This window comes from Nyctibius grandis, chromosome 10, assembly GCF_013368605.1.
Source record: "Nyctibius grandis isolate bNycGra1 chromosome 10, bNycGra1.pri, whole genome shotgun sequence".
In the NCBI taxonomy this organism is placed as follows: domain Eukaryota; kingdom Metazoa; phylum Chordata; class Aves; order Nyctibiiformes; family Nyctibiidae; genus Nyctibius; species Nyctibius grandis.
Genome location: NC_090667.1, coordinates 19,306,729 through 19,438,028, shown reverse-complemented (window position 1 = coordinate 19,438,028; position 131,300 = coordinate 19,306,729). Strand labels below are relative to the sequence as shown.

Sequence of the window (131,300 nt, the reverse complement as noted above, 5' to 3'; positions counted from 1 at the left end):
CAGCGGAGAGCAAACTTTCCCTGCTATGAGGGTTGAAGAGGCTGGAGAAAGCTTGTTGTAGAGACGTGTGAAGGTTGCTTTTATACAAGGGGGAAGAAAAGGAGGATGGGAATTATGTCTTGGCCCTTCTAGCATGTCTCTCTTGAAGAAGGAGCAGGAGGTGGGGAAGACTGCTTGCTCCTTTCAGCTACTGCGCTTGGTTCCATTCCTTGAAAAAAAACGGGGACCTGAGGAGTTGTCTGAGAAGCGGCAAAGGCTGTGGGCTGAGCACGGGTGCTCCGTGGTGCTGCATGCTCCGCAGGGGAACCGCAGGACAGGGCCTGCTCCCAAAGGTGGCATGAGGTGGGAGCGGGCTGTGAAGCTGGCTTGTGACAGAAGTTGTTGGAGCACATAGAGCTTGGGGCGGTGAGGGGCGTGCAAGACAGTGGTGCTCCTGACCAGCTCCTGTGCTGGGTGAAGCTTTGCGGGTCTTCAGCAACTAGCTAATGTGGTTCTCCCCTGGGTGATAATGCCCAGCTGATGCAAAAGAAAGCAGTCAGCCTCCTGGATGCTGGTGAGGAGCACCCCACGCCTGCACTGGGCTGAGGGAAGGACAAACGAGCCGAGAACACCTGGCCAAAGCCCCAAAACCCTTGAATTAAACAAATGTCTAACTTGTTTTGAACTCTCCTGGTGCTCCCCCTTATTGGCTAGTGCTGTCCCTTTCTGCCGAGCTATCTGGCTGGTTTCCCTTCCCTCTGGGCAGTGGGAAAGCCCCAACATGGGCAGAAGCCAAGCTGTTTCTGCCAGGTGCAACAGCCCCAGCAATGGGCCTGTGGGAACCTGCGAGCAGCTGCTCAAACCCCTCCCTGGGTTGGGTGCGGAGGGCCCCAGCGCCGAAGAGCAGCTCTGCCCACTGCCCTGACCAGCCAGGCCTTGTGGTCAGGGTGTGACGTGTGGCTGGTGCGTCCCCAAGAACGTGGCACCTGTTTGCCCAGTGCCCGAGGGATGGAGCCCATCAAGCAGAGGAGGCTCCGGCTGTCACAGAGCCTGCAGCTCAGGGGCAGGCTCTCGGCCTGGTCACTCAGCCGGGACACTGCCGCGCTGCAGCAGCCCCAGGACAGAGGAGCCGGAGGACGCAACATTGCTGTGTATCATTCACGCCCAGCACTGTGTTGGACCGAGGGCTGGCTGTGAGGGCAGAGCCGTCCTTGCCAAGGGCTGGCGGGTCGAGGCCGAGCTGGTCCCCGGGCCCGTAGGCCCTGCGCCTGCAGCCCTCCTGCGCGGTGCAGTGAGGGCTCCTGGGCCGTAGGCCGCAGGGCTGGGGGTGCCGCGTGTTGGGGTGCCCTGGGGAGCGCTCCGGGATGGCAGCGGCCCAGGAGGCGGCCGCGAGCCCCGCCGGGCCCCGCCGCACCGCCCGGGAGGGCCGCGGCCGCCGGACCCGCTCGGTGGGTGTGGGCCCTGCTGCTGCCCGCCCGGCAGGGGGCGCTCTCCGCGGCGGGGCGCTCCCGCCTCTGCTCCCACAAGCGAACGCGAACCGCTGCGGCCGCCCCTGTCCCTGCCGGAAGCCCCGGCCCCGCCCCTCCGCCAGTGGCACGGCCCAGGGCCCCGCCCCGCCCGCCGGCCCCGGCCCGCCTCCGCCGGCCGCGCGCGCGCCCCGTGCGTCCCCCGGCGCGCAGCCGCCCCCTGCCGGAGCCGGGGCGGGCCCGGCGGCCCCCCGCGAGCCGGGCGGGGCGGGGCGGGGCGAGCGCGACGCCGGGATCCCTGCGGCCCGGCCGGCACCGGCGAGCGCCGGGTGAGGAGAGCGGGGGCCACCGGGAGCCCCCCGGCCGTCACCGCGGCGGGCGGGTCTCTGCGGGTGGGCGGCGGGGCCGGGCAGGCCGGCGCCGCCGCTCCACTCCACTCCGGTCCCCGCAGGCCGCGGCCTGCTGGGAGCCGGGGGGCGCCTGCCGGGCCCGGCGGCGGCTCGGCGGGTCCCCCCCGCTCGGGCGGTGAGGCCGGTGGCGGGGCTTGCAGCCGGTGCCGAGGGCGCTGCCGGCGGCCAGGCAGGGCCGGGAGCGGCGCCTCCCGGCAGGCAGGACGGCTGCCGCCCGGGTCCGCCTTCCCCTCCGCCCGGGCACGGGGGCACGTCTTCCGGGACGGCCAGGGGCCCGGCGGGCTTCGCCGCCGCTGCCCGTGAGGAGGGCAGGTGGGAAACCGCCCGTGCCCGGCGCCGGGGGAAGGAGCCCCGGGAACCGGGAGGAATGGCCAAAGCTGCCCTCTTCTCCCCGGGGCCGTCTGTCCTCAGGCCCGGGGGCTGGCGCGGGGCTGGCAGCTCACGGAGAACCACCGAAACCGTGATCTGCAGTAATAAATCTGTGCTGGCCATAGGGAGGAGGCGAGGCGCTGCGGGGGTCGGGAGGGACGGTGGCTCCCGCCGAGCTGTAGGCTCGGGAGCGCTCTGCTCCGGGGTCCCCCGGGAGCTGCACCCTGTGAGGCTTAGGTGTCCCTGGGGACAGCCCAGGGTGGGACGCACCAGCGGAGGCGGCTGCGGGGTGTCGTCCTCCTTCCCCCTCACTTTCCAATTTCCGTGTTTCTCGGTGCCCATGTGTTCGGCCACGGAGTTTTGGGAAGAAATCTCAGCCTTTGCGGTCCTGCAGGAGCAGGTGCTCCTCGGGACGCCCCTCCTCTGGGGAGCAGGTCTGAGGTGACCGAGCGCCTTTCGGGTGCTCTGCTCTGTTGTGCTTTTGCCCTCGTGAGTTTGAAAGGAAGCAATGATACTTATTTTTTCCTGCTGCAGCGTGGCGGATCCCGCACCCCTGTGGGTCAGATGTCGTGAGCTGTTTCTGGGCTGAGCTGGTTTCTCAGGTGAGTAGGGCTGTGGCGTGAGACGGTGCCTGGCCTGGTGCTGCCGTGGTGCAGGGCTTGGTTTTGGTGCACCCCTGCTCGCCAGGGTTGAGCAGTGCAGAGGCGCCCACGGTTCCTACCAGGATGTGGCTTTTTTCTTGTAAAGCTGAGTGAGCAGCAGCCTCCATGAATGGCTTTTTTTGGACAAAGTGTGTTTATAACACAGAGGTAGAATTGAATTGTTTACTTCAACCTTCGCTTTCAAACCTAGCTCCCGTGGAAGTCCCAGGGGAGCATCGCAACCGGTCCTTGTGCCTGGAGCTGCGTTTCAAGGGAGAATAAATCACAAACAACTCTCCTGCGCTGGGTTAGGTTGCGACTCCCTAGAGCGGTTGTGCTTGGTGGGTGAAAACGAGCAGGAGGCATTTGCCGGCCTGCCGTGTCCTGCAGTCAGCGCGAGAGAGAAAAGACAGCAAACAAAACAGGAAGCCTTGGTTGGGGTTACAAAAACTCTTTTAGGTTAAAAAAAGCCATCTAAAAGGAATAGCAGTAATTCATTGCACCCGAGCACGTTGAGAATGCTTTTTCTAGCTGGGTCTTCAGCTTTCTCTGAGGCTCTCTGTGTGCTCGGATCCAGATGCAGGGCTCAGCTCTGGATCGGCATGGTTCTCATTTAGGTTGTTAAAGGCCTGGGCTTCTAGACTTTTTGACAAAGGGGCTGCCCTGGTCACGATGTCGGGTCTGGTACCTCTAAATGATAAATTATTTGATTATGGTGCCCTGATCCTTAGCCCAGTGCTGTGTATCTGTTGATCTGTTGGGTGACACGGGCTCCCGGGGTGACTTTTGGTCTCTCCTGGGTGCAAGGCTGGATGTGAGTGGTGCGACTGGTTCTGAGGAGGTGGGGATAGTGCCTGACTGTCCCCCCCCTCCCTCCATAACCACCTCATTCCCAAGAGGCTCTGAAGCAGTATAATTTGTACCTGGTGACCAATTGGAACAGGCTGATGCAATGTGGGACTAATATACATGAGGTTTCTGGGGGCTTTCCACTGTCTTTAAGCTTCACACGTAAGAGGAATTGGAAGTGGGTGTGTTTTGCTGCAAATAAATAGCTTTAGACAGCGATTGCTTGTCCAAGTGCTAGCTTAACTCCCCTCCTTTTTCTTCTCTCCTCGTGCCACTAGTGCATCAGGAAGCGTGGAGCACCAAGCGTCCGTCATGTCCGACTGGGTGCTCCTGGGGCTGATCGCGGCGCTGGTCGCGCTGCTGCTGCTGACCGTCTTTGGTTTTGTTGTCTACTCGGGGCTCTTCACGGAGGTGGTCGTGAGCGCTGGCTCCCCACCTGTCGGCAGCATCACGCTGGCCTACAAGTTCAGGGTGGGCCCGTACGGCGAATCCGGGCAGCTCTTCACGGACGGCTGCAGCATCTATTCGAAGCTTTGCTCCATCGGCGTCTACTACGACAACCCTCACACGGTAAGGTGTGCTTGGTGGGGCTGGCACGCTCTCCTGGTCAGCACCCAGGTTCCCGGCTCAGGATGCTCCCTGACTGTATTTCAGGCACTTGCAGCTCATCCTCCGTAGATGAGCACTGGGGCTCACAGGGTCTCCCAGATCTGCAGAGGATGCTCTGTGGGGAAAGGCACCTGAAAGCAGATGGTTTCTTGGATAACCCTAACTGGAAGGCATTGGGTGAGCAAAGCTTGCTGTCTTCTGATAGCTCCTGCTGAACAAGTTATCAGCAGGATAATGGATCTGGTTGTGGAGCAGAGGCCAATGTCTGTGACCGCGAGGTGAGACATTCCTTGGCAGATCCCCTGGCTGCAGGAAGTGCAGCTCAGGCTCCTTCTGGGCTTGCAGCTCTGTGACTGAAAGCAGATGGTCTCTACAGCTTGCTGCATCCTCATCCATACTCCTTCTCTTGGTTCTAGCACTCTCATGTATTTCTGAGCTTCCCTGTAGTCCTTACATCCCCTGAGAGTTCTTACTGAAACCTCAGGTGGTGCATGCTGAGGGCTCCTGTCTGATGAAACAGTTACTCCATGGTGCTCTTCAGGCTGAGAGGTGAGCAGAAAGCACGCTGCCTGATGGCTGCCAGCCTGAGCTCAGTACTCCGGCAGGTACAGTTCAGGACATGGAGCAAACCAAAGCGCATCAGAACTTGCTGGGGGGTGAGGAGCTTGGCTGCTGACGCTTGGTGCCACTGGGGTCTCCACATAATGGCATGTGGGCATTTGTCCGTGGCAGACAGCCTGGCTCCCCTGTAATCCTGCGGTAGCTAGTGTTACCGTGGAGGAATGCCATGGGGGGGGGAGGGATGGCGGGGTGGCCAGCAGCCATGTGCATGTGCTTGGGCACATGTGCTGGGGGCTGGCGCGGGGCACAGTGCTGGGGCTGATAGCTCTCGCCCAGTGCTTCTGCTCTGGGGGCGACTGGCCCTGCTTTAGGAACCCTCGTGGGACGCGTAGTACCTGCCCTTGTCTCGTTGCTTGCAAGATGGTGCTCCCAAGGGTTGGACCTGCTTAGAGGGAACTCGTCCATGAAAATGTAGTGCTGAGTGACTCCTTGGAGCACCTTGGCAGGAAGATATCAGAGGCAAGAAAACACTGAGCTGACTGTGCTCAGCGGAGCCTGGTGTGCTCAGCCACCTTGTGTCTTTGTATCCTGTGATGAGCTGACTTATCTTGACCTTCCAATTTTTGCTTATGGATCATGGGAGGCAGAGAAGGCCTGGGGAGGAGGGTGGCGAGGAGGACGTCCTCCCCAGGATGAGCCGGGCAGAGGCAGGGTTCAACTAGATATGCTTGAACACTTTTGTCTGCGAGAAGTGTTGTGTTTGGAGTGGGTGAGGGATGGGAGCCACGGGGAGTGCCTGGCGTGCTAGGGCCCGCCTGGTCAGAGTGGCCAGTTCCCCTGACACTAGTTTGTGTCCTTGTCCTTGTGTCGAGGTCCTCTTCTGGAGTTGAGAACCCTTGTGCATCTGCTTCTTCCCCCGGCGTCTCTGGGGGCAGAGCGGGGCAGTTGATGCAGTTGGAAGGGCTCAGCGTCCGTGCGTGGTGCTGCTCTGCTCCGGGAACGTGATGTGAACGTGCCTGTGGCTGCCCTGCAGACCTTGTCTTGCTTGGGCACTGTGCCTTGCCTCTCTGTTTGCAGAAGCATGGGCTAGTGAAAGCTTGTACTGCTGTGGCCCACAGATAAGGTTATTTGTGGTGACTCCTGCGTGGCTGGCACGGGGAATGCTTTCCCTGGCAGCACCAGGTGAGGCTGGGAAGGAGCTGCCCCTACGTGACCCTGGAAAGTTGGGATGTTTGTGCAGGATGAAGCTGCTTCCTCATTCTGGTCCTGTCTCTTTTTTCCTCTTCCTGCATCTGTCACACCTCCACCCTCACCCTGCGGTTGGAGCAGGCAGCGGGGCTGGTCTCTGGTGGCCATCCAGGGTTTTGGAAGCCAGCTGGTTCTCCTTTCGCAGTCGGGTCTCTCGAGAGGGGAAGACCTTCTCTGCCAGCATGGCTGAATGGCTTCTGGTGGCCAAGGAGGGCCTGTCTTGGTGTCAGTGGCTAGGGGAGATTTCTCTGGATTCAGGGCTCAGCTGGTGGAGGCAGCTCTTTGCCTGCTGTGGTCAAGGCACACTGGGACCTCTGCCTGGTGGCCCAGCTGGTGCCCAGTCTGGACTGGAGCATGCTACTGGATCCGGAGACCTTTTTTGCCCCACCCTGCTGAGGGGTCTGTACTTGCTTGCCCACAGACTGGCCACTGATCCAGTGTAGGGTGCGAGTGCCTTCAGCTGGTGTGCGAGCTGAGGGGTGCGGGGAGCTCCTTGCACGGGGCAGGATACTGTGGGGAGCCGCAGTCTGCGGTCGGGCCCTTGCAAAGGATGGTGGTGAGTTTGTGTGGGTCTCTGAATGTTTTGGAGGGTGCAGGGCCTCAAGACTGTGGGTCAGGCTGGGAGATCCTGGTCGTGATGCTGGGCAGGGGAATTGCCTTCCTTCTGGAGCCCGCTGGACAGGTGGTGCTCAGGATGGGCACAGCGAAGCCTCTGGGTGCTGCACGTGTGTGGAGCGAGCCTGGAGGGTGCTGGAAGCTCCTGAGGCCCAACAAAGCCTATGATGCATCTCTGTGACAGGGTGTCCCAAGCTCTGGAGGTGGTGTGGTTGGTTCTTGTGTCAGGAGCCTAACCTGCCCTCAGGGTCTTGGCAGCAGCCCCACAGACCTTGCCCTTCTCTGGAAGGACTGCATTTGCTTATGGTGTTGGGCAGGTGACATTGGCCCAAGCCTCCTGCCTCCGCAGTCAGCACGGTGGCTTGGGCACAGCGGGGCCGTGCAGTACGGAGCTGTGGTGCCTGTGCCTCCACACGGCAGCAGGAGCCTCCTCTCGCCTGCCACCCCTGCGCAGACCTGGGCCTGATGGAGCAGCCGGGGCACTGGTGGGACCTTCTCCAGGCTGATCTGTGGCTCCTGAGTTGGTTCCTGCAGAGATCCGCATCTCACTGACAGGCAGACCAGGCAGGGTGCTGGAAGTGAGGATGCCCTTGGGCAGAAGGGCAGAGGGCTGCCTTGCCTCCGGGCAGGTAAAGGAGGGGCCAGTTCTGGGTGGGTCACTTGGCCGGGGGCTGCAGTGCTCGTGCCTGGTGTGCTGGCTCAGGCGCTGAGCACTCTGGTGGCCCGTGGGGTGCCCCTGTGTGCTCGTACCTGCTGTAGCCGTGATGGCCTGGGAGCAGGAGATGGTGTGCGCTGCAGGCTCCTCGTTCCTGGAGGTCCAGCGGAGTGGGATCAGTCTTCCAGGCTGCCTTTCCCCTGGGAGGATGCTGCCCAGAAGAGATGACCTCCTCCTCTTCCTTCTCGTTCTCGGTGCTCTCCTGACCTCGGTGAAGCACCCTCTGGCAGAGGCTGGTCCGCCCGGAGCTGGCCACCCACCGCGGATGTTGACTTGTCACCAAAAATAGACCTTTTGTCATCAAGCAGCAGAACGTGCTTGCTGCTCGCCATGTCCTGCGGCATCCCTGGCTGAGCACTGGTGGGCTCTGCCCAGAGAGCCCCCTTGAGCTGGGCTCTCGGCTGCCAGCTCCTGGGGGGTTTGGTGCCCCCAGCGCTGCAGCAGGAAGGGGCTGATGACCGGCAGTGTCTGGTGCGGCATTTGCTGTGCTTTGGAGACTCGTGACCAAACGAGGCTTTGTGAGGAGAGAGGAGAGGGGGATGCCAGAGCTGGAGAGCCGCGGCCCTGTGCCGGCTCTCGGCCAGGAATTGGGCCGGGGGGAGCCCCATGGCCCGGAGCGTGTGGGCTGCCTCGGGGTCATGCCAGGCCTTGGGGCGGCCACCGTCACCAGCGTCCCCAGGGCTCCCTGCTGGTTCCTGGCTCTCCGGCATTCACACAAGGATGCTCCCCAAGTGCTGCCTAACCCCTGCCAGCAATATTTTATGTGTTTTAATGGAACAGAATTAATATTAATTTGCACTTTTTTTTTCTTTTTATTCAATATTTAGCAGCCCAGAGGACTTCTACCCCCCTCTCCCACCTCTGGCAGGAACAAAAATAGCTCCTCAGCAAGGACTGGATGTGGCAGGCGGGTTTGTACTCGGCTCCAGCCAAGCGCTTCTGCTCACATTTAGCTGTAGGCACGTGCTAGGGCCTTTTGCCTGCAGTCCACGTGTTCGCGTGCTCAGCGATCAGCCTGTGCCCAAGCGTTGGAGGGAGGAGGGCAGGGCGTTTTCTGAATGCAGAAATGGGATTCGCTCATGTAGGCAAAGCTGTAGACAAATAGGTTAACTAGTAATTTCTAAAACTTCTCTGTTGGGGCCCTTGAGGGAACAGAGGCTTTGACCAGCACCTGTCCACCCCGAAAGGATGAATTTGTTAGGGAAAGGCTGGTTTTAACCAGGGTATTTCCTTCCCTCCCTTGAGACCAGCTTTGCCAGGCAGGGGAGGAGGCAAATCTGCCTTGCTGCTGCCCTTGAGAAAGTGCCTGCGGGGCTGCATGCTACAAAAAAAAAAGAAAGTTAAAAGGAGAAGGGAGGAAGAAACGCGCCTGGCCCAAGTGGTGCTGCCTGCTCCGGCAGCTCGGGTCCTTCTGTCGGTTGCTCTGGGGCCAGGCGTGAACTGTCTTTGCTCAGGACATAAATGGAGATTGCATGTTTAAAGGCATTTTATCTAGATTTCCCTTATCTCCTTGCTCCATCTGGTCCTTTCCCCATGGATGCCTTTTACTGCTGCCTCTTGCTCTCCTTGGGGTGGATCTTCTTCCCTGCCCCAAAGCAGCGGCGCCTGCACGGCCCCGTCTGCAGCTCCCTCTTGCAGCACAGGAGGGCAAGAGCGAGCTGTCAGGCACACCAGTCCCCGGCCTCATGGCTGCTGCTGCTTCTGACAGTGTTTTCTTCCTTCCTATTTACATCTGCTTGTGTTTCACCTCCGGGGTGGTCCTGCCATGCAACATTAAAGGGTGTTTAAGGGACAGGTAAGGCAAGGAGTGCGGTGTGGGGTAGTTAAGATGCAGGAGGAGACGTTGCTGAGCTTTAGCACAGGCAAAGTTACGGATGAGGTTGGGGAGCATGTGGGGATGGGAAGGGGGGGATTGGTAACACGCTGGCCTTGTCTGCACCCTCTCTCTGCCTCCCACCATCCCCAACAGAGCTTTGTGATACCAGTGCCTGCAAGCTGTCCGTCTGTCTCACTGCTGCTGTCGGGCATCCTGGCAGGTCCTGGTGAGTTTTGCCGCCTTGTGTGATGGGAGTTTGGAGACTTTGGTTCTCCAGCCCTTGCCAGAAGAGGGATGGTTGGCAGAAGGTGGCCAGAGTCGTGCATCTGCCACTCCTGGTTGCTGGTTGCCACATCGTCTTGTGGTGCAGCAGGCTTGAGAGCAGGTGGCAGGGAAGCGCAAACACTCAGATGGAGCCCCCATCCTTGGTGCCTCCGTCCTCGGTGTGCCCGCTACCTCCTGTTCTTCCTGGGCTCATTTTTTTGGCCAGTGTGCCCTGGGGAAAGGAGTCTTGTCTCTGTCTGCCAGCTCCTTCTTTGAACATCTCCGAGGATGGAAAGGACAGCAGCTCTGCTGGGGACAAAGGCTGGAGTTAGGGAGCTGGTCTCTGGCCTCAGCAGTAGGAAGGCACGTTGTGTCCTTCGGTGGTGTCTTGGGGGGAAGTTGCCAGGCTCTCCTCCCCCCTGCCACGTTACTGCCAAGTGCCACAGGTAAATGTGAACTCGAGCAGTGGGGTTTTGATAAACACCAGAAATGAAAGCCTCAACCTGGGTCAGCTTTGGCATGGAGATGGCAGGAGTCCTGTGGACCATCACTGTGCTGGGGACAGAGCCTTGAGCACCCTTCTTGCTGGGCTGGGAGCCCTGCAGCCTCCTGTTTTAATGGGAGGCATCCCCAAACCTGGTACAAGAGCTTTTTTTGTATTTTGGGTGTTGTTGGGATCCAGGATGGAAGGAGATGTGTTTCTCTTTGTGTGGCTACAAACAGCTCGGTGACTGCATGTAAGTCTTATGTGCCTCAGTTTCCCCACCCCTGAAACTGTGCCCAACTGAGTGTGCCCACTTAGGAGTGACCCAGCAGCCTCTGGATTTTCTTCTGGCTTAGTGCCAATGGCTCACGCTGGTGGGACGTGTGTCTGGGTGGCTGCTGTGGGCAGGCACCCCTGCAGGGTGACCTCCTTGGGGGAGGGACGGAGGCAAGCTGGGCAGGTTGGGGTTGCCTCTCTTTTTTAGCCTCCCCGGAGTCACAGGGATGTCCTGCAGATGGGGATGGCAGTGAGCACATGTCAACAGGTGGGTCTCTGATGGGGGGTCAGGAGAGACACTTTCTGCAGTGGCTGTCACCCGGGGCAGGTGAGCAGCTTGGTGGGGTTTATTTCTCTGCTGCAAGTCCCTCTGCTCTCCGAGGAAGAGAGCAGTACCTGCCCCCTTGGACTGTGAGCTGAGGCTGGGAGGAGCATGGATGGTTTGGGGCCGGATCAGTCTTGGTTAGGAGCGGGCACCTGGTTTGGTGTGCTCAGTCATGCTAGGCCGTTGCATTTACCCTGGTTCATGGTGGTCTCCTGCCAGTCTTCAGCCTTTCTGTTCTTCTGACACTGTCTGTCCCCATCAACAGACGGCTCCAGAGAAGTGCCGCTTTGCCATAGGCCGAATCCTGAGTGAGGGGGATGCAAAGCCGTCAGAAGAGCAGATCAAGCGGTTCCAGAAGTATGGCTTCAAGATCTTCTCCTTCCCTGCTCCCAGCCACGTGGTCATGGCTACCTTCCCGTTCACCACACCGTTGTCCATCCATCTAGCAGTCAACCGTGTCCACCCAGCCCTTGACACCTACATCAAGGTAAGCAAGCGTGGCACGGAGAGCATTGCCTGTGTTTGGTGGACTGTCAGAGGCTTCTCTTGCTGACAGCTGATGGGGCTGCTCTGATGTGTCATGTCTTGATGTCTTCCCTTGGGCACCACCATCAAGATCTCCTGCTTTTGCAGTCTGGCAGGTAGCTCCCCAGCAGGGATGTCCTTCCATTCGCTCTGTAGGCACAGGGGTGTTTTTTCTGCTGTTTCGTGTTTACGAGAAGCAAGTTCTCATCTGACAACTTGCTGCTCTTCTCCTTAACGCAGAGATAAAAGCTGATTTTCCCCTTGAATGTCTTGGTTGTTGTTAGGATCTGGCAGGTACGTGCCCCTTTGGTGTAACGCATCGTGCCATGAAACTTTTGTTTCAAGTGCCAGCCTCACCCCGGGGGCAGCTGTCTTCTGCAGAGGCGGGAGGAGAAGCTAGAAACTTTCTGGCCCATGGGCTTATGAAAACTTGGTTTCAAGCAATACACTGGAATTTGTGGCCCTTGGTCCTGGGTGGGCAGCTGGCTGCAGTGAACTACCCCCTCTGTCAGCCTTCTGATCTCCATCCTGCAGAGCACCTTGCTGTGTTTGCGCTAGCCCTGAGCAGAGCTCAGCGGGTGGCCATCCCCCTGCTTCTGGTCTTTTTGAAGCCAGCTCTGCTGCCTTGCCCTGGCTGCCACACCAGCTGTGGCAATGGTGTTCTCAAACAGCGCATCTGACAGACACCTCCAGATCCAGGCCTTCTAGAGAGTGAGGACGGTCCTGGCCAGCCGGGCGGTGGAGGGAAGGGACCATCCTTCCTGGAGCGGGAGGGTGCTGGGCAGGGGCCGGTGCTCAGCCCCTGACTGTCGAGTTCTGCCACTTCCATTTGTTCGTGTTGAAATGTGCTATTTATAAACTTCCTTTTCCTGGCGAAACTCCCAGCCCTGGGGGGGAACCACGCAAATCCCTCCAGCCTGCGCTGTGCCGCAGGATGGCTGCCCGGGTGCCAACGCCAGAACTTCGTTGGGGGGGCTCTTTGCTGACCCTCTTGTCTGCCCCGACCGTAGGCATCTCTCCAGCTCTTCCTGGAGCTCTGCCAGCTGTTTTGGTGTGGGGGGTGTCTGGCGCTGCTGCCAGCCCTGCGGCGGACCCGTGGGCATGCGGGGAGGCTGGCGCGGGTGGGAGCATCAGGGTGGCTGCGGGAGAGCTCGGTGACGCGGGGCTGACGCTGCCTTACTTGGGGAGAGGTCCCAGCGAGCGCATCTGTCGCATGAGAGATGGAGTTGTCACAGCTAAAAAGGGAACCACGGGTTGTTCTGGGGAGCGCCTGGCAGCGTTTAATGGGAACGGCCGGTTGTGAGTTAAAATAAATAACTGAAATCGTACAGAAACACAGCACCCAGGGCTGCATGGAGGGGACACATTTTGATCTCTGCCCCAGTCCCAGCAGGACAGGCGTCAGGGTGCGTGCCTGTGTCCATCCCCAAGTCCAGCAGCAGGGCGCGGCCACCCTGCCCGCGTTAGACTGACCGAGGGGACGCAGGCAGGGAGGTGATGGGGTGGCCTTGCCAGCGTGGGGCGGGGGAGGAGTGGGTGCTGCTGGTCCCTGCACGCTGCACCGTGGGGATGCCCTGGCTTCCTCCGACGTGGCGAGGGGGACTTTGGAGGCCGTTTGCAGTCGCGCCAGCAGCATCCCTGCCGCTTCTCCCACATCCCGGACCGCCTGCGCCCCTGGGGCTGTGCTGGCACTTCCCGGGGTGGAGGGATGGGGAGGGAGGGGGGAAACTTTCATGGAAACAGGTGACCTGTGCCCGCTTGGTGGTGGGAATGGGGGTTGCCATGGAGACAGCTTCTCCAAATAGCATCCTTCATCCCACCCCCGGTGCCCGGCTCCCTTAAGCAACCCAAGACAGCAGCGAGACAGAGATTTGCTTTATTTATTTATTTCACGCTGCGCCTGCTTTGAGAAGGGCGCTGTTAATGAGAGCTGGGGGTCAGGCCTGCCGAGCGCGCGGGTCCCTCCGCTGCCATCCCATCCCGGCAGCAGCGGGGAGGAAGGGGGTGGGATGGCAAGAGCCAGGAGGCATGAAAAGGGGCTCAGTGGCAGAGATGAAACGCTGGCTCCTGTGGAGAGAGGGAATTAGCTGAAGTGGAGGGAGGATGGCATGGCCGCCTAGTCATAGGAAGGAGGTGTGGGAGAGCAGGGGATGGAGAGGGAGGTGGAGGAGGCAGGGAGAGGGGTGGAAGATGGGGAGGGAGGGTGGAGAAAGCTTTGGAGATGCTGAAAAATAGGGGAGGGGAATGGGAGGAGAAGGGGACTGGAGAGGACATGTGGGTCGAAGGAGCTGAGGGTTTGGGGACCGTCTGAGGGAGCAGGGCTGTGAGAGGTGGTGAAGAAGTCTGGGGCAGAGCTGGAGGAAGCCCCACCGTGGGTGACTCTCCCGCGCGCTTCCTGCGGTGTCCCCTGGGGTTATGTGTTGGGCCCCCAAGGCTGAAGGCTGGTGGACATGAAGGGGAGAGCATGTCTCCCTCTGGACCCGCTGGTGTGACGCTGAAGTTGCTGGGGATGCCCGTGGCTCAGGTGTCCCAAGCAGCGCAGGCACAGTCATGCTGGCTTTCAGCAGCCTGGGCTTTGTGTGTCCCAGCCTGCTGCTGCTTCAGAGGGACAGAGAAGGTTAAAAATAAATTAATAACAATTTAAAGAATAAATAGGATGGCGGAGTCCCCTTTCATTAGGGACGGAAGGGAGATGGGCTGGCACGGAGCAGGAGGCGCTGGGGTCAGGCTGCCCTTGCAGCGTGCCTCCTCGCCTCCCTGGCTCCTGTGGGGCTCAGGAGCTGGCATTTCTGTGACTCTTTGGGTGCAACCACAGCTTTTGGGAACTGTGGGGAAATGGCTGCAGCCGTCCCCGGCAGATTAGGGGACATCCTTCCCATGGGATGGCAGGCTGGCAGCAGTGGCGACTTGCTGGCTAGAATCGCCTTTGGAGGAGCCAAGGAGAGCCTGCTGGCTCGTAGCTCCAAGCGCGGGTTATTTAAGGCATAGGCCGGGGTTATTTAGTGTCCCTCGAAAGCATTTCTTCCCTAATAGCTCCTGCCGATGCCTCTCCCTGCTGCCAGGCCAGTATGCCCCGCTTTGCCAGGGCGTACACTCCTGCCCCATGGCACAGCTGCCGGACAGAGCTGGCAGTCTCCCCTCCTGGGTGCGAAGGAGAGCTCCTGCCAAGCTCCTCCCTGGTGGGGACCCTTTCTGATGCCTCGAGGAGCAGGTTATTCCCCTGTAACCTCCCGCCGTTTCAAGGAGTGTTTATTCTGGCTTGGGTGTAACGAGATCTCCACGGCAGGCTCCGTGCACCTGCATCTCTCTGCATCCATGCTGGCATCTCACGGGCACTACCAGGCAGGTGAGTTTGGATCTCCCAACCCAGGGGCTCCTCTGGCAGCCAGAGAGGTGGCTAATCGCACCCGAGGTAGAGCTGGCAGGTGTCTCCCAGTGCAGCCCTAGAAGTGACTGGCTCAACTGGGCCTCTTTCTGTGGGGTTTTGGGTCAGTTTTGCACTCTCTCCAGCCAAGGAGGACGTACAAGTGGAGGGATGAAGGAAGAGAGCGATGCCAACATCGTCCTGGCTGCCTTGCACCCTGCTCTGAACCAGAGCATGAGCTGGCTGGCTCCAAACTCTGACTATATCTAACTTGGAAAACTGAGGGTTAACCTCTTTAGCTGGTCTTGAAAAGCCATCCTCCAACTTTCAGAAAAAAAACCAGCCCTTTCCATTCCCCTGGGCTCTGCACTAGGACGTTCACCACCTCCGTGGGCTTGTGAATCACTGCTTTACAGTGCACATCTCGAGTAGCAGTGGCCGGCGTGGGCTCTGTGATGCCAGGAAGGATTTGAGAGGCTATCAGGCTGGCTCCTGCCTGACATGGGCTGCCATGCTTCTCCCCACCTTGGCTCCCTGTCTATGGGGAGCCGAGGCAGGGCGCTCCGTAAGGTGCTGAAAAGACATGGTTTGCTCCTGTTCATAGCCAGGGAACCGCGTTATTCCTTTGGCCGCGAGCTTGGAGTGATCTTTGCTCCCCTTGTCGGCTATGGCAGTTTGAGATGCAGTCACCTCTTGCCTCTCTGATAAGCTAAATGTACAGAGCTTGTGAAGTCTTCCACTGACATATTTTTCAATATTTTCCAATCTTAATTCCTGGGTTCTTTTTTGGACCTTTTTTTGGACCTGCTTTCAGCTTATAAAGTTCTCTGACTTGCCAGTAGCACAAATGGATGCTTTGTTTCAGCAGTGGTCATATTGCTATGGTGCACAGATCTCTGGTGGAGATCTTGTCCCCTGCCCGGACCCTTCGGTCATGGGTTTATTCTGAGCCAGCTAACAGTGACTTCAAACACATGCCACTATACTTTGATGGAGTTGTAGTTTCTTGATTAAAAATGGGAAATGGTACCAAGTCCTACGTCTTCTCTGAGTTTGAATGAATGGCACGGGTGCTGGTACATTTATCAGTCAAGCCTGCAATCCCCACAAAAATAAATCATGTTTGCCAACAGGATCTGACAGCTGTAAGCGTGTGTTGGTTGGCATTAATTATGCGGGTCTCCTTTGCTGCCTGGTGATCTGGTCTGGTTGCAGCCATCAGTTTGTTTTGCCTTGGCTCAGTCTTTGCCTGACCGGCCTGCACTTACCCAAGTCAGCTATTTACCCTTTTGAATGTTGGCAGGTACAGGCTGCTGTCTCTCCTGGGACTTTCTAGCATCTCCAGCTGGCCAGAGATCACCTTTTGACATGCAGACAGCTTGTCAGCCGGGACTTCAGCATGTTTTAAATGTATGTTATCTGGGCCTGTGAGCCGTGTGTTGTATCTTCCCATGGAAGAGCAAACATTTCATCCGCATCCTCTGCCCCTCTTGTCTGGCTTTGTCCTAAATCCATTGCAGAAACACTCGCTGAATGCTCCTCCCTCCTCGGCAGTGCCACCAAGGTTTCCCCCGGCTGACATGTCCCGGATCTGTGTCATCCTTCAGACTCACCTCCCCTACCCAGCACCTCGAACGGCTTCTTAACGTGAACGGCTTTCTGTCTGTGGGGCACTGGGAACATACACGTGGTCCTTTACGGCAGCTGAGCCTTGATGCCCGGCACCGGTGTGAGTACGGCTGCACCTCGTCCTTCCCCTCCTGCTCCGCTGACCGCATTGCCATGGCTGATGGCTTTGCTCAGATCTGTTGACATTGCTTTTCTCCCAGTTGTTATAAATGGTCTGTGGAGCTGTGCTCCCATCCCAGACAGTTTGTGTTTCAAAGGCAAAACCATGGTTTTGCTTGGCTGTGTCGGGGGACTGAGGTCAGGGGCGGGCAGCTGTTAAAACACTTGCAAAGAGGGGTCAGTTATTGGGATGTTTTTCCACTTAAACTCTTTCTCCTGGCTCCTTTAGTTTATTTGTTTTGGGCTCTGTGAATGAAGCCTTTTTAAATACCAGCTTGTCGTATGCGAACGGTCCGGGCTGCAGTCTGCGTGTGCGCGAGACCCGATCGCAGTGGCAACTCCAGCTGATCAGCTCCCATCTGAGGTTTTCCTCCGGGGTCTAGGAAGTACTACACATGCCAGTACTGTTCCTCAGCCATAATTTTGCTTGTCCTCATGAACTCCTTTGGTCTCCTGCGAGCTCTGGGGACCGTGGGCTGAAGACCACTGCCTGAGGTGGAGCACTTACTCAAAGCTGCGTGTCCATCTCCCCAGGGAGGATGAGGAGCAGGACACCTTTACCCAGAACTTATCACCACCAACCTGGGACTTCACTGCCCTCAGTGTCTCATCATGGGAGCCTGGAAGGACTGATCCGGGTCATCTCCCTCCTTGCATCAGTGAGTCACCCTGCAGAATATGCCTGTGGCTTTCTGGGAGATGGAGCTCTCCATCCCGCTCCTTCCCTTTTGCCGTTCCCCGAGGTGACTGTGGAGGTTGGTTTGCAGATGCCTTGAGAGAGGTTTGGGGTGCTGGGGAGAGAGGTGGTGTCTCGGCTGCCTGGCTAGGTGGGATGACCTTTGGTTTAAGCCCATGTGCACTTGAATATAGGTCTGTAAAGTTCCCAGGAAGACAGGAGGTTATCTGATGCTGCTGTTAAGCAACCCTCACACATCAAATAAAAACGGGGGAAAAAAAGCCCTTGAGAGTCATAGAGGATTTGACGTGTCTAACTTGTATTGATGGCACAGATGAGACCAGAGCTGACAGTGTGACAGGCTGCTGGGCCCTGGGCTGGCAGGGGCTTGGACTAAGGATACAGACTCTGGGGGAAGTGTTTTGGGAGCCCTCGCATGTGTCTGCACGGGTCCCAAGCCGGGCTGTAGGTCGGGTCACGTGTGGCTTGCACGCTGCAGATGGACCTAGCTAGCCCCCGGTGCCCCCGGTTCTGTACCTCAGGGCTGCAGCCGTGGCAGGTTGGGGCCGTCCCCAACAGTTGTCCCTCAGGTACCATCGCTGTGGGGGTAGCCACAGACTGGTAGTACTTGGCTGGGGCGAGGAGATGGCTGATGATGGGAAGCCCCAGGAAGGTGTGGGCGCTCAGGGTGGATGGTGCAGACAGACTTCTGGCGGCGGGTGTGAGTATTTTCCTTTCCAGATCTTTTTCGCTTTTGTCATTTTTTTGACCTTGACGTTATGGTCTGACTGAGAGTGGGAGATTGCTGACAAGCCGCCTCCCCGGTTTCACCCCACTGGTGATAGCCAGCCAGCAGCAGGGTTTGGAAATGAGGGGGAAGGAACAAGACCCATACTACTTATTTTCCCCTCTTAGAAACAAAATCCGACTCAGATGCTTCTCTGTCTTGGTTTATCCTATGACCAAGGAAGCCCTCAGCAGTGTTGTCTTCGTTGCCTGTCACTCATATCTGCAGTGCTACATAGCGGATTGAGTCTCTTCTCCTTTAGGAACCCCATTGGGCTTGGGGATGTGTCGGGTGTTTGCAGTCTGCTCCTCCAAAGGGTGGCAGAGCACAGCCTGGTGCTTGCAGCATCTCCTTGCATCCAGGGCAAGCGAGGCACAGGGGATGTCTCATCCAACCTGCCATGTGCTGCTGAGGTCTTCCACCACTGCTGGTGGCCACAGGAAAGGAAGAAGGGAGAGCAGAGGAGGGAAATGTCAGAGATGGCTTTGGGCAAGTGTTTCTGGTTACCTGGGGGCTGGTGAGTGTTGGGGGGTGTGGTGGTGTGCGTTAAGTCCATCATGTTCCCTCCTCTCACCTAGGCTTTATGCACCCTAATTCTGCTGCTGGTAAAAGAGGTGATGTAAGTAGATGAGATTTTGGCCTTACCTTATTTTCAGGAACGACAGGGGTCTCGGCAAGCTACAAGGCTCTCCCTACCCATTCCTGGTTCCCCACCAGCCTGGTTGATATTGAGGATGAGTGCTGGAGTGGCTTGGCCAGCAGCGTTGGAGGGCACCCTTGGCTGGTGTGTGCTCTCTGCCAGAAGCAAGCGAAGCTCTCGATCTCAGGCTGGGCAGGAGGAGTGGGCACCGCGAAGCTCCAGCCTGAGCCCCTCCAGAAGGTGACATGTGACTGCAGGAGCTGGGGAGGGACCCCGAGGTGTCTCTGCACGGTCATTCATCTCTGCTGACCTGCACTGACAGCTGGTTTTCAGTGGTCTCTCTCCAGCGAGGCCACCTGCTCACTGCTGGTTGGCAACCCCCAGCTGTGTGTCACATCACATCAGTTTGCGTGTTCGCACCGACTTTTATATAGGAAATATTTTGAGCGCCAAAACCCTTCGAAGACGTTTTGGTCCTGCGAGCATGAGTGACCTTGCAGGGGAGGGCAGGATGCCCATGGGGTTGGGCCGGTGGAAGGGTTCTGTGGTGGGCAATGTCGTTTAACGCCACAGGGACCTTTGGACCCGGCTTGGCGTCGGCTTAGAGCGGGTCCGTTTAACCTGTGTCTGCAGGGAAACGCGCTCCTCCTGCGCCGCTAATGGAACATATGGGGATCCGGGGCTCTGCGTCACGTCTCCTGCCACTCGCAGCAGGCATCCCCGCTTTCCCACTTCTCTGGGAGGAATTTGGCAGCCCCAGGCCACTACTCATCTGCCGTCGGTTTTTCCCTGGTCCTTGTGAGTGTGCGGGCGAGCAGTGACTTAGCGCTGGCCGTGCTTCGTGTTCAGTGCTGGCACGGCCCTGGCAGAGCTGGCACGGCCGACTCGTGCCAGGCACGCCGGCATTCTGGCTGCCCAGCGCATGCCGGCGCCGTACCTGCTGCTCTGCTGCCTCCTCACGCTTGCAGGCGCCTTGCCTCTTGCAAGCACGTGGCTTCTGTTTCGGCTCCGCTGTTCGGTTGCATGGGGGCAGGTGTAAAACTGCAGCTCTTGCGGCATCGCTGCTTTGAGCAGAAAAGAGGTTTTGTGGCCAGCTTCAAGCTTTGGTAGTTACAAAGGCTCCTTCCCCGCCTCTGCAGCTTGTCTCGTGTGAAATCACCTGGGTTTTCCCCAACTTCTTGTTGACTCCGTGCAAGCGTCTGCCCCAGCAACAGGCAGAGGAGTCCTGGTCCTGGAGAAGTGGATGGCGTGGGACGCAGGCTCCCGGCCGCCATAGCCCCCCAGTTTTAATTGATCACAGAATGGGAACAGCACAGGTTGGAAGGGACCTGGAAAGATCATCTGGTCCAACCTTTCATGGGAAAGGGAGCTTGGATGAGGTTATCTAGCACCCGATTGCACCTTGAAACCCTCCGGCGATGGGGACTCCACCACATTCCTGGGGAGGTTGTTCCAGCTGGCAGCTCAGCCCTGGGTCTCTGCCACTGTGGCTGCTTTCCTGTGGCATCCAGAATTTTGATCCTATTACTGTCCCAGCTCCTTTTCCAGGAGCATTTCCAAAGGCAGCTCCTGGAAGGAGAGCAAACTTCAAGCGCTTGCCTTCCCACGCATGCCAAACCATGCGGGCATCCCTGATGTCCCGACAGCCAAAAGCCTGGCCCCGTGCTGCCTGTCAGCCGGTGGTCCTGCTGGGGGGCATTTTCATCCTGAGAGCAAAGCTGGGGCTCGCAGCCTCGTGACCACTTACCCAGCCTTGCAAAATTGTCACAGAGATGTATCTGCTCAGACACAAAGATTTGCTCCCCTCTCGCCTTTGCAGCGAGGATTAATGATCACGGAGGAAGCCGGGGGTATTTCATCCAGCTGTCCAAGGGAGAGAAAGAACAGGAATGATTTGCCTTGGGCAAGGAGGGACAGCAAAATACTACAGTGCTTTTCTGTCAGATCTCTTCATCGACTCAATCTGTACGTGTGCTCTCCCTGGATGTATTTATAGAGAATCCCAGAGGATGCAGTCAGCTCAAAAGGTTTTCTTTGTCAGGCGTTGGAGACGGGACCAGCTCTCTCAAGCAGCAACACCGTCCCAAACCTTGGGGTCTTCCCTCCTTGCCAAGTAGTCAATTAATTCGAGGATGAGATTGATTTGCCTCTCTGCAATTATTTTAGCAGGGTCCTAATGAGTTTTTTCTGGGATGGTTCTTCCCTGTAGCCCTCCGAGTCAGACCTTGCCAGCTGTGCCAGGCTTGAGAAACAGCAAAATGAACCTGATGAAATGTGAAACAGCTTCTTAGAAATACTGCTCTTTTCCAGCAAACGCTGTTGGCCCAGTTTCCCTGGCTGTGAAGCTCCCACTTTGAAACCTGTGGAGCAGGGAGATAATACATTTGAAAGCAGTGGCATTTTTACCTCCAGAAAAGGGACCATTGTGCTATGACTAACTTGTACTTTTTCATTCTAGTTAGGTATAAAATGGTAGGAAAGGCCCCGCTTCAGGGAGGGCAGGAGAACGAAAACATTTCTCTTCTGCACCGAGTCAAAACATGGATGGATGAGTCGAGAGGTCGGGTGGTGATCAGATCACGGGGATGAAAGAACAAAATAGGTTCTTGCTCCTTTTCGTGCCATAGGCGAGGCGCTGGCTTTGGGGCTGCATTGGTGGCTGGAGCACTGGTGAGGTGGCCAAGTCCAGCAGTTTGCTCCAAAGCAGAGGGTCACACTGAAAGTCCCTCAGGGTTCTCTTCTTTCGACAGGGATATATTTATATATATATATATATATATACACATATATATAAAAAACCCTGCCATCTCTGCCTGCCAGCAGCAGCCACTGCCCTTCGGTTGCTGTTGGAGTTGATGCTGCTGCACACTGGTGGCCCTGGGTGGAGGCAGCAGGCTGGAGGTGTCCTGAGCTTCCAGTCCTCGTGACCGCAGCAGGCGCGGTGGTCTGCGGAGCTGCTTGTGTCTTGGGGAGGCTTTCACGGGCTCAGCGTGTGCTTTTCCTCTGTTGATGCTGTTGCCTGCTGACTGTCACTCCGCATGCACCCATAGGGACTTGCAGCCTTTGTGGAGCAGGTGCAGGGTACGGGGAGGTACAATGGTTTGGTGCAGACCTACGTACAGCCAGTACATCCTATCTTGCTTTGAGCAGCAGACATCAGGTTGTCCTGACAGGCTGCAGAAAATCATGCTGCCAAATCCTGGCCCTCTTGAATTCCTCCAGATTTGCCAGGACCAGGTTCATCTTTGTGGTCTCCAGCTGTCTCTGCTGTTGCAGGGCTCCGGAGCAGCTTACAGCCTTCAAAGAGGAAGGTCGAGCTGTGCTTAATCCTTGGCTTGCAGGCTTTTGGAGAGTGCCTGGGAGCCCTCAGCTCCAGGACTCCTTTTGTGCCATTTCTTTTCCAGCAAGTGGCAGCTTATTCCAGCCTCTCTGCTTAAGCCAAACCGGGAAAAATCGGAGCCTTTAATAGAAACATGGGCAGTTTGTAACTCCAGCACCCATGCCTGGATCTGGCAGGGATGACTCCAGGTTAGAACTGCCCCGAGGCAGCTGATGGAGGTCTGCAGCCTGGCAGGGGTGTCCGGGCTTCCTGCGCTGCTTCCTGCTCCATCACAGGTGAGCAGCAAGCCGCGGTGAGCCGCTTTGCCTTTGTGGCCAGCAGGACGGGTGCGTAGGCATCCAGCACCTCTTCCCTTCACCTGATTGCGTAGGAGCGAGAAAAGGCGTTCGTTCCCCGGCTGTCAGACCACAGTGGGCAGAGGAGGCAGCAGCTCCCTGGGGACCGGCTCAGGGATGATTCAGTGCTTGTCCCCTGTCACCCTTGAGCTGACTTCTCTCAGGATCTCTTCTGCGGTGTCTGACGTTGGTAAGAGACCGAAGGTACCTGTTACCCTCAAGAGTGGATCAACACCTGATGGACCAGTGCCTCTGGGTGTGCCAAGGCACCATCCCATTTCTTTGTCCCCATCCTACCCAACGTTTGCCTTTCCTGGGCTCCTCGATGCTCTGGTGAGCGTGAGGAGGTGGAGGTTCATGCCTGGCTTGAGCAGATGCATTTCTTCTGGGTTTGTTGGAGATATGTTCTCCCTTAGGTAGGCTGCCTCTGCCTTGCCAGGGCTGGTAGGAGAGCTGGGGCTGTAACATGAAAAAACATGTGCCTTCAGCATGGAGGAGAGCAACAAACCTGCCTAAGAGGGCAGATGATGATGGAGTCACCTCTCTTTCTGGGTAGCAGAGAGAAACTAGAAAGAGGTTTTCTATGCTGACTTGGAGCAGAGCCTAGGTACAGCTTTTGGGACAGAATCAGATTCCCATGGCTGCCATGTCCACTTTCTCCAAAGCTCACCTCTTAGGGTGTTCAAAATATGGATCTCCTGGCCTGTGTGCAGAGCGGGGGCTGAGGAAGGCTTCCGGGGGCTTTCAGGTTTGTGAGAGTAGCCCAGCTGCAGCAGAAAGCCTGAGCTCCGCTCCAGCTTGCACCAAGGCAGCATCCGAGGGGTGCTGGCTGCCAGCCGCTCCGAGAGAGCCGGGAGTCCTGAGCCAGCACGGAGAGCGGAGGGACTGGCAGCCAGCCTCCTCTGGCACTGGGATGGCAAAACAGAGATGCTGGGGCCACGAAATGGGGTCACTGGTGGGGCTTGGGGTGTGCTTGTCTTCCAGGCCACTGACAGCTGGGTTTTGCACATCTACGTTTTGCACGGCTGCGTTCCTCCTAAAGCTCAGCGAGGCTCTGCCGCTCTGAGGCTGAGCTCCAAATTAGATGACACCGAATGGTGTGGCTTTACATTTCAAAGGGTCTGAGGGAGCGGAAGGATGCCTGGGAGTTTCTGGCACTATGGAATAATTGGGGTGATTTCTTTTTTTTTGGCGGCTTGTACAATGACAGTCAGGTACTCGCCCCACAGACAGAGGCTTTTACCTGTTCATCTTCTGCTAATGCGAGGAATTATAACAACCCCGCAGGGCTGAAGGGGGGGTGACGGAGCCGGGTGCAGCAGGGAGAGCAGGTTAGTAGCCGCTCTGCATCCCTGCCTCTGACTGCTTATCACAGTGATAACTTGTGGATGGGCACACGTTCGCATCGCAGGACCCCTGGAAACTTCTGCTTCTGTGCACCCCACTTCCACACACCACCACCAGAAGATCTCCTGGTATATTTAAAACTGTTATGGTGTCCATTTCCCTTATCTTTGCAGCTCTGCGGGGTGGATCCTAAGGCAAAAGTGCTGCTTGGATGTCAAGGACAGACCTTAAAGGCAGCTGGGAGAGTGGTCGGTGTAGGAGTCCCTGTCCCAGCCCCGTGCTGGAGGCTGTTGTCTTTCAGATGAAACCCGGAGGGGTGTCCTGGCCCCGTGGGGATGAGGAGGATGCGCTGTGGCTGTTCACAGAGCGGGCCTGTCTGCAGGTGCCTGCCAGCTTCATGCATTTGCTGAAGGGCTCTGTTCCCGCTCTGTGGGGTTGTAAGGCACCCAGGAAGGCTGGAGGGAGGGAAACCGTGGCCTTGTTCCCACTGTGGACACCAGCGTTTTCTCCCTGCCACTGGATGGCCGGTTACTCTCAGCTGCTCCTCTGGGTTTTATCTCTGCTGGGAGCTGACGGCAGCTCCTTGACATGCAGAAAGGTGGATATCTATCATCTGCTGTGGCCAGCTGCTCTTCTTTTCGTGCTGTGCGGATTCACAGCTTGGGGTAGCGTCCGCCCAGCGGTACAGTAACCAGAGCGTGAGTTGGCAAAAGCTTATCAAGAGGTCAGTGTCGGAGAAAGACCTGCTGCGGTACTTCTCTGCCGAGCTGTTCAGGAGACGAGCAAAGCAGAGGCGGCTGGTATGGCTGCAGGAGCTGCCTGATGCTGTGGGCTCGCAGTGGAGGAGCGCAGCCATTGGCTCCTCTCTGTTCTTGCATCCTCCTCCTCCTCCTCTCTCACGTGCGTCTCTAGGTGCCGTGTTCACTTGTCCCTCCCTTGCTCAGTTCCTGCCTCGCCGAGAAGCCCTCACCTGCATCTCCCACCAGTTCCCCTACAAAGCTGTGTCTCCCAGCGGGAGCTACTATGGGACCCGTACCAACACCTGGGGTACAGGACCAGCATCCAAACCCCTCCTCTCTTGCTAGTCCAGACCCAGCAGCCTTCCTGGGACGGGGCTGCAGCGGCACAAGGCAGAGTCCGCTCCCTGCCCACGATGAGCTGCAGCTGCTTGAGGAAGGGTGGATGGGGACAGAGGTGCAGAGCTGCTTCCCCAAAGTCCTCCCCATCCTCCCAGTACCCAGAGCTTGAGGGAGGTCACCACAGCGATGGGAAGAGGAGGGGTGTCCTCCAGGTCTCAGGGAGCACTGATGAGGATCCGGGGCTGCTCTGGCGTCTGCGGCATTGGCCGATGTGCTGCTGTTGATGATGTTACGCAGGGCTGTGCATGGTTTGGGGTACCCGGGAGAGCGGAGCAGTGGTGCAGATGGGGAGGTGGCTCCCCAGCAGGGAAAGACCTGGAAAGCTGAGCAGCGTAGTGCCTATCTGGAGCTTTCCTGGCTCATGCAGCACCTCTGGGAGCATATGGAACCTGGAAAGCTGCAGGCTTGTGGAAGGGCAGAGTGAGGCTGGGCTCCGTCCTTGCCTAACTCACTTGGATTTCATCTCCTGATTGATCTGCACAGTCAAACTCACAATCCTGTGCTGGCAGAGGAGCAGTCACCAGACTGCAAAGGTCGCTGAAAACAGCTGCTCCCCTCTCCTGCTGCCTCTGTTGCTGGCAGAAGAGCCTGGCTTTGGAGGCACTCAGCTTGTGTCCTCACCGGCACCGCCAGCCATTGCCTCCCTGCACGCCCCGGCGCACCGTGGCAGCACGCTCAGCAGGCACTCTCCTCTCCAGACCAAGGTAATGAGCCCCCTGGAACCCCACGCTGGGGTCCCTGGCAGGCTGAGGAGGAGGAGGGGATGAAGGCTGCAGAGGCAAGGCAGGTACCCAGCTCCACCTCGCCCGCCCCTGCCCGCTCTGGGCAGGGTGGCTGGAGGGGTTGGTCAGCACGTGGAGCCACCAAAATGGCGTGTCCTGGCTCGAGGACATGTGGAGCCGTCCCGAGGTCCCTGATGGATTTGCCTGATGCCGCTCGCTCGCCTCCCTTCCCTTCCCCTCGCCTCTGCCTGCGTTCCCACCTCCTCCCGCATGGCAGGCAGCCTGCCCGTCTTTTCGCCTCGTGCTTTCTGCCCGCCAGCGCTGTTTGTCGGCGTTGGGGATTTCCTCGGGCGAATCGTTACCGCTGGCGGCGTGCGGTGGCTGGAGGCTCCGGGGGCTTCGTTAGCCGAGCTCGCCGGCGGGCGTCGTCATCACGCGGGGGCTCACCGGGGTCGCTGGCTCTTTGCCCTTTGCCTCGCAGGATTGACGGCTTTTTGGGGTAGGGGTGCCAGCTCTTGGGTGGGGAGTTTGAAAGCAGCTTTGCTGGAAGCCTGTGGGTGAATGTCTCTTGTTAGGAAAGGAGCTTGTCCTGGGCTCTGGCTTGCTTTTAAAACACAAGGATGTCCGTCCCCGGGGCAAGGGAGGAAGAAGCAGGAGGAGCAGTGAACTGAGGGTGAGCAGTGACCTGTGGGCGAGCGTCCTGCAGTGGAGAGCCCGGGAGGGATCCCTGGCACCTGAGGCAAGCCTGGGCCTCTCTCAGCAGGAGGTCAAACAGTCTTTCTCCACCCTTGGCTGCACTTGTTGGATAGCTTGGAAGATCCTCCTCTCCTGGAAACTTGCTTTCTGCCATCAAATTTGCTGACATGCTGTATTGGGGACAGGCTGATGGATGTCGTGATCCTCTTATCCATTCCTCCTCAGCAAACCAGGCTGAAACCCACATCTTCCTCTTTGGTGGCCTTCCTTGCCTTCTAAATGAGGCTGATATGCTTGACATTAATTCCCCGTTGGTGGAGAGGGAAGGACTATTTTGTCTGGGAATCAGGCTGTTGCATCCAGGCGCTGCTCCGGGCTGCCAGTGGCTTTATCTGTGCAAGTTCAGCAAGGTTGGGTTCTTCAGCTTCCCTTTTCAGCTTTCTCAGCTGCGGAGGGATGGTGTGAGGCTGAGCTTAGCTCATCGTGAAATGCATTCCATGAAGCCTGGGAGCCGGGGGCGTTGCGGAAAGACAAGGTTGTTCAAGGAGGTAGGAAGGGACAGGGGGTATTTATTCCACTGCGCCATTTTCTTCCCAGGGACATTAATGTGACACATGTCCTGAGTTTGTCTTGGTGACAAACAAGCTGTGGAAGAGCAGCTGGAGATGCCTGCGATCCCGGGAGGAAGGCTTGTGGAGCTGAAGAACAAGAGGAAAGGGCTGAGACTTGGTGGAGACGGCCCAGACCTTGGCTCAGGAGACCGAGAGCTCCCACGTGCTGTGGGCACCGGCTGTCATGGCAGAGTTCGGGAGCTCCTGCTCCATCCCTGTTGCTTTGGTTTTGCCACACAAAGGTTTCATCACATGAGCCATTACAGGTGAGGATGTGCGTGAGAAGGTTGGGAACGACAAGCCTCCACTGGACGTCCCTGCTGCGGAAGGGCAAGTACTCAAGTGAATGGTGGCCCAGGAGATAAAGCCATCAAGGTGGGTTGGGAATGTCCACCTGGGTGAGGAGCCCTCCAGGCTCTCAGCTGTGAGTTAGCCCTGGAAGAATATCTATCAATCACCACAAGAAACAACCTCTTGTTGGGTGTCTCAGGGTGGGTTGTAATCTAGGTTAGGGCTTATTCTCTCTGCAAGCAGCCTAATGAAGACCCATGTTTCAAAGAGGGTCTTTTTACCTGCGTGGTGCCTGATGTAGGGTGGGAGGCTGCAGTCCAGTGGGCTACCTGGCCGAGGTGGGATGGGCAGGAGAACATCTTGGGCAATGCTTCCTTTCCTGAAAGGCCCTGCCTTGACAAGAGGTAGAGAAATTGCCACAGCTGCTGCTCCTGGCAGCCTCGCCGAGGCAACAGAGCAGGCAAAGCGATTTAGCATCACTCCAGTCATCCGTGATGGCAGAGATCATTGCGTCAACCTCTTCAGCTTTGCGATTAATGCTGAAAAAGCATCCTCTGAGGCCTGGAAGGAGAGCGTTGGTCCCTGGAGACCTGCACTCCGAAGCAGAGGCATCCCTCTCCAGCTGTGGTCCTCCTCTCCCGCAGTCTCATCCACCCCCTTGCGCGTGCAGCTGTTGACCCGCACACTCCCATAGCGATGGAGTTCCTGGGGATGGGGACAGGAATCCAGGACCGGTTCCGCAGGGGAGGAAAGATTATGTGGATTTATGCGGATTTCTTGTCTTATAATGAAAATCCAGTGTTTGAGCTTTCCGAGTGGTTGAAACGAAGTTCCCTTCAGAGGGGTTGTGTGTGGCAGTGATGGGGAAGGAGGAAGAGAGGAAGGGATGCGGTTGGGGTCAGGTAGGAGGAAGAGTGTGAGAACATATAGTGGAGCTCCGGGAAGCTGCTGAGAACTGTCTCCCCAGCTGCTTCGCTTACCCATGGCGGGTACAGGAGCAAGGCAGAACTTGGGCACAAGCAAAGCACTGAGTTTTTAGGAAAAGTAACTTTTTTTAATGCAAAAGTTTGCTTTCCTTCTGAAACTCTCCGCTCCAGAACTAATTACTACCAAATAACTGTGACACCGGAGGGGACCCAAGCCCTGTGAATTGTGTGTGTTTGCACCATCTGCTCTTTATTCTGCAGGTGACATTCCCGTAGTTGGGGGCAGTAAAATATATCCCTGGAAGCACAGGGACTAACTTACCTGAGCGTGTCCGTGCTGGCAGCCTTGTCCTTCCCCCATGCCGGGGCCTCTCGCTGCCTGTGGCTGCTTTCTGAAAGGTTTTGTCTTGCTGGGACTTGCTGCCCAGCTTGTCCCATCCTGGGATGCTCCTGGATATGCTGCAGGATTTCTCTTGCAGCCCAGCCGGCGCTGGAGGGGGAGGAGATCCGGAGCCAGTGGCGAGGCAGGGCTGGATCTTCCTCCCTTTTGCTGGAGGATGGGAAGGAATCTCCATCTCCATCCCAGGGAGGAGAAAAATGTTCACGACTCTCACAGCAGCTTCCAGTGGCGACCACCATCCCTCTCAGGCTCTGGGACCCCCCATACCCAGCAACCCGCCTGGGCTCGTTCCTTGGCCTCTCGGTTTGGCCGTGCCTGACAGCTGCCGCTTTGCAGCTCCCGCGGCTCTGCTGGGCCGGGAGCAGCGGGGTGGTTGGGCCCTGGGAAGCGCCGGCAGGCAGGCAGGCAGGCGGGCAAGGTGTAAATTGCATGGCGGGCTGCCTTTGCGAGGTGAAAATGAAAAACTCTCCCAGCTATGGAGCCTGGCGTTTCGCGGCTCCCACGGTCCGAACGCGCTCCCTTTCACCGCCGCAGAGAGGATCTCGGGCGCTGATTTTCACCCGCCTGTCCCGAAGCCACGGCGCTGCCACACCGGCGGGATGGTGTCCTGGATGCAGGCAGGACGGGGGCCTGCCGTGGGAAGAGGGGGAAGCTAGTGCCGAGGGCAGGGAGGGATGCTGATGGGCGCGGGAGGTGCCAATTGCCAGGCGCTATATTTTCCTACCTGGAGGATTTGCTGTCCTTTGGCGAGACTTTATTTTCTGCTGCTGTAGTGCCACTTGTTTTTCCTGCTGGCTGATAGAAGCAGCCTTTTCTTGATTGCAATAATATCACCTTCTATTTCTGAAACACCTCGCACCCCGGAGGGTTTGACAGTAAAGTGCACGTGCGTGGGAGCAGTCTCACCACCTGAGATGTGACTTTCTCCAGGCTGGGAAGCAGCAGCTGTTTCACAGCCCTCGGCAGCCTGGTGTTCGCGGCTGTGCCGTGTGCCCCAGCTGGCTCCAAGCGTCGTCCGCGCCAGAGACAGAGCCCGCCGGCTCTGCGGGCACCCTACTTGAGCTGCGAGCTGAGATGTTGGGGTTTCCTTGATGCTTGATGTGTTACTGGTGGAAAGCACATCTGCCTGCCAGCACTTGTCCTCCCTTCTGCCTAAACCATCTCTTGGGCAGGTGGTTCCTCGCCAGCCCCTGCCCGACTTCTGCCCCTTGTCCCAGGGCAGGCAGTCCCAGGCACCCAGGCTCCATCCCAATCTGCCATGGTCAGGCCGCAGCTCAGCAGGGAGGACCAGAATCACAGAAGCGTTTGGGTTGGAAGGGACCTTCAAAGATCATCCAGTCCTTGCTGTGAGCAGGGACATCTTTCACTAGGTCAGGTTGCTCGAAGCCCTGTCCAACCTGACCTTGAACACTTCAGGTGGGGCATCCACAGCTTCTCTGGGCAGCCTGGTCCAGTGTCTCACCGCCCTCATCACAAGACATTTCTTCCTTGTGTCCAATCTAAACCTGCCCTCTTTCTGTTTAAAACCATTGCCCCTTGTCCTTTCACTACAGGCCCTGGTAAACAGTCTCCATCTTTGTTTATATATTGACAGGCCGCAGTAAGGTCTCCCCAGAGCCTTCTCTTCTCCAAGCTGAACAGCCCCAACTCTCCCAGCCTTTCTCCACAGCAGAGGTGTTCCAGCCCTTGGACTCTTTCCATGGCCTCCTCTGGACCCACACTAACAGGTCCACGACTCTCTGGTGCTGGGCACCCCAGAGCTGGAGGCAGTGCTCCGGGGGGTCTTGTGAGAGCAGAGCAGAGGGGGAGCATCACCTCCGTCGACCTGCTGGCCACGCTGCTTGTGATGCAGCCCAGGAGATGCTTGGCTTTCTGGGCTGCGAGCGCATATTGAAAACAAATTGGGCCACGTGCTCTGTGATCACCTGCCACTATGAACTTGAGCAGGGTCCCGCTGGGCTGGCACAGTCAGGGGGCTGGGGCATCTGCGCTTCCATCCTGGGTGCAGTGTCCGTGCCAGAGCATGGTCCGAGGGGAGCATCCCCATCCCAAAACCTGGAGAGGAAAAGGTGCCTTTATTTTTTCTGTTTTCATCAGCTTGGCCTTGGGACCGAGGAGGTGTTAACCCCAAGCTGCTGTCTGGGCAATGAGAAATGGAAGCAGGGACATCTCCAGTCTGGGACTGGGTTGGCAGGATGGCCCAGCAAGGAGTCTGTCCCCTGGCTGAACTGGGAGAGCGCCGAAGGGTGCTGGGTGCAATGGGTGCTGTGCAAACTGAATTGCAAAGCCTCTCTGCACTACCTAGCGCCCGTGGTCTAAGATAAGCGGGGATGACACACCGAGCGTGGAGCGTGTGAGGAAGCGAGGAGGATGTGGCACACAGCGCGCTCCCTCCGGTCCTCGCTGGTGGCTCAGTTTCAGCTCTAATTTTAGTAACTGATTTTAGGGCCCTTCATCTCCACACGGTTTTGTTGTTTCTTTAAAATCTCTGGGACCGAAGCGTCTCCTCCCCGGGAGGAGGAGAGGGTGGATGCCTCTGGCTGGAAGCAAGACATCGGGGAGTCGCGTTGCCTGAGCAGGCAGGAGGTGCTGGTGTGCGGGGACGGGGCTGGCGGGTCCCCTGCACTGCGCCGGGTGCCAGCTGACTTGCCGGCACTAACCAGAGCGGCCCAAGTGCCAGCAGCACAGGCGAGGGGAGGCTCGTGGCAGTGAGGGCGCGCTGATGCTGGTGAGCAGCCCCCAGTGATGGGCACAAACCCCCCAAGTGTTCACATCCACCATCTGCTCCTCCTTCAGGTGCAGGGGTGTAATAAATGGAGGGAGGGGAGGGGAGCCCCGGTGTGGCAGGGGGGCTGGAGGGGTGTCCCTTAGCATCCCCCCACGCTCCCCCCAGGGCAGGAGCCAAACACCCGCTCGCCATCACTGGTGTTGAGCAAATCGCGTTGAGGCTGCCGGTCCAATTCGGTAGCAGGGCGGATGCGGCTGTAACCCGGCGGTGGGCAGACCCTGCTCTCCAGCTGCCTACGGAAATCCCTGTCAGCAACACCATGGCTGGTGTTGCTCCGGGGTCGCAGCAGGGTGCGGATGGAGCTGGCCCCACATGCCCGGCACCGGTCTGCTCTGCTGCAACAGCAGCGGCACATCCCATCACTGCAAGAGCAGAGGCGAGCCGCAGCACCGGGCACCTTGTGCCAAACTGGTGTTCAGACAGCCCCTGGTAAACAACCCACAGCTTCTCCTTGAGTCTGGGTCTCCTCCTGGCACAGGCTCGGGCCACGTGCTCATTGGCCCCTCTGGGAAGTTGTTTTCTTCATTGGGACCATGCGGAGAGAAGTTGTTGCTTAGGCTGGATCCTGCACCATCGCCTTCCTGGTGGCTCACAGGCTCCAGCCTGTCCCAGCTTCCCAGCAGTGCCCGGTGGCCGATCCCCGAGGGTGCATCCCTGGCCGGTGGCAGGGAGGGCAGCTCAGGGGGCTGCCTGCTGCTCCTAAGGTAGAAGAGGGGGAGTTTCTGCCGAGTGACTGGTTGTTTGCTTCCTGTGGCTTTTCCAGTCCTTCTGTGGCCAGAAGTGGGGTGAGGACAGCAGCTGCCTCCCCACCACCTTCCTGGTGACCCTACAAGTGTTTTGGGGCAGATACAGTGGGTTCAGCTGAGCCTGAGCACCAGCATGCCCAGGCACGTCAAGGATCCCGAGAGCATCCGCAAGGCTCGTTTGCTGGTCTCCTAACAAGCTGAATTCTTCCAGCAGTGGGAGATGAAGCAGATCCAGTTGGTGGCATTTGAATTCCTGAGCAGAGGAGCCTGACAGAGTGACAAAGCTGGTCCCCGCAGTGCCCCGGCTTCCCTTCTGCCTCCTGGCAGGCGCCCAGGGGTACGGCACGGCGTGAACACCCTGCCACCTCCTTCCATTTGGGCACAATTCTGCAGGGGTTTTAATGACTGCAGGTCATGTCTCAGCCGCCTCGTCATGTGTCCCATAGCCCTGGGACTGCTCTCCTGCCTGCCCGGGGAAGCAGGGGCATCCTCCGTCCGGGAGGCTGTGCACAAGCTGTTCTGTGGGCAGGTGATGGGGTTTATTCCTTAATGGATGAGTGAGGAGAGGAAAATCTGCACTGCTGGGGAGGTGCAACCTCCTGCTGCTGGGGAAGATCTCGCGAAATTCTGGTTAGGCGCATAATCCTTGTCATCCTTTCCGATGCGTGAGGCTGGGGGATGCTCCATTCCTAGAGGGATGAGACTGACCTGAAGAAAGTCCTACAGGGAGGTGGGTGATTTGGAAACAACCCAGGGGTAAAGATTGGAGGAGAGGGTGTTATTTCACCTGAGAAAGACGAGTGTAAGAGTCTTCTCCTATGTAAACCCTTGTTCCCAAGAGGATGGTGAGCAGCACCCCACCACAGCCCTCGGATGGGCCAAGAAGGAGTTGGCATCATGGAAGCAGTGGGTCTGATGTAGCAGGAGTATGCCGGAGCTGCTGTGCACGTCAGGACTAAACTGGTGGGCTCTGGATGCATTGGCCTCTGCTGTGTATGTGTAGCTCGACTGTATGGATTACGTGCAATAAATCCGATGTTTCGGGTGCCCGGTGGAGGGTCCTGTGTAGAAATAAGCCTTGTGTGCTGCATTGCCACCTCTGTCTCTGCTGGCTGTAGGGAGGGCGAGCTCCCGGCGGAGGCTGAGAAGGGAGATGGCACGGCACGACCTTGCGAAGGGACGAGTCCCGTTCCCTGCCCTACTTACTGAGTCCTGCTGTCCTAGCCAGAAGCCTGGCCCCGACGCTGTCAGTGTCCCACTGTTCACCTCTCGCTGAGCTCCTCTGCCCGTGTGAGACTGCATTTGATGTGACTCGAGGGCTCTGCCTTGCAGACTCCACGTCCACCTCGCTGCTCCATCTGTTGCCTTAGCTGCAGTGAGCAAGGGGCTTCCTCCTTGGCTGCAGAGCGCTGTGTTGCCTGTTGAGCATCTCTGTTGTTTTGCCATGTTGTTGAGCCTTCACTAATTCGCTCTCTGCTTACGCCTTTGCCCTTGGACTCTGCTCTCCAGTCTCTCTGGGTTGTTTCTTTCCCTTGCAGCAGCCTCCCAGCCTTCCTCTCTGCTGGGATAATCCTAAGCCAGCTCTGTCCTGTGCTGACACCCATCTCGTCGTTGCACTTTGCTGCACGTCTGCCTGTGCTTGCCTGGCCTCTGCCTGCCTCGTGATCTCCTTTGGGATGATCACAGGATGGTCTCCCTTGCATCCCCTTTGGATCCCCTTATCCAATTTTTTAGGTAATCCCCTTACTCATTTCTGTTGTCCTGGCTCCCTGCCTCATCACCTCTGCCCTTTCATCAAGTCTTTACGCTTCACCCCTTTGGTCCCAGCCTGGGTGGGATGGCATTCCCAGCTGCCACCTCCTTGCTCCTTCTTGGGGATGTTGCCGAGCCCGTCTGACAGTGCTGAGCTCTGCAGCAGCCCCACGAGGAGCTGGGTCGGCGTAAATTAGGACCACCAGGTTCTGGTTTCCCTCCAGTTCCTTTTGAGGAAACCCCTGCGTGAATTGGGAAGAAGTCTGGTATTAAGCATCCTTGTAGCTGTCTGTAAGGAGGTGGGTGTTGGTATTGACAGTGATCATCCAGCATCATCCCACCAACTTGGTCCACGGCTGTGGGCTTTGGCTGCTGGGCACCTGGGCTCTTCTGGCTTCAGGGAGACAAAGCTGCTTCCCACCCCAACAGAGTGGAGCGTCCTCATCTCTCTCACAGGATAGTCCTGGAGTGTGAAGCAGTGTTTGTCTCAAGAGCCAGTCCAGGACCCTGCTCTTCATACAGGTGTGCATTTTTATTCCTTAAAAAGCCACGATTCCCACATTTTGTGTGTGTGGAGGAGGTGGTGTTTGTGCTTTGGGGGGGTCACTACTATGGCTGTGTAATTGGAAGGGGAGTTATAGCAGCCTAGGTAAATTGTAGGGAGAGGGTACATCCCAGATCCACTCTTTAGGAATCCCAGGGTGGGCTTTGGGAAGTCAGCTTGGGCTGTCTTGGAGGCCAAACTGGAGCCCTGAGGTTTAGGCTGCTTAGAGATCTCTCATGAATTTAGTGAAGGTCTCTTTTCTCTGAGATCCTTTGAGTTGTCCCCGGCTGCATTAGGCAGTGGAGGGCCAGCTGGATGCATCCAGAAAACCTGCGAATCTTGGAGATACCAGGCTCTGGTATGTGTTGCATTAACCTAAAATAACGAACCGAGCTGAAGGTTGACTGATGGGCTTGTGGTTGGTAGAGCAAGGGGCAGAGCGGCAGGGAAGGTTCTTGTCTGCCTTGTTGCTGAAAAAGCAGGAGTGATATGAGCCGCCTCTGCTCTGCTGCTAAAAACAGCCTGGCTTGTTTTTATTTAATACAGTTTTGATCAGTGTGTGTTAGTGTTTCACCTGCGAGTGGGAACTCCGGGCGCCAAGCGCCTTGGAAGCCCGCCCGCATCCCTCTGCGTCCCTGCGGCACCAGGCTTGTGAATGTGGTTCCTCCTTGGATGGATGAAGGACCCTGCCGAAATTCAGGCTCAGAGGTGTCGGGATGGGACGGGTAAAGCTTCTACTGGGGTTCGTGTTTCTGCCGCTGTGATGCCACTGGGAAAAACAGACCCAAAAAATGGCTCATGTGGGGTTTTCTCCCTGTCTTGCCTGTGCAGCATCCTGCAAGCATGGAGGTGGCTCTGCAGGTGGTCTTGCTGCCAGCTCTGGGGAGAGGGTCGGTGTTGGCTCCCCTCTGCCATGGATTCTGCCCGGTGCCGGCACTTGGCTGGGAAATAAATGATTTGAAATCAGCTCGGTCCATCCCCAGGGTTGAAAGGGGGTACAGAACGAACGGGCTTTGGTAAGGTCATGGTTGGTATGTCCATAGAGCTCGTTCTTGGAGAGGGGCCAGCCCTGGTGGCCCCTGCCGGAGGGACCCTGATGGGGACCCTGCCCGAGGATGTCTGGGCAAGCCATGCCGGGGGGGGGTGTGACAGGGAGGAGGCTGAAGATAGTTGGGTCAGGGAGGAAGAAGAGGATAATCAGGGCGAAGAGAAGGATGAGGATAGTTGGGGCAGGGAGGAGGAGGAGGATAATCAGGGTGGTTGCAGGGGTAAATAAAAGCTGTCAGTGATCTGAAAAGGGGAAAGACAGAAAAAGAAATCCTGCTGAAGAGACACTCTCCCTTCTCACCCGGCTTTTAATCAGCCGCCCCCTCTGCCAGTGAGCAGCTGGCGGGCGGGCGGGCGAGGAGGGGGTGGCAAGAGGGGTCCAGCTGCTCCTCAGCCTGGCCCCGGCACCCCGAGAGTCCCCGCAGCCCCAGCTTGGCATGGGCCGGGGCACGGCCGGGGGGACATGCCCCATTGCGGGTCCCTGGCAGGCTGGGGTGGCTGAGGTCTTAAAGTGTGCTGCCGGGGGGAGATGGGGTGAGGAAGAGGAGGAGGGGGAGTTGTCTGAAACGCCAGGGATTCGTCTCCCACTCCCCCTGCTGCCGCCGTTCTGAAAGGAGCTGCTTGAGCTGTCGGATCTGGATTATATTAATTAGCAGAGAAGTGCTACGCCTGCTCGTGGGGCCATGCTGCCAGGAGGAACCCGAGACTTGGCAGGTCCCTGCGAAGCAGCTGCCGGGCTCCCCGAAACCCCTCTCTCCAGCCCAAAATGAGCACACCAAACCTGATGCTGAGCTGGGGGAGCTGAGTCTCCCTGGGGCTTCGGCATCTCCTCCACAAGCCCGGTGGGCTGCTCACCCCTGGGGCCGAACCCACCTGCCCTGGCATGTGGGGGGCTGTTGTGATAGGGAAAGCAGCACTGTGGTTTTGGGATGGGACCCACCACTCCTCGCTGGGCCCCCGTGTCTGTGGGTGAAGCCGTTGGTCTGCGATGCTGCCAGGCTGGCAGATCCGTGTGGGGGCTGCTGGGGCCGGGGGCGAGGGCACATCCCTGACCTGCGGTCACCTGCTGTCTTTCAGGAGAGGAAGCTGTGTGCCCACCCCAGAATTGAGATCTACAAGGAGGACTGCATCTACTTCGTGTGTCCCCTCGCCCGCCAAGGGGACTTCTACGTGCCTGAAATGAAAGAACTGGAGAGGAAGAGCCGGGCTGCCGCAGCTGAGGCCGAGGACGCCCAGACAGACATCACAGGTATCCATGACGTGCGCACGGGCTCCATCTTCGATTGGCACCAGCCCTCCCACAGGCGGGGGTCCTGGTGTCCCCAGTGCTGCTGCCTGAGCAGGCAGAGAGGGGCTGACCTGTGCCCGCCTGGCACCCAGCCACTGAATCTCAGCACACCTCTTCCCCTCATCCCAGGCTGGGGTAGGATCTCGTCCCCGAGGTGTCACATCACGCCTCGGGGAGCACCCGGGCACCCCTGCGGCATCAGGGCAAGGGCCAACCTGCCGCCGAGCTGCCAGTCTGCTGTTGTGTCAGAGCAGAGCTGGATCCTGCAGCTTTTCGTTGCAGCTGGGCTTGTTTTTCTCCTTGCCATATACATCTTCCTTGATCTCATCTTCATCTGTTACATATGGGGATTGCAAAGAGCTTAAATACCAGGTTGCTGTAGCTGGTGGTGGAGTTGCCCGATAGCATCTGCTCAGCGAGATCTGTTGGAGCCTGGATGTATTCACACAGGAAGGGACCACAATGGCTGTAGGCGCAGAACAGCAGTGCTATAGTAACCCGAAATGCTAGTTGCCGTCGCCGGCCCACGTGCTCACATGTCTGCGAGATGCGGGAGCCGGCTAGCCGAGCGTTCCCGGGCGCTGGCCGGTGTGGCCGAGACGGCCACTGACGAGGCAGCCACCTCCTCCTGCCCTTGTGTAACGGGCATGAAAAAACTGTGACAGCTCTCCTCGCCTCCCGGGGAGTTCGGTCATTTGGTTTAACGCATCTTCAGGTTTGGGTTGCTTTAATTCTTAATCGTGTGCGGCCTAAAAGCGGGCCTGGGAGTTGCTTTCTGGGAGCTCCGTCCATTTAGCGCTGCAATGAAGGGTCTATTTGGAGCGGTTTCCCGGCGTTTTCACCCGTGTTTTCACGGTGCTCACTCGGCTCCTCGCCTTTTTGTCTGCCTTGCGTCGGGGCGGCTGCTTTGGGCACCTGCCCGGCTTGGCCGAAGGCGCCCCGCAGCCCGCTCGCTCCGGCACCTTCCCATGATTGCCCCTTGTTTTCAGAGAGGGACGGCAGGACCCATGTGAGCAAAAGCTGCTTCGGGTTGATGGTGTCAGCAGCTGCGTGTGCTCCTTTCGGCACCGCTCAGGGCTGCATGGTCCCACGGCACAGCCAGGGGATGCTCGGTGCTGCCCTGCGCCCCGGCTGACTGGGTGCTTTCCCTGGGACACCACCACCAGTGTGCCTGCGGTGGGGGAGTCCCCTGCCCTTCTGGGAGAAGGGCTAGGAAGGTCTTCCCAATTTTAGACAGTAAATGATGTTGAATTTTCTCATGTGGGAGACCGCGGGCCAGGCTCCTGGACAGCAGCTTTGGCCCAGCTCTTCCACCACCCCTCCTGTTCCAGTCACGTAGATGAGCTTTTGTCGGTGCAGGCTGATGCGGTGGCATCTGCTGAGTCTGCACAAAACCAGCTTAAAATAATAACAGCTGTGAGGGGTTGGCCTTTCCTCTGAGACTAAAGAGTTGAGCTTGGATGTCGCACTGTGATCACTGTCTCTACTGGGCACGGCAGCAGAACCAGGTCTGGTGGGGCATCCCATCCTTGCTCTGGCGTTGGAGGGCCGAGGATGTTGCAAGCCTTCGGGTTGCTTGTGCTGCTTCTGCCTGTGGGTCTTGGAGGTCCCCGTGATCTCCTGCGTTCCCGTGATGTTGCAGTGTCCTGGGCTGGCACAACTGCTATCAGCTGGGGAGGGTGGCACCCCATGGGGAGGTCCTGGGCTTGTGCAAGGGGACACGGTTGCCGGTGGTGCTGCCACAGCCACAGCCATCGAGTGGCTGTCGGGCTGCCCCTGGTTCGGCAGCGGGGTCAGAGTCGGGAGGCGAGGTGGGAGAGGTCAGCTGGTCTCATCAGGCTCTGCATCTCACCACCAAAGTCCTGCATGGATTTTCTGAGCCCCAGTGCAAGAGGATATCCCACTGGAGGGAGCAACCGGCAAATCTCCCTTCTAGCCAGCCACTCACTGGAGGTGCCTTGAAGGAGACGCCTTGAAGATGATGCTTAATGATTGAGACTGGTCCTCCCTTCCCAAGTATTTTTTTTGCTGGAATCTGTGCAGCCACCACTGAGGTGGAGGAAGAGAAATTCCCAATCTCTTTTCCCATCTTTTTTATTCTCTTCTTCCCTGGGGAGACACTCAAGGAGCAAGCTCAGCTTAGCCACAGCCCCTTCAACAGGCATGATGGCCGTAAGATCTTCACGACCGAGCAGATCCCGAGGTGTCTGTGACAGCTTACGAGCTTTCCTCTGCCGGCTGGAGGGTGGGCACAGCAATGCCCCCGTCTGCTTCTCAGTGCGGTCCCCCCTCAACCCCAATTGCATGGATTTGGGTTATTTCTTGACCCACCTCAGCTTCTGCCAGTGTCTCAAGTGGTCCTGCCCTGACGGAGGCTCGGGCAGTGCTGGGATGCTCCTGGGAGGGCGGGAGAGGGTGGTGGTCCTTGCCGGTGGCACTCGGCTCCGGCCGTGCCTGAGCAGGGCAAATCCAGATGTGGGACCCTGACACCCTGCTGCCTCGCAGGGCGAGGGGGGACTGGGGACGTGCTGAGCCCCTCCTCCTCTCCCTGAGGCAGCTGAGGATGCTGTACGCAGGGCAGCCGTGGGCTCTCGCTCCTGATGTGGCAGCAGGTGAAGCCTGCTCTTCCCCGCCCCCCGCCTCACAAAACACCAGAGTAACAGCAGGGAGCATGCGATCTCAGAGCGAGCACCGTATTTAGCAGTGCTCTGTGTGGACGCAGCACCTTTCAGTCACGGCTCATGAAACTCCCTGCCTGCAGCTGTATTACGCTTTCCTTGAATTACAGACGTCAGGAGTTCCCAGCGGAAGGTGCTGCTGTTTCTCCTCGCCTGTCGGCGTGGCTGGTGCCAGGCAGAACCGAGCGACTTGGATTGGCAGGAACAGCTTGGATTTGTTTTCTTGAGCCTCCTGACCTTGGAGCACAGCTCTCCGTTGAGGCTGTTGTCTGCTGTCCTCCTCGCTCCTGAGCTCAACCTGCAAGGTGCTGGGTGCCCGTGGCTCCCAGCAAAGTCAATGGCCGTAAAGGCTGCAGGATGCGGGCCAGGGTCTCTGCTTTCTGCCGCCGCTCTGTGGGGAGGGCAGGGTGCTGGCAGCTCCGCTGAGGATGGGCACGCTCGGCACACAAGGAAGGGGCCGGGGGCTGCGGCTGCCTCTGCACCAATTCCGTCCCTTCTTCGCCGTCATCAGGGTCATCGGAAAGACAGGAAGCATTTTTGGAAGGCAGCTGACGGGTCTCCAGGGGGCCAGTGTCAATCACGATTAGTTGTTTTGTACTTAATTATTTTCTGGGGCTTTGGCATCAGCGCGGCGCTCAGCGGGCCCTCGCTCCCGGCTCGCTCTCAGCAGCGTGCTCTCCAGCGTGACCCTGCTGCGGCGTGTGGAGGGTGAAAGCAAACAAAAGCAGCCTCTCGACACGGGCTTGCTGGCATGAGCACAGATGGTTTCTGAGCACGTCGCTCTGCCCAGAGTCTCAGGTGCTCATTTTCCTGGAGCTGAGTCTGTCCAGCAGCGTCCGGGTGCAACCGATGGCATCACCCGCTGAGCCCCAGTGCCACGGGGGGCACCTTCCCTGACATGCTCTGCCTCATCCCTGCTTGCTTCCATCCTCCGAAGAGCCCTGCCTGTCCTGCCTGCCTGTGGGTCCCCAGAAGGGTCTCAGCGGGCAGCTCCAGCCGTGCCTTCCCGCTGGTCTGCCTGCCCCAGCCCCTCTCCCGATGGCTGTGCGAGCTCTGGCAAGTGCGGAGGAGCTGTGCCCTCCTGGCAGCGCATTGATCTATTATTTAGCGGCAGAGGCGATGAATATTTGATCGAATGGGGGGAAAGAGAGGGCCTGGGTGCACCAAGAGGGGAGTGACTCTCGGGCATCAGTGTCCCACTGGGGCAATGCGGGAGGGCAGACGGTCCTCCTTCCTGGGGGGATTTGGGGATGCTGGTACCTGGGGTGGCACAGGGCTGAGCTGCCTGGGGGGGGCAGCTCCCTGCCGGGCTCATTAGCAGCGTGGGGTGAGTGGTTCCCCTTGCACCCGTCCCCGGCTGGTATCTTGGTGTTGGCTGCTTGGCTTCCCTTCTTCTCAGGAGGCCCTGGCCTTTGCGGGGCTCCTCAACACCCCATCGGGGCTTCACCGTGGGCTGTGCCTCTTTTTCCCAAATTAAAACTTCCCGGGTTCCACGTTGGTGCTGGTGAACGTGCAGTGGGATGGCTGTGCTGTCCTTGGGGGAGCAGAGTGGAGAGGGGGGGTTCCACGGGACAGCCAGCACCTCGCTGCACGCCAGAGGGAAAACCCATGCTGGAGCTGGGCGCTGGGCCGGCTCCCGGGACGTGGGATGCAGGGGATGGGCAGCGGCTCGCTGGGGGACCGAGCAAGGTGCCCGGGGCAGGATGGAGAAGTGGGTGCGATGGCTGCTGGAATCCGCCATACCTACGAGATGAGAGCTGAAGCCCTGCTCGCCCACAAGGCACCTTCCAACGAGGCTTTGGTTGCCCTCTTGGAGCCCTGCCGCATGCCCCGCCTGGCCTCTCTGGGCTGTGCTCAGACAGCTGGGGCTTCCTGCCACGTCCCCCTGCCACAGCTGACCCCGCACCATCCCCAGCAGCAGCGGCTCCGTCTCTTGGCCCTGCCTGCCGCGGCCATCCGTCCCCAACCAGGCTGGGTGGCCGTGCCAGAGCCAGCCTTGTTCTGCGCGGAGCAGAGCGAGGCTGCTGAAATGGGCAGATTTGCTCGCTGAGGCTGCTCAAACATGATCAGAAGTGACAGAGCGGTGAAAAAGTGCCTGGCTGAAAGGAAACAAGACTTGATTTATTGTCACCCTTGGAGCGAGGGAGAGGGAGGCGGCTGCCAGGGGTGAGGACAGCGGTGCTTTCTTGCGGTGGCAGCTCAGAGCAGCACATGGGTAGGTTCCATGCCCATCTTCCCGAGCTGCTGTTCCTCTCCTGAGGAGCTCCTTTGCTTTGTGGCACGGGGTTACGTGATGGCTTCCCAGCCGAAACAGCCCCTGGGGTGACACAGGAGGGGTGCTGCGCAGGCAGGGCACGGCTTGGGGGGTTGAGGTCACTCTTGTCCCAGGTTTCAGAGGGATGCGAGATGACCATGAATGACGTGAGCCGGGTTCCATGGTGGGAATGTGTCCATGTCACCTCAGGCCACCAATTTGGCCAAATTGGAATATTTTTTTTTTTAAGATCCCCACTACAGACCTTGCAAACCCTTAGTTGGCTTCAAGGCTTGGGGGCCACGTGCTCCCCTCCATCCCCTGCAGCTCTCCATCTTCCCAGAGGCTCCCTGCTGACCCACTGCCCTGCCAAGGTCCTGCCAGGTGGGCCAGCATCTCCCACCTTTCTGCTGGCCGCTCGGTGGCCGCCATCCCCTTCAGTGAGCGCCTCACCAGCAGCACGCAGAACATCCTTTTTAACTTAGAGTAAATGTAATTTCCATGTCGAGGTGCTCCCTGGTGCTGCGGCAAAGGCGGCGCGTGTCGGCGGGCGGTGGTTCTTTTCTCCCTTTCATGGGGGGGTCACCAGGCGTTGCTTGGGTGGGCGGCCCAGGGCTCGGCTTGTGCCAGCTGCCGAGGGGGTTGCATGCCATGGCCAAGGCGAGAGGGTGGAGGCTCAGGCTCCTCTCTGGGCACGATGAAGCCAATGTGCCGTGAGGTGGGATGAAGCAGTGGGTACACTGTGGCCGTGGGTCTTTCCTGGCTGCTCCTCGTCCTGCTGCCGCTGCTCGGTCCTCTCCGAACAGCCGTCACTCAGCCGGCAGGACCGTGGGCTGATGCCGCTCAGGAGGCAGAGCACTGCCATTTACAAGCAGTTCTGCTGGCAGCTGCCCAGGCTGGGAAGAAAAACAGCAAAAAAAAAGGGATTTAAGGGTGTTTGGAAGGAAAGTTCCCTCCTTGGTGGGTCTCCTCCAGGAGATCAGTGGCTGCCGTGCAGCTGGAGGAGGGCGAGCAGCCCAGCCTGGGCACCCCGGCTGCAGGAGCCCAGGGAGGCTGGAGATGCCTGCGGGAGCCCGGGGCAGCCCCGTGCCGGTGGCTGGGGATGAGCTGCGCTGGCAGGAGCCAGGGTGGAGGCGAGGGCTCTCCTCGCCTGCCTCGGAGCCCCTCCGTGGTCGTCACCATCCTTTTTGCCACTTCCCGGTGGCACTTTGCCACTTGCTGGTGGCAAGCCGCAGTCCTCCACCGGTGTTGCTGCCTCATGGGGCTCCTCCTGGTTTCCCTCCTGGTGCGGAGCATGATCCTCGGCAGGGGACGGAGCCCAGGGGGAGCAGAGGTGCCGGGAAGTGGCCGAGCCCGGCAAACGCTCCCCACCAGCACGGGGAGACAGGAGGATGGAGCGGGGAGGGCCGTGATGGAGGAGCCCGCCCAGCGTTTGCTGCCGCTGTCATAATTAACAACATGGATCTGTGATGTGGTAATCAGCGACGGTGGATCTGTGATGTCATAATTAACCACGTGGATCTGTGATGTCATAACAATGATTAATGTTTTACAGGAGGGTTTTGTCTCCTGGCCGGTTGCTCCGGCAACAGCACCGAGCTGCTGGTCTCAATCTGACACGCTCGTCGTCGACTCCTTAATTGTGTTGTCGACTCAGCTAACGAGGCAGGGATCCGGGGAGGGGGCGGTGGGCCGAGGGGTGTGCCCGGGCGGGCAGGGGGGGCTTGGCCGCGAGAGGGGGTGTGGGCTGGCAGCTGGGTGACGTGGAGAAGGGCCGAGCGAGCTGGGAAGGCTCCCCCGTCCTCTGGCACCCCAAGCCCTGCCGCTGCCCTGCCCTGCCCTCGCACTGCTGCCGGAGCCGACGGCTGCAAGGGAGCGGGAGCGGGTGGTGGCAGGTGCTGAAGGCAGCGTTAGGATGCCCTGGCACGAGGCTGGGTGTACACCCGCCTCTGACAGCGGCACGTCGAGGACCTGCCCCCGTGCCACCTTCCCCTTGGGTGCTCAAGCGATGCTGCAGCTCCCCGTCACCCTCGCAGCACAGTGTCCCGCTCCTTGCCTTGTTCCTGGTGCTGTGCCGGGGACAGGTTGTCCCCCAGCTCCCAGGCCACGCGTTCTCCCTAAGGAAGGGCTTGCCAGGTCCTCGGTGTGTGCACGGAGAGCAGCAGTGGGGCCAGGGCACGGCTGGGAAGCTGGGGGTTGTTTGTGCCGCCTTGGGGGTGCCCTGATTTCAGGGAGCTGCTTGAGTCCAGCTCGTGCTTGTCTTGAGTCACTTCTCAAAGGCACAGGAGGTGACGAGGTAGGAGCTGGTCTCCACTGTGGCCTGAGGTTTCTGGTGGCTTCGGAGGCTGTGGCACCCCATCCCCATCGCCTCCTTCCCGCAGCATTCACACCCTCCTCTTCTCTCTCCATCCCAGGGGCCGACACGGTGAGCGAGACGAGCTCCATCAGCATAGAGGCCACCACTGACAGCAGAGACACCTCGGTGGCCACCTCCATCCTGCTGCCCTTCCCAGCCACCCGTGGCCGGGAGGAGACAGACAACCGCAGCGAGCACAGCTACAGCGAGTCGGGAGCCAGCGGCTCCTCCTTCGAGGAGCTGGACCTGGAGGCCACTGGGGACGGGGAGGGAGCCCAAGGCCTGCTGCCCGATGTGGGCTACATGGGCAACCAGGAGGTCACAGACAAGTGGACCAAGGAGCCCCTTGCTGCCGAGAGAGGAGAAGAGTGAAGCAGAGACCTGGCTGCCTTGCCTCCCGCCGGGGTCTGAGTTACTGGGAACCGGTTGCCTTTCCCACCTCCTTCCTCTCCAGCCAAGAGGTTGTGGTCACTGATTCCCCCTGGGACCCGCTCTCCCTCTTTGCAGAAAGGGTGCTTGGCTGTTTTGGGGACGCCGGGAGGCAGGGAGCTCTTCTGCAGTGCTCGGCAGCGTGGGGTAGGTGCAGGCTTTGGTGGGGAGACAAATCCATTTGCCGTTTGTATGTCTCTAGATGCGTTGCAAATTCCTCACGGGTGTCTCGGGGTGGTGGTGGTGGATGGCAGAGGTGTCCCCCCTCGTCTCTGCCGGTACCCCTCTCACCCGCAGCTTCTCTCTGCCGCACTGCCGCGTGTTTTCCAGCACCAAAGAGCCGTGAGTAGGGTCGGTTGGGTTTGTTCCCTCTTCTCTTCCCCTTGATCAAAAATGGAAACATCCCGTGTAAACCTGCTCCTCCTGGCACTGCCACGGGTGCTTTTGGGGTCTGTTAATAAAGTGGTTGCTTTTCCTCACTGGTGGCCGGTGGCATTGCTGACTGCCTCTTGGCCCATCGCGCCGTCCTGCGGTGGGCTGCCCCCCGCAGCCCCTCACGGAGCCAGGGAGCTGCCCGAGGGCTCTGCATCCCCGCTGCTCGCCCGTGCTCCCTGCCCGGGCAACCCGGCGGGGCCATGGTGACCATCCCTGGCTTCTGCAAGCTGCAGGGGAGCGGGCAAGAGTCCCAGCCGCTGTGCCAAGCTGGGCTGGAGGGAGGTGGCGTCCCTGCTCCCCTTGGGAACCTGCTGAAAGTAAAACCAGTAAAGGCAGGTCTGTGGGCTGCTGGTGGGCCTGGCACCACTGTGCTCCTCATGTGGCAGGGGGGACCAGCCTGCCTGTGCAGTGCCTCCCCAGTGTCCCATCTGCCTGCTCCCACAGCCGCAGGGTGCAGGCAGAGAGGGCTGCCCATACTGGTCCCAGTTCCCCGTGCCCCAGCTGGGGACGAGGGAGAAGCCTGGACACCACCGCCACGGTGCCCCGGGGCAGTGCTGGGTGCCGGAGCACCTTGCCCCACTGGCAGAGCTCAGCCCCTGCCCTGCCCCGGTGCCCCCGGTGCCTCCGGCAGCCCAGGGCTTGTTCCCCAGCAGTCAGATGTGGTGGCCCAAAACCGTGGCTTGGGATGGGGATGCAAGAGGCAGGGGAGGCCTGGCTGTCCCTCCGTGGTGGGGACGTGTCCTCCCTGGCTTCGAAAGGTCATGATTAGTCCTCAGCTAGTGATTGACATGAGATTGTTCATAAAAATTTTGTGCTCTGAGTGATAAAATATTTAACTCCTCCAGCCCACATGGAAAAATATTGCTCTTCCCGGTGTTTATCTTTGTTGCCGGTTATTACAAAACTGCCAAGCCCCCTGAAATATTTATGCCTGGCTGAGGCTCTGGGGGGTTGGAGCCAGGCAGCGGATCCTAACACCGCTTGTCCCCTAACCCCACCGAAGATGGGGGCTGGGGGAGCTTTGCCATCACCCTTCTGCTGTCAGCAGCGCCGAAGCAGCAGCCGGGAGGATGTGGCCGGTGCCGGGTGCGTGTGAGGCTGGTGCCAGGTCCTGTCTGCCGGGGGGGAGCAGGACCTTGGCGGTGCCAGCATCCTTCCACACGCACGTCTCCAGCCCCCCTGGCTCTCTGTCCCCCCCAGCCAGCTCTGGCAAGGTCCCCCAGCCCAGGCACCCTCCTCTCCCTGCTGGCCTGCTCTGTGCTAACAGTCTTGAAAGGAGACAGGCCAGTGGGGTCTGGGGTCCTGGTGCCGTGGGACCGCAGGGGGAGGGTTATACCCCCGAAATCAGGACTGCTGGGCAGAGTGGGGGACAGAGCGGGTCTGACTCTTGCTGCAGCGCCCTAACCCGCAGGCTGCAGCTGGCAGTGGGGAAACTGAGGCACAGGGCGGTGGTCACTTGGGGTGCACCCCTGGCTCCTGCCCATGCCTGTCATCCCCTGTCCCTTTCTTGTCCCTGAGTCACGGAACTCTCCAGGACAGCTGGGCTGCCAGCGTGGGACCGATGGGGATGCAGCACTGTGGGATCCTGGGCGGCCAAATGGGTCCGGAAAGGGCTTGGGCAAGCGGTGGAGACCTGGAACACAGAATCCAGCCACTGCCTCTGCCTTCGGAGGCAGCAGCTCAGGGAGCATCGTCCGAAGCCTTCCCCTGGCTTGGTGCTTGGGCCGACGGTGAGTGCCGGGGCTGCGTGGAGCGCAGGGGTCAGCGGGTGATGCTGGGCTCCCAGGTGCCCCCCAAGGGCTTGGGGAGCAGGGGGCAGGCTGGGTGGGGGGCTGTGCCAGGTAGGGGGGCAACGACCCCAGGGACACCAGGTTGTGGCTCTGGAGCTGGGGCTGTGACCCCTCTCACTGGGCTGGGACTGAGACGGGGGGCTCTGGGGCTGGGGGAGCAGGCACCGAGCTGTGCCCTGCCCGGTCTGCCCGAGGATCCGGTCCTGCCTGCTCTGGCCGTGTCCTGCCTCTGCCCAGCCTGGGTCTGGCCATCCCTTGCCTGCATCTGGCTGTGTCCTGCCTCAGTCCTGCCTTCCCTGGCCGTGTCCTGCCTCTGCCCTGGCTTCTCTGGTCGTGCCCTGCCTGGGTCCGGCCGTGTCCCCCCGGCTTAGCCCAAGCCCTGCCAGCCTCCGGCCCTGCCGGTGCCCGGCGCGGCGGTGCCGGGAGCGGGCGGGGGGCAGGCGGGGCGGCCCCGGGGGTGCCGGTGCCCGGCGGGCAGGGGCCGGGGCGGGGGCCGGGGCCGGCCGGGCCGGGCGGGGGGCGGAGGCGGCTCCGCGGGGCTGGGCTGGCGGAGTGTCAGAGGCGGCGGCGGGAGGCGGCGGCAGCCGCAGCTCCGAGGCAGCCGCTGCACCTGCACCGGCTCCCGGCGCAGCCCGCCGGGCCCAGGTAAGGGCTGCGGTCCCACCCCGGCGCTCCCGGCCGCGCCCGTCCCCGTGGCCTCGGGTCGCGCCGTGCCCCGGCGGCGCCCCGGCGTCCCCAGAGCCCCGGTGCCCGCGGCGGCGGCGGGGAGCGGGCACCGGCGATGCCCCGCAGCCGTCGGGGTCGCGGCACGGCGGGGCTCGGCGGCCGGTGCCCGGAACCGGTGCTGCCGGGGCTGCGGGAGGGGAGCCGAGCCCGGGCACCGGCACCGGCTGGGCCGGGTGTGCGTGCGGGGCGGAGGGGCACCGGGGCCGGTCCCGCGGGCTCTCCCCTGCCCGGTGCAGGACGCCGGGGCGCGGGGCTCCGGGAGAAGGGCTCGGGGGGGTCCCCATCCCCCCGGTGCCCCGGCAGCGCCGAGCTCCGCAGCGGGCACCCAGCGGGACCCCGCCGCTGCAGTTCCCCGGCCCCGGGCAGGGGCTGCCCACCGTCACCGGGGCGGGGGAGCGGGGTGACCGCCCGGCACGGCGGGGACAGCCCCCCCCGGCCCGGCTGCCCCCCCCCGGGTTCCTGCTCCGGCTGTCCCCGGCCGGAGACAGTGGCTTTGGGGGGGGGCCGGGACAGGCAGCCCGCAGGGCGGGTCTGGGGTGGGACTTGGGGCGCACCGGCCAAGCGGGTGACCCCAGCCCCTCGGGGGGTTGCGGTGGGGCAGGCACCCTCCTCCTCTCCCTCCTCACTGCTGGGGCACGCAGGCCGGGGCTGTGCCAGCTCCTCTCGCCTTCACCTTCGCCTCCCTGACCCCCTGCGCTCCCACCAGGCTGGGCAAGAGCAGCCGAATGGCCGCGCTGGTGGGGGGTGATGGGGCGAGCACCCGGGGAAGGTGCTTTGGCCCCACGGGGCACTGGGGCTCGCAGGCCATGGGGCAGAACGGAGGTGTGGGAATCCCGGCAGAGCTCGGTGGCAGTGGGACCTCCGGGGACGCCCGGGGCAGATGACGATGGCGGCTTGTGCAAGCCAGGCTCACCCTGTGCCCTCCCAGCATGGCTGCCCTCGCACCCACCCCATGCCACCCCTAAGGGTGCTGGTGTCAGAGGGTCAGGTCTCCTGGCAGGGGGTGGATGGGAAGCGCTCGGGGCACGTAGGAGCAACGGTACGTTCTCGCCCGTCCTACTCACCGATGCTTTTGGCAGGGGAGGCTGCCAGCAGGAGCCTTCCTGCTGCACCACGGCCGTCAGGCTGGATTTGGCTCTGCCCTGCCAGGTCCTTCACTTTCCCAGATGTTCCCCAGATGTTCCCGTGGGGCTGTCCTCCCTCCCGGCAGCATGCCAACCCAGCTGAGCAGCTGTGGGGATGGCCGCAGCCCTGCTCTTGGTGTCCCCTGGGGCTCACTGCAGGGTGGGTGATGGTTTGCCCTTTCAGGAGAGCTCTGCCTGAAGGTGCCCTTCATCTGGTGGGTCCCCAGAAGAGCCGGATCCCAAGGAGCCGGGCTCCCGGTGCTGCTGGACCCCCGTGCCGGGCTCAGCCTGCTGCCGATGGGCTCCATCAATAATCCATGTGCCTGCGGCCTCTTTCCTGCTTGAGGAAACCCTGGGTCCCTCAGAAGCATTCACTGCCTGAAATAAGGCAGGGACCCTTCCTCGGCCTCTTCCCCAAACTCCTTCACGTTGCAGGGTCAGGTAGAAGATGCCCCGGGGCGGCTGGGGGCTCGTTGCAGGCAAGCAGCACCCAGGCACAGGCACTTTGGGGCATGGAGGAGGAGGTCCGCACGCACCCCACCCCATTATGCCCTGTGTCACACTGCTGCCCGCATGCCCCTGGGCATTGCCACAAGCTCCGGCTGCTTGCCACGGACATGGCCTGCCTGGGGGCATCGAGGGGGCATCAAGGGGTGCCCTGCTCCTGCTCGGGGACAGTGGCCTTGGTTCCGGCTGCGGGGGGGCTGCAGGGGGGGCCAGCACCCTCTGGCATCGCCCTCCCACCCTGTGTGCCCTCACGAGCACCCTGCTCTTTGGGTTGTGCCGTGGTAGCGGCAGGTTCCCGTGCTGGAGCAGCCTGAGGTTTCTGGGCTATCAGGGGTTCTCCTTCTCCCATGGCCCCTGAAACGCCGGCCCTGTGGGATTTCAGCAGTCGGCTTCAAATGGGAAACAAATCTCTCCCGTGGTTTGGGAAACGACAACCCATCTCCGAAGGGACTGCATCTCCTGCCAAAAACAGGCCTGTCTGCTGCAAAAGCCTTTGATTCCCCCGCGCCTCCGTGCTTTCTGCAGAGGGAGTCAGCAAACCTGGCTCTTACTTTTACTGAAATCTCTGAATTTAGTATACGGGGAAGGAAGGGGCGGTGGTGAGAGAACAGGCTCTGAAGCACCGCGGCTGCCGGAGCCTGCCCCACGCGTCGCTGCGGGAGGATAAAGCAGGTGGCGTGTCCCTGCTCCGTCCCCGGTGCCACAGGCGGTGCCGGGGGCAGCGGCAGGGTGGGTGGGCTCCGGGGGCTGTGAGATGGGGATTAAATACGGCGGTGGCTGGGTGCTGCGGGCACAGCGGTCTCACGGCCGGCTGCCTTTGGCAGTGCTCTTGGCTGGAGGTCGGGAGCCGTTGGCACACCCGGTGCCGCTGCCTGGGCCGGGGGGTCAGCTCCGAGCTGGCGTTGGCTCTGCCAGCCCAGCCCCGGCTCCCTGCTCTGGTGCCGTCCCTGCCCGCGGGTGAGCTCCCTGGCTCCTTTCCCCACCTCATGGATATTTTAGGGGCCAGCAAGCTGCCCCCCTGGTAGGCTGCTCTGCCCAGTGCTGCCCCAGGAGCCAGCTCTGCACCCCCCACCCGTGCCGGTGCATCCCGGGGAGCGCTGTGGGGGGACCAGACCCTGCGCCCTGTTTGTCTCCCAGCATCCATGTCACTTGCTGGCATCCTGGTGGTCCCAGGTCACTGCTGGAGCTGCCACATCTGCTCAGCTCGCCTTTCTGCGGGGGGGCTCCTTCCTACGGGCACCCCAGGTGGGGGCACAGGCAAGCTCATGCCCTTGCTCACCCAGGAAGCACCGGCGCTGCCCGTGGGGACACTCTCCGGCTCGCCTCACTGCCCGCAGACCCAGCGGCTTTTCTCTTTGCTTTTCCAGGTGCCGAGGGCTCTGCCAGGGCAGCACGACCGACCCAATGCCCGGGGACTGCCCGCCCTCGCCTTGACGGGTGACAGCGGGTGACACGGGGCGGCACAAGTCCCTTGTCCGGCGCCAGCTCACCCCATGGCGGTGCCCTTGGCCGCCTGGCTGTGGCTGATGCACCTGGCCACCTGCCTGGCTGCTGGGCACGGCATGGCTGGCAAGAAGGAGATCAGCATGGACGGGGACCTGGTGATCGGGGGCCTCTTCCCCGTCCACGAGAAAGGAGCTGGGAGCGAAGACTGCGGCAAGATCAACGAGCACCGGGGCATCCAGCGCCTGGAGGCCATGCTCTTCGCCCTGGACGAGATCAACAAGGACGGGAGCATCCTGCCCGGGGTGAAGCTGGGCGCCCACATCCTCGACACCTGCTCCAAGGACACCTACGCCCTCGAGCAGTCCCTCGACTTCGTCCGCGCCTCCCTCACCAGGGTGGACGGCTCCGAGCACATCTGCCCCGACGGCTCCTACGCCGTGCACGATGACGTGCCCACTGCCATCACCGGCGTCATCGGGGGCTCCTACAGCGACGTTTCCATCCAGGTACCCCCCACGAGAGGGGCTCAGATGGGGCTGGCGGGGGGTGGTAAAACCCGGCGGCAGGGGTGCGATGCCACTGCTGGTGCGGCACAGGGATACTCTTGCGTCCCTCCTGGTGACACCATGCCCCTTTCCACCATGGGGGGGGAATGCCAGCCTGGCCCCTGGGAGAGCCATTTCTCTGCTACCATGGCGGGGCTGCAGCCCTGATGGTGGCCGGGGTCCCCTTGGGGACTGCGGGGAGCCCCCCACCCGCCATGAGCCATGGGAGCCGAGCTGGTTGATCCGTCCCACGCAGGGACGGGGGTTTATTCCCCGCCTGGGGTCATGGCGGCGAGCGCAGCTCCTCAGCCCAGGACGATCTCGATGCTCAGGTCCACGCTGTCCTCGGTGCCACCACGCTGCCGCGTCCCTCACTGCCACCAGCAGGTCTGGATGGTGTGACCTCGCTAAGATATGACGAGTCCCCGGGGCGTGTTGAACCTCACCTGCTGGTCCCTGGGTCCCTGCATCCCCCCAGCCATGGGGTCCAGGAAGCCAGGGTGGGTGATGGAGGCAGCACCTGGTTCAGCCCACGCGGGCGCTTGTCCCTTCTCTTGCTGGAGGACCCCACGTGTCGCCACAGCCAGGGGCACCGTCCCGACCCCGGGCAGGCAGCCCGTGCTGGGGAGCACGAGTGGCACCGGGGCAGCACGGCCGGCCGGCAGCTCCCGCTGTGCGGCACAGGCGGGCAGCGGCATTGCTGCGCTCGGGGCCTTCTTGCCGTTTGGGGACTTTGTCATCGAGAACGTTTGTCCACGTTAATTAAGCCGCGTCTCTCGCCTGCGGAGCAGTGAGATGTGGGCAGGCTCCCCGGCCCCCAGAGCCTGGGTTTTTAACAGCCTCATTAGTGGGGCTTTTTCCCCTTTGAAGCTAACGAGAGCTTCTGCCGAGTGGCTGGAAGGTGCCGGTCCTGCTGGGGCTCCCGATGCGGGATGCGCAGGTGCTGGTCCCCAGGCCCAGCTCTGCAACCACCCCGGGCTGGGTGGGGGGCTCTGCCCCGGCCCCCAGAGCCCCTTCCTCTCACGCCATGGAGCTGCAGGCACCCCGTCTTTCTCCTTGTCCATGAGCATCTCCCACAGGTTGCCCATGGGGGAGTTTCTGCTTTTGCCACAAATCCATTTACCTGCCCCCAGCCCCAAATTTCAGAGGGGAGTGCATAAACATTGAAAAAAAAAAATAGAAGAAATGAGCAAGTCTGAGGGCTCAGGCAACCATGTGAATGTGCTGTCCATCCATCTGCCAGCCGGGACCCCCTGGGTGGGGGGCTTGCTCATCAGCCCCATGGTTGTGCTTGGGAGTGGCTGCGCCCCACCGTGCAACACTTGGTGTTGGGCAGGGGTCCTCCGGTGGGAACGTCCCTCGCTGGGTCCCATCTTTGGGCGCTCATGTCTCCTCCTCCACGCAGGTGGCCAACCTGCTGCGGCTCTTCCAGATCCCGCAGATCAGCTATGCTTCCACCAGCGCCAAGCTCAGTGACAAGTCCCGCTACGACTACTTTGCCCGCACCGTCCCACCAGACTTCTACCAAGCCAAAGCCATGGCAGAGATCCTCCGCTTCTTCAACTGGACCTACGTCTCCACTGTGGCCTCGGAGGGTGACTATGGGGAGACGGGGATTGAGGCCTTTGAGCAAGAAGCCCGCATGCGCAACATCTGCATCGCCACCTCGGAGAAGGTGGGGCGCTCCATGAACAAGAAGACCTACGATGGGGTGGTCCGGGCTCTGCTGCAGAAGCCCAACGCCAAAGTGGTCGTGCTGTTCACCCGAAGTGAAGATGCCCGGGAACTGCTGGCAGCTGCCCAGAGAGCCAACGTGTCCTTCATGTGGGTGGCCAGTGATGGGTGGGGAGCCCTGGAGAGCGTGGTGGCTGGGAGCGAAGCGGTGGCGGAGGGAGCGATCACCATTGAGCTGGCAGCCTACCCCATTAAGGAGTTTGCTGCCTACTTCCGTAACCTCAACCCCTACAACAACAGCCGAAATCCCTGGTTTCGGGAGTTTTGGGAGCAGAAGTTCAAGTGCAGCTTCCACACTCAGGACTGCAGCCGGTACTCCCTCAAGACAGGCAAGTTTGAGCCAGAGTCCAAGATCACGTTCGTGGTCAATGCGGTCTATGCCATGGCTCACTCTCTGCACAACATGCACCAGGCGCTGTGCCCCGACGCCACCAAGCTCTGCGACGCCATGAAGCCTGTCAATGGCAAGAGGTTCTACAAGGACTTTATGCTCAATGTTAATTTTGATGGTGAGTCCAGAGATGGAAATGGGGTTTGGATGCCTAACTGGAAAGAGATGGGTGGGGGGGCAGGGAAGAGGAACGAGACACAAATTTGACCCAATTCCTCCAGCTTGCCCAAACCTGGGGCCCCTGTGCTGTGGGCGGTGTTTGTCCCAGGATGCCAACAGCCCACCATTGCCCTTGGCAGCCAATCCAGGCCTTCTGTCCAACTCTATCCTGCTAGAGCTGGGTGGGACCAGCCTCACAAGGGACCCTCCAAGAACATGGGTCATTGGAGATCTCACTTGCAAGCGTTGTGATTTATTCACATTTCAGGAATTAAATTGGAGGGATACTCTTGATCAAGGACCCACATCATTTGGGGTGAATTAAAAGCATGTCCTCTGTGGCTTGGGCTGAGTCTGGCTACCTAGGTGCCACCAAGAGCCATGGAGGCTGCAAAATCCCACCACTTTGCCCCTGCAGAGCTGGCTGGGACTGCTGAGCTCTTAGGCACATGAGGAGATAGTTCTCCACCATTGCTTTCCTGCTCCTAACGTGGGCATAGGCAGCAGTTAGGACAGTAAAGGCAGGGACCAGGTTGGACATTTGCCTGTGACTAGGGTGGGATGTGACCCTTTGAAGGAGCCTTGCCTCCACGCCAGGAGCGAGCGCTCTCCTGCCCCACAGCAGTCATCATCATCTCCCCTTCTTCTCCCTTCAGCTCCGTTCAGGCCAGCAGACACCAAGAGCGTCGTTCGGTTTGACCGCTACGGCGATGGGATTGGGCGCTACAACATCTTCAACTACCACCACATGGACGGGCGCTATCGGTATCAGAAGGTGGGCTACTGGGCTGAGGGGCTCATCCTCAACACCAGCCTCATCCCGTGGGCCGAGACCTTCATCCCTGTGTCCCAGTGCAGCGACCCCTGCAAGAAGAATGAGATAAAGAGCATGCAGCCCGGAGACATATGCTGCTGGATCTGCATCCCCTGCCAACCCTACGAGTATTTGCTGGATGAGTTCACCTGCATGGACTGCGGTCTCGGTTACTGGCCCAATGAGACCCTGAATGGCTGCTACGAGTTGCCCCAAGAGTACATCCGCTGGAAAGATGTCTGGGCCATTGGTCCCGTCACTATCTCTTGCCTGGGTTTTATCTCCACCCTCTTTGTTTTTGGAGTCTTCATGAAGAACAATGACACCCCCATCGTGAAGGCCTCTGGCCGGGAGCTCTGCTACATTCTCCTGACCGGGGTCCTCATGTGCTACAGCATGACCTTCATCTTCATCGCGAAGCCTTCCACCGAGGTGTGCACGCTCCGGCGTCTGGGGCTGGGCACGTCCTTCGCCGTCTGCTATTCGGCCCTCCTGACCAAGACGAATCGCATCGCCAGGATCTTCAGCGGGGTGAAGGAGGGGGTCCAGCGCCCTCGGTTCATAAGCCCCACATCGCAGGTGGTCATCTGCATGGCCCTCATCTCTTGCCAGCTGATCATTGTCATCATCTGGCTGCTGGTGGAGACCCCCGGCACAGGCAAGGAGACCGAGCCTGACAAGAGGTACATTGTCACCCTCAAGTGCAACAACCGTGACTCCAACATGCTCATTTCGCTCACCTACAATGTCCTCTTGATTGTCCTCTGCACGGTCTATGCCTTCAAGACACGGAAGTGCCCTGAAAACTTCAATGAGGCCAAGTTCATCGGGTTCACCATGTACACGACCTGCATCATCTGGCTGGCCTTCCTGCCCATCTTCTACGTGACCTCCAGCGACTACCGAGTAAGACCCTGAGTTTGCGGGGTGGCTCTGACAGGGCTTGACCTGAGCAGTCCTGGTGATTTGGGCCCTGTGGGATTTGTGTCTAGGAGATGCATGGGCCTGGGGAAGGGACTTCAGCCATGGACCTGGTGATGGTCCCCTCTGCACTGGGGTGTTCGTTACCGGGTGAAGTGTGGCTGAAGGGCTGTGGCTGATGGGGCAATGAGTCCTGGGGAGAAGACACCACACCCACCCACCCCCCCGCCCTTGGCAGACTGCTAGGGTGAGGATGGGAAATGTCCCTGAGACCTCCAGTGACCACCCCGCTCCGACGTGGCCACAGAGGAGTGATTGCCATCCTTCAGCCTTGCAACATGAAGGCACAAGACACTCGCCCGCCCGCCCCAGACATGAATGCCAACCCCAGGGCCAGCCTGGTCCCTGGGGAGACGAGCAGTGCCACTGATGGGGGAGCATGGGGCGCACCCCCCCAACAGGGTGTCCAGCCACGTTCTTGACTGGCCTGGAGGACTGTTGTGGGGGTTGGCTGCAGTTGGGGGCTTCTGGAGAGGACACATCCCCTGGTGGAAGCGGGCACTGGGGTGAGGGCTGTTGGCGAGACTGGGTGGGGGTGCTGCTCAGGGTGCACCCCCTTTGCAGGAGCAGCATATCCCCATCAGGGCAGTGCCCATCCTCTGTCTGTGGGTCTCCAGCGGGTCAACCCTGATGGAGGGACCTGGTGTGGGGTGAGACATGCCTGTGGGGTGCAGGCAGCAGCCTCTGCCCGGTGGGGACTTGCCGGTGCCAGAGCAAGGGCTTCATCCTGCCCCGCTCGGGGCAGAGGGCTGGTGGCAGGAACACCTGACGCCCACCCCTGTCTCCAGGTCCAGACCACCACCATGTGCATCTCAGTGAGCCTCAGCGGCACCGTGGTCCTTGGCTGCCTCTTCACCCCCAAGCTCCACATCATACTCTTCCAGCCCCAGAAGAACGTGGCCAGCCACCGCGTGGGCACTGCTCGGTTCAGTGTGGCGGCCGCCAGCTCCAGCCAGTCCCAGGGTGAGTGCAGGGGGCTGGGGAAGGGCTGGGGGGGGCGGCAGCACCTCCTTCCTGGCAGGGAGATGGGGGCACCCCAGCACGGGTCCCTGAAGGAAACTGGGGTGCGGGGTAGGGCATGGCTGGAACAGGGGGATAGACGATCCTGTGTGCCCTATTACTCAGCCCTGGCTCTATCCCAATCCCTCATTTCCCCATCTCCCATGGCTGCGAGCCCCAAGGCTGCAGCACGGTCTGCTGGGGGGGGTACCACTCCTGGGGACCCATCATCACCCTGGGGGCACATGGCCACCCTGGGCACCCTCCACCCCAGCGCCAGGGGGGGTGCAGCTCCCTGGGCACCCATCGCCCACCGCAGTGGGATGCCCTGGGGGTGCTGGGGCTGCCAGACCCCAGCCGGGCCCTGACTGCTGCCTTCCCAGCCAGGCTCGGCTTCGCAGTACGTGCCCACGGTGTGCAACGGCCGGGAGGTGGTGGACTCCACGACGTCATCCTTGTGAAGGACAGGGGGACCAGGCCATGGTGCTGCCGCTCCTGCCCATGACCGCACCGCACCCCGGCTCTCTCCCCAGGGAGAGCAGCGCCCGTGGCACAGCCCGCTCGGGGGCCAGAGGCAGCTGGGAGGTTCAGCCCTGGCCCCAGCACGAGCTACATGTCCCATGCGCTGCGTCATGGTATGTGTCACCCTTCCCTTGCACTGAGCCACGTTACACAGCCCTTGTCCCCTGCACTGAGCCCTGGCGCATGATCCCCCCGCCCCTGCACCGAGCCATGGTGAACATCCCCCCCCGCCCCTGCACCGAGCCATGGTGAACATCCCCCCCCGCCCCTGCACCGAGCCATGGTGAACATCCCCCCCAGTCCCTGCACGGACCCATGGTGAACATCCCCCCCCGCCCCTGCACCAAGCCATGGTGAACAACCCCAATCCCTCGCACTGAGCCGCGGTGCACGGTGCCCTCATCACCCGCACTGAGCCACGGTGCATCTCCCCTCCATCTCTTGCACCAAGCTGTGGTGCACATCCCCGTGTCACCTGCACCGAGCCGTTGTGCACATTCCCCCACCCCCTGCACTGAGCCCTGGTACGTGTCCCCCTGTTCCTTGCACCGAGCCGTGGTCCAAGTCCCTTGCACTGAGCTGAAGTGCACATCAACCCCCCCTCATCACCTGCTGCACTGAGCCATGGTGACTGTCCCTCCAGCCCCTGCCCCGAGCCATCACGAATGTCCCCCCCATCCCCTGCACTCAGCTGTAGCGCGCAGCCCCTGGCCCTCGCACCAAGCCGGGGGGCACAACCCGACCCCCTCTTGCCGAGACGCACCACGTTGTGCTTTGCTTGCCCCAGCCACGCCGCACCTCCCGCTCCCTCCTCGCTCAGCCCTGTGCCAGCACACGCTGCCCTCGCCGTGTCACCCACCCGCTGCCCTCACCCCACCGCCCACCCCCCTTTCCTGGTGTGGGGCCTTTCCCGTGCCCCCCTGGGCCAAGCCGTGCCCCCCGCCCCCTCTCCCCGTTGCCCTTTGCAGTTTCACTTTTTCCTCCTCATTTTCGGCCCCGGGGAAGCTGCCAAGCGCCGTGGGGCTGAGCCCAAGCCCCCTCCGTCCCTCCCCTTGCTGTGCTTCTCACCCCGGTGTGAGAGACAGGGCAGAAGCGGGGGTGAACGCCTGCTGCCCCCCCAGCCCCTGCAGAGCCCGGGGGGGGTCCGGCGGGGGCTGAGCACGACCAACGGGACACAGGTCTTTGAGCCCAAGTTTTTAAGAGTAGATTGTTCCTGTGAGCAAGAGTGTGATTTTTTTTTATAATTTATGTAAATAAAGTGGTTTGGTTTTGTTTTGTTTTTTTAAAACAGACTCTTCCAGAGCTCGGGTGTAGCGGAACCTGAGGGAAGGGGGCAGACCCTCGCAGAGGGCAAAGCCACGTCATGACATGGGGGACAGCACGGTCAGGGGGCCACGCAACACCCCCCACTCCTGTCTTGCCAGCCCCGGGAGGGGGGCTGCACGAAGGAGGGGGGGTGCAGCTCCAGGGATGGGGGTTTAATAACCGGGCTCCAGCGGCTCTGGGGGCAGGGGGCTAGGAGCTGTCGGAGGCATTGGGGCTGGGGGCTGCGGTGCTCCGCTGCAGGGGGATGATGCAGATGCTGTTTTTGGCTTCTTTAACTCTCCACCACCGGCCGAGCCTGTAGATGAGAAAGACCGGGGTCACCCTCTGCCGAGCCCCAGAGGAGGGGGGCTGCACCGCCAAGCAGCACTGGGGAGGGGGGACGGTACCGGTGCTCCTGCCCGACACCGGCCACAAGGAAGTCACCAGCTGCTGAGAACTTGAGGCTGTTGACAAAACCCACCTGGAAGGGAGAGGGCAAGGTGAGGGGCTGCGGGAACCCCCACCAAGAGACCCCCCCAGCCCAGCTCCAGCATCCCCACCCTCCCCATCCATACCACAGGGATGTCCCAGAGGGGCTCCAGCTTCCGAAATCCCTCACCACACTTCCAGAGCTTCACGCTGGCACTATGGGAGCCTGGGACAGCGAGAGGAGACTGCCATGCACCCCGACCCGGCAAAGGGAACAGGACATCCCCCTGTGCACCCCCAAACCCGTGCCCCAAAGCGGCTGTCACACACCTGTAGCCAGAAGGTCACTGTTGCGCAGGGCGGCCACCGCCGAGATCCAGTACGGCTGCTGCAGGCCCTGGGCGTCCTGCATGCCATGCGCCTGCCGGGCCAGCACCAGCGGCTTCTTCTTCGTCAGTCCCCACAGGGCCACAGACCTGCCAGGGAGGGGAGGGGTGAGGGGGGCACTGCTTGCCCACCCCAGGCCCTGGCCCGGCCCCCGTGCTCACCCGTCATCGGCGCCCGACACCATGTGCTCCTCATTGATGAGCTGGATACAGTCAATGGAGCCCCTACAAAGAGAAGGGGCACCTACCATCAGTTACGAGCGTGCTTTGGGATCCTATTTACGGCTCGCTGAGGCATTAGCATCCCCAGAGTGCTGACAGGCTCCGGGTGATGCTTGGCATCCCCACACCGCTGCCCCAGCTGGACCCGCCTGCCTGCAATCCGCTCTCCCACCCCAGACCTACTGGTGCCCATAAAACACGAGCTGTGACTCCTCTGGGATCTTCCAGAGCCGCACGGTGCCGTCCCGTCCCCCCGCTGTCACACAGCACTCCCGGCTCAGGCTGTCCAGCCCAGTGATGACATCCTGGTGTCCGTACCTGGAGGGGGAGATGGTAAAGAGCTGCGTCGAGCATGGCCCTCCGCTGCATCACCTCCCCCCGGGCGAGGCGGGGGCAGCAGGGTGTCCCCCCAGGGTCTTACAGGGTCTCCATGTATGCGTTCTCTGCCACGTTCCAGACTTTGACGCAGCGGTCGTGGGATGCACTGTACAGCTGGTGCGTGCCCTTCCGGAAGGACAGACCCTGCGGACAGATGGACGGACAGGGGTACAGCAGTGAGGGGCTCCGGGGAGGACGCGGCTGCCCGGCCCCGCAGGCGTCGTGGCCGATTCCCCTGACTCACCGAGACGGCGTCGTGGTGCCCGGTGAAGATGTGCAGGCGCTTGCAGGTGGCTGCGTCCCAGATCATGATCAGCTTATTCCTGTCTCCCGTGGCCTGGCAGACAGCAGGGGATGTCCAAGACCTGTCCCTTGGGGACCCCTGGCCCACCCCAGCCTCTACTCCCACCCCATGTGCCTTGTCCCAGGTCCCCATTCTTGACTCCGGTGGAGGTAAGGGCTGCTTTAACCCAGCAAGGTACATCTGGGCACGAGACACTGGCCCCCAGAACCCCAAGAGCAGATGCACTCCCCACCACCACCTCTCTGCCCCACATGGTGGCACCAGCCCTCTCTCTCCCGTACCAGGTACTTGCCATCCGACGAGATGGCCATGCAGAGGACCTGGGACGCGTGCCCCATGTGCCGCTCCTCGGTGCCCTTCTTGCCCCCGGGCACCACACACAGCCTCTTCCCGCTCTCCACCTCCCCTATGGGAAAAGCAGCACTGTCACCCCCCAGAGCCTCCCAGCACTCTGGAAAGCACCAATGAGCCTCCCGCAGAGCCCAAAACGATGAACGTGCACGTCCCCGGAGGGGCTGGGGGCCAAGCCACCCCCAGAGGCAGCCACGGGGCTGCGGGGTCCCCACAGGGTTCAGGCTGGGGGAAGAAGAGCCAGTCGCGGCCCTAAGGGAACACTTGCATTTGATAAGGGAGCCGTCCTTGGAAGCGGAAAAGATGAACCTGTCATCTGGAGAGATGACCAGGCAGGTGACGGGCAGCTGGTGTCCCCGCAGCACGCGGATGCTGGCCGGATCCGGCAGCTGCACCTGCAGGGAGAGCGGGATGTGAGCTGGGCCGCCCCGGCCCCTTCCCCAGGCACGGTGCCCTCCCTTCTCCAGGGTGCCAGCAGCCGGCAGCCCGGGCACGAGGAGGGCCCTGGTCCTGTAGCCGGCATGGCAAGCCGGGGTGCTGGCAGTGGCCATGCCCGAGTGTCCCCCAAAGCCGGCACTTACAGTCCAGCAGCCCCCCGGCACCCCCAGCGCTGGGCACTTACGTCTTTGGCGACCGGGCGCTGCAGGCGGCCCTTCTGCTCGAGCTGGGGAAGAAGCGGGGGGCTCAGGGGAGGCGGCCCCGGCCCCCGGGAGGGGGGCAGAGCTCGCCGCCGCCGCCGGGACCGAGGGGACGCGCCCGTTCCCTGCTCACCACGTCCTCCTTCAGCCGGTCGCCGATGAGATCCGCCGGCTCGGTCTCCTCCTCCTCTGCAGCCGCCTGCTCTTCCTCTGCGGCGGACACGGGGCGTCAGGGCCGGGCTCAGCACCGGGGGCTGCCCCCCTCTCTGCCCCGCCGGGGCACCGGGGGCCGGGCGGGACTCACCGTGCTGGCGGAGCTGCTCCAGGTACAGCTTGGCCAGGCGGAGCTTCTTCTCCTGCGGCGTCTCCTCCACCTCCTCCTCCGCCGCCGCCTCCCGCCGCCGCCGCCCCAACCTCGGGCTGCGGGGACACGCGTGAGCACCGCCACCGGCACACCCCCCACCCCGCCCCGTACCGGCACCTCCCCGGCACCGGCACCCCCCCGGCGCAGCCCCTACCTCTCCGGCTCGGAGTCGCTGGACACCTCCTCGTCAACGCGCCGGCCGGCCGCCGCCCGCGGCCGCCCCTCGGCGCCCGGGACCTACGGGACGCACCGGGGCGATCAACGGGGCGGGGCGGGCACGGAGACACCCGCCGAAGCGACCCCGCTGGGGCAGCCCCTGCTCGCCCCCCACTCTCCACCCCCGGCCCGTCCCTCACCGCCGCCCGCGGCCGCCGCCGTCCCACCGCCCCGCGCGGGCCCTTGGCCCTCCTGCCGCCCGCCGCCGCCATGCTGCCGCCCCACGTGCTGCCCGCCTCACCGTCCCCCACGGCAGCGGGCGGCCAGGCCGCGCCCCCCGCCCGAGCCCATTGGCTGCGGGCGGCACGGCCCCGCCTCCCAGCCCCTGCGGCCCCTCCTTCCCTTCCCGCCCCCGCGGCCTAGCGGCCGGCCGCGCTGTCACTCGGCTGGTGACGCCATGCACTCCGCGGCGGCCCCGCCCCTTCGCGCTGTCCCCGCCCCCTCAGCGCTGAGTCCCGCCCCCTGCCCGCCCCCTCGGCTCCATGCCCGCCCCCTGGCGCCGGGGCTCCGCCGCCGCGGGTCCCTGCCGGCCCCGAGTGCCCCGGGGGTGCCGGGGCTGGGGGGCTTTGGGGAGGGCAGGGGGCCCCCGCTGGCCCCCACCCCCACCCCCCCCCGTGACCTCTCGCACCCGGCGAGGCGGCGTCACGGTGACGAAGTGCGGGTGGCGGCTTCCTAAATCACCATCAGCTTGTGCCCAGAGCATCCTGGAGGGTCTGCTGGCGGGTGGTCTCCCTTTTGGAGACTACTCAAAGGCGATGGCTCCGCAGAGGGCTTGGTTTCGCCGTGTGGCCTCTTACCATCACTCTTGTGACTTCTGATGTCCCCAGGTGGGAGCAGTTGCAGGGCTGGTGGGGATGGGTGGCAGGGGCAGGAGGCAGAGCTGCTGCCCGTCCTGCTGGGGAGGGGACGGTGCTGGTGGAGCCAGAGCATCGGTGGCTCTGCAGCTCTCAGGCTCAGCCACATCAGCCCAAGGCAGCGCAGGCGAGGGGACAGTGGGAGGGGGAAAAATTTATTTGCCCTGGCAGGAGGGCAGGAAGGCTTCACTTTCAACTTCGGCTTCGGCTCTGGCTGAGGCTTCTCCTTCCCTCTGCTTCGCAGCCCAGCAGAGCAGCTGGTGCTTTGCAGCAAAGACAAAGCCTGTGGGCTGAGGTGTCTTCTTTCCCATTAGGCTTTGGGAGAAGACAGCCCAGCCTGCAGAGCCTCCTAGGGCTGGGGCTGCTGCGCGGTCCCTGCCTGAGCAGAGTCCCTGCTGGGGTCCGAGTGCCACCTCCTCCCCTCCCTCAGCAGCTCTAAGTTCAGGATTCGCAGTTTAAAACCCCACCGCGGCCTTCCTAGTTCAAGGATGAGGACTGTCTGTGTCACGAGGGAGGAGACCACGGGGCTGGCATCTCCCAGTGCGCCTTGAAGGACTGTGGGGACAAAGCAGCAGAGGTGAGGTGACAGCCCTGTGTCCCCTCGAGGCAGGGCACACGGCACCCCATGGTTCCCAGGGCCAGGAGGGAGCCGGGGGCAGGTGGCTCGGCTGGAGGCTGCTGGTCAGGAATACCTCCCTCCAGAAGCAGCCCCTGCCCCATAGATGGGCTCGGAGCAGAGCCCCCCTCGCCTGGGCTGGGGGGAGATCTCTGTGCCGGGGTCCTTCCTCCTCCCCGCTGCCCTCACTCACCCTCTCTGATGTGCTCCTTCTCGCGCGCACCCACCTGCCGTCCGATGAGCCCTGGGGGAACACAGCGTGTTGGGGACCCCGCTGTCCATGGGGGACCCTGCCACCCAGCCCACCTGGCCGCACAGCTCCCTGGGGAGGGCTGACCCCAGGGTGCAGCATCGGGGAGGGGATGGAAGAGCCTCCTGCCAGCCCCAGCAGCACGGGCAGGGGTGGGAGGGGGTGATCCCACAGGTCCTGCAGCGGGACGCAGGGACCCTGGGAGAAGGAGGGACCCCGGGGCTCATGGCTTACCAATGAACCTGATGGCCTCGCGACGCAGGGTCTCCTGTGGGCTCTTCAGATAGGGCTGGCTCTGGTGCAGGTAGTCCTTGGCCCTGCTCCTCTTCTTGGCCAGCTGGAGAGGGGAGAAGGGCGCAGGGTTGGTGCAGAGCTGCCCCCCAGTTGGGCCATCCCCTGGCCCAGGGCCACCCTTGTTCCCCCCAGCAGGACATTCCCAGCTTCCCACCATGTGGCATCGGGGTTCAGAGGGAGCAGAGGGCTCCCTGGGGATGCTGGGGTGCCACCCTGGTGGCAGGGTCCCCTTTGGGACCCCGAGAGTGAGGACAGCCTGGAACAGAGGCTGGTGTGGGAGGGTGCGTGCGGCCGTGGGGGCACAGCCCTCCGTCGTCCCCGCTGGGCTTGGGACAGGGCTTGCACAGGGCAGATCCCAGGGGCGCTGGGGTGCTACTTACCAGGCACTCGCTGATCCTCCATGGCTGCGCAGTCTCGACCAGATGCACCAGCTCCCCCCACTTCAGGAACCGGCCAGCGCTGCAGAGGGCTTCCTGGGCGGCCTGGGGAGCAGCAGAGATGCCACCACCACTGCCGGGGGCACAGGACCCCATGTCCCCTCCCTTGGCAGGGCTCAGAGCCTGTCCAGACCTGCGCAGGGAAGACGCGCAAGCTGGGGACTGATGCTGCCACCAGGTTCAGAACCCCAGGGAAAGATAAGGGCAGCCACCCTCTCAGGCTGGAAGCTCAACAGGGCTTGAACGTTTTGGCCTTGGTGGCCCCAGGCTGCTGTGGAGCCGTAGCCCAGTCTCTGGGGCTGCAGGGACCCATGCCAGGGGCTGTGTGGGGGGAGCAGGGGGGGAAAGGGACCCACCCCCCCATCCATCTGGGCAGCAGGAGGAGGAAGGCACCAGTGGGCAGGACGGGGGGCTCTGCCTGGTCGTAGGGACTCATCAAGCTAGACCTCACGGTGACACACGTTTGATGGGTCCAGTGTCAGCATTGCCCTGCCTAAAGGACCGGTCAGGTTGGGAAACCCACCTTGGCCACGCTCCTGTCCTGGTCATGCAGGTGAAAGAGCAGTGGCAGCAGGCTGTCCCACACCTCCTCCTTCATCATCTTCTTTTCGGCACCCACCACAAGCTCCATCGCGCTTTGGAAGAGGCGGATGGACTGCTCCCGCACCACGTCTGACTCCTGGGGGAGGAGGGGAGGAGGACCTCAGCCCCAAGCCCTTGGTGAGCAAGTGGCTGACGTGGAGATGGATGTCGTGGAGAGGGCTGTGGTGGGAGGTGGACAGTGAGGGGGGCACAGGGCTCTCCCCCAGCCTTACGTTGGTGAAGAGTGGCCGGAGCTTGCCAGCCAGCTCCAGGGCGGTGAGGCTGGGCATCTGCCCCTCCAGCAGCTGGAGCATGTTGCCGAGAATGGGCAGAGCCGCGGCGGTGGCATCGCTGTCGGCACCCTGCAGCTGCACCATGATGTACGGCAGCAGGAAGAGGGTTGTCCTTGCCTGTGTGAGACACGCCACCTCCTTTTTGTAAAGCAGCAACCCGCGTCAGGGGTGAAAACCCTCTCCGCGAGCACCGTCCTCCCCGCTGGCTCCTCATCAGGCAGCACGGGTTGTGAGGGGAAGGTCCCGGCAGACAGGGCTCACTGGCACGGTCATGGGAAGAGCAGGGTGCAGAGGGGGAGGACAGAGAGCACCAGCTCCTTGCCAGCCCCTCGGCTGCCCCCTTCTACATCAGACCCCCTGGGCAGGCTGGTGGGCGACCGGCGCTGCCTGGAAAGCTGCCAGCAGCCCCCGCCGCAGCCAAGGCTCAGCACCCCACAGCCAGGCTCTGCAGACCCCGTGCTCGGGCTGGTCGCTCTGCCACCAGCATCCCCGTCGGGACATGCTGGCAGCGGGGGCCCGTTCCCCTGGGCACTGCTGCCTCTCTCCTCGCACGGCACAGCCACGGGGCAGAGGGCCGGGGCAGCAGGATCGCTGGCAGCAGCTGGCACAGCTCCCGACTCCCAGAAAAGCCCAGGCCGCCGCATTACCCACCGCCGGCTGTTCCACCCTGGGCTGCTGCCCTGGCTGTCCCCTACTCACCGCGTCGGGCCTCTCGAGGAGCGTGCGGATGCCCCCGAGCACCAGGCTGGGCATCCCCGGGCACTGGCTCCGCAGATACATGGGGAAGATTTCCAGGACACGGTCCAGCTCTTCATCGAAGTCTGTGCAGCCCAGCATCTGAAACACAGGCAGCGGGAGCTGGCGCGGTGCAGTGCTGGCTCTGACCATCAGCTCAGGGCAAGGACACTGGGGCAAGGCCAAGCTCAGATGGAGGAAGCAGGGCTTGCAGAGAGCCCCCGTGACCCACACCACACTGGGTGCTCGCCTGCTCCTCCATGGTACCAACCGGAGCCCACCCTCCACCCCAGCTCCCTCCACAGTGGTGGGCAAGGGAGAGCCGAGTGTCGGAGGGAACTTGGAGAAGAGCCATCAGGCTCACCTCGACGAGGAAGACCATGGCGACCATCTTCCAGGTGGAGTCCTTCACACTGAGGAGCTCTGCCAGATCACAGAAGATGACAGAGCGCAGGGATCTTGGGATCTTCATCATCTCCCTGGCAGGGGGAAGGAGGCACCATCAGGCCAGAGCCAGGTGGGCACATCTCTGGGATTTGCACCAGTCTGGACATCACCAGTCTGCAGCACTTTCTCCGAGCAACGGGGACCCCCCTGGCATCAACCCAAAGGGAAGGGTGGCATGAGGTACCCAGTCCCTGAGGAGGGGAGAGAAGGTGCTCTCACCTGGCCATGATGCGCACTCCTGTGAGGCTGGTGTAGGCTCTGAGCAGGGTGTCCCAGCCACCCTGCACCTCGATGGCTTCCACCTGGCTCTGAAAGCCCATGCGGCAGAGCAGGACTTTCAGGGACTGCACCACCAGCCTGCACAAGGAGAAATGCTGGGCTCCCACCGGGACCCCTGGCTTGGCTCTGGGGGCCGGCAGGGAGGAGAGGACAGGGATGGAGCACCTGATGGGAGTATGCCGTTGTTCCTGTTGGCCCTCCCTCCAGAAGGTTTGCACCTCCTCCAGCGTCAGCTCTGCGGTGAATGACACTTGGAACAGCAGTGCCAGGAAAAGCTGGGGGAAAATCGCCTCCACCTCTTGCAGGCAGATGGCCTGCAGGAGGATCTTGCTTATCGTCCTGGTTGCCTGCAGAAGACACCCAGACACTGCGATGTCGCCATGCCCCTGGGGAGGTCAAGGCTTGGGGTGGGCAGGGAAGGGAAGCGGGGGCCCTGGACAGCCGAGAGCAGCCCCAGAGGTGAGCAAGGCCTCATCTAGCAACTCACAGCCAGGGCGAGGACGTGCAGGTTGTCCTTGGTGGAGGTGGAGGTCTTGCGCCGCGACTGGTTGATCATCAAGCTGAGCAGCTCCTGCAGCACTTCCTCTGCAGCCTGGTGCTTAGAGAGCATCACCCTCCACATGGCCATGGCGTCACTGCGGGAAGCCAGGGCTGTGTCAGCGGGGACACCCCAGAGGATGGCCGGGCTGAAGGCCCTCAAGAAGGTCTTGAGGCCCCTCTCCCAGAGTGAGAGGAGCCCCAAAGGCTGGTGGGCCCCGTACCGGCTGCACGTCGGGGAGCACTGCAGCAGGCTGGCCACCACCACGCTGCAGTGTTTGGCCGTCAGCACCAGCAGGGCCCTGTTCAGGCTCTTGAAGGCTACTTCTGCCCTGATGGAGGGCAGGTTTCTGTAGATGGCCCACACGATGTTCAGCATCTGGAGGGGAGACACGGGTGGGAGTGGGGATGCCAGCAGGGCGAGCTGCTTCCATTCCCGTTGCAGTACGCCGGCTTGAGAAGGCGTCAGTGCTGGCCAGGCGCAGTGCGGGGGAAGGAACAGTCTCCTGGTGGGCTGGAGGATCAGCTATGCCACCCACGGGCTACTCACCTGGGCCGGCTGGAAGTCAGGGTCCGTCAGAAGAACATCCACCATGTGGGCAGCCATGCTGATGCTGTAGATGCTTGAGGCTCTCATGTTCTTGATGGCCATGAGGATGATGTCTGCCCGGTTGGAGGGCTCGAGGTATTTTGTGAACATCTGCAGGATGAAGGAGAGGAGGGGAGATTTGTCACCCAGAGCATCACCCAGAGCATCTCGGCTGTGCAGTGAGAGCAGGCCGCAGAGCCGGGCTGCGCTGGGTAGGAGACCGACGGTGGGGGCCAGGGTCCCGCGGGGAGCCGGAGCTCGCTGGGGGCCTTTGCCTGGCCCCTGCTCAGGAACAGCATGAGCCCCCACCATCCCTGTGTGTCAGGCGTCACTTCACCCACGCTGTGCCCCCCGGCCAGGAGCCAAAGACACTTCTTACCAAGAAGAGTTTGCTGGCGTCGATGGTTTGTGAAAGCTGCCAGTGCTGCGTCGCTTGCCAGCCCTCCTGGGGCTGCAGCTGCTCTGTGTCATGCCGGCAGGGCCACTTGCCTGGGGGAGGAAAAATGGGGTGCTCAGAGAGTGCAGAGCTGGAGGTGCAGTCTGAGAGCGTTGGGCAGAAAAGTCACCAGCAAGAAAAGAGGGCACCCAGACAGGTCCAGGAAGCAGATACCCAGGGAGGGTCCAGGGCTGTTGCGAGCCAGGGTGAGGGGAAATGGCTTTTCAGACTGCAGGCAGGCAGGCAGGTTGGATCAGGCTTTCTCTTGCCAAGGAGAGTGGCCCCTGGCTGCCCATGTGTGGGGGGACCCAGCCCGACACGGCTTCTCTTACTTCTCTGCTGCAGGATGAAGGTGTGCAGGTGATAGAGAGCTTCTGCAGCCTCCTGACAGGTCCTCTTATCCTTGGAGGTGCAGCAGAGGGTCAGGTGCCCCACCAGCACCCCCAGCATCGAAAACCGCTGCGTCTTGGAGCACTGGTGTCTCTGGACTGTGGCTTGTGCAAAGCAGCAGCAGACCTGGGGGAAAAGAGGCAGCACGGGCACAAGGTGAGTCCAGGCACAAGGTGAGCCCCAGCTGCTCCCGGGGGAGCAGCAGCCCAGAGCAGGGCAGGGCTGCCGGACCCGGGTTCCTGCCTGGGGGACAGGACAGGGACAGGGCAAAGACCCCTGCTCCTGACCTCCTGCTGACTGGGTGCCCAGCTTTCCCGGGAGGTGCGGGGGCTCAGGGGCACAGGGACAGGGCACTGGGCCTGCCCAGACTGGGAGCTCAGTACCTGCAGCTGCGGGTAGATGGTGATGAAATTGGCCAGCCTGGCAATCCGTGCCAGGGCCCTCTCCCGCACCACTGCCGTCTGGGAATTGGTGAAGGGCAGCAGGAGCTGGGAGGAGAAAAGTTGCTGATGTGCCGGGGAGGTGGCACAGCACGGTACGGCCAGGCTTGCTCCAGGGCAGCGCCTGGGATGGGGCACGTGTCCTTGCCCCTCGCAGCAACCTGCTGCGGCCAGGCAGGTTGCTGTATCCCGCTCCTGCTGCTGTCTCTGCTGCCTTGCACTCACTCCATCCCCAAAAATCATCCCTCCGCCCCCCACCCAAGGACCACAAAGCTTTGGGGTGACCACCTCCCTGGGGACGTGCGGTGGGGGCTCTGGGATATGGCCCATGGTGAAGCTGGAGGGGGAAAGCCCCAGGGCTGGGCTCCCCTTGTCAGACAGACAGGTCTGTCTGGGAGGGAGTGTTGGGCAGGATGGGCAGCAGGCACGGCTGCAGGGGTGAGGTGGGCTGGGGCGGGAGGAGAAGAGGCTGTGGCAGCAGTCAGGAAGCAGGGGGCTGGTGGGGGGCATGGCGGGGAAGGAGGGACGTTCTCTGCCCCACTCCTTGCACCAGGCATTGGGGGAGGCTGGGGGGGGCGCCGCTCAAGCTAGGGGTCACTGCCCATAGGGACCCTGTGCCGAGGCCAGACCTGAAAGATGTTCTGCAGAACCACGATGCCTTGGGTGTCAGCGCTGCATAACAGCACCTGCAGCATGCTGTCCATCGCGGCCAGCGTCTGTGAGGGGACAGAGGCTTGGGAGCAGCCCTGGAAGCCTGGCGGGGGGACGGTCCAGGAAAGGGCCTCAGGGCGAGGAAGCTCCCCGTGGTTCACCCCATGGCCCACCTTGGAGTAGAGAGAAGACTCGGTGCCCTTGGTCTTCTTCCACGGAGGCCGGTAGAAGACACTGGAGAAGCATGTGTGGAGGAGGCTGCTCTTCTCCTGCAGAAGCAGCCCTGCTCTGCTGCAGGGACAGAGAGGTGCTTTTCAAACCCGGCAAGGAGGAGGCAGACCCCGGGGTTGAAGATCTGGGCTGATTTTCACACCACGGGGGACATCTCAACCTCCCATGACACTGACACTCGCTTTTGCAGGGAAAACCCCGTGGCACCCCCTGCCCTGCTGTCTGCATCCTTCTCGGACCCAGGACTGGGGATGCCCCCCGCCTGGGACCGGTGCCACGGGGGCCGCCCGGTGTCGGGAGGCCACTCTGGGGGCTGGGGCAGGTACCTCATGGAGGCGATGGCCAGCATGGCTTGCTGCCGCACTCGCGTGCCCAGGCGTTCAGTGGGCTCCTCTTGCAGCAGCGCCTGGGGAGCAGAGCAGGGTGGGATGGGTCAGCACAGGGCAGTCTCCTTTGCCCAGCAAGAGCCTGCGGGGCTGGCAGAGCCCGGGTGCCCCCCTCCTGGCACCCCCTCCCCACGCAGTGGTCCCAAGCCCCATGGCTCTGTGCCCACAGGCTGGCTGAGGGACCTGCAAACGTCGTTGGGTCCAAGACCTGGCTCCAGCCAGGCCACCCAGGTGGCTTTGGAGCATCTCCAAGGATGGAGACCCCAAGCAGCGCTCATCTGCATCCCCCTGCCTGGCCGAGCCCCCTCCTGCCCCCAGGGCTGTACTGCTGCCCTCTGCCCCTGCCCCAGCCTGGCTGGCCATTCCCTCACCTCGATGGTCTCCACCACCTCCAGCTGGCCAACATGAAGTAGGTCCCTCATGGAGTTCACATGGGTGAAGCTGCAGATGGTGCAGATGGAGCCCAGAAACCTCAGCTTCTGGGCCTTCCGGGCCTTCTGGGGACAGATGGACAGACAGCGTCAGGGGGGAGAGACAGCGTGGGGGGGCCCAGTACAGTCCCCGTCACCTTCTGAGCACAGGGTGGGGGCAGAAAGACCGGCCGTGAGACATGGGCACAGCCTCGTAGGAGTGGCCACAGATACCTTTGGTCTGCTGCTGAGGAAGGCTCGGATGATGTCCAGGTCATTCTCCTCCTCCTCGGGCACAGCCCAGGTGGAGCGGCACAGATCTGGCCAAGAGAGAGCAGGCAGGGCTGGGGGACGGGCGGGGGGGAAACCCCAGCCCTCTGCCCAGCTCCCGGGGGTGTCACCAGCCCTGGCTCAAGGCTGGGACACTGGTGTCCCCTGTGCGCCCCAGGGGTGAGGGCACAATGCTGGAGGGCAGTATGGGGAGGGGGCCCGGGCGTGCCCAGGTGAGGGATGCACTGGCATCAAGGGGCAGGGAGGGTCCCTGTCATGGGATGCCGTGATGGGGCTGGCTCCCTGCGCCGTGGGAGCCCTGATGCCAGCCTGGCTGCTGGGTGCGAGCCTGGGACAGGGCAGGGTGGGCGGGTGGGGGCAGGGGGGGCAGCCCCCTGCCCGCAGCACCCACACACTCACCTGCCTGCACCGTCTGGACCTTGCGCAGCTTGTTGGGCTTCAGCCCAGAGCTGTGAGCTGAGGCAGGTCTGGTCTTCTCCTCCCAGGCAAGCCTGGGGTGCCTGGGGGGTCTCTGCTCCATCCTGCCTGAGGGGGGAAAGGGGTGAGGGGGAGCCCGCGGCCCCTGGAGCTGCCCTGCCGGGGCGGTGGGGCAGAGGTGGCCGCACTCAGGGGGCTCCTCACTCCCACCCTGTCCCAACGCCGTCCTCCCAGACGCTGCAGGGGCAGAGCGGGGTGACACAGGGTGTCCCAAAGGGCCCCAATGTCACCACCCCCAGTCCCCCGATCGCCCTCTCTGCCGGCGAGGGGACGGGACTGACTCCCTGTTCCTCCTCCTCCCGCTACGGGGCTGGGGTTCAGCTGTACCGGGGTCGTCCCCCTTGTCACCGGGACCCCTCTGTCCCCGGCACCCAGCACCCGGCACTGGCACTGGCTCTTCCCTCCGCCACACGAGGAAGGGGCTCCTCTCGATCAAGGGCTGGCGGGCACATAGGGGACACCGGCCGCCCTCCCGTGCGCTCAAGCCACACTGGCCCACTGCGTCGGGGTCGCCTGGCTCCCCGGTTCCGGTTGCCACGGGCCCACCGCATCGGGGTCGCCTGGCACCCCGGTTCCGGTTGCCACGGCGCACGGCAGCGTTCCACCGGCCCTGGGCTGGCACCATGGAGGGGGGAGTCCCGTGGGGGGAGCGGGGGCGAGAGGCCGGCGGGCAGCGGGAGGCAGCGTGGCGGGACATGGCGACAGGACCCCCGGCCACGGCCGGCACCGGTCGGGCACCAGCGCTGGCACCGGTCGCCGCACGGCGCATGCGCACACGGGTGGGCAGCGCGGGCGCGGCCTCCGGCCGCCAGGGGGCGCGGCTCGGGCGCCGGGACGTGGCGGCAGCAGAAGTGGGCGCGCGGCGGCGGCGGCGGCGGCGGCGGGGCCGGCAGAGAGGTAGGGGCGGGCCGGGAGGGGAGAGGGGGCCGGTGCGGGGTCCGTGAGGGGCCAGCGGTGGGGCCAGTTATGGGGCCAGTGGTGGGGTCAGTTATGGGGCCAGTGGTGGGGTCAGTAATGGGTCAGTGATGGGGTCAGTGGTGGGTTGGGGGCCGTGTGTTGGGGAGGTGCAGCCATGGGGCGGGGGCAGCGATCAGCTGGGTGGTGCCGTGCGGGGTTGTGCACCGTGTGCGGGTGCAGTGCGGTTTGGAGTGATGGGGGGGGTGCGGACAGGGTGGGTGCCCTGTGCAGGGCTGCAGTCTGGTTTGGGCGCCCTGTGGGGCCCTGGACAGACGTGTCATTCACGCCGGGGAAGCAGAACCAGGCGCTGCGGTTGGCCATGAGCCTGGGCTGCTTCCTGCCGCGCTGCCGCGCAGGCACCGAGGGCGCGGGAGCCGGCGGTGACAGGCAGGGTGAGTGTGGGCAGGGTGGGCAGCGGGCAGGGTGGGCAGGCCTGTGCCCCTGGAGAGGGGCAGGCATGGGAGGGGAACTGGGCACCGGGGCAGGTGAAGCTGGCAGGCAGAAGCAGGCAGCAGGGCAGGCATGGAGGGGGGCTTCCCCCTGCACTCGGGGCCCCCCAGGTGCTGGCGGGGTCCCGGTGGGGGTTTGCTGGGGAGACAGAAGGAAAAGCCCCACCCGCCTCGGGGTGCCGGCGGGGCCTTGGGGCCCTGCCTCGCCTCCAAAGGGGGGAGTGCAGGCTGGGCTGGGAGCGGGGGGCCTTGGAGCTGGGGGGAGCTTTGGGGGGCACCCTGAGGGTGCGGGCGGCAGGGCTGGGCCCTCCCCACCCCCCAGAGGGGGGAGCGGGGCAGTTTGCCCAACCCCAGCTGCTGAGCCGGCGTGGCGGTTCCTCCCGCCCGCAGCCTGCGGCTTCTCCTTCGCAAGGGGAACGGCCGCCAGGCCGGGAGAGGGGTCCCGCTGCTCACTGGTTGTGGCAGGGGGCTCCTGGCCCCTCGGAGGCCGGCAGGGCCACCCCGAGCCCCTGCACCAGTGCAGCATGGCTGGGATCTGCTCAGCTCCCCTCAGGTACTCTCTCGCTGGCTGGGTACACGTGTGATGAGCTGGCTGGTCTCAGGCGGGTGCCCAGGTGGCAGGAGCTGGTGGCAGGGCTGGGGAGGGGGCAAGGCCAGCCCTGTGCCCCCTGCCACTGTCCCTCCACCAGCTCGGCGGTGCCATACCTGCCCGCAGGTCTCATGGCATGGGCGCCTGGAGCCGGCACCATGCGCCTCGGACCCCTCACTAACCCCCGCAAACCCATCTGGCCACGCCACTGGGGAGCCGTGCCTGTGCTGGGGCTGGTGCTGGGCTGAGGGGACACACACGTGGTCTATCCCCCACCACCTCTAAGCTGTGGCCTGCTTGGTCTCCCGTCAGTGAGAAGAATGGGCTCCGTGTCGGAGGAGCTCAGCCTGGTCCCCCTGCACCAGAGGCCAGAGCTGCTGGAGGCCTGCGCCGAGCTGCTGCGCAACGAGTGGGGGAAGAGCCGGGCATCACGGCTCCACACGCTCCAGCGTTCCTCGGACGCCTTCCCCACCTGCCTGCTGCTGCTGCGGAGCCGGGGCCCTGCCGAGGCCCCCGTTGCAGTCCCCGCTGCCCGGGAGGGTCCCTGCCAGCTCGTGGGCCATGTCCGGCTCTCCCGCGTGGCCGGCCGTCCCCGCGACCTCTTTGTGGAGAGCGTGGTGGTGGCCCGGGCGCTGCGGGGCCAGGGCTACGGGCGACGGCTGATGGAGGCCACCGAGCGGTGGGCGCAGGCCCGGGGCTTTGGCTGCCTGCGCCTCACCACCCACGACAAGCAGCACTTCTACGCCCACCTGGGCTTTGTCCTGGGCGAGCCGGTGCAGAGCGTGGCCTTCCTCAGCCCCGCCATACCCGCCGAGCTGCTGCGGCTCTTCTCCGCCCTTCCCGGCACTGCCACCACCATCACCATCAGGCCAAGGGTGCCCTCCGCCCCGTCGCCTCCCTCCCCGCCTCCCGCTGCCCCCCCGCCGCCCCCTCCACCGCCTGTCATCTGGGCAAGGGGGGTGCTGGCCGAGAGCCGGGGGCAAAGCCCCCTGGAGACCCCCCACCGCGACGCCAAAGGGCTGCCCATCTTCTGGATGAAGAAGGACATCTGAGGGGCCGGGGTGCCGAGCCGGTGATTAAAAGCAAGTGCGGGCAGGAGCTGCCCGCCCTGGCGCTGCCTGCCTGCCTGCTGTTCTTCGGGGCTGGCACCAGCTCCCCCAGCCTTCCCAGTTTGCCCTGGCCCCACTGCCGCAGTGGGTGCCAGGGCACTGGCGCGGAGGTGGTCCCCACACCCTGCCCTGCCCGGCCCCCAGCTCGCCTGGGACCACCAGTGTGGCAGGGAGCCAGGCTCCACCTCAGGCACTGGGGTTGGGACTGGTCCCAGGAGCGCTGCCCAGTCCCACCAGCTTCTCCTCCACCCAGGGGACTCGCTGTGGGGCAGCTGGGGCTGACGTGCCCTGTCTGCCCCCCCCCCTCCCCGAGGCAGCTGGCAGCGGCAGGGGCCAGTAGTGGGAAGGTCAGGGAGAGCGGCTGGGCCCCAAGGCGGGGGATTAGTGCCGTCCTTGCTGCGTCATGCAGCCCCCTGGCCTGTCCCCTGCCTAATCCCCTTGCCCTGGGCGGCTGGCCAGCACTGGGCAGGGGCACCCAGCTCCCTCCGGCCCTGCCTGGGATGGGAGGGACAGAGCTGCCCCGTTGGCTCCACTGCGCCTTGGGGGGCTCAGCCCCTCGGCAGGGCACCCAGCCTGGCTCGGCCCTGCTACAAAATGGGGAAGAGGGGATCACGGTGCCCCCACTACGGGCAGGGCTAGGAGCTAGCAGGGAAACTGAGGCACTGGGGTCGGTGGCTTGCAGTGCCGCACCAGAGCCGTGCCATGGCTGTGGCGGTGCAGGCAAGGGCTCCGGGCACCAGGGCGCAGCAGGCAGAGGTGCCGCTGGTGGTACCGAGGTGTCTGAAACGCCCAAGTTTGCCAAGTCCTGTGGGATTTCGGGGCAGGCAGCACATGCCTGCGCAGCAGCCGGGCCCCTGTGGCCGATCCTAGCCCACAGCGTGCCAGGGCGGCAGTGCCAGCACGGCCGGGGTGCCCGCTGCGCCCCGCCGCCTCACCCCCGCTGCTTTCCCCGCAGGATGGTGCTGGCGCTGGCGCTGTGGGCCTGCCTGGCACTGGGCACGGCTGGCGGGGAGAGCCCGGCACCGGAGCCCCTGGCAGGCGGCCAGCCCTTCGCCGTGGTGTGGAACGTCCCCGCCGGCCGCTGCCAGCGCCGCTTCGGCGTGGGGCTGCCCCTCGGCGACTACGGCATCGTGGAGAACCAGAGCGGCCACTTCGCCGGCCAGAACATCACCATCTTCTACAAGAACAAGTTTGGGCTGTACCCCTACTTGTCGCGGCAGGGCATCCCCCGCAACGGGGGCATCCCCCAGCGCGTCCCCCTGGGCGCCCACCTCGCCAGGGCGGCCCAGGACATCCGCCGCCTCCTGCTCCCCGCTTTCCGCGGCCTGGCTGTGGTGGACTGGGAGGAGTGGAGGCCCCTCTGGGCCCAAAACTGGGGGGCCAAGCGGATCTACCAGGCGGCCTCGGAGCAGTGGGTGCGGGACCAGCATGGCCTCCTCCCGGCGCGGCGGCGGCTCCGGCTGGCCCGGCAAGAGTTTGAGTGGGCGGCGCGGGCTCTGATGGAGGACACGCTTCTGCTGGGCCGGACCCTGCGCCCGGGGGGGCTCTGGGGTTTCTACCGCTTCCCCGACTGCCTCAACGGCAACTGGGCCAAGGAGGCCAACTACACCGGGCAGTGCCGGCCGGCGGAGATGCGGCGCAACAGCCGGCTGGGCTGGCTCTGGGCCACCTCAGCCGCCCTCTACCCCAGCATCTACCTGCCGCCGGCGCTGCCGCCCGCCCTGCGCCGCCGCTACGTGCACCACCGGCTGCGCGAGGCCCTGCGCGTGGCCACCTTCGGCGCCGACGGCCTCCTGCCCGTGGTCGCCTACTCCCGCCTCTCCTTCCGCCGCTCGCACCGATTCCTGGAGCCGGTAAGCACCGTGGGGCCGGGGCTGGCAGCGGGTGGGCTGGGGGGGTCCTGCTTGGCCCCGGGACGCAGCCCGCGCCCCCAGCCCGGTCACATCTCCTCTCTCTCCCGGGAAGGCTGACCTGGTGCACACCATCGGGGAGAGCGCGGCGCTGGGTGCGGCCGGAGTCGTGCTCTGGGGAGACATGTCGTACTCCCGCTCGGCTGTGAGTATGGCCCCGCGTGGCACTGGAGCCAGCACGCGGCGGGCAGCAGGATGTGACGTGGGCATGGGACGTACGGGACGGCCACGTGCCCTGTGCCTGCCGGGGAGGGGTGGCCAAAGGGACCCCAGTGCCAGGGCGGGTTCTCACTGCTGCTTTTCCCCCCAGGAGAGCTGTGCCAGCCTGCGCCACTACCTCGTGTCCACCCTGGGTCCCTACGTGGCCAACGTGACGGCAGCAGCCCAGGCGTGCAGCTACGGGCAGTGCCATGGGCACGGGCGCTGCGTGCGCCGGCAGCCCCACGACCTGGGCAGCCTCCTGCACCTCAGCCCCGGTGCCGGCCCGCCGGCCTCGTTCCGCTGCCACTGCTACTGGGGCTGGGCCGGCGAGGGCTGTGCCCGGCGGGTCCAGCCCGGCCCTGCCGCCTCCTGCCCGCTGCCCACCCACACTCACGGCCTCTACGGGCACAACGACCTCCCGCCCTCCGACACCTGCCTGCCGCGGGGCACATGGGGCTGGTGACTATGGCTGGGGACCACCACGGTCCCCTGCCCTGGCAGCGCTGCTGCTCGGCACGTCCTATCGTCTTGTTAACTTAAATAAATCCTCCTGGCACAGCTGGCATGGCCCTTGTGGGCAAAGCTGGGGGAGGGGGGCACGATTGCTGTTGGAGCTGAGAGGCACCAGAGACCCCAGTTTGGCTCTGGATGGGCCCACTGGTGCCTCAGTTTCCCTGCACGGGCTCTGCCCTGATCCCACAGTGAGCTGGCTGCCCCTTTACCCAGGGAAGGGGGCACGGGGGGGCCACCAGGGGCTGCACTCCCTTTGCCACATTGGCACCGCGCTGCCAGCAGCCCTGACCGCGCCGCCAGGCCCCCCTCCCCACGGCTATTTTTATCGCCCCCCCCAACTGTATTTCTCACCATCCTATTTTAAGCGGTGCAGTTGGCGCACAGAGAACCCAGTGCCCGGCTCCCGGGGGCCCCGCACTGCCTCGCTGCCTGGGCGCAGGGCACGGGGAGCCATGCCCAGGGAGGCTGGAGAAGGTAGGCTGGGGAGTGAGCTGGGGGCTGGCGGGGGCCCTGGCACCCGGGCTTGGGGAGGGGGAGGCCCTGGGCCACAGGGTTGGGATGGAGGCAGTGGCCAAACGTTGCCCTCCAGCATGGGGGCTGCGGGCAGAGATGCCCACCCGGGGAAAAAGGGGCTCCTGGAGCACTGCAGGCACAGGGCAGCAGGGTTTGGGGAGGGGGCAGGCAGCTGGCTGACACAGCCCCTTGCAGCAAACCTATGCACCCAACCGTGCCCCCCTCAGCCGGGGGGAGCAGATGCAGGGGTGATGGGGATACCCGTGGGGCAGCCCCAGCCAAAGGCAGGGCCATGAGGAGGGTCCGGGGGGGGACCTGGGCACCAGCCGAGGCCCCCCAGCCCCAACACCCGTCACCCTGCCAGCAGCACGCACCGCGGCGCCACGCTGCCCTGCACCACGCCGCTGACCACGGGGGGGATTGGGAGCGGGCACAGTGCCACCCTGCCCTGCTCCACCGCGGGCACAGTGCCCGGGCCCTGCCCACTGCTCAGAAACACGCAAACACCCAGAAAAAAAAACCCTCCTTCCCCTCTCCCCCCGCACCGGGGGCACGGCTGCTTCCCGAGGCAGTGCTGGAGCCGTGCCTGCTCCCAAAAAGCCCCCTCGCTCCCATGGGGGATGTGACCACCCGGGCGGTGGGCACCAGGACCCCCGGCACAGCACGGACCCCACATCTCCGGCTGGGCACCCCTAAGCAGCACACAAGCCCGGTGCCCGCAGGGAAAGCCAAGCCGTGCTGCCGGCTGGAGCTGGCACTGCCCTGCCCGCCGGCTCCCAGCTGGCCCCGGGGAGCCCCAGCCAGCCCCGCGGTGCCTAGGCTACCCGGGCCGAGGGGCTGGCACATTCCTGCCCGCAAGCCAGGGCCAGATTCCAGCCCCACTAACGAGGCTCTGGGATCGTGGCCACCAGGCGCCCGCTAACTGCTCCAATGACAGTGCTGGGGCGGGGGGGGGACACGGCCAGCGCTCGCCTGCTCCTGGGCACAGGGCTGTGCCAAGGGAGTGCCAGCATTGGCTGCCCGCCCCGGCACAGCACCAGGCTGGCACCAAAGCTGGGGTCACCTCTGGGAGGGGTCCGGTCCTCACAGGGGTGCCCGGGCAGGCAGGGGCCACCCTCACCCTCTGCCTCTGCTCCCAGCAGACAGCATGGGACGGGCCGAGGGTGCGGCGCCCGCAGAGCCTGGGGACCCCGACGGCGGCGAGCCCGGAGCCATCAGCCTGCGCCCCGTGGAGTCCATCAGCGACCTGCACTGGGCCTCGAGCGGGCACAAGGGCGCCGAGGGTGAGAGCGGCGTGGCGGGCGACCCGTGGCAGCCCCGGCCGCGCTGGCGGCTGGGCCCTGACCTCTTCTCTCCCTGCCCGCAGGCAACGGCCCGGCTCCCACCAGCAGCCTGTGCCGGCCCCCGCCTCGCCCCGTGCCCCCCGGCCCCCCGCCGCTCCTGCCCATCCTGCGCCCCGTGCCCACCGCCAGCCCCTGCCCCTGCCTTGGCCCTGGTCACCCCCTGCTGCTGGCCCTGCTGGGGCTCCTGGCCCTGGCAAGCTTGGTCCTGGCCACACTGGCCATCTACCTGAGTGGTACGTGGCAGCAGGCAGGGTCGGGGCGGGGGGGGTGCTGCAGGAGGGCCAGGCCGCCCACCCCCAGCGTGTCCCCGTCCTGTCCCCGCAGTGCTGCAGAGCCAGTCAGTGCGGGCACTGGCCCAGTGGCTGGAGAGCCAGGAGGACGCCGTGCGCCAGCTGCAGGCAACCAGCGGGCAGCTCTGGGCTCACCTCAACGCCAGCGCTGAGCCCAGCGGGCACCGCTGAGCTGCTCCCGGCCTCACCGCGGGCACCGGGCCACCACGGGAAGGGGCACCGAAGGGCGGGAGGGGGGGAGCAGGCAGCCCTACGCGTACCCCGTCCTGCTCAGACCTGGCAGCATCACCCCACGCCGCGCAGGGGGTGGCGGGGGCAACCCTGGCCTCCACCCCAGGCTGCGAGAGAAAGGGACAGGGCTGCAAGGACCAGCATTGTCCCCAGTGACAGCCCTTCCTCTTCACAACAAGGCAAAAGGCACCCTCCAATTAGCCTTTTAATTACCTCCTGTAATGAAAGTCTTAGACAATTACCACCGTAGAGATACATTCCTGGGGTGGCAGACACTCACAGCTGGCATAGCCCCATGCCCACCCAGGCAGCAGTCCCCGAGGCTGCACAGGCAGCACCGGGACTCGCCCGTTGTGCCACCCCCGCCCACGTCGTTAATTTCCCACAAGAGGCCTGTCTCATGTAAAGCATTTGGCTGGAAAAGGGCTCAGAGCAGGTGACCGGCAGGGCTGGGCAGCACCCACCACCCCGCACCGCTCTGCCACCACCTCTGGGTGCCAGGCTGGCTGCGGAGGCAGGGGCTGTGCCCAGAGCATGGCAGGGGGGAGCTGGGGGACACCAGGGCCAGCTGCCCCGCAGCCCTACCTCCGAGAGGGGCTGCGGGAGCCCTGCGAGCCCCCCTCCCACCGTGCCACGCGGAGCCCCAGCCACAGAGCGGGCACACAGCAGCGCGCCACCCCCCCCGCCCCAGCTCTTCTTTTATCCTTTTTGGTTTTTTGGTTAAAAAAATAAAAGAGGGGGCAGCCCCCGGTGGGGCAGCTCCAGGCATTAAATACTCTGCTGTACATGAATAAAAGCCCGAGGGCTGGGGGGCACCGGCCCCTCACAGTGCTGGGTCTGCAGTCCAGGTGGGCTGGGGGCTCTGCCCCCCTCCGCCCGTCACAGCACATCCGCCCGCTTGTCCCGCACCCGGCTCCGGGCTTTTGTGCGGGCTTTGAAGGCAGCTGAATTGTAGAGGTGCTGGGAGGGGAGGGAAGGAGAGATGGGTTAGGAGGTGACCCCTTCTGCTCACCCCCACACCAGTGCCCACCCTGCTCAGGGCTACACGGTCGCAGGCAGGTGCTCGGCTGGAGCCCACAGTGGCATGGAAGGGGACTGCGGGCACAAATCTGGGTGGCAGCACCCACCTTCTCGAAGCGGGAGACCTTGCTGGCTTTCAGAGCAGCCACATCCAGCAATAAGGGAGGCCCGAGGCCAAAGATCTCCCGTAGCAGCTCATTGTTCTGTGGAAAAAGGGGCCTGTCAGCACCCGCCAGCACCGGCCCGGCGCCCCCCAGCACGGCCACCTGGCCCCTACCTGGAGGTGGTGGCGGATGCCAGAGCCCAGCACCTCTTTAAAGGTGTGGTAGGTGCGCTGGCGTGCCCAGCTGTCCAGGTACATGCACTCCAGGCCAAATTGGATGGTCTCCTCCTGGTACTCCCCACTCTGGGCAGAGAAAGGGGCATCAGCCACAAGCTGGGTGCAAGCCCTGCGTGTCCCCCAGCTCTCAATGGAGAGAGGGGAATCGCCAGGGCAGCAGCCGCACGGCCACGGGCTCGGCAGGGACGGGCACCACCAGCCTCCAGTACCTCGATGAAGCGCAGGATGTCCCGGAAGATGGAGCGCTGCTTCCGCCGGTCTGTCTTGGCTCGGTACTTGTTGCTCTCGGTAGCCAGGACCTTGAGCTGGGCACGCAAGAACTCTGTATCTTGGTGGCACAAGTCCTCCTGCCAAAAAAAAACAGGGGGGTTTGGAGGGGACGCAGCTCCAGGCACTGTCCACTACCAGGACACCACTTGGGCACCTGCTAGTGACACCAGCCTGGCACGTCCCAACGCCGTCAGTGCCAGCTCAGCCGGGGGCACGGGAAGGTTCCTGGCGCCAGCAGCTCCCTGCCGCTCTGCTGCCTGCCCAGCCGCTGCCTCCTGCCACCGCAGCGCCCTGCCGTACCTCCATGTCCTGGGCCAGCTCGAAGACCAGCGCGATGGCTTCCCCGGCCAGGATGCGCACCGCCACGCTGCTGCTGGACAGCAGCGGGGGCAGCTTCAGCCAGCAACTGGGGCAGGAAGGCAGGAGGCAAGTCAGGGGGGGCAGGCACCACCCTAGGGGCTCCTCCCTCCCCAGCCAGCTGCCCCACACCAGTCCCCACGCCCCCCACACGCCACTCACTTGTCCAAGATGCTCTTGATGTGGGACGGGGGGCAGATGGTGAGGAGCAGGGACCACGACTGGAGCGCGCTGCAGTGCAGAGGGCTGTGCTGGGTGGGTGTCGAGCCCCCCTCGCCCGCACTGGGGGGGCTGAATATGCCCTCCAAGCAGGAAAGGCACGAGACCAGGTCCTGGAGGTGGGAAGCCCGCCTGTCAGACCACAGCTGCCAGGAAGATGCCAAAGGGAAGCCGCGCACTGGAGACGGAAGGGGACCCACCCTGCCCAGGGGCATCAGAAGCCCCCCGGGGTAGGAGGGGCTCCTCCACTCAGGACACCCCATCTCTGTGAGGTGGGCTTCACCCCCCAGCTCAGCTTCAGGCTGCCTGGGGAAGAGGCCTGGGCTGTCACTGATGTCCCTGTGCCACTTCCCCAGCTCAGCTCCAAGCTGCCCCGGCACTGTGGGCCAAGGGCGTGTGGCATGGCAGGCCCCGGGGTGCCCTCGGGCAGGGGTACAGACAACACACAGGTGCAGTTACCTCGAGGTCAGCAGCGGCAATATAGCAACACATGCCCAGGGTCATGGCACACTGGCAAGAGATGTGGGGAAAAGGCAGTCAGAGGAGGCAGCACCGGGCCAGATCCAGCACCCAGCCAAGGGAAGCAGGGTCAGGGTGTCCCTGCTTTACCCCACCGCTCCCTGTAGCGCCCAATCCTGCCACCCTCCACCAACCACAGGGGCCCCCAAAGGCATCACCTGGACTCTCCCCACCGCTGAGATGCCCCCCGTGCCCAGGAGGGAAGGGGCCAAGCCTTACGCTCTGCCGGGCGCTGGGGCTGGCCGTGCTGTCTGTCAGGACGCTAATAAGCAGGGGCTTCAGACTGCGAAACACCTCTTCCGCCTCTGGGCCAGAGCCCATCTGGAGGCAGAGGAGGGTGAGGACGGTGCCCGCCAGTGCCTGTTCCTCCCCTTTACCTGTGGGCAGCACGAGAGACCTCCCTCAGACGCTGGTCACCAGCCCTGCCACCCCCAGCGCCCGCCTGCGCCCAGACCTTTCTTGAGACACTTCTCCAGGGAGTCGGTGAGCGTGAGGCGGCGCTCCAGCAGGAACTCAGAGAGCGTTTTGGAGGAGAAGGCCAGGCGCAGGCCCTGCAGTGCCGCCTGCCGCGTCTTGGCACTGCGAGAGACCGTGGGAGGTCAGCGGGTGGGGTGGCCCGGGACGAGGCCCGGGCCCTGCCTGGGGCTGGCAGCACCGGCAGGGACGGGCAGCGTGGCAGGCGTGCCCACGGCGGGTGACGGCCGCTCCTCACCTCTTGTCCAGGAGGTTGTCCATGTGCTCCTTCAGCCTGTCCTCTGCCTCCTCCTCCTCCTGGCCTTGCTCCCCTGCCGCCTCGCTCCCTGCCGGGGCGGCACCCACGTCACGGAGGTGCCCGTGCCACGAACGGGTGGGGACACACAGCAACGGCACCGCCACCCACGGGGACACACGGAGGGGGCCGCGGCGGGCGGGCCGGCCGGCCCCGAGGTCACCCACCTGCGCCCTCCTCGGCGGGGCTGGCCCCCTCGCTGGCGCTGCTGCAGTGGCTCAGCACCTCGCTGCCGGCCTCCTCCTCGCTGGCGGGAGAGCCTGCCCGGGCGCTGCCGGGGCCACCTGCGGGGCGGGGGGACGGTTGGCGACAGGCTCCGGTCAAGCCCGGCCGCACCGGGGAGAGGCGGCGCGGGGACCACCGGGACGGAGACCTGAGGCCTGTGCGGACCCCCGCGCCCCGCTGCCGGCGAGGCGGGTCAGGGCTGGGCACGGCGGCCCCGTCCGGCGCGGCCCCCCCGGGCCCTGCCAGCCCCGCCACGCTCCCCGGTCCGCCGCCTTCCCGCCCTGCACCGCGTCCGGGCCGCCCCCCCCTCCCGCCCTCACTCACGGCGCTCGCCTCGGCGGGAGCGCGGCATGGCCGCCGCGCGCGGACCCCACGCCCCTCCCCGGGCGGGAAGCCCCGTCCCTGGGCCCGCCCACGGCTCCGCCCCGCCCCGCCCCGCCCCGCCGCGCGGCCCCCTGGGAACGCCCGCCGCCATCTGCGCGTGCGCGGGGCTGCTGACCGCAAGTGCCGGCAAGCGCCGCGCGGGGGCAGCGGGGCCGCCGTGTCCCTTTGCCCGTCCCTGTGCCCCTGTCCCGGTCCATAGACCCGCCGCTGTCCCTGCTGCTGTCCCTGTCCCTCTGCCCATATCTCCTGCCCCTGCCCCTGCCTGCATCTCGTTAGGAAATCTCATTCCCTCGCTAGTGTACCAATTAGCCGTTATAGGATGAAATTGTATGAACTTTCTTAAGGTCTATATAACTTACGCCGTATATTGCATAGTTATGGTTCAGTAGGCGAGGAGGAGGGGGAAGAGGAGGAGGAGGACAGCCCCACCACAAAGGATGAGGCTGCCCTTGGGCTCCCGAGATAGGGCCAGCACCCCCGCCCTCCCCGAGGTCCCCCCGCTGCCTGGCCTCACAGATAAGGACATATAGTGGGGGGGCGCGTGGGCGAGGACAGAAGGGTGACGCCGCTATAGAGTTACAGTGGCTCTGCAAAGCGGGTGTGTGGGGGCGTGAGCAGGGATCGGTCAAACTGAGCTGCACCCCCGCGCTTGAAGGGCGTGAGAGCCACGGCTGAAACCGCCTTTGGGGTGCCCTGATTTGGCTGGGACACCCCGTGGGCACAAATAAAGAATGACTCTTGTCGTTCTCACCTTGGCATCCTGGCCTCGCTCCTCGGGCCGCACCTGCAAGGTGCGAAATGCTCATGACACCTGTCCCTGCCCGCAGCCCTGCCCCTGCCTGTATCCCTGTCCCTGCTGCCGGCCCTGTCCCTTCGCCTCTCCCTGCCCACATCCCTGCCTGCATCCCTGTCCCTCTGCCTGTCCCTGCACAGTCTGCATACCTGCCCATATCCCATGTCCCTGCTCCTACCTGTATCTCTGCTTCTGTCCTTGTCCGTGCCCCTCCTTGTATCCCTGCCCTGTCCCTGCACAAATCCCTGCTCCTGTCCCCATTTCTGCCCCTGCCCCTGTTACTGTCCCTGCCCATAACACTGCCCATATCCCTGTCCCTGCCTGTTCCCCTGCCCACGTCCCTGCCTCTATTCCTGACCCAGTTCCCGCCCCGTTGTCACCCAGCACTAAGGGGACACCCGTCCCTGCTCCTGCCCATATCCCTGCCCTGCCCATGTCCCTGCCCCGGCCTGTATCTCTGCCCCTGTCCCTGGCCCGTCTCTACCCCTGTCCCTGCTCCTGCCTCTGCCACTTCCCCTGTCCCTGTCCCTGCCCGTACCCTTATCTCTGTCCCTGTCCCGACTGCACCCCATGCCCAATCCTTACCCATGGCCCTGTCCCTGTGGCTGCCCCATCCCTGTCCCTGTCCCCGTCCCTGTCTCTGTCCCTTCCTGCCTCCTCTCCCTACCCGCTGCCCGTCTCCTGCCCATGCCCTGACCCCCTGACCCTTCCCCCTCTCGCCTGCCCCTGCTCCTGCCCGCTCCCCCTTCCAGCCTGCGGCCCTGCCCACCCTCCTGCCCCTGCCCGGAGTTTCCAGGCCTCAGGTTCAGGTTTTTGGCTCTTCCCGCTTGCCCGGGATGACCCAGCGCAGGCGAGAGGGGCTGCCCATGGGCACCGATCCCACGGCACCCACCCCGCGGCACCCACCCCGCAGCACCCACCCCGTCGGCACCCACCCCGCGGGCACCGACCGCGCCCACAGCCCCGCGTGGGGGATGGAGGGGCCGTGCGGGCAGAGCCGCCGAGGGGGCCCGTCCGCACTTTCGTTTCCAGCCGGCGGAGGCAGAAACCGAAAGCAGAGGCAGACACCGACACCCGCCCATTGCCCGGCCCCGCCGGCGCTTAAGGCAGCGCGTGCTGCCCGTCCCGGCTGCCCCCCGCTGCCGGGGGTGACACCGGGACCCTCGGTGCTGCCGGCACCAGCCGTGTCCCGCTACCGGGGGGCACCGGAACCCCCGGTGATGCCGGCACCAACCGTGTCCCGCTACCGGGGGGCACCGGGACCACCGGTGGTGCCGGCACCAGCTGTGTCCCGCTGCCGGGGGTGACAACGGGACCCCCGGTGGTGCCGGCACCAGCTGTGTCCCGCTGCCGGGGGTGACAACGGGACCCCCGGTGATGCTGACACCAGCCGTGTCCCGCTACCGGGGGGCATCGGGACCACCGGTGGTGCCGGCACCAGCCGTCTCCCGCTGACGGGGGTGACACCGGGACCCCCGGTGGTGCCGGCACCAGCCGTGTCCCGCTACCGGGGGTGACAACGGGACCACCGGTGATGCTGACACCAGCCGTGTCCCGCTACCGGGGGGCATCGGGACCACCGGTGGTGCCGGCACCAGCCGTCTCCCGCTGACGGGGGTGACACCGGGACCCCCGGTGGTGCCGGCACCAGCCGTGTCCCACTACCGGGGGGCACCGGAACCCCCGGTGATGCCGGCACCAGCCGTGTCCCGCTGCCGGGGTGACACCAGGGCCCCTGGTGTACCCGTGCCAGCCGTGTCCCGCTACCGGGGGGCACTGGAACCCCCGGTGATGCCGGCACCAACCGTGTCCCGCTACCGGGGGGCACCGGGACCACCGGTGGTGCCGGCACCAGCTGTGTCCCGCTGCCGGGGGTGACAACGGGACCCCCAGTGATGCCGACACCAGCCGTGTCCCGCTGCCGGGGGTGACACCAGTGCCCCTGGTGTACCCATGCCAGCCATGTCCCTGATACCGAAAAAGTTGGAAAATAAACTCTCTAAAACTTGCTTTAAGTTCTAGCAAGCAGGTGCTCGTATTGCAGCACCGGGAGCACAGGGGATATTTCCTCCGATCGTGCCCGAGCCCAGCTCCAGCCAGCACCCCTTATATTGTCATATAATCATGCATATACATCAGCTTTCCCAGAAATCTCATACATATTTAAATCATTCCAGGGAGCTATTTCCATAAGTTAACACCCACTGATGCACGCGTAGTCGTGTACCGTGGTGGTCTTTGGGGGTCGTCAGGCCCCTCTGGTGGCGTCACTCCTGTGTCCTGTGGCGCACATACGCCCTTCAGTGAATCATGCTCGGTTGCTTCGTCAGCTCATTTTTTTCTGAACTTGTCTAAACTAGTACGGGTCCTTACCCGGGGTGTAGTTTTCCTCCCTATCCATTGTGTAACATCCTGCTTGTGTAATTTAGCCTTGTTTCAGCAATTCTTTCCATTCTATAAAGGGTTTTCTAGGGTCCTACTGTTTAAGGTATCATCCCATTGCCTGGGGTGACACTAGGGCCTCTGGTGGCACTGGCACTGGCCATGGCCTATTGCCTGTGCTGACACTGTGCCACCAGAGCCATCCATGTCTCAGTGCTGGGGGTGACACGAGGGTCCCTGGTGGCACCGGCACCAGCCATGTCCCATTGCCTGTGCTGACACTGTGTCACCAGCACCAGCCGTGTCCCAGCTGCCCCAGCCCGGACCCTTGAGCCCCCCGGCGTGGGCACAGGCAGGCGCTGGCGCAGGCAGGGCACCCCCACCCCCGGGCAGGGCCTGCCGCAGGGTCCCCGGGGCGGGGACGTCGCCTCCTGACAGCTGGGCACCCCGGGGACACCCTGTGCCACCGCGGACAGCCCGGGCTACGAAGCCCCCCCACCCCAGAGCCAGCCTGCAGGCAGCTGCCCGCGCTGCCCCCGCCGCTGTCACCGCTGCCCCTCGGCTGGACGCCGGCGCGATGGCGGCGCCGTGCAGCCCCTCCTGCCCCCTCCCAGCCCCGCGGCCGAGGCACCGGGGGCACCCGGAGGACCCCGTGGGGCAGGAGCCCCCCGGGCAGCCGGGGCCGGGGCGAGGCGAAGCCCCGGGGCCGGGGCCACCTTAACTGCGCGGCGGTGACACCATCGGGGCGGTGGCCCGGGCAGGTTTAAAAGCTGCTGCAGGCAGGAGCAGGCAGAGAGAGCTGCGGGCAGAGGGAGCGAGCACGGCTGCAGGATGAGCGTGGGGCAGACGCCACCCACGGACGGGCTGGGGACGGTGGCCGCCAAGGAGCTGGACAGGTGGATCGCGGGGACCCTGGAGCCCAGCACGGCTTTCTGCAGGCAGGTGAAGCAGACGGTGAGGAAGATCTGCGACTTCCTCAAGGAGGACTGCTTTGAGGGCAACATCTGCGTCCTCAAGACCGTCAAGGTGAGTGCTGCCCAGCCCGGGGCCAGCCGGCACCCCTGCTGCCACCCTTCCCTCCGTCCCGCTGCTCCTGCCCTGCCTCAGTTTCCCCCGGCAGCTCCAGGGATGGTGGCAGGCGATCCCCGTGCCGCGGGGCAGCGGTGCTGAGCGGGCAGGGTATCCCTCCGCAGGGCGGCTCGGCGGGCAAGGGCACAGCCCTGAAGAACAACTCCGATGCCGACGTGGTGCTCTTCCTCAGCTGCTTCTCCAGCTACCAGGACCAGAAGCAGGAGAGAAGCGATATCCAGGATTTGATCAAGAGGAGGCTGCACGCCTGCAGGCAGAGCCTGACATTCACCGTGACCATCAGTGAGCCCCAGTGCAAGGGTCAGCGCTCCGTCAGCCTCACCCTCTCCTCCAAGCAGACATCGGAGTCCATCAGGGTGGACATCCTGCCTGCCTACGATGCCTTGGGTAAGGGCTGCAGGCTGGAACGGGGCTGGGCTGGGGCATCAGTGCCGGGACGGCTCTCACCCTCCTTCTCACCCCACAGGACAGGTGAGCTGGGACACCCCACCGGACGTGCAGGTGTTTGAGGGGATGTACGTGGGGCTCCTGAATGCCAAGGGTGGCCCTGGGGAGTTCTCCCCCTGCTTCACCAAGCTGCAGAAGAAGTTTGTAAAGCGTTACCCCACCAAGCTGAAGAACCTCCTGCTCATGGTCAAGAACTGGTACAAGGAGGTGAGGGGCTGCCTGGCTTCCCCGGCACCCACTGGGCACCCACCCCGGCCAGCTCTCACCACCATCCCCATCTTCTCCCCAGAACGTGAAGCCACGGCATCCTGCCAGAGTCTTGCCCCCTCAGTATGCCCTGGAGCTGCTGACCATCTACGCCTGGGAGGAGGGCACGGGCTCCCGCACCTCCTTCAACATGGCCAAGGGCTTCCGTACGGTGCTGGAGCTGCTGTGCCGGCACGAGGAGATCTGCATCTACTGGGAGACGTACTACTCGCTCCAGCACAACCAGATCGGTGCCCACGTGAAAGACCTGCTGCATAAGAGTCACCAGTAAGGACCGTGCCTAGTGGGACACGTGCCACCTGCCCCGCGGCGCTACCCGGGGCTGACGGCAGTGCCCACTGTCTGTGTTTGCAGCCCCATCATCCTGGACCCCGCCGACCCCACCGGGATCCTGGGCCAAGGCAAGAAATGGGACCTGGTGGCAGTCGAAGCTGCCAACGCCCGTTCGCTGCTGTGCGTCAAAACAGTCCGGCCCTGGAAGGTGCAGGTAAGGCTGCCTGCGCCTGTGGGCACCGCGGTCCCCCCATCCCTGACGGCTTTGCCCACCCGCTCTCCTGTCCCCCGCAGCCGGCCCGGCCCGTGACGATTGAGGTTAAGCCGCTTGAGGGCAAAAGCCTGATCAGGACCGTCAGCCCAGACACCACCGTCTGGCAGCTGAAGGAGGAGATCGAGCGGGAATGGAGCATCCCCTGGTACAGGCAGCGCCTGCAGCAGCAGAGGCCAGGCTGGGGCTCCATCGTCCTGCAGCACGGTCAGACCCTGGCCACGCACGGCATCTTCTACAGCACCACGCTGATGCTGCTGCAGACCTTGCCTCAAGAGATGGAGGTCTTTGTGAAGAATGACAAGAACCGGACCACCACCTACACGGTGCTGCCCACCATCACTGTCTGGCAGCTGAAGGAGCAGATCCACACCCAGCAGGGCCCTCCCGCCGACCAGCAGTACCTGACATGTGGCTCCACGAAGCTGAAGGATCAGCACACGCTGGCGCACTACAACATCCAGCCCAGGAGCACCATCTTCATGGTCCCATGGCGCGAGGGGGGTGCGGGTCCCCAGGAGTCCCAGTCTCAGTCCCCTGGCTGCTCGGTCTACTGAGTATCGCCCGCGGCACCAGCCCATGCCCCTGTACCCTCCCTGTTGCGCTTCAAATAAATGCCTTGGTCGATCCTTGTACTGCTGGGTTGGGGATGGTGTCAAGTAGCACAGGGCAGGGGGTGGTCAAGGGGGGAACCTCATAGGGATGAGGTTAGATGTGTGGACAGTGAGGTGGGTTGAGAACTGGCTGAATGGCAGAGCTCTGAGGGTTGTGATCAGTGGTGCTGAGTCTAGCTGGAGGCCTGTAGCCAGTGGCGTCCCTGCCCCTGCCTGTATCCCTGCCCAAATCCCTGCTCCTGTCCCCATTTCTGCCCCTGCCCCTGTTACTGTCCCTGCCCATAACACTGCCCATATCCCTGTCCCTGCCTGTTCCCCTGCCCATGTCCCTGCCTCTATTCCTGACCCAGTTCCTGCCCTGTTGTCACCCAGCACTAAGGGGACACCCGTCCCTGCTCCTGCCCATATCCCTGCCCTGCCCATGTCCCTGCCCCCGCCTGTATCTCTGCCCCTGTCCCTGGCCCGTCTCTACCCCTGTCCCTGCTCCTGCCTCTGCCACTTCCCCTGTCCCTGTCCCTGCCCGTACCCTTATCTCTGTCCCTGTCCCGACTGCACCCCATGCCCAATCCTTACCCATGGCCCTGTCCCTGTGGCTGCCCCATCCCTGTCCCTGTCCCCGTCCCCGTCCCTGTCCCTTCCTGCCTCCTCTCCCTACCCGCTGCCCGTCTCCTGCCCATGCCCTGACCCCCTGACCCTTCCCCCTCTCGCCTGCCCCTGCTCCTGCCCGCTCCCCCTTCCAGCCTGCGGCCCTGCCCACCCTCCTGCCCCTGCCCGGAGTTTCCAGGCCTCAGGTTCAGGTTTTTGGCTCTTCCCGCTTGCCCGGGATGACCCAGCGCAGGCGAGTGGGGCTGCCCATGGGCACCGATCCCATGGCACCCACCCCGCGGCACCCACCCCGCAGCACCCACCCCATCGGCACCCACCTGTCAAGAACCGATGTGGTTTCCCTTGCTGGTGGTGGGGGTTTTGTCAGCTATGATTGATTAGGTCGCAGCCCTCCTTGGTCAGTCCTACACATACGGGTCAGGACCCCACTAAAAATTCCCCTGGTCGGCTCTGCCCGTAAGGGCCAGGACCCTACTAAAAAGTCACCCTACCCTTAATCTGCCTCAAGGCAGTTTTTTTCCCTCCCGTTCTCAGCGTGTCGAGAGCAGGAGTTCCCCAGGAAGAGTACGTGTCGATCCTTGAGACGAAGGTAAAGCACAAACAAGGCACGGTATTGATTCACACTTGGCTATGTTTGCTTGGATAACGATACTCTGTAATTGCACAATGATTCTGTGCAAAAGAGGGAGAAAGATATGGAAAGGAAACCAAGAGACAGGAGAAAAAATATGCTAGGATTGAAGAGAGATCAGCAAGGACAGTCACCACCCAGGATCCAGCAGCGTCCCGCAGGCCCTCTGTTCGTCTCCAGTGTTCCAGTGGTGCGTTGACACTGTGTCTCGGGGGTGGTCTTGCTTTATACCATGTAAGGAAGTGGGTTTCGTCGTCTTGACAAACGGTGTCTTGGCAACCGTGTGGTTACGGTTTGGTGCACACGCATATGTCCCGGGCACAGTTCACACACTTTGGGTCTCGCTTGTAGCTCGGCCTTCGCGTGGTCGTCTGCAGTAAAGAGGGTGTTCTTGGTGGGCTGCTCGCTCAGCCCGGCGTGGTGAGCAGGAGAGTGGTGTGCAGCACCAACAAGCGTGGGCGTGCCGCAGTGCCGCCGTCTGCTTTGGCAAACTAGTGCGCACAAGCAAGCTTCGAGACAATCACTTTACATTTCCGTCTCTCACACCACCCCGCGGCACCCACCCCACGGCACCCAGCCCGTGGGCACCCACCCCGCGGCACCCACCCCGCGGGCACCGACCGCGCCCACGGCCCCCCCGGCCCCGCGTGGGGGATGGAGGGGCCGTGCGGGCAGAGCCGCCGGGGGGCCCGTCCGCACTTTCGTTTCCAGCCGGCGGAGGCAGAAACCGAAAGCAGAGGCAGACACCGACACCCGCCCATTGCCCGGCCCCGCCGGCGCTTAAGGCAGCGCGTGCTGCCCGTCCCGGCTGCCCCCCGCTGCCGGGGGTGACACCGGGACCCTCGGTGCTGCCGGCACCAGCCGTGTCCCGCTGCGGGGGGTGACACCAGGGTCTCTGGTGGCACCGGTGCCAGCCGTGTCCCATTGCCTGTGCTGACACTGTGTCACCAGCACCAGCCGTGTCCCAGCTGCCCCAGCCCGGACCCTTGAGCCCCCCGGCGTGGGCACAGGCAGGCGCTGGCGCAGGCAGGGCACCCCCACCCCCGGGCAGGGCCTGCCGCAGGGTCCCCGGGGCGGGGACGTCGCCTCCTGACAGCTGGGCACCCCGGGGACACCCTGTGCCACCGCGGACAGCCCGGGCTACGAAGCCCCCCCACCCCAGAGCCAGCCTGCAGGCAGCTGCCCGCGCTGCCCCCGCCGCTGTCACCGCTGCCCCTCGGCTGGACGCCGGCGCGATGGCGGCGCCGTGCAGCCCCTCCTGCCCCCTCCCAGCCCCGCGGCCGTGGCAGCGGGGGCACCCGGAGGACCCCGTGGGGCAGGAGCCCCCCGGGCAGCCGGGGCCGGGGCGAGGCGAAGCCCCGGGGCCGGGGCCACCTTAACTGCGCGGCGGTGACACCATCGGGGCGGTGGCCCGGGCAGGTTTAAAAGCTGCTGCAGGCAGGAGCAGGCAGAGAGAGCTGCGGGCAGAGGATGGAGCTCGTTCTTTTTCCCTGAGGTCCCACTGGCACCACCTGACCCCACCAGGCACCCCGGCCTCGAGCAGCATCGCTGCTCTGCACCCATGTGTCCCTGTGCTGTCCCAGCAGCTGGTTGCATTGAATCACAGAATCCCAGAATCCCAGACTGGCTGGGGTTGGAAGGGACCTCTGGAGATCATCCAGTCCAACCCCCTGCCAAAGCAGGGTCACCCAGAGCACGTTGCACAGGGTCGTGTCCAGGCGGGTTTTGAATATCTCCAGAGAAGGAGACTCCCCACCCTCCCTGGGCAGCTTGTGCCAGTGCTCTGGCACCCTCAAAGTAACGAAGTTTTTCCTCATATTTTGCTGGAACTTCCTGTGTTTCAGTTTGTGCCCATTGCCCCTTGTCCTGTCACTGGGCACCACTGATAAGAGTCTGGCCCCATCCTCTTGACACCCGCCCCTAAGCTATTTGTTAAGCATTGATAAGATCCCCCCTCAGTCTTCTCTTCTGCAGGCTAAACAGACCCAGCTCCCTCAGACTCTCCTCGTAAGAGAGACGCTCCAGCCCTCTGAACATCTCTGTAGCCCTCCGCTGGACTCTCTCCAGTAGTTCCTTATCTTCCTTGAACTGGGGGCCCCAGAACAGCACACAGTTACTCCAGGTGTGGCCTCACCAGGGCAGTGTAGAGGAGAAGGAGAACCTCCCTAGACCTGCTGGCCACACTCTTCCTAATGCACCCCAGGACACCATTGGCCTTCCTGGCCACAAGGGCATATTGCTGGTTCATGGTGAACTTGTCCACCAGAACTCCCAAGTCCTTCTCTGCAGAGCTGCTTTCCAGCACGTCAACCCCCAGCCTGTACTGGTACACGGGGTTATTCCTCCCCAGGTGCAGGACCCTACACTTGTCGTTGTTGAACTTCATGAGGTTCCTCTCTGCCCAACTCTCCAGCCTGTCCAGGTCTCGCTGAATGACAGCACAGCCTTCTGGTGTATCAGCCTCTCCTCCTAGTTTTGTGTCATCAGCAAACTTGCTAAGGGTACACTGTCCCTTCATCCAGGTCATTGATGAACAAGTTAAACAAGATTGGACCCAGTATTGACCCCCCCGGGGAACACCGCTAGCTACAGGCCTCCAGCTAGACTCAGCACCACTGATCGCAACCCTCAGAGCTCTGCCATTCAGCCAGTTCTCAACCCACCTCACTGTCCACACATCTAACCTCATCCCTATGAGGTCCCCCCTTGACCACCCCCTGCTCTGTGCCACTTGGCACCATCCCCAACCCAGGGAGCAGCACAAGGATCGACCAAGGCATTTATTTGAAGCGCAACAGGGAGGGTACAGGGGCATGGGCTGGTGCCGGGGGCGATGCTCAGGAGGCTTAGCAGGCAGTGAACTGGGGGTGCTGGGGGCTCGCACCCCCCCGGAGCCGCAGGAGCATATAGATGGTGCTCCTGGGCTGGATGTTGTAGTGCGCCAGTGTGTGCTGGTCCTCCAGCTTCATGGAGCCGCATGTCAGGTACTGCTGGTCGGCGGGAGGGCCCTGCTGGGTGTGGATCTGCTCCTTCAGCTGCCGGACAGTGATGGTGGGCAGCACCGTGTAGGTGGTGGTCCGGTTCTTGTCATTCTTCACAAAGACCTCCATCTCTTGGGGCTCAGTCTGCAGCAACATCAGTGTGGTGCTGTAGAAGATGCCGTGCGTGGCCAGGGTCTGACCGTGCTGCAGGACGATGGAGCTCCTGCCTGGCTCCTGCTGTGCCAGGCGCTGCCTGTACCAGGGGATGTTCCATGCCCGCTTGATCTCCTCCTTCAGCTGCCAGACGGTGGTGTCTGTGCTGACGGTCCTGATCAGGCTGGTGCCCACCAGCTGCTTCACCTCAATCGTCACGGGCCGGGCCGGCTGCGGGGACAGGAGAGCGGGTGGGCAAAGCCGTCAGGGATGGGGGGACCGCGGTGCCCACAGGCGCAGGCAGCCTTACCTGCACCTTCCAGGGCCGGACTGTTTTGACGCACAGCAGCGAACGGGCGTTGGCAGCTTCGACTGCCACCAGGTCCCATTTCTTGCCTTGGCCCAGGATCCCGGTGGGGTCGGCGGGGTCCAGGATGATGGGGCTGCAAACACAGACAGTGGGCACTGCCGTCAGCCCCGGGTAGTGCCGCGGGGCAGGTGGCACGGGTCCCACTAGGCACGGTCCTTACCGGTGACTCTTACGCAGCAGGTCTTTCACGTGGGCACCGATCTGGTTGTGCTGGAGCGAGTAGTACGTCTCCCAGTAGACGCAGATCTCCTCGTGCCGGCACAGCAGCTCCAGCACCGTACGGAAGCCCTCGGCCATGTCGAAGGAGGTGCTGGAGCCCGTGCCCTCCTCCCAGGCGTAGATGGTCAGCAGCTCCAGGGCATACTTGGGGGGCAAGTCTGTGGCGGGGTGCCGTGGCTTCACGTTCTGGGGAGAAGATGGGGATGGTGGTGAGAGCTGGCCGGGGTGGGTGCCCAGTGGGTGCCGGGGAAGCCAGGCAGCCCCTCACCTCCTTGTACCAGTGCTTGACCAGGCGCAGGAGGTTCTTCAGCTTGGTGGGGTAACGCTTTACAAACTTCTTCTGCAGCTCGGTGAAGCAGGGGGAGAACTCCCCAGGGCCACCCTTGGCATTCAGGAGCCCCACGTACATCCCCTCAAACACCCGCACGTCCGGTGGGGTGTCCCAGCTCACCTGTCCTGTGGGGTGAGAAGGAGGGTGAGAGCCGTCCCGGCACTGATGCCCCAGCCCAGCCCCGTTCCAGCCTGCAGCCCTTACCCAAGGCATCGTAGGCAGGCAGGATGTCCACCTCAGTGGACTCCGATGTCTCCTTGGAGGAGAGGGTGAGGCTGACGGAGCGCGGCACATTGCCGAGACCCTTGCGCCGGGGCTCACTGATGGTCACGGTGAATGTCAGGCTCTGCCTGCAGGCGTGCAGCCTCCTCTTGATCAAATCCTGGATATCGCTTCTCTCCTGCTTCTGGTCCTGGTAGCTGGAGAAGCAGCTGAGGAAGAGCACCACGTCGGCGTCGGAGTTGTTCTTCAGGGCTGTGCCCTTGCCCGCCGAGCCGCCCTGCGGAGGGATACCCTGCCCGCTCAGCACCGCTGCCCCGCAGCACGGGGATCGCCTGCCACCATCCCTGGAGCTGCCGGGGGAAACTGAGGCAGGGCAGGAGCAGCGGGACGGAGGGAAGGGTGGCAGCAGGGGTGCCGGCTGGCCCCGGGCCGGGCAGCACTCACCTTGACGGTCTTGAGGACGCGGATGTTGCCATCAAAGCAGTCCTCCTTGAGGAAGTCGCAGATCTTCCTCACCGTCTGCTTCACCTGCCTGCAGAAAGCCGTGCTGGGCTCCAGGGTCCCCGCGATCCACCTGTCCAGCTCCTTGGCGGCCACCGTCCCCAGCCCGTCCGTGGGTGGCGTCTGCCCCACGCTCATCCTGCAGCCGTGCTCGCTCCCTCTGCCCGCAGCTCTCTCTGCCTGCTCCTGCCTGCAGCCGCTTTTAAACCTGCCCGGGCCACCGCCCCGATGGTGTCACCGCCGCGCAGTTAAGGTGGCCCCGGCCCCGGGGCTTCGCCTCGCCCCGGCCCCGGCTGCCCGGGGGGCTCCTGCCCCACGGGGTCCTCCGGGTGCCCCCGCTGCCACGGCCGCGGGGCTGGGAGGGGGCAGGAGGGGCTGCACGGCGCCGCCATCGCGCCGGCGTCCAGCCGAGGGGCAGCGGTGACAGCGGCGGGGGCAGCGCGGGCAGCTGCCTGCAGGCTGGCTCTGGGGTGGGGGGGCTTCGTAGCCCGGGCTGTCCGCGGTGGCACAGGGTGTCCCCGGGGTGCCCAGCTGTCAGGAGGCGACGTCCCCGCCCCGGGGACCCTGCGGCAGGCCCTGCCCGGGGGTGGGGGTGCCCTGCCTGCGCCAGCGCCTGCCTGTGCCCACGCCGGGGGGCTCAAGGGTCCGGGCTGGGGCAGCTGGGACACGGCTGGTGCTGGTGGCACCGGGGGGGGCTGATGTCACCGCAGGCAGCGGGATGCGGCAGACCCCGAGGTCACCTTAAGCTGCCTCAAGCGCCCGTCTGGCGGCACCGGGAAATGCCGGGTGAAGTTTCGGTTTTCGATTTTCATCTTCCAGAAACGAAAGCGCGGGGGCGGGCCCCCCCGCTGTAGGGCACTGGCCACCCCCCACCCCGCTCCCCGGTGCTCTGGGGCAGACGCGGGACCCTGGGCTGAATCCTCTGCTTTATTGTGCTCAATTAGTACAAGCCCCCCCCCCCGCGCCGCTGCTCTGTGCCCGAGGCGCTGGGCACCACCTCCGTGCCCCTCCCCACCTCCCTCCCGGGCACCCCTCCTCCTGCCGGGCCCCCCACGGCCCACCGGTGCCCATCCTGCCCCTCCAGGGTCCCACTCCCGTCTGCAGCCCCCCAGATGCGAGGGTGGCCCTGCTGCCCCGCCCCCCCGCGGTGCCATGCCGGGGGGGGGGTGCAGAGCCTGGGCCTGCTGCCCCCCACGCTGGGGCAGGTTTACATTCATCTGTAACAGTCGTTAATAAATATTTCGGTGACTCTGCGGTGCCGGCAGCCGGCTGCGTCCCCCCACTGGTGCTGGGTGGGGCTGGTGGCATGAGTGACCAGCTGCCCCTCCGAGGCGACGGGGTGTCAGCCCGGCTGCCCTCCCGGCCCCAGAACTGCAGCCCCTCACCGCTGCCCGTGCCCAGCTCCGGTGCTGCCGGCGGGGCGGCCGAGGTCGGCGGGGGGCTTTGCCCCTGCCCACGGCCCCGCTCCTAGGCAGAGCCCGGCACCCGGGGCCGGCCGCAGGGTCACCAGGGGGATGCGCTGCGGGGGCCCCGCTCGGCCCGCGGCCCCTCGTGGGTGCGCCGGCGGCGGGCTTTGCGCAGCTCCTCGCCCTGCCCGCGGCCAGGAGGGCCAGCGTAGGCGCGGGGGGGTGGCAGGGGTCTCCCCCGGCTCCAGAGCCGCTGGCAGACCCTGTCTGCAGCCCCCAGCGGCGGGCGCTCCACCAGCTGGAGGAAGTCCCGGTACCAGACCTTGCGGCCGGGGGGCCCGGCAGCGAGCTGGGGGTCCCCGGCAGCGGCCATGCCCGCTGCCTGCCGGGCGCCGATCACCTCCAGGGAGAGTCGCAGCAGGGGCTGGGTGAAGCCGTGCTCGGTGGCGTGGCAGAGGTAGAGGCCAGCGTCAGCACGCTGCACGCTGCGCAGCAGGACACCCCGCTCCGTCCGCACCACCCGCTCGTCCACCTGCACCTGTGGCACCCACAGGGACGGGCGGTCAGCTCAGCATGGCATGGCATGGCACGGCATGGTCCTGCTGGTGGCACCCAGACGGGGAAAGCCTACCTCTCTCTGGGGGTCACCTGGGGTGCGCTGGTACGTCCAGAGGACATGGGCTTGCAGGGATTTGGGGACGCACTCCAGGAAGGTGGTGCTGCCCTCCACCCCATAGAGCTGCTTCTGGGGCACACTGCCCTGCTGGGGGTCTGGGGGCACATGGCCTGGCCGTCAGCCCCCTGTCCTGGCAGGGCTGACCCCCCCCCGGCTGGGTCTCAGCTCACCTTCGGAGCAGAGCACGTTAGGGTCACCGTTGCGGACGTCCTGCCGGCGGAAACGCCTGCGGGGCGGGAAGGTGGCGGAGGAGTGGGGGCTGCAGCAGCATGATCTGTGCCCCTCACCATGACCTCGGGGCAGGCCGGCTGCCCCAGTGCCACACCTCGGCACATCACCTACCTCTTGGTGTTGGGCACGTAGCGGGTGCAGGCAGTGCCATCCCAGGCGCAGTACGGGTCCCGGGCCAGGCAGCACTCGGCGCAGGCTTTGCCATAGGCGCCACAGCGGTGCAGGGGCAGCTGGGCCAGCGCTGTGGCCGAACTGGCGTAGAGCTGTTGCTGGAGGGGGGACGGAGAGAGGAGCTCAGCAACCCGGCACTGCGGCACGGGGCTGGGCAGAGTCACAGTGGGACATGGGGACCCAGTGTGGGGTCCCCCCTTACCCGCTTGGAGGAGATCTGCAGGCTGGTGATGGGGGAGGCATCCTGCGGGCAGAGCGCAGGCAGGAGTTAGGGTGTGCGGGGAGACCCAGGCATCCAGGCTGCCGGCTCCCACATCCTGGCAGCTGGAGCACCCCGGCATGACACCGAGCATGGGCAGCACAAGGGGGTGCCAGGGGACATCCGACTGGGGCGGCGTGGAGCCCCCCCCTCACCTGGAAGACCTGCAGCTCCTCCAGCAGCAGCGGCTCCATGCGGTGCCAGCTCTCCTTGGGCACCGAGACCACCTTCAGCACCGTGCCAATGTCTGCGGGCAGGGAAGGGTGAGGCCGGGTGTCCCAACCCTGGCATCCCCCAGCTCCCCTCCCTGACCCAGCCCCGGGGTCACCACATGCCTGTGCCGATGAAGAGGACGTCGTAGTGGCCATCAGCAGCAGTGACGCGGTCCACGGCGATGCGGGTGAAGGTGTAGGGCACAGCGGCTTGCAGGAAGAGGGGGCGCTGGCCGTGAGGCAGCACCGGGTTGTACATCAGCGGGTGGTGCCGCGCAAACTGGATCACCTCGTCTGGGAAGTCCTTGGTGGAGCCGAAGGTGCCGAAGGTTTTGCTGGGGCACTGCGAGGAGGCGGCGCTGGCTGAGCAGGGTCTCGCTCCCCACGGCCCCATACCGGGTACCGGCATCCCACCGGTGACACCGGCCAGGACGCCCCTGTGTCACGTACCATGCCTGGGCGGGGGTAGGGCACGCGCCCCTGGTAAGACACCCACTGGTAGTTGGGACCCTCCTTGTGCGCGAAGGGGCCCAGGAAAGCCCGGCGGATGTCGGCCATGGTGTAGATGCAGACGGCCGAGCCCTGGAAAACAGAGCTGGTGGGAGAGAGAGGGGGTGATGTGAGGGGCGAGGGGGGCACCGCCAGGCACGGCGGGGGCGGTGGGCAGGGACCTCGACCTGGAGGTGGAGAAGACGGCGTAGACCAGGGGGTTGCGCTTGTCCCTTGTCTGCAGCAGGAAGACGTCCCCTGCAAGCCAGGCGGGTGTCAGCGCCGCCTCGACGTGCCAGGGCCACCCGCGGGCACCCCCACCGCCCCACTCACGGAGCTCATCGAAGTGGGTGTCTGCCCCGTCAGGTCCCGGCACGGCGCAGACGAGCCGAGCCTTCAGGAAGGTCGTCCATTTGTTCACCAGACTGCGCTGCCCGCCCACATCGTTCTGCCGGGAGAGGGGGGGCACCGACGTCAGCAGCGGCGGGTGGCACCCCCGGGCACCCCTGGCCCCCAGCCCACCCGCCCGCGGGTGCTCTCACCCGGCAGATCTGGCCGATGCGGGCAAAGCTGGTCTTGCCCAGCCCCTGCTGCCGCTCCACCCGCTGTCGTCGCGGAAGAAGAAGTAGATCTTGTCATCATCGGGGTCCTCGCTCTCCGGCACCCAAAAAACGGCCACGAACTTGGGCTCTGGGGGGCAGAGGGGGTGCTGCCTCCAGTGCCCCCGCTAGCACTGCTCCCCGGGGACCCTGGGGCACTCACTGGGGTCCCAGGAGGGTGCAGCCCCCCCCTGCCCAGCTGCAGGGCAGAGGCAGAGCGATGGTGGGACCCCACTGGGCACCGGGGGTCTGCAGTGGGCACAGGGACGCCCCAAATCACACTCCGCAGGCAGCGGAGGACGGGGTCTGGCCGAGCCCAGAGGACTCGTTGCCCCGAAGCCTGCGGGGAGCAGTGATGCCGTGCCAGGGTGCTGGCAGCCCCGCTGCCCTCCCGCTCCCCAGCACTGACCGTTGAGCCAGCGGGAGTCGTGCTGCTCGGTGCGGATGGAGGGACGCCGGCCCAGGCTGCGGAAGATGGTAAAGTCACGGCCCATCAGATCAGTGGCTACCCCGGAGTAGAGCTCCTCGCCTGGCAGGCACCGAGGGAAGTGTTATGGGGGACCCCCGGCACCCCCCTGCCGCACCGCCCCCCGGCACCGGGCTCGACTCTCCCTTACCCACGAGGACGGAGGCGGCCGCGTGCCGGGGGTCGTACGGGCTCTTCCCCTTGCCGTCCTCGGCGCGCCGGGGGTCCAGCTTGAAGACGGGCTCCTAGACAGGGGTAAGGATGAGAGGTGGGTGTGTGGTGGCAGCTGGGGGCCACAGCGGGGCTGAGGGGGCTCACCTCTGCGTGCTGGCCAGCCTCCACGAAGGCGCAGACGGGGTGGAAGGCGCCGGTGCCGCAGGTGTACAGGTGGGTCCGGTTGTAGGGGTGCAGGATCTTCACGAAGTTCATGCACTCGGCCTGGGGGCGGAGGGCATGGGGAGGCGGTGCTGCGGCAGCCCTCCCGGCACCCCCGGTGCCCCCCCCGGCACTCACGGTGATGTCCTTGCCGGCCCAGTTGCACTCCTCCCTCCACTCCACCGGTGCTGGCCAGTAGATCTGTGGGGACAGAGGGGGACGCTCACAGCCCTGGGGTGCGCCCGGGGGCCACCCAGACAGCGTGTGTGTGTCCCCCCCGCCATTACCTTCCTGTCCCGCTGGCTGATGTCGTCCAGGGCCAAGGAAAGGAGGTGGTTCTGGGCGCCGGCGAAGAGGCGGCCGCGCTCCTCGTCCAGCAGCAGGGCCTCGTAGCAGCACGAGCGCTCCAGCGCAAAGAGGCGCAGCCCATGCCGAGCCCGCAGCTCTGCCGGGACCCGCGGCACCGCTCAGCCCGGCCCCGCCATGGCACCCGCCACTGCCTGCCACGCTCCCCTGCCCCGGCCACATGCCCTGGGGGAACCTGGGGCTGGCCATGGCCCCCCTGCCATGCCACCCCCTCCCTCAAACCTGTCCCACTGGATTGACCGGGTTCACCAACCCCATGCCGGCTCGGCACCCATTCCTACACCACCCAGCACCCATCCCCAAACACCACAGCACCCATCCCCGCGCCCCCCAGCACCCATCCCCGCGCCCCCCACCCTGGCGGCAGGCGGCGGGGGAGCGGGGGCCATTCCCTGCCCCGCGGAGCTAATCCCACCGCGGCGGGAACAAACAGCCCTTTGTCGGGCCGGGAGGAGAGCGCTCGCGGGGACTCGCCGCCGGACAAAGCCCCCTGTGCCGCGCCAGAGCCCACGGGGTGGCCACTCGGGACATGGCACCAGCTCCCCGGCCGGCACGGCATCCCCGGCAGGTACGGCACAGCCGGGGCTGGGGAGCGCTGCCGTGGACAGGCACCCGAGCCAGCACACGCCGAGAGCAAAGGCCCAAGCGCAGGCGCAGCGCCGAGGGCAGGCTGGTGGCCCGGGGGGGGCTGGCATCAGGCGAGGAACCCCGCAGCCCATGGCAATGCCCGGCAGCCTGCAGGGAGGGCAGCACCGGTGCCCGTGAGGCGGCAGCGCAGGGGTTTGCACCCCTCCTGCCATGTTGCCCCCCGTCCCCTCCAGGATGCTCCCATCCCCTGGGACGATGCTGGGCGCTGACACGGCACCGGTGAACCCACGCCCGACCCCCGCGTCCCCCCACCCTGCCCATGTCCCACACTCACCAGGGAAGGCCAGCTTGAGGCGGGGGGTGGCGGCGGGCGGGGGGCGGCTGGCGGCGGCAGCGGGGCCGCGCAGCAGGAGCAGGAGCAGGAGCAGTGTGCAGCTCATGGCCGGGGCCTGGCTGGTGGCCCTGTGGCTGGGGCAGAGACGTGAGACCTCAGCTCGGGTTACAGCCCCCTCCCCACAGCCCCCAGACCACGATCTCTCCCCGGCTCTGCCAATGGGATCCGGAGACCCCTGAGCACCGGTGTAGGGCAACCCCAGCATGGCATGAGGGGACTCCCCCACTGGGCTCGACCCAGTGATTGTGGGGGGCACATGCACCAGCCACGTCCCTCGATGGTTTTTAAGCCCCTGTTAATCTGACCCTGAACCAGACGGGCTCCGGGAGCAGCCCTCCTGCTCCTGCCTGAGGGGAAACTGAGGCAGCCCAGCAGCACCCAGCCCTCCCCACACCAAGCACCGTTGTGGTGCCAGCCGGACAGGGTATCCTGGACAGGCAGCTGGCTCCTGAGCACCAGGCAAGCTGGCCATCATGGAGTCACAGGGTCCCATGCCTCAGTTTCCCCCACTGCTACAGCTCCCGCCGTTTGGCCCCTGGCCCTTCTTGTGCCACCCTGTGAACGGGAGCTGGGTTTGGGGGGGCTCTGGCCAAGCAGGTGCCCACATCCCCCTGAGGGGCCCACACTGGCATGTCCACTGCCCCCATGGGTGCCCACCACGGGGTAGGGGAAGAGCTCCTTTGGCTCCGGCACCAGCACGCTTTCCCCCAGGGAGGCGATGGTTATCGCGATCATCGCGCCAACACGCAGCTCCCCACCTCGCCCGCCGGCCATGCTGCAGCAGCCCCAGGCAGCCAGGACGCGCCAGCTGGCACCTCCCCGTGCCGCGTGCGAAGCACAAGCCCGGCCACGCCGGTCATCAGCCCCCGGGCGCAGCCGGCGGGTTTCACCCGTGCCGCAACCACCGAGGCCTCACTGGGACACCGGTGACAACTGATGCCCCACTATGGCACCGGGGCTCAGTGCAACCGCCCCAGGTCCTGTCACCACGCTCAGGCACGGCATGAGCCAGGCTGTGGTGGGTGCCGGGCCAGGGGGCCACGTGTGTGTGGCACTGCTCGGCACAGATCGGGCACATCTGCCTGCTGCCCGGCCTGGCCAGCCAGGGCTTGCCCTGGGCTCCTGCGGGCAGGGGCAGTCCCCTCCCGGGCTGGCGGGGTGAGGAGAGGGCCCGGGCAGGCAGCGGGCAGCGGGCAGGGGTCCCGGGCGGGCGCAGTGCCCAGCTGGGCTGCCCGCCGGCCTGGTGTGAGGGCGGCAGCTGCTAATGGCATTTCCAGAGGCGCCGGGACGAGGCGGGGACCCGCCGGGCTCTGCCAGCCCCCCGCGGCTGCACGGCCAGCGAGGGCTGGGGCACCGGCGGTCCCCCCGCCTGCCCGGTACCCGCCAGCGCCCGCCGAGGGGCCAGGGCAGACCCCCGGGCACGGACTCCCCGCCGCCGGCTGCCCCGGCCCGATCCTGGCACGGGGGGGGCAGGTTGGGGGGGGGGGCAGGCAGCACCAGCAGCATCGGAGACGCCCGGTGCCAGCACTGGCAGATCCAGCCCCCGCGACCCCCCGGTGGCAAACCCTCTCAGCCCCCCGGCGCCAGCCCCGGCACGGCCCCAGCCCCCCGAGCCCCGCGGTGCCAGCTCGGGCAGACCCAGCCCCCCCGCCAGCCCTCCCGGGGTCACCAACCCCGCCGCCAGCCCCCCGGACCCAGCCCGCGCAGCCCCCCGACGGCAGCGCAGAGACCCCGGCCCGGGACACCCCCCTTCCCCGTACCGGCCCCGTCAACCCCCGCACCCTGCCCGGCCCCGGCACCCACCTGGGTCCCGTCCCGGCTCGGCCCGGCCCGGCCCCGCCCTCCGCGTCCGCCGGGAGGGAGCGGGGCGGCCCCGGCGGGGCGGGGCGGGGCGCGGCCCGGGGCCGGGGGGGGGGGCACGGGCACACGCACACGCACACGCACGTGCGGACACGCGTGCACACGCGCACTCGCAAACACCCGGGCACCCTCGCGCGCACGTGCGAACACGCTCACGGGCACTTGCACACGCGTGTGCGGACATGTGCAAAACCACACACGTGCACGAACACCGCGGCACGCCCGCACCCCTGCTGCCACCCCCGCCTGGCCCGCGGTGACGCCCGCGGTGACACCCGCCGCCCCCGGGGCAGAGCGGAGCACGCCACACTCAGCACACGAGTGGCCGGGCTGCCTCGTCCCTGCGGTGGGCAGCTGCCGGCTGGGCACTGCCTGCCCAGGCGTGGGGGGCCGGGGGGTGTGCTGGGGCCACGCCGGGGGACACTGCGGACCGTGCCAGGGTCGCGGGGGGCCGGTTCCGCGCCCCGCTCAGCTGCAGCCCAGATGTCTGGCCCAGGCCCAGCCCGGAGCAAACAAAATTCCTCCGCTGCCTCCCATTTTCCAGCCGCCGCTGCCAAGAATAGCAAGTGCCGAGCGGTGCCGGCAGCGGGGCCACACGCGCCTCTGCGGGCAGGGCTCGGGGCGGGGGGGGGACACGGGCTGCCTTGGGGGCCACCCCCTGCCTTGTCCCCTCCGTGCCCTTGGCTGTCCCTACCTGCAGGTGCAGGGGTCCAGGGAGGCAAGTCCAGCACGAGTGGGGAGGCAGGGGGTGCAGGCAGGTAGGCAGCGGGTGCAGGCAGGTGCAGGGTGAGTGGGGAGGCGGGAGGTGCAGGCAGGCAGCGGGTGCCAGCAGGCAGCAGGTGCCAGCAGCGGGTGCAGGCAGGTCAGGTGCAGGCACAGGCAGCGAGCTGGCGCAGGCAGGCAGTGGGCTCAGCAGGCAGCGGGAGCTGTGCGGGCAGGCACAGGCAGGCCAGGAGCAAGCAGGAGGAGCTGTGCCAGGCAGGGTGCCCGGGCAATGCCCTTCCGTCTCACCACCGGTAACCCTCCTGCTGCTGGCCCGGGTGCACCAGGTGCACCCTCTGCCCCAGCCCTACTGCCCGTTCCCCTCCCAGTCGTGCTGCGGTGCCAAGCACCAACCCAGCGTCACGGGCAGCGAGGGGGACAGGGACGGTGAGGGGACAGGTGGCAGGAGAGCTGCTGCCACCAGTACGGCAGGGGTTACTCTGCTGCAAGACTTTGCCCGGCCGCCGCGGTGGGACTTTGGGCTGGGTGGCCCCCACAGGGTTGGGCACGGCGTCCCTGTCCCCACAATCCCAGCCTGCCATACAGGGACGGTGGGGACAGGGACGCCGTGCCCACCCCTGCACAGCCAACACCTTCCTTTGCTGTGCAAGCACCGTGCCTCAGTTTCCCTCCACTCAGCTGGGACCTTTCCACCCGGTGCTGCTCCCGGCATGCGTGGCGAGGTGGTCGGGAGGCATCACCATCACCCCAGCCCCAGAGCCCTGCAGGGACCTCACCAGCAGCAGCTCTGCCTGGAGAAACCATCAGGAGTTAGAAGGGCCGGGCTTCCATCCCGGAAAAAACGGCGCGGGAGGGATGCGCCACGTCGCCGCCGGCCACCCCTTCCCGCCACGCCGGGTGTTCCTGGCAAGCGCTGGAGCTGCGGGGTGCTGACACGGTGACAGTCCCCAGCTGGGACGGGCATCGCCACAGACATCCCACCCTCATCCCTGCGCTCGCTGCCAGCCCCATGGAGGGCGGCGCGGTCGGGTGCCGCGGCCTGGCTCCCCGCCAGCATGGGGGTGTCACCGCCGGCGGCACCAACAGGTGCGGGCGCCTTTGCTCTTTGATCCCTTCCCTGCCGCCAGCGGAGCCGCACCTGGGGATCACTTCCTCGGCCAAATCTCCCCCGGCGGTTCCGGCTCCGGTGAGCATCGGTAGCTCCGCCGGCAGCACCCGAGCCCCCAGCGGTGTTTGCGGTAGGAAACGGCTCCTCTCCAGCTCCGCGGGGCTCCCGGGGCGGCACGGCAGCAGGCAGCGGCCAACGGGTCCCACATCTCCTGTGCCGGCGGGCGAACCGGCACGGCGTGGGATGTGTCCATGCCATCGGGTGGGTGACCAGGACCGGCGGCTGCTGTAGAGCCCACACCGAGGGAGACGTGCTGGGACGGGCATCCGCTAGCCATGGGGATGGGGACAAATCCTGCACCCCAAGTGGGAGTGGTACCTTGCTAGGAGAGCCCTGGCGATGCCGCAGGGACCTGTGGGGTGACCCAGAGTGAGGTGGCTGCAGGGTGGCCCCTGTCTTCCTGGGGGCTGGGGAGCATCCCTCCGCCCCGGTGGAGCCATCGTGGCTGGGTTGGGCCAAAACCCAGGGGGACAAGGTGAGCTGCATCATGCCAGCTGGTGCCATGGGTGTCCCTGTGCCGCAGGTGTCCCTGTGCCACCTGGGCTTGGCACGGCCCTGCTCCCCAGCCAAGAGATGTGCTTGTGCAGCGGGGTGACCTTTGCCAGCACTCCTGGTGACACTGCTGGCTGTCCAGGGGGAGAGGAGGGAGCAGAGGGAGGAGAGGCGTCCTCACCCAGCCTGCACCCACGGCCCAGGCTTGGGGGTACACCCCCATGCTGGTACCCCCTGGGCCTGGCCACTCCAAAAAGGGTGCCCCAGCACGCCTTGCTCGGCTGTGCACCAAGGCAGGGCAGCGGCTGCGCGTCCCCATGGCACGTGGTGTCAGGCCACAGGTTGGCATCAGGCCTCAGGTGGCTGCCATGTCCCTGGTGCAAGGGGAGGACCTGCCAGGCAGGGGATGGAGCCCATGAGGTGCCAAGTGTGCTGGTGCGAGGGCCTGGGCTAGTGGGGAGCAAACGCAGCCGAGCCAACTGCATCCTCATAGCGTGGCGTGGTGGCGATGTCCCGGGGGGACACCACATCAGGGCTCACACCCCCTCTATGGCTACACCCCCCCGGCCCTACATCCACCCCCCCATCACAACACACTGGTGCGAGACCCCCGCGGCAGGGACCCGCATGGCCCCAGCGCATTCCTGCCGGGATTAGGTACCGGCTCCCGGCAGCGCCATGCCAGTGTAGCCTGGCTAATCCCGTTTTAATTGTCCCCACCCTGCGCCAGGCTGAGCCGGGCCACCCAGAGGCCGTAGGGTGCTGGGTGCACCCCGATGCCTGAGCACGTTTTGGGTGCCATCGTCAGGTGCCCCTGCTGCGGGACCGAGCTGTGGGGTGCATGGTGAACCTTCGGGGCGGTGATGAAGGAGGCATCCATCCTCCCGGTGCAGTGCAGTGTTTTTTTTGGGAAAGGGAGGGATCCTGGGCTTCCAGGATCCCATCCTGCTGCCCCGGGGTGACTGTCCACCCCCAGCTTCGTGGCCACCGGCAGCCAGGCTCCGGGGCAGGTGGAGGGGCTGCATCCCGTGCACTGAAAACCGCTGAGCTTGAAGCTCCTCAAGACCATCCCAGTGGGGCAGGAGCCTTGGCGTCTCTGCCACCAGCCCGACCCTCTCCCTGTCCCGGCAGAGGGTAGGAGAGATGGTGGCTGAACCCCCCTGCCTGCTGCCCTGCCCCAGCCCCGCCATCCCTGCCCTGCGCCACACCAACGGGTGGCATCCAGCTCCTCCGGGCTTTAAAAATAGGTTGGCGTCCCTGCCCCGGGGTCAGTAATTTTAGCCGGGGCGTGTCTTGCTGGGAAGCACTCAGGACTGTTCATCTGCTCCCACTGGCCCGGTGGCATCCGCGCCCAGGGCTGATGTCAGCCCCTCGCTGCCCACTTGCTCATCCCTGCCCTGGGGCAGCTCCCAGCAGCGCAGGCCGGCCGTGGCCACCTCGGGTGTGGGTGATGCCAGGCGGGATGGTGAGGGCAGGGGACTGGGGACAGGGGCACCCCGGTGCCCCCTGAGCCTCTCCGTCTCACCCTGGCCCCGCGACACAACAGCCACTTCAGCTCGCCTCCCACGGAGCTCCCACAGAGCCGCGGCAGCTGGGAAGGCTGGGGGGGCCACCACCGAGCATAATGCGGCTATTGACGGGCGAGCCGGCGGCCCCGGCGCGGCACAATAGGGCCTTGTCTGCCGGCCCAGCTCCTGCTCCTGCCCAGCCCGGTGCCCGGCGTCAGGCTCCCCTCTGCCCCGAACGGCTCAGAGCTCGCCCGGGTGCCAGCCAGGCCAAGCCCTACCCGGGGCCGAGCCGGCAAGCGGGGTGGAGGAGCCAGGGGTGGGAAGGCACCCGGTAAAACCCCCTTTCCCATAAACCAGCACCTTGGGGAAGGGGCATCGCTTGGGGAGCCCCCCAACATGGCCATGCTGGCCCTGGCCTCCCTGGCTGGGACAGGGCTCGGGGTCCCCACTCAGCTGCGGGGTGAGGGGGACAAGGAGGTGGCACATGCCTGGCATTGCCCCACTTCCCTTTCGGGACCATGTCTGAGCCACCCGGCACCCAGCGCCCACCGAGGGGAGACAGGGACCAGTCATCCCCCCTGGGGAGCTCCACCACCCCAGCCCCCCGACCCCGCGGTCCCCCTCGGCACAGCAGCCCGGTGCTCCGTGGCCACCGTCTCACCTGCTACGGCGTGTGGGCTCTGCCGGAGCTCGCCTGCCTCCTCGCCCCGTGGGTGAGCCGGGGCTGCGGCTGTCGCCTGCTCTTTAAACCCCAAATCCCCGGTGCTGGGCGCCAGTCCCTCCAGCGGCGGGGGCGGAGGGAGGGGACACAAAGCCCCGGTCCCTGCTCCCGGGACGGCACCAACAAAAGGCGACTGTGTCCTGTGTCCTCCCCGTGCACCCAGCGACCGGGCCGGCAGTTCGGGTACAGCCCCTCGGGACCCCGGGGCTCCCCTGGGTGCTGCCACCCCCTCCGCCTGCGCTGGGAGGGTGGGAGAGGTGTGGACGAGCTCTGGGTCCCCGATCGCAGCCATGGAGCATCCCAACGTCCCCAAGGACCCGTCCCTGGCTGCTTGGTCCTGTCCCTGCCTGGAGGGGTGCCAGGGTGAAGGCGCTCGTCGCTGTCCCCCCGCCTCATCTGCTTCTGCAAAGCCCGGCCCAGCAGGGCTGGAGGAGGAGGAGAAGGAAGGGGACATGGCTGCCGTCGCGGTGCCCATGCCAGGGGGACTCACCCCGCGGGACCCCCAGAGCCCTGCCCTGCTGGGGCCGAGGGGCCGGGCGGCTGCCTGCGAAGCATCACTGCGGTCCGAAGGCCGGGAGCAGCCTGTGCCGCCTCATTAACGCGGGGTAAATGTATAACGAGCTCTCGGCCGGGCCGGGGCAGTTTGAGCCGCATGGCTCCTCTCGCCCACCCGGCATGCCGGGACCTGGGGATGCGGTGGCTTTAGCCCAGTGCAGCCGGGGCAGGAGGGAGAAGAAAGGTCTGTCTTGTGGCCAGACACGTCGGGGTGACTTCAGCTGGGAGGAGCGGAGCGGGCAGCGCACTGGGCTGGGAACAAGGGCATCCCCGGAGGAGGGAGGCTGACCTGTCGCCCACGCCTGCCCCTGCCTCCGCAAGCAGGGCTCAGGGTGCCGGCTGGGCGCCAGGGCGAGGGAGCCGGGCTCTGCTCCACGGTGCCCGCTGGCATGGGAGGCAACGGGCACCGATTTAATAAAAAAAAAGCCCAGGAACTTCCATCTGAAGGCAAGAAAATGTTTGTTTTTCTGCTGCAGCAGTGACCGGGCGCTGGCATGGCTGCCCCAGGGGCTGGGGGGCCAGGACGTGTGGGGTGAGAGGGCTGTTGGGGAGACACGGGCCTGGGCGGACACAGGGGTCACACGAGTGTGATGGCGTGGGGGGTCCTGGGGGAGCCCCAGCAGGGCCAGGCAGGGTGCAGGCAGGAGCAGGCAGGGCGCAGGCAGGGCGCAGGCAGGGCACAAGCAGGAGCAGGCAGGGCACAGGCAGGGCGCAGGCAGGGCGCAGGCAGGAGCAGGCAGGGCACAGGCAGGGTGCAGGCAGGGTGTAGGGAGGAGCAGGCAGGACGCAGGCAGGGCGCAGGCAGGGCGCAGGCAGGGCGCAGGCCGAGGCCCGGCCGTGCCGCCGGCTGCCGTCAGAGGGCGGTCGGGGCCCGCTCGGCCGGGCCGGGGCGGGGCTGAGCTGGGCCGGGGCGGGCCGGGGCCGTGCCCGCGGGGCGGGGCCGAGCCCGCCGTGGGGCAGCCGGGCGCTGCCGTGGGGCAGGCGGTGGCACTTCCGTGCCCAGCCTGGCCCGACGTGGCGGGGCAGGGGCAGGGGCAGGGGCAGGGGCAGGGCCAGCACCGGGCAAGGCGCAGGCGGCCCGGCCGTGCTCGGTCCGGCGGCGGGGCCGGCCCGGGCTCCCCCCGCCCACGCCGCGGCGGGGTGGCGTGTCCCCGCGTGGGCCGTGCCCCGCGGCCCCCGGCGCCGTGCCCCGCGGTTCACCGGCAGGAGCCGGGAGCGGCCGGCCGGCGGCGGGGCTCGGTGCCGTCCGTCCGCGGCCGCAGCGGCGCGGTCACCTTGCCGGCGGCAGGACGGGCAGCGCTGGGGCGGCCGCCCGCGCCCAGCACACGTGGCCCGTCCTCCCCGAGGACGAGCCGGAGCTGCGGTGCCAGGAGGGTGGCTGGAAGCCCGCGTCCCCCGTCCCCACCCTGGCCACGGCGCAACCATGAGCACCGCTGCTGGTGGCGGCATCCGCCGTGCCCGTCCCGGCCACCTCGGCCGTGCTGCCTGCGGCCGGCCGAGCCCCGTGTGGGTGACGGCTGGGACCCGCTGCCCGCAGGCAGGGTGGGGGGCCCAGAGGTGCCACGGAGCAGGCGGCGGGGGGGCTTTGGGGGGCGTGGGGTGTGCTGAGGGGAATGGGTCCAGAGCTGGCCTCTGGCATCTCCCCGGCGGGAGCGGGGTGCCCCTCCGGCGGGGGAGCTCCGGGAAGGGGCCGGGGGGGCATTTCCATGAAGCGCTGTGCTCTGCCAGCGGGGAAGGGTTTCAGGGAACGGGACTGTGGGGTGAGCACGTGGGGCGGCTGGGCAGGGCCGGGGCACGTGCCCCTGGCGCATGCTGGCTGCTGCCGCCAACCACCTGCCCTGGCTGGCCCGCAGCCCCTGGGGACTGGCCCAGCCCCACGGCAAACAGCGCTGAACTGGGCGAGCCGACCCCTGGACTGGGCAAGGAGGGACTGCCCTGCACCCAGGGCCAGCAGTCGTGGGGCTGCCCCGACTGTGCCTTGGCGCTTTCCCTGCTGTGCTGGCCGCCTCGGCACAGCCCCTCTGCCAGCACGGTGGGCGCTTACGCCAGATCCTGCTCCCTCCTCCTGGCTCCAGGCTTAGCCCCTGCAGTCCCCGCGTTCCTTCTTGGCTGTGGGGCAGCCCCCTGGCAGCACTGGGCATGGCGGTGCCATCAGCTCTGCTCGGCGGTGGGGGTCCTGGGGACAGGAGTGCCGGGGGTGCCAGGTGCCTGAACACGTGCTGCAGTGGCGGGGGCTGGCTGGGGCTGTTTTCCTCTCTGTTTGCTCGGCCGTGGGGACTGCCAGCGATGCGGATCAAGGCCGGCGTCCCCCAGGCAGCCAATTGTTGGCCAGCTCAGGGGGGAGGGAGAGGGGCAGCCGCTCTGGGGCTTTCCCAACCATGGAGGGGGCCACCATGCCAGTGTTGCCCAGCCTGAAACAATGCCAGGCTCAGCCCACCCAAGCACAAGCCTGGGCGATGTTGGTTGGGACCTGGGGGTGCCCACCGGGACGCTGGCACCCAGCACTCACCGGCTGCCCACTGCTTGGGGCAGCCGCCCCCCAGGTCCCCCCGCTGCTGGAGCTCGGGGACCTCGGTGCTGGGGGACGTGGTGGCCTCGGTGGCATAACCTTTTGTGCTTCTCCCGCTGAATCCATTTTGCTGACGGGCCATGAAAGGGCCTTTATCCCCTCTCCTGCTCGTGGCCAGATCACACCCGGCAGGACCCTGTGCCGCTGTCTGGCCCCAGGACTGCCAGTCACCCCGGCGAGGGTGGGGGCCCAGCACAGCCCTGCTGGTGCCTCCGGCAGGGAGCCGGAGCAGACCGCAGCTTCACCGGGGCCGCTCGAGCCCTATCTTCTCCTGGGCTGGCTCTGGACCGACCGCTGCCCCTGGAGAGAGGAGGGACACGGCTCTGGCCACCTCTCCATTTTTGGCCTGGTTATTTATATCTTTAAACAAGGATGCTACAGTCGTCTGAGCCGAAAGGCGTCCCCGGTCCTCCCCTGCTCCCCGGTCCCCAGCTCCCCAGCCATCTGCCGCCCGGGCCCTGGGCAGTGCGCCTGCCCCCGCCCGGGGCTCCCCCAGCGGCCTCTGTGCTCCTGACAGCTTGCTGGGGAGCTCAGGGTTGAACAGGAGATCCCCCTTCCCAGGCGCTGTGGACCCCCCCAACACTGCCCCACGTTTCCTTCCGCTGCCCCATGCCGGAGCCCTGCTCCTGCCCTGCTAAACATTAACCACCCTCCCTGGCTGCGGCTCGGCCCTGGACCTGGTGTCCCAGGGGTTTTGGCTGGGGGTCTGGCCCTGCGCTCAGCCCAGGTGGGTTTTGGGGTGTAGGGCAGCCCAGTCCTGCTGTCCTGTGCTGCTGGCATCACCCTGTGCCTCCTCAGAGGCCCTGGGAGCTGCCTGGGCTCCCTCACCGTCCTTGGGGAGCCTGGGTGGCTGCAATGTGGGATGCTGAGCTCCCTGTGGGATGGAGGACCCCGGGGCTCGGGGACATGATGGAAGGTGACTCATGGCCCAGAGAGCCTCAGGCCCCGTGCAGCACCGCCAGGGGTGCTGGCGGGTCCCCTGATCCCCCTGCAAGCAGGGGTGCCCCAGCAGAGCGGGGCCCTGGCACCATCCTAAGGGATTGCTGCCTGAGCATCCCTCCAGCAGCTGGTACCCAGCACCCTTTTGCCCACCCGAGGGAGAACACTGCCAGCCCCATGCCCGGCTTTCCAGTGGGATGTGGGGAGCAACAGAGCCCAGCAACTGGGCACACTGGGGAAATGGGTCAAGACTCAGAGGAGCTGGCCCAGAGTGGGGCACTGGGTCCAGACATTTCAGGAGCATCATGGCCACTCGGGCTCATTTGCCTTTCCAGGCATTTAAGTTGCATTTAAAGGCATTAAAGTCCTTGCTAAGGCCTTGCTTAATTGCCTTAAAGGCATTTATGCCCTCGCTGCAGGATGGCAAGCCCATGGGAGCAAAGCCCCTGGCCCTGGTGGGGCTGTGGGTGCTGCCAGTGGGGACATGGCTGCCCTGCCTGGGTGGCAGAGATGAGCGGGCTGCTGCTGGCCCCTCTGCGGGTGACAGAGGGGACCGTCCCCCTACACCAAGAGGAACAGTTTGTTCTCTTAGGGCTCAGGGCATCCTCCTGCCCTCAAGCGCTTCCGAGCAGCCATGGTGCTTGATGGCTGGAAGCTGGAGGAGCCTGCGTGGGACTGGTGTCCCAGCAGGGGCTGCGGGAGCTAGGGCGCCCCGGGACCCCCCTCCAAACCCCGCAGTGCTGCGGGGAGAAGCAGCGGGGTTACCCCGGGGCTTGTCCTTGGGTCCTTGGTTGCTGGTGCGGTGCTTGGCAGGGAAGCGATTGAGCACAGAGATAACCCACCCTTCGGGTCTGCTGAGCGGCGCTTTGCTTCTGGCTTCTGTAAAGTTAATTGGTTTCGAGGTTCCAGGAACAAACGAAGGAGAAAAACCCACTCTCCCGACGTGCGGGATCATTGAATGCTCTCTGGCGAGTTATAATTGCAAATCATGTTTTGAAATCGCATTAACCAATTAGCCCTTGTTGTTGTTGTGCCCTGCCACATGACAGCGTGTGCCGCGAGGGAGGCAGCGGTCAAGGGCGAGGGACGGGGGCCACGAGCTGCCCCCTGCCGGCTCCGGGCCTGGGCACCATGCTGCCAGCATCGGGGGGCTTCTGTGCAGGAGGTGGCTGGGGGGAGGAAGGGTCCTGCCCTGGGTACAGCCTCGGGCAGGTGTCACCCCGGAGTCCCCCCAGATCATGCCTCTGGCCACAGGCATCCCTCTCCTCCTGACACTGGTGTTCCCAGCCCCTTTTGTGCCCCGCTCGCTCCCTGGTGATGGGGTTGGGGGGCAGCGGGGGTCTCAGAGCCCCCACCGGGTGCCAGGGCTGTGCCTGTAGGATGGCTGGTGCCGGGGACCAGAGGCACCCGCTGGCATGTTCCTGGCAAGGACAAGCGCCGGGAGGCTTCTTGCTCAAGAGGTCACGGTGGTGACGGGGGGGCACAGTGCTTGGGCTGCAGATCTAACCGTTATCTCTGCCCTATCTCCCTGCCATCTCCCATCTCGGCCCTGGGAACAGCGGGCAGCGGCAGGCAGCGGGCGCAGAGGCTGGGCGAGCAAACCAAGCGTGACAAGGAGAGCACGCCCTGGCCATGCGTGGCACCCACTCCTTCGTGGCTGGGTCCTGGTCGGCCTCGTCTCACGCCGGGATGCTCTCGAGGCTCAGGGGTTTTATGGGCTCACTTTAATCTGCTCGATCTCTGAGCGTGGCTGAAGGATAATAAATAGGGCATGTGTTGGTTGGGGGGATTGGTGAGAAGGCAAACTGCGCGGGGATGGGCTGCGGGCGAGGGCTGCGGCATGGCACGGCCGGCATGGCGCTCAGCTCCCCGCCACCGGCGAGGCAGGATGCTGCTGGCGGGACACGCCGTGCCGCGCTCCCCCAAAGGCTCCTCACATCCGGGAATCCCACGTCAAACTTTCCAGACAGCCAGAGAAAACCGCACGGCTGCAGTTTCACAATCCGCTGGAGCCCCGGCACTGCCCTGACACCACCAGAGCCAGCAATGAAACTGCCCCGGGCTCTGCCGGGGAAGCACCATCGGCCGGGGGGCTCGGGGGGCCGAGAGGAGGGTCTCAGCCCACCCTTCTCGAAGGCAGCCCCCAGCCGTGGCGAGGGGACCAGTCCCCATGTTGGCTATCCCCTGCGAGGGGACCCATTGGGCCAGGCTCTGGGAGGTCTGGGGACGTTGTCGCTCCCTTTCCCTCCTCTCCTTCTCACTGCTTTGATTTTCCACAAAGCTTCAGCTGGGCATGGTGGGGACGGCGTGGCCATCTCCTCTGCCCAGCTGTCACGGAGGAGGTGATGGATAGGGATGTCACATGCCAGAGGACAAGAGAGGGGACAATAAACAGGGGGCACGGCTTCATTTGTGCCGAGAGGAAAAGGCGAAGGGCAGCGTTTGGAGGCTGGGGAGGAGCGGGCAGGCTCTGAGTCGCTGCCGGGCACCCCGGCCCCCACCATGCCCACCCCACCGGTGGGCGCTGCTCCCCACGTGCCACGGGGCTGTGCTGCCTGTCCCCATCCCCAGCTGCCTGCGCTGTGTTTGCTTACAGGGCGGCAGCTCTCGGCCTCCTTTACAACTCCCAGCAAGGTGCGTTGCCGCCCGTCCCCAGGGATGGCTCCGCACCGGTGCCACGTGGCTGGTGCCCGCCTTCGCCAGGGCAGGGGAAGGGTTAAGCGGATGGCTTGAGCCCAGCCATGCCCATGGCTCTGGGTGCCTCCGACTCCCCCCTCACCACCCTGCCAAACCTGGCTGCCTCCGGTCCCCCGGCGTGCCAGCCAGCGCTGGTTCAGCACTTACGCATGCTGCTGTTATTAGAAATTAGTTAATGGATGTCTCCGGCCAAAGGAGAGCGGCAGTAACAGGAGCCATGGGATTGCCGGGAGCGCAGAGCTGCCACTTGAATATTTAACGTCCCACGGCCGGGCGAGAGGGTGCCACTGCTGCCGGCGGGGGCGAGGGGAGGCTTTCCTCCCGGCCAGCCCGATGGCAACGCTCGCCGCCGGCCGGCGGAGTCCTTTCCATCCCAGGCCGCCCGAGGCTTCCCGAGGATTTATGAAAGATATGCGTAACACAAATAAAGCCTCCCAGTGACGCGCGGAGCTGTCCTGCCAACGTGCGGCGGCTGCGCGGGGCTCGCTGCTCTGCACGGGGAGCTGGGGGCATCGAGCCCCTGCCTCGCTGCAGCGTGGACCCCAAAGATTTCCTCCGAAGTAAAAGCCAGGCAGGGCAGAGGAGCAGGGTGGCCTGCTGAGTGGGGCAGGAGGAGGTCTGAGAGTGACAGCCCTTTGGAAGGGGCAGGGAACCTGCGGGGACATGGCTCTCCCTGCAGGGCATGGGATGCTCTTGGGAGAAGAAATTTCCTCTTTGGGGCACTTTCGTGGGGATAGACCCCAAAATTTGGTCTCCATGAAAAAAGAGGTGTTTCAGCAGGGAAGTTTGCCAGACCGGAGGAGAGGACTGGGCTGGGATGATCCCATGCGGATGGTTTGCTCCCAGCATCTGGAGGTGCCTGGGCGGCCACTGCAGGGGCAGCAGGCACCCCTGAGCAGGGCAGCCAGCCGGGCTGCTTGAGCTGCCCAGGCCGGGGAGAGAAGCTGGCCGTGGGGGGAGCTGGGGAGGACCTTCCCCGCTGCCGGGTGACTCTGCCCCTTGCTAAGAGGGGAGAAGACCCAGTGCCCGCACTTGACGCCTTCTCTATTTAGCCCTTCAGATTACATCAAAGCAACTGTGATGGTCCCTTTGCTTTGAGTGCCGGCTGCTGGCCTTCGGCAGCAGCCCCTGGGTGCACCGAGCGGTGATACTTGGTGGGGTGGTGATACCCGGTGGGGTGGGGATGCTTGGTCGGGTACCGATGCCCAGCGGCGTGGGGATGCCCGGTGGGACACTGGTGCCCAGGGGGTGGGTGATGCCCGGGGGGTGAGCGATGCCTGGGGAGTGGCCATGCCCGGTGAGGCACCCCTGCCCGGAGGGACAGCGACAGCCGATGGGGCGGCGGGCGAGGCGGGGCCGGGGCCGGGCCGGGCGCGCTCCCCCCGCGGCCGGTCCCTCCCCGGCGCTGCCCCGGCGGCGCGGAGATTGGGAGCCGCCGCGCTGGGGGCGGGCCCGGCTCCGGTTTAATCTCCGGCTCCGCCGGGATTACGGCCGCAGGATAGGCTCTAATCCGCGGCACGGCAGGGCTGGCCACCGGGGGCTGCTCGCCCCAGCCCGCAGCACAGGCACCGCCGAACAGGGGGGCAGGTAAGTCCCCACCAGTTCGCCCCCAGTCTCCCCAGTTCGCGCACCCCCGTGCTTTTTGCCTTCTCCTTCGGGCAACTCCGTGGCTGATGGCTGCCGAGGGCTTGTACCCCTCGCGTCCCCTTAGCCCCCCAGCACCCCACCCTAGCTCCCCCCCGACCCATGTCCCTTCGGCCCCCGCCCGCCCCACTCTCCTCCCGCAGCCCGACGCTCCCCTGCTCCCTCCTCCTCCTCCTCCTCCTCCTCCCGGAGCCGGACAACTCCTCCCGCCACCCCCGGCAGCACCGGGGGAAGGCTCCGGGGCTCCGGCAGCCCGGGCAGGTGGCAGCGCCCCGGGGCTGTTTGCTTTGCTGTGCTCCTGCCGCTTCCCTCTCCAGCCGCCGAAACCCTCCCACGGGTGGGGAACAAATCCTGCGAGGGCAGAGGGACGGCAGAGCCCTGCCATGCCGCCTTCCCACCCTGACGCCCGGGCAAAGCGGTGCCGGGGGGGGTTCGGCATCGCCACCCGCTTTGCTGATAATAATAATAACAAACCAGCCCCCAAACCCCCTTTTCTTTCCCTTTTTTCCGCTTTAATTTTTAATTGCCCATGGGAACGACATATGTTTCTTAAGGCTGGACGCGGTCGTGGCCGGGATCGGGTGTCAGGGTGCTGGGGCGAGGAGCGGTGCGCAGCGGGGGACACTGCTGGGGAGAGCGATGCTGGGTGCTGCGGGCGCTGCCGGGCTCGGCTGGGCCATGCGTGCGGTGCTTCGCCAGGCCCGGGTATTTATAGAGCCTGGCTGGCCGGGACGGCCATGCGGAAAGGCAGGCGGCACATTGCGTTCCCGCTGGCCACGCACGTCCCTTGCCAGCCGGCGCGGTGGCCTGCTCCGCTCGAGGTGGCTTGTGAGCGTCCCGCCAGAGAGGAACCTTCCACGAGGGGAAAATGAGGCACGGCAGGCGGCTGCTGGTCCCGGGCTCCCCGCGCTGGGGGCTGGCTCTGTGGTGGCACGGGCGAGCCAGGGGACCTGGCAAGTCCCCGGCAGGTGGGATGGAGGGGAGGCAGAGCCCCGGTGCGGGGCTGAGCCCCGGCTGGCTGCGGAGGGCACGGCTGTGCTGAGCCGCCGCGGAGGAGACGGGGAATTTTCCACTGGCGTTTGGATCAGGCCCAAGCTGAGCCGTTAGACCTGCCTGGTCCCTGCTGCCAGCCACCGGCACGTGTTAGCACCCCGGCTTCGTGGGAGCACCCCAGAGAAAGCCTCGTGTGCCCCATGCCGCTGCCCTGTCCCCCAGAGACCAAGTGCCAGCGTGCCCTGGCTCTGCTGGCCAGGGATGCTGAGGGGCAGCGGGGGCACCCCGGCTGGCCCAGGGGCAGCATGGGGGGGTGCCAGCACCACGGGGGACCCTGGCCAAGGCGCAAAGGTCCCCGCAGAGCCCGGCCGCGCTGCAGCTGTAATCACACGCCGGGGCCGCAGCCACGGCAAACAAACAGGCACCGGCGGAGCCTATTTTCCTTGGCGCATGGGGACGGGGGGAAGAAGCGGGATCCCACGGGCTCCTCGGGAAACGCAGCCCTTGAGAAAACAGAGGTGGGCTGGGGACAGGACGGGCCCCCCGTGCCCCCGGCACTCCTCGCCGCATGGCTCTCGGCCGCCGCACGCCTCCCCAGCTGCTGATGCAGGTCCAGGGCTGGCTGGGTCCCCCATGCTAGCAGGGGACAGCCAGCCTGGTCCCGCCAGGCCAGGGAGCAGGTGCCAGGCTGGCGGGGTGGCCCAATGGTGACAGTGGCAGGGCTGGGGGCAGCAGTGGTCCCATTGGGCAGGTGGCGGCCCCTCATTGGGACCGGGTGCTGTGCTGGGGGTGCGGGGGTGGCAGGGGCCACGCAGGGCTGTGGCTGAGGTCGGTCCCTCCTGGTGTCCCCAGCGCTGCCTGCAGCAAATGGCAGCTTGGGATTTTTGCCATCGACCACTCGGTGTTGTCCAGCCAAGGCCAGGTGTGTTTTAGGGAGTCGGAACTCATGGAAAGCATCTTGCTTCCAAAGTGAAATGCGTCTCCAGAGGTGCAATAGAAAACCCAACGTGTTTTTTTCAGGCGTTACCTGCCCATCGGTCCCCGCAGTGCCACCATCTGTGCCACCATCCTCCCCGGGTGGTCCTGAGCTCCGGACAGGCAGGGCATTGGCTTTACATTTAAAGCAAAACCCAACATCCAGCCTAGAGTTGGCTGAGATGCTTTGGGCTCGGGCCGCCGCCTCCCCGAGCCTCCCTCAGAGCCACGCTGGGTGCCACTGGCCTCGTACTGTGCCCACCCTGTCCCCATCCCTGTCCCCCCATGCTGCCAGCTGCCTCTGCTGCCTGAACTTGTCCCACACGGGCTCAACCCCTTCCTTCCACGCCGGGTTGTGTCAGCAGCAGCCTGGGCTGTCCCGGGGCTGGGCACAGCTCCCCTTGCCTGGCCTCAGTTTCCCCACCGCTCTTCCCAGCTCGCCTTGGTACTGGTGCTTGGATGCGGGAGGACCTGGCGTGAGGGTGGTGGCTGGTACCCACACCACAGCCCCTTGGTCCCCCTGTGGCCCCATCCTGGGGTGTGTGGCTGGCAGGGGGTTGCTGTGGCCAAGCCGTGCCATGGCTCTGGCACAGGAAAACCCTCCCCATGGCCCCCAGGTGATGTTTGGCTCTGCCACCCGCTTCCCCATGGTGCCTTTCCCCTCCCCGGTGTGTCCCAGACCCCAGCAAGTCCATTGCTGTGGGACGGTGCTGGGGCCGGTGGCCACGAGCCAGCGCTGCTGCTGTCACGCTCTGCCTGTGGGCACGTGCCTGGGCTCGGGCAGAGCCGTCCCCAAGGACACGGGTGCTGCTTGTGCTCTTCGAGGGAAGACCCCGGATGGACACTTCTCCCTGCACGGCACGGTGGGGATGGCCTGGAGCTGCCAGCGCAGGTGTCGGTGCTGCCAGAGCCCTGCTAGCTGGGACAGCGGCTTCGAGAGCCACTTGCTCCTTCTGGCCACTGCCAGTTCTGCCCCGGCCAGAGCGCCTTGGCATCGCCTGGCCTGAGGCTGAGCCATGGTGTGGTATTTGGAGCTGAAACCCCAGGTCACCCCATGGCTAGGTGAGCCCAGGAGCGATGGCCACGCTGCCCAGCTCGTGCTGGGACCATGGTGGGGGCTGACTGGCATGGCTGTCTGGTGGGGCTGTCCCATGAGGGTCTCTGGTGGGGCTGTCCCATGAGGGTCTCCAGCAGGTCCATTTGGGGAGGGTGTACAGTGGGGCTACCTAGAGGGGCTCTCCGGCTGTGCACTGGGCAGGTTCTCTCCAATCGTCCCTCCCCATGACCGCTGGTGTCCCCGTGCACAGGGGAGTGCACCCCAGAGCCCTCACCCCAAAGGTGAGGTACCTGTCTGTGCCCCTGGGCAGCCACATTTGCCCTTCTGGGTGCTGGCTGGCCCCGGGGAAGGTGGGATGGTGGCACTGCCTTTGCTTGGCTGTGAGGTGGCGGGGGGCAGAAATGCCGTAGGTTTAAAAACAGGTTTGAGGTGCTAATTTTAGGAAGGCGGCTCAGGGGGAAAGCCACGTCTGTGTGTGCTGGGGGAAGGGCAGGCCCTGCTCCCGCAGGGTCAGGGTAGCTCTGCTCCCAGAGCCCGGGCTCCCAGGGCTGCCCCGGGGAGGGGGATTGTCTGTGGAGGGGCAAGGGGAGGTGAGGGGGGGTCCCTGCTGCGTGTGCCTGCCCTACTGCGGCCAGCCTCCCTGGGGAGGTGATGTCCAGGCACCCCCGAGGTTCGGGCTGTTGCCCCAGCTCTGCCAGTGTGCCCGCACACCCCTGTGCCCACGGCGGTGCCGGGGGCTGACCAGGGACCCCAAGCTAGGGGTCACCCCATCCCCAACAGCGGTCCGGGGGACTGTGGGTCACCCTGTGCTCAGCAGAGGTGCCGGGGGTAACACCAAGGCTGGGGGCTGATGGCGGTGGGGGGACACGCCTGGCGGTCCCTGCCCGCTTGCCCACGCTGCCCGTCTCTCCGGGAGGGCTCTGTCCCCAGCTCAGCCCCAGGGAACATGAGCCCTGTGCGTGCCTGGCTCCGCTGAAACCCGAACGGCCGCCTGGGCACCGGGCACGGCTGGGGGGGCCTTGCTGCCGGCCCCCGGCACACACCGGGTTACCTGGCTGCGAGCACCGGGGCCGGCAGCTGCGGAGGCTGGGCCCTAAAGCTGGATTACCGCCCGGAATAGTCCTGCGGCCTCGGCCCCGGCGGGGGCGGATTAGCCGGGATCCATCTGTGGAGGAAGAGGAGATGGGGAGGGGGTGTCTGCCCTGCGAGGGTCCCCAGCCTGGCGGAGCACCCACCCGCTGCCAGGGAGATCGGTGCCTTCGTCCCCCAGGGTGAGGGCAGCGCGTGCCCACGGATGGGTGTCATGGGCTGCGGGGACGTGGGGGGTCGTCGCAGCCCGGGCTGGCACCGCATGGCACGGGCAGGGCTGGTGGGCAGCGGCTGCCCGTCCCCATGTGCCATGCTCCGGCGGGCACTGTGCCGTGCTGAGGCTTTGCCGGGGGACCCGGCGCAGCTCAAAGGCCAGGCTTTCCCAGGGTGACACGCATCCTCCTCACCACGCTGCCGGGTGCGATGTACCCCCCCATCCGACACGTCCCGCTGGCGCTGCCGGCAGAGCTCCCCTGCACCGGCCCCCCTCTCCCGGCCGTGACTTGCTCCCAGCTGGGATTTTCCACCTTTCAAATAAAGTCTGGGTGGCAGCGAGGTGTGGGGCAGAGGGTTGCAGCTCCTTCCAGGACCGAATCCCTCACCGCGGTGCCCTGGCCCCCCGGGAAAAGCTGGCAGGGGTCTGGGACAGGGTGAGCCCAGGGCAGGGCAGGGATGTGGGAGCCCTGGCACCCCACACATGTGTCCGCATCCCAGCGAGGGGGGGTCAGGCATCTGTGCTGGCCGGGACGCGGCGTGCGAGACCCAGCGTAGGCCGCCCTGGTGCGCAGACGTGGCCGGCGGGGAGGGTACGTGCAGCCCCACGCATACGGCTCAGCGTCCCCGCGGGGGGGCTGCAGGACAGCGCTCGGGCTGCCTGGCCACGCCGGAGGGTTGGTGGGGTGGACAATGTCCCCAGTGTCACCGAGCAGTTGGGACAGCAGGAGCAGCCCCCCGGAGAGCTGGGGCTGGGTAGGGAGAAGCAGGAGGTCTCTGTGCAGCAGGGCTCTCCCTGTCCTCGTCACCCGGGGCCAGCAGGCAGCGGAGACGCGTGCGCCGGGAAATCAGCGCAGCTGGCTCGGCACCCCCGGGGACGTGGCCCTGGGTACCACAGCGGGGGATTCTGTGCCCACGCACGTGGCCGTGCCCACGCCATCAGGGTGGGCGAGCAGGCGCTGGGGCTGGTGGTCAGGAGGGGGACGATGCTGGGTGGCACATGGGTGTGTCCATATGTCCAGCGCAGCAGCAAGGATGGCAGCATCCCGTCCATGTGGTGGCACGGCAGCCCCGCGACGGGCTGGGACACCGCGGGCAGAGATCCCCGGGGAGATGCTCTTTGCCCAGGGTGGAGGGTCCCCAGCTGAGGTGGGCACACAGGGGTGAACCCGCTGCCCCCAGCCCTGGGGGGACCCACGCCACCCCCCCGGGGCCATCCGCTGCTCCACGTATTTGTTGTTCTGCCCGGCCTTATCACAAGGCAAACAGCGGCGGGCAGGGCACGCTCTGCCGGATCGAAGCATCTCCCGTTCCCCCCCCTTTCATCTCCCCCCGCCCCCATTCCCTGGCCACCACTGCAGGGACACCCTGGCCGAGGGGCAAAGGCCAGGGCCAGCCAGGGAGGTGGCAGCGAGTGGTTCCAGGTCTGTGCCGGGGCTGTGCCGGGGCTGTGCCAGGGCCGTGCCAGTGCTGCCCAGCGGGAAGAAGCGTCTGGGTGGCTGCGCTAAGCCCAGTGCATGCGAAATGAGCCCGTCCGTGCTGCTTGCTATTCTGAGAGGCGCTCGGGGGACGAAGCTGGTATTTCCTGAGCTGCCCAACGAGGTGTAATTATAACCTGGGAGAAGAAAGGGGCTGCAGAGGAGAGCGCCCAGGCTCGACCGGGGAGCGGGCAGGGGGAGCGGGGCAGCTCCTGCCCGCCGCCGGAGGGGTGCGGCGGAGCCCTGCCCGCGGGCAGCCCAGCGGTGCTGGGGGGCTCGGGGAGCTGGTGGTGGAGCACCGGGGATCTGGCAGCCCCCCTCAAGCCCGGCACCGGGAGCGGTGGGTTCGGCGATGCCTGCCCGCGGCAGCGGGAAGGCGCAGGGTTAATGGTGGCGTTTGGACGTGCTGGCAGCCGCCTCCGTGCCTGGATCCGGCCCAAGCGGAGGCCTAGCGAGGGGATAAATCATCGCCCAGCGCCCGCCCTGCGCTTCCCTCTCTTCCCCCGCACTGCTGAGCCTCCCTGCTCTGGTGCCCCCTGGCCTGCGCCCTGCCTCAGTTTCCCCTCCGTGCTGGGTGCTGCAGGTGGGGTGGCCCGGCCGTGTGCCCCCCATCCTGGGCCAGCCTTAGGGCCTCAGCCCCCCGGCACTGCCGGTAGCCAGCACATGGCCTGGGATGACCCTGCCAGGTCTCCTCGGTGGCCTGGATGGGCAGGGACAGGCAGGGCAGTGTCTCAAGGGCTGGGAGGTGCTGGCGCTTGCGCCCAGCCATGGCATCCTTCCCCTGCGTGCCGGGGGGCTGCCGTCCCTGGTGTCTGCCCAACTCGGCAGTGCCTTGGGAAGACTCGCCTGGTCCCTGGGGCCACCTATCTCCTGGGAACACAAAGGCTGGCGTGTCCCCTGGTCACCCAGCGGGGACCCCAGGCACTGGGGTGACGGGGCAGCAGCATCCTCCCGGCGCTGGGGACCACACCGCATCCCAGCCAGCTCTCCTATCGGGTTGGGTGGCATCGTCCCTTGGCCAGACGTGGCCCCAAAGTGGAGGCACCCTGGCCGGCCGGACAGGACCGCAGCCCCCCGGGGCTTCAGGGGATAGGGGGGGACCCTGCCCCGGCTGCCAGCCTGCCCCAGAAAGCCACCCTGTGCCGTTTCCCAGCAGGGCAGGGAGGGCCGGGGCTCGCACAGAGGCAGCTTTGTGCGGCGTGCCAAGGTGTCCCTCGCTCGGCAGCCTGGCTGCCTTCCCCTGCCAAGGAGCTGTCTCCCGGCCCCGCGCTCTTTCCTGCTCCATTTGTCCAGCCCTGACGTGCCCCCCAGCCCTCTGCCTTGGCATCCCGGCAGCACCGGCCCCGGGCGGCGGGACGCGGGCGAGCCCTCCGTGCTGGGCAGCGCCGCCGGCTTTACGTAACGGCGGTGGCTGGGGGGTCCCCGAGCTCCCTGCCCTGTCCCCAGCTGCCCTCCCAAATGCCCCCGCTCGCCTGTCAGCACCCGTCTCTGGGAGGGGAAACTGAGGCACGGAGCTGAGAGCTGCATGGACAGAGGCTGTGGGGCTGGGCTGGCGCCGCGCTGCGGGCAGGGGAGAGGAGCGGTGCCACGGGGTGGGCTGCGGGATGGCTGGCCAGGGGAGGGGACGGTCCCCCCGGGGACCCTCACGGGGCGGTCGGAGCTGGGGCGAGCTCCCGGGGCGTTGTGTGCTGGGCAGGCGGAAGGGAGAAGCCCGGTGGCGGTGATGCCCAGCCGGGCACCCCTGTCATCCCCGGGGGCCTGTCCCTGCGGTGCCCCCAGCACCGGTGCTGAGCCTGACGCCAGCATCCCTGGTGGGTGCGGGACCTGTGGGACCCCAGGCCAGCCCCTCCAGCGCTCCTGCCCAGAGCCGGACCTCTGTTGCCCCCTCTTGCAGAGCCCGAGGAGAGCCCGCAGCGAGCCCAGCCACCTCCCCGCCATGGATGCCACGGACGTGCCCCTCCAGGCTGAGATGGTGGATCTGGTGCCCAACGGGAAGCACGCGGCCATGCTCACCGCCTCCAGTGTCCCCTCGCTGCCGGGTGACAGGTAGGGGTCTGGGACCAAGCCAGGGTGCCAGGGGCTCGGAGGGTCCTCCCGGCTGCTCCCTGCCCTTGCGATGCCAGCCGGCACTGCCCGGGCACGGGGCAGGGCATGGCGGCTCCCAGCTCTGCTTCAGCCTCACCCCCCTCCCTCCGGCGGCCAGGTTTGAGGAGAACCAGCCCGTGGCGGAGATGGAGGAGTTCCTGCCCCACGGCGCCGAGAAGAAGCAGACGCACTTCACCGACGTGAGTATGGGCACGGGCACTGTGGTGGTGGTGGTGGGGTGGGTGTAGCTCCCGGTACAACCGGTGCGTGCCCTCCCCATCGTGTCTCGTGCGTGCAGTTTGAAGGGAAGACGTCGTTCGGGATGTCCGTCTTCAACCTGAGCAATGCCATCATGGGCAGCGGCATCCTGGGGCTGGCCTACGCCATGGCCAACACCGGCATCATCCTCTTCCTGTGAGTGCCGCGGGGGCGCGGGTGGGGGTCTGGGTGTGGGGGGCTCCTCCAAGGGATCAGTGGGTGCCGGGGTGCAGGCAAGAAAGGGGTCCCTGCCTTGGGGTGATGCAGGGACCGGCGTCCTGCTGCCTGAGCAATGCTCGTCCCTGGCATGAGCCTGTCTGCCACTGCTGGGTGCTGTGCCACCCTGGGGAGGAGGAGGAGGATGAAGGCTTTCTTTCCTTAATACCAGACCAGATTTCCCCACGCGGCCCAAAGAATGTGGGTGCTGCCCCCCCCCGGGCATGGGGACGTGGACCCACAGGGCTGGGGCAGCCCCATGGCTGTGGGGTCCCTGCACCCTGCGGCCCACCCGCCCCGTGAGCCCGCAGCCGGTGCCGAGGCGAGGGGCTGGGTGGCCGGCGGGGATGGCTGCTGCAGGCAGAGCCTGCCCTCTCGGGGTCTGCCCCATGGCCTCGTCTGAGCCTGGTGCTGTGACCTGCTGGTGACGGCGTTGTCCTCCTGCAGCTTCCTACTGACGGCGGTGGCCCTGCTCTCCAGCTACTCCATCCACCTGCTGCTCAAGTCGTCCGGCATCGTGGGTGAGTGCCGGTCCCCCAGCGGGGCCGTGCCAGGGGGTCCCCTCTCTCCCGACCCTCACCCAGCCACCGCTCCCTGTCCCACAGGCATCCGCGCCTACGAGCAGCTGGGCTACCGAGCCTTCGGCACGCCGGGGAAGCTGGCCGCGGCCATCGCCATCACGCTGCAGAACATCGGAGGTGAGGACGGGGCTGGGGGGCGACCTGGTGGGGCTGAGGGCGGGGGGACATGGGCCCGGAGCACCCAGCACAGCACGACCTCGCTCTGCCCCGCAGCCATGTCCAGCTACCTGTACATCGTCAAATCCGAAGTGCCTCTCGTCATCCAGACCTTCCTCAACCTGGAGGAGAAGACCACGTGAGTGCTCCTGCCCGCGTGCCTGCCCCCCGGGCGGGCGCGGGGGCTTCGCCTCCAGCTGTGCAGCCCGCGGCAGGGATTTAGGGCCATTAAGCCACTACTATTTTTGATAACTGTCAGTGGGATTAAACCGGGCTGAACTTCCAATCCCTGCTCCTCGCATCCCCTTGGGATCAGGCTTTCCTCCTTGAGCAGAGCCCCGGGGCTGCGGCGGGGGGGATGGGGGCTCTGGTTGGGAATGGGTCCCCCCCACGCTGTACCCACGTCCCCACCCAGTGGCATGGAGGGGGGAAGCCGGGCAGATGCTGGGCAGAGCTGCCACTGGGGCCTCCACCAGTCTGGGACTGGGCATCCCAGCAAGGCTGGACCCCGGCTGCTCTGGGGTGCTCGACCGCATGTGGCACCGTGGCTGGGGAGGGGTCCTGCCCTGCGGGAGGCCGGGGGCATCTCCTTCTGCCTGGGGTGTTGAGGACCTGGCTGAGCCCCCTCACAGGTGGTGATACCCCGGGCTGCCCACGGGCAAACGTGTGCTGAGAACAGCAGGTCTCAGCCTGCCCACAGCAGCTCTAGCCCTTGGGGGTGCACCACTATGGGGTAGGCAGGACCCCAGCTCAAGGGCCCCCAGGGATGCTGGCCTCAGGGCTCTCAGGGGTGCCAGCCTCGGGGGATGCCAGTGTCCCTGGGGATGCCAGCCCAGTGGTCCAGAGATGCCAGGTCTGGGGTCCCTGGGGCCGCCAGCTCTGGGGTCCCCATGGATGGCAGGATGCCTGTGCCTCCTGTGCCCCGGCAGAGCAGGGCGGTGAGCAGGGCCTCTGCTTCTAGGGACTGGTACGTGAACGGGAACTACCTGGTGATCCTGGTTTCCGTCACCGTTATCCTGCCCCTGGCCCTCATGAAGCAGCTCGGTAAGTCGGGGGCAGTGCTGCGTGTGGCACCGGGCTCCGGCATCCCGGGGCTCCCACGAGGTGACGGTGCCAGCCTGGGGGGGTGGGCAGCGAGGGGGCACCCACCCAGCGTGGGGGTCCTGCCCGCGCCCACTGGCCGCTCTCTTCCCTCCTCAGGCTACCTCGGCTACGCCAGCGGCTTCTCCCTCAGCTGTATGGTCTTCTTCCTCATCTCGGTGAGTGCCGGCACGTGTCAATGGCTCAGGGTGCCAAGCACCCTCCTGCCGGCGTGCGTGGCTCCGCCGGTGGGCAGCCGGGCTGCGTGCCCTGGGAACAGCGGGGTCAGTGGGTACTCGGGGCTGTGGACACGCCGTGGCAGCGCTGTCACACTGCTGGGTTATTTTGGGCTGAAGGATCTGGGTGCCGCAGAGAAGGTGCCGGAGGGGTCTCTGTGCGTGCGGCCCCTCCACGTGCCGCTGCCCCACTCTGCCCCGCTGCCCACCCTCGCAGGGGCAGGCCGGGGGACCAGCGTTGCCCTGGGGCACCACCGGCAGAGGGTGCCCCATAGAGGGGTCTCTGCAGCTGGTGCTGGGGGGTGGTGGTGCCGGTCACTGACTGTCCCCGTGTGCCCCCCACCCCAGGTCATCTACAAGAAGTTCCAGATCCCCTGCCCGCTCCCCGAGCAGGGGGAGAACCTCACGGGCAGCCTCAACGCCACCCCCGTCAGCACCAGTGACTACCAGAATGGCTACACCGTCCTCCAGGGGCCTGACCAGGGCTCCTGCATCCCCAGCTTCTTCACCCTCAACTCCCAGGTGGGTGCCCGGGGTGCGCCCCTGGGGCTCCGGGTGAGCCCCCACCCCATGCACCCCATGAAGGCGGGTGGTCCCAGCGCTGGCAGCACCCGCTGGCGTGGCCCCCGGCGCTCAGCTGCCCTCCTCTCGCGCAGACGGCGTACACCATCCCCATCATGGCCTTCGCCTTCGTCTGCCACCCCGAGGTCCTGCCCATCTACACCGAGCTGAAGGAGTGAGTCCTGGGTGGAGGCACCCAGGGAGGGGGTGGGCTTTGTCCGGTGCCCACCTAAAGGCAGTGCTGTCCGGGTGTGGGACCTGCACCGGGGCATCATGGGGAGGTGGGTGTTGTGACCCTGGGTGGGTGATAGGACCTGGGATGGGTGATATCAGTCCCAGGAGGAAGGTATGACCTGGGATGGGTGGGTGGGTGGTGGGTGGTATCACCCCTGGGAGATTGGTGATATAACCTGGGGTGGGTGGCTGGGTGGCTGGTTGGTGGTGGGTGGTATCACCCCTGGTAGGTGGGTGATACAACTTGGGATGGGTGGTGGGTGATATGACCCCTGGAAGGTGGGTGTGATGACCCAGGCTGGGTGGGTGGGTGGGTGAGTGGCTGGTGGTGGGTGATCCGACCCATCACGCAGCCCAGGAAGGAGAGTGCAGCCCCTCTCCACACAGCCCCTGTGCACCGCAGGGTGCTCCGGCATCACCCCTCCTTGCTGGGCGGGTGCTTGGTGCTGGCGGGTGCCATGGGGCGGTGGGGGCCGTGCTGAGCCCACCGTCTCCTGCAGCCCCTCCAAGAAGAAGATGCAGTGCATCTCCAACATCTCCATCACGGTCATGTACCTCATGTACTTCTTGGCTGCCCTCTTCGGCTACCTCACGTTCTACGGTGAGCCCTCGGGGAGGGGGCCGGGGGCACTGCCGGCAAGCCGGCACTGGGGCGATGGCGGTGCTGGGGCTGACCCGGCGGCTCTCCACTGGTGCCCGCAGGGCGCGTGGAGTCGGAGCTGCTGCACACGTACAACAAGGTGGACCCCTTCGACGTGCTCATCCTGTGCGTGCGGGTGGCCGTGCTGACGGCTGTCACCCTCACCGTCCCCATCGTCCTCTTCCCGGTGAGTGGCCCTGCGGGGATGTCAGGTGGCACTGCCACCCCTGGCTGCCACAGGGTTTTGGCACCAGGCTTTGGGAGGGGAAACTGAGGCAGCTATGGGGCTGAGACCCAGGGACAAGGTGGCAGGGATCGGCAGGGCTGCAGGGATTGGGGAACGGGTCTGACTGGGTGTCAGGGACAGGGCTGGGGCAGGGGCAGGGGTGATGGGGACCAGCAGGGCCGTGGGGACAGGGCTGGGAAGGGGGGACAGGGACCAGCAGTGCCATGGGCACAGGGCTGGGGCAGGAGAAGGGGTGATGGGGGCCAGCAAGACTATGGGGACAGGAGAAGGGATGGGCCCTGGCTCCAAGGATGGAGCGTGTCACCCTGTCCCCGTCCCTGTCCCCAGGTGCGCCGGGCCATCCAGCAGATGCTGTTCCAAGGGAAGGACTTCAGCTGGATCCGCCACGTCACCATCGCCGTGGTCCTGCTGACCTTCATCAACCTCTTGGTCATCTTCGCCCCCTCCATCCTCGGCATCTTCGGCTTGATCGGTGCGTGGCAGCGCCCTGCTCCTGCCCCCCCTTGGGCGCTGGGTCTTACGGGCAGCACGCCAGCCCCTGCCCCCTCCCCGTGCCTCAGTTTCCCCCTCTCGCCTCGCCAGGACCAGGTGGCATGTGGGGCGTCCCCCAGCCCTGTCCCTGTCCTGGCAGGCTGGCTCCCGTGGCGCGGTGCCGGCCGGTGCTTGCTCTTCCCCCGGCCATTTCCCGTGATCCCCCAGCCGGGCTCCCCCGGCTCGGTGCCCGGCTCGGGGCCAAGGTCCTGGCTGCGGAGCGGGGGCGTGGGAGCGGTGCCAGGACACAGCGTCCCTGGGTTCCTGGAAGGCTTTGCCAGAGACCGGGGTGGCGGGGGGAGGACAGGACCTGTCCTGGCAGCCAGCCTGGCAGGGCTGAGCCACGGGGCGGGGCCTCTGCCCGCTCTGTCCCCATCTGCTTCAGGTGCCACCTCCGCTCCCTGCCTCATCTTCATCTTCCCCGCCATCTTCTACATCCGCATCATGCCCAAGGACAAGGAGCCGCTGCGCTCCACCCCCAAAGTCTTGGTAAGCGGGGGACACGGATGGGGACAAGGATGGGGGTCCCGGGGCTGGGCTGGGGGCCCCGTCGCCCTGGCAGTCCCTGACCCCCTGCCCTGTCCCCGCAGGCTGCCTGCTTCGCCCTCCTCGGGGTGCTCTTCATGATCATGAGCTTGAGCTTCATCATCATCGACTGGGCCACAGGCGGGGGGAAGAGCGGCGGCAGCCACTAGCCGGCACCGGGTGCCCACGCCAACCTCCCCCCCACCCACTGGTGCCCCAGGGAGAGCCGGCCCCAGGCTCAGCCCCTGTGCCACAGCCCCACCGGGCTGCCCTGGCGACCCGCTGCCGTCGCTGCCCATCACCCGTGGGGGTGGTGAGGGGGGCATGAGCCACGGCAGGCGCGGGGACCCCCCGACCTGTGCCCGGGATGGGGCAGCGAGCCTGGGGCAGGTGCTGTGCCCCCCCTCCCCGCTCCAGCGGGTACCTTCCCTGCTCCGCGCCTCAGTTTCCCCATCTGTAAAATGGGGACAATAATACTGCCCTACCTCACCGGGAGCTGGCTGTCAGCTGGAGCTCGTCTCTGCCCACCCCGAGCCGCCGGCAGCGGGCGCTGACAGGGGCACTGGGCACTGCCCACCGTGGGGGCCGAGGACCGGGGCACCTTCCTGCCCACCCAAACAGCATTGAGAGCCCTGATGAACAGTGTCCACGGGGGGCTGGAGTCTGGTGGGGTGGCCAGACCCCTGGCAGTGCCCGTGCTCAAGCCGCTCACCCTCTTCGTCTGTCATCCCCCGGTCCCCAGCGAGATGCCACCCCACTGCCCCGGCATTGCGGGGGAGAGTGTGGTCCTGCTGCCTTGGCTGGCGGTGTCCCTGCCGCTCTTGAGCCCACCGGGGGAATGGTTGGCTCCCGGTGCCCGCAGACAGGACCCCGGTGATCCCCAGGCCACGCTTGGGAACTGGCCGCATCGCTGTGGGGAGGTGGCACGCACGCCGGGGGCTTGGTGCCCGCTGGCATCCTGCCCGTGCAGCGGCTTGGCTGCCCGGGGCCTGGCCCCTCCGAGGGGTGTGCATGGGGGGCACGAGGGGGCTGGGGGGCAGCGCTCACTGGGGGCCAGCTCGGGGCTCTAGAGCCACCTCCCTGTCTGCGTGCCCAGATGCCAGGATGATGGGCACCGCTGCAACCCAAGCTGGCCCTGCTCACCTTGCACCCAGGGCCAGCACCCAGGCCCCCGCAGCCCTCTCCCACCCCCCCAACAGCCCCCCCCACCCATCCATGCTGCCGGGACCCTCCCGTGCCATGCCAAACCCCGGAGAGTGGCTCTCCCGGCCCCCCGCCTCCCTCCCCCGGCGGGGCGGGGGCAGCCTGGCAGGGTGGGCAGCGCGGCTGGGGGGGGGCTGCCCCGCAGCGAAGTACATAAGAGACGTATTTTTTTACCAGGGTGGTGGAGGCGGGGATGCTTTTTATAAATACTGTATATAAGAGTAGATCTTTTTTAATCCGTTGTGTTGCTCTGGGTAGCTCTGTATGATGTACATATCTATATGGGGCGGGGGGCCGCGACCTGGCACCACTGAGCGAGGGGCACCGCTGCGGACCCTCGCCATCGCTCCGGGGCTGCCTGGCCCTGGAGTCCCCGTCCCCATCCCTGCTGCCCCATGGCCACCCCTGTGCCGTGCTGGGGGGTGACGCTGTTAAATTATCCGTGGGGGCGATGCCTGTGCTGGTGAGGAGGCCGGCCGGCGGAGCCCCGGCACCGAGAATAAAGGTGTGAACGTGCCCAGGTCTCGGGCGTCACTGGGGCGGGCGAGGAGGTGGCACGCAGGCTGGCACCCGGCACATAGCATCCCGGGACAGCACGGACATACGGACACTTGTGCATGTGGATGCACAGACGGACATGTGGACAGCAGGGACATACGGACATGCACGCACAGAGTCAGCGCACGTGGGTGCACGGGCATACAGCGGGACGGCACGGACATACGGACACACGTGCGCAGGGTCAGCGTGAATGGGCAGATGTACAGAGGGACAGCACGGACGTATGGACGCAGATGCACGGGGTCAGTGGACATGTGTGCATGGATGTACAGCAGGACAGCATGGACGTACGGACAGGCGTGCACAGAGTCAGGGCACACGGACACACAGCGGGACAGCACGGACGTACAGACTCATGCACAGACATACAGCAGGACAGCACGGCCATACAGACACGTGCACATGGATGCACAGGCGTACACGGGGAC

The 131,300-nt window shown here is 64.7% G+C and overlaps 11 protein-coding genes and 1 long non-coding RNA gene across 18 annotated transcripts; 7 read left to right on the top strand and 5 right to left on the bottom strand.

Annotated features, from left to right (window-relative positions):
• The first annotated feature begins 1,700 nt into the window (after positions 1 to 1,700).
• On the top strand, positions 1,701 to 44,575 carry TEX264 (testis expressed 264, ER-phagy receptor). Its single transcript, XM_068409137.1, has 6 exons — positions 1,701 to 1,774; positions 2,759 to 2,826; positions 3,993 to 4,284; positions 10,893 to 11,114; positions 36,169 to 36,340; positions 43,726 to 44,575. Exons 3-6 carry the CDS (start codon positions 4,027 to 4,029, stop codon positions 44,037 to 44,039), a joined length of 966 nt encoding a protein of 321 aa, XP_068265238.1. The 5' UTR covers positions 1,701 to 1,774; positions 2,759 to 2,826; positions 3,993 to 4,026; the 3' UTR covers positions 44,040 to 44,575.
• A 5,596-nt stretch (positions 44,576 to 50,171) lies between these two features.
• Positions 50,172 to 56,208, top strand: GRM2 (glutamate metabotropic receptor 2). Its single transcript, XM_068408549.1, has 5 exons — positions 50,172 to 50,630; positions 52,075 to 52,912; positions 53,610 to 54,673; positions 55,537 to 55,711; positions 56,135 to 56,208. Exons 1-5 carry the CDS (start codon positions 50,172 to 50,174, stop codon positions 56,206 to 56,208), a joined length of 2,610 nt encoding a protein of 869 aa, XP_068264650.1.
• A 1,286-nt stretch (positions 56,209 to 57,494) lies between these two features.
• Positions 57,495 to 61,074, bottom strand: RRP9 (ribosomal RNA processing 9, U3 small nucleolar RNA binding protein). The gene is made up of 15 exons (XM_068409397.1): positions 61,003 to 61,074; positions 60,801 to 60,883; positions 60,587 to 60,702; positions 60,416 to 60,492; positions 60,267 to 60,308; positions 59,913 to 60,039; positions 59,575 to 59,699; positions 59,234 to 59,326; positions 59,033 to 59,133; positions 58,795 to 58,929; positions 58,552 to 58,614; positions 58,334 to 58,479; positions 58,150 to 58,229; positions 57,982 to 58,055; positions 57,495 to 57,890 (listed from the first exon to the last, which is right to left on the bottom strand). Exons 1-15 carry the CDS (start codon positions 61,072 to 61,074, stop codon positions 57,785 to 57,787), a joined length of 1,440 nt encoding a protein of 479 aa, XP_068265498.1. The 3' UTR covers positions 57,495 to 57,784.
• Positions 61,075 to 71,324: 10,250 nt separating this feature from the next.
• On the top strand, positions 71,325 to 74,634 carry NAA80 (N-alpha-acetyltransferase 80, NatH catalytic subunit). 3 transcript variants are annotated; one of them, XM_068409532.1, is made up of 3 exons: positions 71,325 to 71,384; positions 72,795 to 73,554; positions 74,547 to 74,634. In XM_068409532.1, the coding sequence occupies exon 2, from the start codon at positions 72,803 to 72,805 to the stop codon at positions 73,532 to 73,534; it is 732 nt and encodes a 243-aa protein (XP_068265633.1). In that variant the 5' UTR covers positions 71,325 to 71,384; positions 72,795 to 72,802; the 3' UTR covers positions 73,535 to 73,554; positions 74,547 to 74,634. The 3 variants fall into 3 exon arrangements, with proteins under 3 accessions (XP_068265633.1, XP_068265632.1, XP_068265634.1); XM_068409531.1 differs by lacking the exon at positions 74,547 to 74,634 and having other exon boundaries at positions 72,795 to 73,597; XM_068409533.1 differs by lacking the exons at positions 71,325 to 71,384; positions 74,547 to 74,634 and adding an exon at positions 71,769 to 71,836 and having other exon boundaries at positions 72,795 to 73,597.
• On the top strand, positions 71,336 to 76,260 carry HYAL3 (hyaluronidase 3). Of its 4 annotated transcripts, none has more exons than XM_068408705.1 (3): positions 71,336 to 71,384; positions 74,547 to 75,444; positions 75,557 to 76,260. In XM_068408705.1, the coding sequence occupies exons 2-3, from the start codon at positions 74,548 to 74,550 to the stop codon at positions 76,163 to 76,165; spliced, it is 1,506 nt and encodes a 501-aa protein (XP_068264806.1). In that variant the 5' UTR covers positions 71,336 to 71,384; position 74,547; the 3' UTR covers positions 76,166 to 76,260. The 4 variants fall into 4 exon arrangements, with proteins under 4 accessions (XP_068264806.1, XP_068264807.1, XP_068264805.1 ...); XM_068408706.1 differs by lacking the exon at positions 71,336 to 71,384 and adding an exon at positions 73,467 to 73,554; XM_068408704.1 differs by lacking the exon at positions 71,336 to 71,384 and having other exon boundaries at positions 73,675 to 75,444; positions 75,557 to 75,646; positions 75,812 to 76,260.
• A 407-nt stretch (positions 76,261 to 76,667) lies between these two features.
• Positions 76,668 to 78,532, top strand: LSMEM2 (leucine rich single-pass membrane protein 2). The gene is made up of 4 exons (XM_068409680.1): positions 76,668 to 76,689; positions 77,871 to 78,011; positions 78,095 to 78,304; positions 78,396 to 78,532. Exons 1-4 carry the CDS (start codon positions 76,668 to 76,670, stop codon positions 78,530 to 78,532), a joined length of 510 nt encoding a protein of 169 aa, XP_068265781.1.
• A 252-nt stretch (positions 78,533 to 78,784) lies between these two features.
• IFRD2 (interferon related developmental regulator 2) lies at positions 78,785 to 82,717 on the bottom strand. Of its 2 annotated transcripts, XM_068408737.1 has the most exons (12): positions 82,636 to 82,717; positions 82,254 to 82,370; positions 82,030 to 82,117; positions 81,772 to 81,896; positions 81,537 to 81,694; positions 81,258 to 81,308; positions 80,742 to 80,911; positions 80,523 to 80,628; positions 80,162 to 80,299; positions 79,890 to 80,018; positions 79,720 to 79,815; positions 78,785 to 79,552 (listed from the first exon to the last, which is right to left on the bottom strand). In XM_068408737.1, exons 1-12 carry the CDS (start codon positions 82,661 to 82,663, stop codon positions 79,472 to 79,474), a joined length of 1,287 nt encoding a protein of 428 aa, XP_068264838.1. In that variant the 5' UTR covers positions 82,664 to 82,717; the 3' UTR covers positions 78,785 to 79,471. The 2 variants fall into 2 exon arrangements, with proteins under 2 accessions (XP_068264838.1, XP_068264839.1); XM_068408738.1 differs by lacking the exon at positions 80,523 to 80,628 and having other exon boundaries at positions 79,463 to 79,552.
• A 3,961-nt stretch (positions 82,718 to 86,678) lies between these two features.
• On the top strand, positions 86,679 to 88,852 carry LOC137667633 (2'-5'-oligoadenylate synthase 1-like). Its single transcript, XM_068408563.1, has 6 exons — positions 86,679 to 86,896; positions 87,064 to 87,346; positions 87,426 to 87,613; positions 87,696 to 87,940; positions 88,028 to 88,160; positions 88,241 to 88,852. The coding sequence occupies exons 1-6, from the start codon at positions 86,702 to 86,704 to the stop codon at positions 88,772 to 88,774; spliced, it is 1,578 nt and encodes a 525-aa protein (XP_068264664.1). The 5' UTR covers positions 86,679 to 86,701; the 3' UTR covers positions 88,775 to 88,852.
• Positions 88,853 to 90,050: 1,198 nt separating this feature from the next.
• On the bottom strand, positions 90,051 to 90,784 carry LOC137668242 (uncharacterized). The gene is made up of 2 exons (XR_011048905.1): positions 90,675 to 90,784; positions 90,051 to 90,439 (listed from the first exon to the last, which is right to left on the bottom strand). It is a non-coding gene; the product is annotated as an uncharacterized lncRNA (long non-coding RNA).
• Positions 90,785 to 92,835: 2,051 nt separating this feature from the next.
• On the bottom strand, positions 92,836 to 95,007 carry LOC137667634 (2'-5'-oligoadenylate synthase 1-like). The gene is made up of 6 exons (XM_068408564.1): positions 94,789 to 95,007; positions 94,327 to 94,621; positions 94,060 to 94,247; positions 93,733 to 93,977; positions 93,513 to 93,645; positions 92,836 to 93,433 (listed from the first exon to the last, which is right to left on the bottom strand). Exons 1-6 carry the CDS (start codon positions 94,981 to 94,983, stop codon positions 92,915 to 92,917), a joined length of 1,575 nt encoding a protein of 524 aa, XP_068264665.1. The 5' UTR covers positions 94,984 to 95,007; the 3' UTR covers positions 92,836 to 92,914.
• Positions 95,008 to 95,915: 908 nt separating this feature from the next.
• Positions 95,916 to 102,954, bottom strand: SEMA3B (semaphorin 3B). The gene is given in 19 exon segments (XM_068409678.1): positions 95,916 to 96,789; positions 96,883 to 97,022; positions 97,098 to 97,153; positions 97,270 to 97,427; positions 97,532 to 97,573; positions 97,744 to 97,835; positions 97,924 to 98,143; positions 98,251 to 98,395; positions 98,478 to 98,547; positions 98,623 to 98,737; positions 98,832 to 98,891; positions 98,894 to 98,979; positions 99,298 to 99,417; positions 99,506 to 99,599; positions 99,673 to 99,792; positions 99,868 to 99,930; positions 100,017 to 100,174; positions 101,018 to 101,151; positions 102,881 to 102,954. Coding segments are annotated over 18 exon segments (2,286 nt in total). The 5' UTR covers positions 101,124 to 101,151; positions 102,881 to 102,954; the 3' UTR covers positions 95,916 to 96,348.
• Positions 102,955 to 115,766: 12,812 nt separating this feature from the next.
• On the top strand, positions 115,767 to 130,827 carry SLC38A3 (solute carrier family 38 member 3). The gene is made up of 16 exons (XM_068408972.1): positions 115,767 to 115,896; positions 123,653 to 123,804; positions 123,962 to 124,043; positions 124,142 to 124,257; positions 124,765 to 124,838; positions 124,923 to 125,015; positions 125,112 to 125,193; positions 126,016 to 126,098; positions 126,255 to 126,313; positions 126,719 to 126,892; positions 127,027 to 127,106; positions 127,666 to 127,766; positions 127,868 to 127,992; positions 128,380 to 128,524; positions 128,969 to 129,072; positions 129,174 to 130,827. The coding sequence occupies exons 2-16, from the start codon at positions 123,695 to 123,697 to the stop codon at positions 129,276 to 129,278; spliced, it is 1,533 nt and encodes a 510-aa protein (XP_068265073.1). The 5' UTR covers positions 115,767 to 115,896; positions 123,653 to 123,694; the 3' UTR covers positions 129,279 to 130,827.
• The last annotated feature ends 473 nt before the right edge of the window (positions 130,828 to 131,300 follow it).

Bases quoted from the DNA above. Each gene is read 5' to 3' on its own strand.
- LOC137667633 (XM_068408563.1), top strand. From the start codon at position 86,702: ATGAGCGTGGGGCAGACGCCACCCACGGACGGGCTGGGGACGGTGGCC. The intron at 87,347-87,425 runs GTAAGGGCTGCA...CTCACCCCACAG, and splicing joins GCCTGCCTACGATGCCTTGG to GACAGGTGAGCTGGGACACC. The intron at 87,941-88,027 runs GTAAGGACCGTG...CTGTGTTTGCAG, and splicing joins CTGCTGCATAAGAGTCACCA to CCCCATCATCCTGGACCCCG.
- LOC137667634 (XM_068408564.1), bottom strand. From the start codon at position 94,983: ATGAGCGTGGGGCAGACGCCACCCACGGACGGGCTGGGGACGGTGGCC. The intron at 94,248-94,326 runs GTAAGGGCTGCA...CTCACCCCACAG, and splicing joins GCCTGCCTACGATGCCTTGG to GACAGGTGAGCTGGGACACC. The intron at 93,434-93,512 runs GTAAGGCTGCCT...CTGTCCCCGCAG, and splicing joins TCCGGCCCTGGAAGGTGCAG to CCGGCCCGGCCCGTGACGAT.
- NAA80 (XM_068409532.1), top strand. From the start codon at position 72,803: ATGGGCTCCGTGTCGGAGGAGCTCAGCCTGGTCCCCCTGCACCAGAGG.
- LSMEM2 (XM_068409680.1), top strand. From the start codon at position 76,668: ATGCCCAGGGAGGCTGGAGAAG. The intron at 76,690-77,870 runs GTAGGCTGGGGA...TGCTCCCAGCAG, and splicing joins GCCCAGGGAGGCTGGAGAAG to ACAGCATGGGACGGGCCGAG. The intron at 78,012-78,094 runs GTGAGAGCGGCG...CCCTGCCCGCAG, and splicing joins CGGGCACAAGGGCGCCGAGG to GCAACGGCCCGGCTCCCACC.
- RRP9 (XM_068409397.1), bottom strand. From the start codon at position 61,074: ATGGCGGCGGCGGGCGGCAGGAGGGCCAAGGGCCCGCGCGGGGCGGTG. The intron at 60,703-60,800 runs GTAGGGGCTGCG...GTGTCCCCGCAG, and splicing joins AGCGACTCCGAGCCGGAGAG to CCCGAGGTTGGGGCGGCGGC. The intron at 60,309-60,415 runs GTGAGCAGGGAA...CTTCTTCCCCAG, and splicing joins ACCGGCTGAAGGAGGACGTG to CTCGAGCAGAAGGGCCGCCT.
- IFRD2 (XM_068408737.1), bottom strand. From the start codon at position 82,663: ATGCCGCGCTCCCGCCGAGGCGAGCGCC. The intron at 82,118-82,253 runs GTGGGTGACCTC...CCGCCCCGGCAG, and splicing joins CCCCGCCGAGGAGGGCGCAG to GGAGCGAGGCGGCAGGGGAG. The intron at 80,629-80,741 runs GTGAGTGGCGTG...TTCCTGCCCCAG, and splicing joins ATCAAGAGCATCTTGGACAA to TTGCTGGCTGAAGCTGCCCC.
- TEX264 (XM_068409137.1), top strand. From the start codon at position 4,027: ATGTCCGACTGGGTGCTCCTGGGGCTGATCGCGGCGCTGGTCGCGCTG. The intron at 4,285-10,892 runs GTAAGGTGTGCT...CCCCATCAACAG, and splicing joins ACTACGACAACCCTCACACG to ACGGCTCCAGAGAAGTGCCG. The intron at 36,341-43,725 runs GTATCCATGACG...TCTCCATCCCAG, and splicing joins CGCCCAGACAGACATCACAG to GGGCCGACACGGTGAGCGAG.
- SLC38A3 (XM_068408972.1), top strand. From the start codon at position 123,695: ATGGATGCCACGGACGTGCCCCTCCAGGCTGAGATGGTGGATCTGGTG. The intron at 126,099-126,254 runs GTAAGTCGGGGG...TTCCCTCCTCAG, and splicing joins GGCCCTCATGAAGCAGCTCG to GCTACCTCGGCTACGCCAGC. The intron at 126,893-127,026 runs GTGGGTGCCCGG...CCTCTCGCGCAG, and splicing joins TCTTCACCCTCAACTCCCAG to ACGGCGTACACCATCCCCAT.
- GRM2 (XM_068408549.1), top strand. From the start codon at position 50,172: ATGGCGGTGCCCTTGGCCGCCTGGCTGTGGCTGATGCACCTGGCCACC. The intron at 50,631-52,074 runs GTACCCCCCACG...TCCTCCACGCAG, and splicing joins ACAGCGACGTTTCCATCCAG to GTGGCCAACCTGCTGCGGCT. The intron at 55,712-56,134 runs GTGAGTGCAGGG...CTTCCCAGCCAG, and splicing joins CAGCTCCAGCCAGTCCCAGG to GCTCGGCTTCGCAGTACGTG.
- HYAL3 (XM_068408703.1), top strand. From the start codon at position 74,092: ATGGGAGGGACAGAGCTGCCCCGTTGGCTCCACTGCGCCTTGGGGGGC. The intron at 75,445-75,556 runs GTAAGCACCGTG...TCTCCCGGGAAG, and splicing joins CGCACCGATTCCTGGAGCCG to GCTGACCTGGTGCACACCAT.